Source organism: Suncus etruscus, chromosome 5 (genome assembly GCF_024139225.1).
Source record: "Suncus etruscus isolate mSunEtr1 chromosome 5, mSunEtr1.pri.cur, whole genome shotgun sequence".
Lineage (NCBI taxonomy): Eukaryota > Metazoa > Chordata > Mammalia > Eulipotyphla > Soricidae > Suncus > Suncus etruscus.
Window position 1 is genome coordinate 115,825,397 of NC_064852.1, and position 144,179 is coordinate 115,969,575.

General features: G+C 40.3%; 2 protein-coding genes, 1 non-coding gene and 1 pseudogene across 4 annotated transcripts in view; all 4 read right to left on the minus strand.

The window, feature by feature from the left end:
• Nucleotides 1–226: 226 nt before the first annotated feature.
• On the minus strand, nucleotides 227–80,248 carry LOC126008969 (cytochrome P450 20A1). Of its 2 annotated transcripts, XM_049773295.1 has the most exons (13): nucleotides 80,153–80,248; nucleotides 72,156–72,205; nucleotides 70,559–70,725; nucleotides 61,156–61,298; nucleotides 50,045–50,212; nucleotides 39,191–39,269; nucleotides 37,372–37,487; nucleotides 36,198–36,252; nucleotides 27,876–27,996; nucleotides 20,631–20,742; nucleotides 17,545–17,609; nucleotides 688–777; nucleotides 227–415 (listed from the first exon to the last, which is right to left on the minus strand). In XM_049773295.1, exons 1-13 carry the CDS (start codon nucleotides 80,222–80,224, stop codon nucleotides 265–267), a joined length of 1,389 nt encoding a protein of 462 aa, XP_049629252.1. In that variant the 5' UTR covers nucleotides 80,225–80,248; the 3' UTR covers nucleotides 227–264. The 2 variants fall into 2 exon arrangements, with proteins under 2 accessions (XP_049629252.1, XP_049629251.1); XM_049773294.1 differs by lacking the exons at nucleotides 37,372–37,487; nucleotides 39,191–39,269; nucleotides 70,559–70,725; nucleotides 72,156–72,205; nucleotides 80,153–80,248 and having other exon boundaries at nucleotides 61,156–61,281.
• Nucleotides 6,070–6,663, minus strand: LOC126008978 (high mobility group protein B3-like; annotated as a pseudogene).
• On the minus strand, nucleotides 46,539–46,641 carry LOC126009866 (U6 spliceosomal RNA). The gene has a single exon (XR_007496046.1). It is a non-coding gene; the product is annotated as a U6 spliceosomal RNA (small nuclear RNA).
• Nucleotides 80,249–101,455: 21,207 nt separating the features above from the next.
• NBEAL1 (neurobeachin like 1) overlaps nucleotides 101,456–144,179 on the minus strand; it is a 185,556-nt gene continuing 142,832 nt past the window's right edge. Inside the window, exons 42-55 of the mRNA XM_049773321.1 lie at nucleotides 141,008–141,138; nucleotides 137,135–137,244; nucleotides 134,558–134,675; nucleotides 133,252–133,349; nucleotides 130,999–131,115; nucleotides 129,830–129,919; nucleotides 125,503–125,612; nucleotides 123,022–123,194; nucleotides 120,637–120,731; nucleotides 114,858–114,974; nucleotides 113,110–113,271; nucleotides 111,838–111,986; nucleotides 108,153–108,288; nucleotides 101,456–102,000 (exon numbers count right to left, since the gene is read on the minus strand). Coding sequence (XP_049629278.1) covers nucleotides 101,899–102,000; nucleotides 108,153–108,288; nucleotides 111,838–111,986; nucleotides 113,110–113,271; nucleotides 114,858–114,974; nucleotides 120,637–120,731; nucleotides 123,022–123,194; nucleotides 125,503–125,612; nucleotides 129,830–129,919; nucleotides 130,999–131,115; nucleotides 133,252–133,349; nucleotides 134,558–134,675; nucleotides 137,135–137,244; nucleotides 141,008–141,138 — 1,708 coding nt within the window. The 3' untranslated portion in view covers nucleotides 101,456–101,898. The remainder of the gene's footprint in view (nucleotides 102,001–108,152; nucleotides 108,289–111,837; nucleotides 111,987–113,109; nucleotides 113,272–114,857; nucleotides 114,975–120,636; nucleotides 120,732–123,021; nucleotides 123,195–125,502; nucleotides 125,613–129,829; nucleotides 129,920–130,998; nucleotides 131,116–133,251; nucleotides 133,350–134,557; nucleotides 134,676–137,134; nucleotides 137,245–141,007; nucleotides 141,139–144,179) is intronic.

Genomic DNA, 144,179 nt, shown 5'->3' on the forward strand with positions numbered 1-144,179 from the left:
TTCCTGAGCACAGAGCCAGGAGTATCCCCTGAACATTGCTAAGTATGACCCCAAACAGAAAACAAAACAAAAGAAGTTTCCTTTATTTATACAGTAAGTATAAATCATACATAAAGAAAATATAACTGTAAAAATAGGAATTTACATAATGAAGTATTGTTTACAATTAGGTGTTTCTATTATACAATAAAATGTAGTTTATAAAGATTCCAATACAGATTTTTCTAATTAGTTTCTTCTCAACAAAGTTCAAGATATAAAAGTTTAATGTCTCTTTGAGACAGTGATCCAGGCTTCTTCCCTGGATGATGTTACCAGTTCGTACTTGGTTTCAATAACCTGTCCTTCCACTGAACATAGATGCAGTCTCCTCAGCAGGACACTCAGAAGTACTGTGGCTACCGTATATGCAAACCTAGGCAGAAAGAGAACTGGTTATTAAATATTAAGAATTTATATTATAGTGCTATAAATTGCTAAGTCTCAATAATGGTGATCATCAGAATTCCAAGTGGAGAGCTGGGAGGGGGATGGACAACGAGACACTGGTGGGATATGTGGTGCTAGAACACTGTATGCATGAAACTACCAATATTGTCAATCAAAGTTACTCAAATAAAGTTGTAACTTGTAAAATGAAGGTTAAGCACAAAGCCTGATATTACTCCTTTGCCTTTAGCATCTCACCTCAACTCTGGGCATTCACGGGTGCCAGAGAATCCAAGCAAGGAGAAAGTTTTCATCACCGATTCAGCATCAAATCGGTCTGGATCAAACCTAAAATGGAGATTTGGAGTTATAAAAATAGAGCCCCATTAGCATTTTACATATTTACACTGTAGAAAACAGGCATATAATTAAATTGCTGACCACATTTTTGGGCCATGCTCAGAAGTGCTCAAAGCTTAGCCCTGGCTCTATGCTCAGTTAACACTCCTGGTATTGTTCAGGGAACCATATGCAGTGCTAAGAATCGTACACAGGCCAGCTATTTTTAAGGCAAATGCTATATATCTAGCTACTGTAATAACAAAAGTTTTTGGTCACACCCAGCGGTGCTCAGGAGTTACTCCTGACTCTGTGCTCAGAAATCATTGCTGGCAGGCATGGGGAACCATATGGGATGCCAGGATTCGAACCACCATCCATCATGAATTAAATTGGCTGTGAGCAAGGCAAACACCCTACTGCTGTGCTACCTCTTCAGCCCTGTAATAACAATCTTTAAATAATAAGAAGAAAGAATCCACTATGATGTTTTTCATTGTCAGGGATCAAAACAAAGTCTCATGCAAAGCACTTTGCCACTGAATCACATCATTAGCACTCCACTGGAACATTTTAAGTTTTGCCTATTATGTTCAGAAATTAGAGAATATATAGCATCTTTCTACTAGCCTTCTAATTTCTTTGAGTATTACACCTGGGAATACTCAGGGCTTACTCCTAGCTCTGTTCAGGGGATCACTCCTGGCATACTTAAGGACCCAAGGGATTGAACTCAGGTTAGCATATGCAGACAAAGGCCCTACTCGCTGTACTATTTCTGTAGTTTCTTTCTTTCTTTTTTTATGCAATTACTTTATTTAAGCACTGTGATTAAAAAATTGTTCATGACTGTGTTTCAGTCATACAATGTACACTACCTTTCACCAGTGCACATTTCCTATCACCAGTGTCCTCAGTTTCTCTCCCCCCATTCCCCTCTCCCCCACATCTGCCTCTGGCGCAGGCAAGCTTTTTACTTCTCTCTCTCTCACTCATCACTCTCTCTCTCTCTCTCTCTCTCTCTCTCTCTCCCTTTCATCTTTTCTGCCACTGTGGTTTGCGTTCTCTGTAATTTTTTTTTTGGTTTTTGGGACGAACAGGGTTACTCCTAGCTCTGCACTCAGAAATCGCTCCTGGCAGGCTTGGGGGACCAAATGGGACTCCAGGGATCAAACCGAGGTCCGTCCTGGATCAGCCACATGCAAACACCCTACCGCTGCCCTATCACTCTGGCCCTGCTCTCTGTAATTTCTAAACAAGTAATACAAAAGAGCCGGAGAGATAGCACAGTGTTAGGGCACTTGCCTTGCAAGCAGCCAATACAGGACAGACGGTGGTTCAAATCCTGGCATCCCATATGGTCCACTGAACCTGCCAGGAGTGATTTTTTAGCGCAGAGCTAGGAGTAACCCCGTTCGCTGCTGGGTGTGACCCAAAAAACAAATAAAATATATATATATATATATATATTAGAATCAGTAAATGATAATCTGTTACATATGCTTAATTTATTAGATATAATAGTCAATATAAATCACAATGAATATTAAATATAAAAATAACTATTACATGAAATCATCTGAGCATTATGCAAGATATTTCACAATTATCTATTCAAAGAAATTATGAAATTTTAGGTGGGGCTAGGAATATAGCTCAAAGGCTAGAAAGTGTGCTTTGCACGTGGAAGCTCTGGATTTGATCCCTGGCACTACCTGGTCCCTAGAGCACAGTAAAAAGTAACACCTGAGTCTCACCAGATGTAATTCAAACAGGCATGCATACACCCACACACCCACACACACACCCCCCACACTTTCTACTAGCCTTATAATTTATAATGACTAATGGGAAGAAATGGTTTTGTTTGTTTTTATTATTGTAGGTGGGCAGATCATGACCTGTGTTCCCCTGGACAGTGCCAGGAGTGATTCCTGAGTACAGAGACAGGAGTATTGCCAGGTGTGGTCCAAAAACAAAACAAAACAGAAACAAACAAAAAACTGGACTGCTAAATAGAAGCTTCAACTAAGGATTTACTGTAGAGTCAACCTTCTTGTTGTTAAGTAAACACTGAAGGCATGAGAAGGATGCCTTCAAATTTTCTAGACTAAGATCACAATCAGAACTTAGATGTATGGTAATTTAGGTCTGTGTGAGGTATACAGAAAACATCTTTTCAATGAAGATTGAGAAATGGGTGTTTTTCTTCTGCTTCCTTTGCTTTGGGGCTTGCTAAGGATGTAGTCATGATCCTTTTAACTACCACAGAGTAGAGAACTTGAAGTGACAAGAGTCACCAACTATCCAAACAAAGTGATTTGAGTCCATCTCTTGGATGACTACCATATAAGTTGAACATATAGAAGAGTGTGGATGGAGACTTAGTTCGGTTTAAGAGTGGGAGGAAGGCAAAAACAGAGAGTGTTCCTGACTCTCCCAGGCTCAGTCTGATCACAGCCAACTCCTAGGAAGAAGGCAATTAGAAACCAGCTTTCCAGGAGCAGCTGCTCAAGTATGCAGGTGAGGGCTGGGCTCTGTAGCACAAATAGTAAAGCATATGTGTTGCATGTGGGAGCCCAAGGCTCAGTCCATGGCACTGCATAACCCATATGCACTACTGGTACTGCCCTTGTTGCTCTGCAAACCAACATCCATCTCTTTTGGAGGAGCACCAAAAGACAGCATTATTGCCTGTTCTCTCTGCCCTGAGCCCTGGGGAGTCTTCACTGAAAGTGCCTGTGTTCCAATTAAGAACTTTTCCTTATCTTAGTCCCTTGGGAATCATAAATGCAAGTCCTTAAAGCTTTCAGATCTTTTATACTGGGAGCCCAACTCCCCTGGGAGTGCTCAAGCAGGAGTACTGAAAGTGCACTCCAAATCCTTTCATCTCTGGGAGAAGCTGGGCGCTGATGGCTCCCTCCCATTGGGACTCTGCGCTTTGAGTGGAGTTGATATCCAAGAGTGCATTCCAGTACTGAGGATAGTCCAATGGGGACAGCACTTGCCATGCACCACTGGCCCAGGTTTAATCTCTGAAGCCAAGATGGGAACACAGTGCTACCAGGAATGATACCTGAGCATAGAGCAGTGAGTAATCAGAGAGCACATACAGGAATGGCCTAAAACAACAACAATAACAAAAAAAGGTGCATTTCAGCTTTTCTACCCACTTCACAATACTTGTATATTTTCTTTTAACTAATGTACAAGAATCACTAAAATATGAATTGACCTCACAAGAAATTATCTTGTTAACCACAAGATACCTTCAATATATCTATGGGAAAAGGAAAATTCATGAATCTTTAAGATCATACCGTTGATGTATTTAAGGGAATTAGTCAATATACCTTTAAGGGGTACCCCCTAATGGCAGTTGGAGTAGGACACAGCCTCCTAGACTGGGATAACCCCCCTATGACAACAGACCTAAGTATAAAAAGGAGAATCTGGCAATTATTGGAAGCACCCAGGAAAAGAGCAGAGCAGAGCAAGATTCATTCTCACTCACTCCCATCTTTTCCCCTTCTCCCTGCCTGTCTCCCTCCCTCTCTCTCCCCCACATAAGAAATGCAATGATGGTGCTTGGTCACTCTCTCTCCCAATGGTGCTTCGACTGCTACATTTGGAAGTTTTTAATACTGGTCTCATTTTCCTCATTTAGATTCTTATTTTAGTATTTTGACATTTATAAAATAGTTTTTGTATAAAATATACTCTTGATTTTCATCATTAAGATTATATTTAAACACAGAAGTTGACTCAAATTTCTCCTCTAAAATCTCAGTACAGTAGTAGTAATAATAATTATCTATTTTTAATTTTACTTTTATAAATCAATCATATCTATACATGTTCCTATATGGAAACTAAATAAACATAAGTAATTTCACTCAAAAAGAAAACTTACAACACACAATAAAATATCATCATATACTTATTTAAAAAAAACTAAATAAAAACAAGTGATAATAGTAAATGCTATTGATGTTGCCAAAACACCGAATCTCTCAAACACTGCTAGAAGAAATTTCTAAAAATATCTGCAATTTATTTAAAAAAAAAACAAACCAAAACTTAATACTGTTTATTTAACTTCAAAAACAAGTCCGTATTCTAAACATACACCAAAAAATAACAGAATGTTGTAAATTTTTTAGTACAGAAGGTCTGAACTCTCATTGGTGCAGCAGCTCTCAGCTGAGTTTCAAAGTTGGTCGTACAACAAAGTTGATAATTACCCCACAGAACAAAGAAAACTCCCAACACTTTTTATGCCAGCTGATCCCTCCTTTTTCCACAGCTAAGAATGTCAGCAGAATACTAGGTCACTATATACACAACCAAACAGCAGGTCCCTCCAAGGACACGCCCTCCAAGGTCCCAGGGTCCTGCCTGCCGCTTCAACCTAAGCTACCTCCCTGACAGGGAATCATCCCACTGCCCCCACTGTCACCACACTGTGAGCATCAAGTGTTTTTTTTTTTGCTATTTTTTTTTTTTTACAAACTATAATTAGGTACAGTTGAGAACTCAAATTTTTTTTTAGCCAAGAACCATACAGTTAACACCACTGTAATAAAGGAAAGAACCAGGCCCGGAGAGATAGCACAGCGGTGTTTGCCTTGCAAGCAGCCGATCCAGGACCAAAGGTGGTTGGTTTGAATCCTGGTGTCCCATGTGGTCCCCCGTGCCTGCCAGGAGCTATTTCTGAGCAGACAGCCAGGAGTAACCGCTGAGCAATGCTGGGGTGGCCCAAAAACCAAAAAAAAAAAAAAAAAAAAAAAAAAAAAACCAAAAACAAAAAAACAAAAAAATAAATAAATAAAGGAAAGAACCAAAGAACAGAGAATACCTTAAAATGCCTTGTTATGCCAACAGCAAAGTGCACAGTGAGAACACAAGCCTTTGTTTTGTTTTGTTTTGTTTTTGGGTCACACCCGGTGGTGCTCAGGGGTTACTCCTGGCTCTCTGCTCAGAAATCGCTCCTGGCAGGCTCGGGGGACCATATGGGACGCTGGGATTCGAACCAATGGTCTTCTGCATGAAAGGCAAATGCCTTACCCTCCATGCTATCTCTCCGGCCCAACAAGCCTTTTCTTTTGAAAAATGTTGGGAACTATGTACAGCTTTGATACAGTTTCGAGGTATTTTGGACACCCTTTGCCATGTCATGTAAACCACTGACAATTGCTAGAACACTTTTGAGACTATGATATGATCATGACTGAGTGTAATGGAATCTAATGAGGGCAACAGTTAGCGATGGTTAGAGCACTAAAGAGATGGGGATACAGTTTATTCATCTTCTTTCTCCTCCTCCTTCTTCACCGCCTCTTCCTCCTCCTCCTCCTCCTCCTCGTCTCCCTCTTCCACCTTTTCCTGGAACTTTTGCAGAGCCCTTGGCACATCAAACTTTCCTTTTGACTTATAGTTGGCGACAACCTTCTCATACTTCTTTAGTTTGGCTGCCCATGTTGTAGGGCTGCTTTTCACTGTTACTCAGGTTGTTCCATATCTCCCCCAGCTTTTTCGTCATCCCCGATGGAGATGCCAGGTTTCATGACTTTATCTTGGGGCCAAACTCAGAACAAAACAGGAAGAATCCAGACAGTGGTCTTTAGGGGCATTTTGTTCCTTCTTTTTCTTGCCACCCTTGGCTGGCCCATAATCTTTCATCTCGCGGTCATAGTGAACTTTGTTGGCCTTGGCCATCTCGTCAAACTTGGACTTCTCCTTCCCAGACATGGTCTTCTATTTCTCGGAGCACTTCTTGGAGAACTCAGCAAAATTGACAAAAACTTCAGGGTTTTTCTTCTTTCTCTGCAGGCCTGCACAAAGAAGGCATATGCAGGCATCTTCCCTTTGGCTTCTTTGGTCACCTTTAGCCATCCTGACTGTGCTGTTCGATTATCTGGGCAGCACAGGGCACAACATGCTGCTTTTTGCTCCCCAGCCTTGAGCTAGGTACCTCCATGAGAGCCACCTCAATTTCTCAATATATACATTTAGGGGACCAGAATGATAGCATATATATGCTTTGCATGCGGTATATGCTTTGCATGCGGCCAACCCAAGTTCAGTCCCTGGCATCCCAAATGGACCCCCAAGCACTGCCAAGAATAATCGTGAGCACAAAGCAGGAGTAATCCCTGAGCACTCTGTAATCACTGAGTCACCCCTCCCCCCAAATAAAACAAAAAAAAACATGTAACATGCAAGTCAGAGGTAGTTCCATTGATAGCGTGCTTGCCTTACACTTGGGTTCAATCCCTAACATTTGTGGATATAGTCCCTTGAAAACCACCAGGAGTGACCTCTGAGCACAGTGATCAGTAAGTCCTAAGCACCCATGGGCTGTGACTCAAAAAATATACATATGTGCACATATATCTAAGTACTAACCATATGACCTACTGATCATTCTTTGAAGTACTGTTTGAAAGAAACGAAATACTTCATTCACATAAAACCAGTACATGGATGGTCATATTGACAAAACATCTTGCTGTTCACACTAAAATTCTAGGAACAATCCAAAATTTTCTCAGTGGGTGAAAGGATGAACACACTTGATACATCCACACATTTGATTTTTACTCAGCAACAAGATATGGAGCAGCGTGTGTGTGTGTGTGTGTGTGTGTGTGTGTGTGTGTGTGTGTGTGTGTGTGTTGGAGGCACTGAGTCTAGGGAAAAAGTCAACCTCTTATCTTTGTGACAATTCCACTTAAACTAGCCTTCACTTCTCTCTTTACAGGGCCTAGCTTAGCTCTAAATACATCTTGCTAGTTTGAATGGTCCCCAAAATACTAACAAGAATCAAGCTCTGAATCTTCCACAGAGAATTGGTATGAAAAGACTTACCTTCAGAAAGCTTGTCTTGTACATTGTTCATCTGGATTTGACTGACCCCCAACAACCTATATGGTTCCCTTTATGAGCTCTGCTAAGAGTGATCCCTGATCTCAGAGCCAGGAATAAACTGAACACAGCGGGGTGTGGCTCAAAAGCAAAAACAATAATAATAAAGAACATATTTTTCCCACAATTTTAATTTCTACTCAAGATTCTCTGAGTGGTTTTTTTTTTGTTTGTTTTTTGTTTTTTTTTTTGTTTTTTTTTTTTTTTTGGTTTTTGGGCCACACCCGGCGGTGCTCAGGGGTTACTCCTGGCTGTCTGCTCAGAAATAGCTCCTGGCAGGCACTGGGGACCATATAGGACACCGGGATTCGAATCAACTACCTTTGGTCCTGGATCGGCTGCTTGCAAGGCAAACACCGCTGTGCTATCTCTCCGGGCCCTCTCTGAGTGTTTTGAGAATGAAAAATGTCACAATGTCTAGCAATATTCTAGTATTTCTCATATTATACTTAGTAGTTATAAAAAAAATTGGTACCTTTTTGTTGTATTAATTATAAAGTCCTAAAAGTGGAAGGCCTTTCTTAGCCCAGCCTGGCACCTGCAGCCCCTAAAGCCTGATGGGTCTGTAGGTATCAGGGTGATGACAAAGAAATGATCCACAGAAAGTCAGATGAAGTTTCAAGAGAAATCCAGCTCTAATCGACATGTACATATTCCTCACATAGTCTCTAAGCCAGGGGGTCTCAAACTCAATTTACCTGGGGGCCGCAGGAGGCAAAGTCAGGGTGATTCTTGAGTGCAAAGTCAGTAGTAAGCCTTGAACATTGGGGGGTGTGACCCAAACAACTAAAACAAAACAAAACAAAAAAAGATTCCTCTAGGACAGGGCCACAAAATGTTGTACGGAGGGGCCATCTGCGGTCTGCGGGCCGTGAGTTTGAGACCCTTGCTAAGATAATCATCCTCTCTCCACCCAACCTGTGTCTCTGATCTCCTTCATTCCTGCCTCTTTCTCTCATCCCTCCCCTTATGCCACTCTAAATTACCAACCAAAGAACCCTCCCAGCTGTGGGTGGGTCTCCCTTTCCAGGTGAGATAGGCAGGAAGTTGGGGGAGGGGTAACACCTTTTTACCTACATATAGGAAAATAAAAATGTATTAGTTAAAGGGAGCCTAAGATAGGGTAAGGGTGCAAGTGGCTGACCATGGTTCAATCCCCAACACCACATATGGGGCTCTGAACACTGCCAGGAGTGATCCTGTAGCACAGAGCCAGGAGTAGTCCTTCATAACTTACAGTTAGCCCAAAAAATGCAAAAAGAATTTTTAATTAGCAGTTTTAGTTTTCTATTATTCTACATTTATCCATTGGTATATATTAACCTTGCTCTAAAAGCTACTCAGATTATAAAATGTATTTAGTATATATAGTTACAGCAAATTTGGAAGAATTTATATCTATGTTCATAAATTTCCTTTACTCTGGTTATGAATGTTAAAAATAAAATGACAAAATAACTTGATATGCCCCATATTTGTACTCTAAAAGCAGGTTTCTTAGTACTTCAATCATGTCATCAACCCTATCCCACTTTCCTACATATACAATCTGTCTTACCTCCAACTAATTAACATAATATATCATTGTTTTCCAGGGCACTGATTCAAGGTAGATTTTACTAATTATTATGAGGTTAAAAATTGCTACTTTGGATTTACATGGATGGGGAAGGGGGCAGGCAGACCATCTCACAGAGAGGGTGAAGGGAAACACAACCCAGGCCCAGACCAGCACTCAACCATTACTGCAGCTGGGGAAGGTGGCGTGAAGGAGTGACCTACACCATCTGATAGGAGGAGAAGAAAAACCTTGCCATGGCTGGGCAAGGCTGTGGGGACCCACACCTTCTGGCTGGTAAAGTGAGGGAGAAGACTTGAGTGCAGAGCCAAACCTCAGCAACTGCAGACATCATACACGCTTAGGGCCACACTCCAGAGAAGGAGCCCAGCCCCATGCCACAGGTGACAAAGGAGGGCTGAGATCTGAAGGCAGAACACTACAAGCAAAACACCAAATGCAAAGAAATATGGGTAAACTAAGGAGACACTAGCAAATAGGATATAGGGAGTGATCCTAGCAAGTTTTCAAGCACACCAAAATATACAGGCCCAATAGATGAGGATCTAAAGGTAGCAATGAAAGCTATGGCAATAGAAATCAAGGAATCACTAGCCAGCAACTTCAAAAAATCCATAGATAAACAAATCAACCAACTCAAAGAAGAACTTTTACAGAAAATGAGAAACTCCATACAAACAATATTAAAGGAAATAAAAAAACGTTTTAGAAAGCCATAATAGCAGAATTACACAGTTGGAGAATCACATAGAAGAACTTGAAGAAAAACTACAAACCAAAAATGACAAAGAAGCCAATAAGAAAATAAGAGGTAAAGCATTGGAAGAAAATATTAGGTATTTAATGAACAAAGACCAAAGAAATAATCTACGGATTGTAGGAATACCAGAATAAGGAAAGGAGAAGAACAAGTGGTGAGGTAAATAATAGCAGAAAACTTTCACAGCCTCTGGGTGCAAATCCAAGAGGTGAAAAGAAATCAAAATAAAATAGACCCTAATTTAAAAGAGAGAGAGAGAGAGAGAGAGAGAGAGAGAGAGAGAGAGAGAGAGAGAGAGAGAGAGAGAAAACGAACTCCTTAAAGCAATAAGGGAGGAAAGAAACCTCAAGTACAAAGGAAGGAACATAAGATCAAACCAGATATCCCATTTGAAACAATCCACTCAATAAAAGAGTGGAATGACATATTTAAACAACTGAATGAAAGAAACTTCCAAGCTAGAGCCCACTACTTGGCAAAACTCTCCTTCATCTGGGAGGGAGGACTAAAAACATTCTTAGACAAAAAAGAACTCACATTATTTATGCAAACAAAACCGATTCTAAATGATCTATTACAAAATCCAAACACCCAATTGTAACAACAACCACCCTACACAATACAACTGCACAACAGTCCTCTTTGTCAATAATCTCCTTAAATGTCAATGGACTAAACTCTCCCATTAAATAACACATACTAGAGAGTTGGATCAGAAAACAAAACCCGAATTATTGCTGCCTGCAAGAAACACACCTAAAAGTACAGGATAGACATAGGCTTAGAATGAAAGGATGGAAATCAATATTCAAGCCAATGGAAAACAAAAAAAGGCGGAGATAACCATTCTTACATTATACCAAATTGCATTCAACCTCAAGACACTGATCAGAGACAAAGAGGGTCACTACTTACTGATCAGGTAACACTATACAAAGAAGTACTAACCCTGGAACCAAATGCAGAGCTAGCAAAATATAAAAGGCATTTGCTCACAAACCTGGAGAAACATATGGAAGGAAATATGATAGTAGTAGGAAATTTCAATACTCCACTATCACTACTGGATAGATCCACCAGGCAGAAAACTAGCAAATAATTAAGAGCCCAAAATGAGAAATTATAAGAACTAGGACTAATGAACTTATATAGGGCCCTCCAACCCCAGAAAGCAGAATACACATTCTTCTCAAGTGCACATGGAACCTTTTCCAGAATAGACCATGCCTTAGAATATAAATCTAACTTGCACAAAGTCACAAATATAAGGATTATTAGAAGCACCCCATTAGATCACTATGCAACAGAGATCAAGATTGAGTGTAAAAAGAAACTATGGGGAAAATTCAACACCTGGAGACTAAACAACATGCTGCTCAACAACAGCTGAATCAAAGAGGAACTCAAGAAGAAATAAAAAGATTCCTTGAAACAAACAATAATGAAGAGACAAATTTTCAAAAATCTGTGGGACACAGCAAAAGCAAGAAAGAGAAAAATGACAAAATCAACAGTTTAAAGAAACACTGTAAGGAGCTGGAAAAACAGCAGCAAAGGAACCCAAACACAACCAGAAGACAAGAAATAATAAAAACCAGAGCAGAAATAAACAACATACAAACTAAGAAAACAATATAAAAAAATCAATGAGACTAGGAGTTGGTTTTTCGAAAGAATAAACAAAATATACAAACCACTGGCGAGACTCACCAAAAAAAAAAAAAAAAAAAGCCCAAATAAATAGTATCACAAATAAAAGAACTACAAGAAATCCAACAAATCATGAGGACTTATTATGAACAACTATACTCAGTTAGGTTAGAGAACCCAGAAGAAACCGACAGATTTTTGGAAAAAAATATCATCTTCCAAGACTGAATAAGAAGGATGTAGAAAGCCTAAACAGGTCAATCACATTTGAGGAAATTGAATCAGTAATTAAGAAACTCCCCAAGAACAAAAGTCCAGGTCCAGATGGCTTTACAGGTAAATTCTATCAAACATTGTGAGAAAAATTACTACCACTGATCCACAGGCTCTTCCAAAACATTGAAAAGACAGGAATCCTTCCTAATTCCTTTTATAAGGCTAACATCACACTCATTCCCAAAGATGGCAAAGACACCGCCAAGAAAGAAAACTACAGACCAAACTCACTAATTAATATAGATGCAAAAATGCTCAACAAAATCTTAGCAAACTGTAACCCGACCCCTCATTATTCCTGTGTAACCTTACCTACAAGAAAGACCTCCCATTTCTGGGAGGGTCTTTGGTAGGTAACAAAAAGGTTTGACCTCAGGGGCAAAGGGGGATTTGCATTATAATGTCTTGATAAAACACTCCAATATAACCTTTTCCTTTGGTTTATGTCCTCTATTAGAACCTGAAGCATATGACCATTCAGAGCACTGAAACAATCCTCAAATTTATATTACAAACCTCAAATTTATATTACAGGACCTAATCATCAACATGTTTTGGCAAATTAACATTTCCCCCCCCCCCCCCTCTCTCTCTCTCTCTCTCTCTCTCTCTCTCTCTCTCTCTCTTCATCACTCCATTTTCCTTACTTCTTTCCTTTTCCACTTTCTTCTTCTCCCTGTTCTTCATCAACATCAATTCAATCTTTGTCAAATAAAACCCACACTGTTAGTTTCTCTTTAGGAAAGAAACTTTGATACATAAGATGCAGCGGACAATACCACATAGGGTAGCCACCTACATAGATAGACATCACTACCATATTGCTTGGTACTCAAGACGCAAAAACTTTGTGTATCCTAAAATGCTCCAGCCATTACCTAATCCTGAAACCTTCATTTAGAAAGGCCCACCCCCATCACTGATGAAATACCTAGAAACTAGGAAAGCCTCCCAACTTTGATGCACCGGCCCAATCTCTTTTATTTGACTTACTTTATTTTCTTTTTAATTTATTTTTACTATACTTAATTATTTTTTTCTTTTCTCCTCTCTCTTATCTTTTGTTCTCCCTTCCTCTCTTTCCTAAGCTATACCTAAGCTAATTATTTATCTTAATTCAACCAGTCCTTAAGAGCTCAGACCCATCTTATGGGGTCAGATCTTTAACAACCATTTAAGAATAGATCACTAATATAAGTCTTTATGTTGGCATGAGTACATAAACAGAAGACTCCCTCTGAGTGCAAAACGTAAATTTTAAACAATCCATGCCTATAGTGTATATAGCTCCTCTTATATACTATTCCTCACCCCCTTCAGAAATCCTAGTATCCCTTCACCCCCAATCCCAATCTGATATCCCTCCTTATTAATGTTCTTTACCCTCAGTTCTTAACTCATTAGGTACCAAGACCAACCTCCGGCCCCAATAGGCCATCACCCAGCTCCCAAGCAAAAGGACACCCTCTCAGCTCCACATCTCATCCCCCAGCAAGAAACTACAACCAACACTCCTGCTGACTCATGCTCTGTGGCCCTCCTTCTCACCGCTCTCTTATATGTGGACAATACATATTAATACCATATTCAACTCCTGAAGGACCCCCAGTGCAAGAACTCTACCCGAGCCCTTTCTGCTGCAAATCATTTCTCAAACTCAACTAGACCAGGGTGTGTGATGAAACTGTGCCCTGGATTCCACCACCCACAAGAATATCTCAAAAGACAATGGAGAAGCCTATATTTCCTTTGTATGTTTAATACCTTTATAATACTACTACTTCTTAACCTATTTATCCCCAAATGTAAGGTAGTTTCCTACATCACTTTTTTCCCTTAATTACTTTTATAAAATTCATTTTTATTTATTTCTTCCTTTATATATATATATTTTTGTATATATATTGTCTTGTTTTTGTTTCTTCTCTTCCTTAACTTCACATGTTTTGGTTCTGCTTGGTACAAAAACCTACAAGAAAAAGTCTTGCCTGGGATAGAAGCTCAGGTCAAAACCAGGGCACAGAGATGATGGAGCCTGACAATTTCATTCCAAATGCACAGCAATATAAATGGCACCATTTCTTTCTGCAAAGGCATACTAAATAAGGGGAAATTTTACGTATAGAAACAAGCTCTTATCTACTAGGGATAAGAACTTATACATTTTACAATACAAGGCACCTCCCACCTTGAACATATGTCACGTGGACCCAACTTAGACTCCATGTGATTAGACAGCGACCATCCAACCCCGGTCCCTAAATCTTAAACATAGAACTGACCGGCACAATTCTCCACAAAAGCTCCAGGAACCAAATTTCCTCTGGGACATTCTTAATATGGCTCTGACACCAACATGCTCCAGTTTTGATATGGCATCCTGACAATGAGGAAATGGCAACAACTTGATCTAAGAGCAGATTGTTTTATCTCATCACCTAATAATAAGATGAAATCAGAAGATATGTCATCCTTTGATCTGTGCAAAAACCAGGATCGCTAACTACAGAAGACTGACTGTGACAACCATGACTGGACGTCCAATAACTTATCCTGGGACCAATAAGAAAGACCCTAGCCTAGAGTTTGGCCTACGATCTGTACAACAACCAAGATCTCTAGTTCCAGAGGTCTGACTGAGACAACTGCAACTGAGCAGAACTTCATTAGCAGAACTAATGAATGACTCTATCCTAGGCTTCATCCTAGGATCAGTGCAAACACCAAGACCACCAAATTACAGAAGAATGATTAAAACAACAGAACTTCTAAAAACCATAAAGAAAGACTCTATCCTAGGTCTATCCTATGACCTGTGCAAATACCAAGATCTCTAGTTACAGAGGTCTGATTTTATCAACCACTACTGAGCAGGAAGTTTCCAGACACCACAAAAAGACCTAGGGGAAAGTAAAAGAGCATGAATGGAGCCTGTAGTTATTCCCATGACAGTATGCTTCAAGGACGGAGAAACCCTGTATCTCTTAGGCCAAGGGAATTCTCTTTCTAATTTCCCAATATTTATTGTGCTTATGCAAAAGAGGGGGGAAAAAAAGGAAGCACAGTATTTTGTTTTTTTTTTGTTTTTTTTTTTTTTTTTTTTGGTTTTTGGGCCACACCCGGTGACGCTCAGGGGTTACTCCTGGCTATGCGCTCAGAAGTCGCTCCTGGCTTGGGGGACCATATGGGACGCCGGGGGATCGAACCGCGGTCCGTCTCCTAGGCTAGCGCAGGTAAGGCAGGCACCTTACCTCGAGCGCCACCGCCCGGCCCCAGGAAGCACAGTATTTTATTTTTCTTTTTATTTCGAGCTTGTGATTATTGCTTGGTGTTGTCTGTATTGTGGTGGTGCTTTTCATTTTTTTTTTTTTGTCATTGTAGTTTTGGTTTTTTTTTGTTTTTTTTTTTGTTTGTTTGTTTTTGTTTTTGGGTCACACCTGGCAGCACTCAGGTTACTCCTGGCTCTAAGCTCAGAAATTGCTCCTGGCAGGCTCGAGGGACCATATGGGACACCGGAATTCGAACCACCATCCTTCTGCATGCAAGGCAAATGCCCTACCTCCATGCTATCTCTCCGGCCTAATTTTTTTTTGTCTTTTTTGCGATATTTTTCTTCCTTTTCCCCTTTCTTCTCTTAAATTGATATTTACAACTCTCTAGATGGACCCCTCCCAGATATTTTATTTTTGCTTTTTTTTTGGTTTTTATATGTTTGTTTTTTTCTTTGCCTTCAAACAGAACCACATAACTTGAATCATCCTGAGGGGGAAAAAATGGATGGTATAAGACCAAACAGTTGTATGAACAATGAGTAGGAAAAAAATAAAGGGCCGGGCGGTGGCGCTGGAGGTAAGGTGCCTGCCTTGCCTGCGCTAGCCTTGGATGGACCGCGGTTCGATCCCCCGGCGTCCCATATGGTCCCCCAAGAAGCCAGGAGCGACTTCTGAGTGCATAGCCAGGAGTAACCCCTGAGCGTCACCGGGTGTGGCCCAAAAACCAAAAAAAAAAAAAAAAAAAAAAAAAAAAAAAGGAAAAAAATAAAGATCAGACTTAAACACCAAATCCAAAGCCAATAACAACAGAATCAATACCTGTTCTACAACAAGCTAGACACAGAGGGGACCACTTATACTAGCAGCCTGGGGAGCAAAGGAGGGGAATATGGGATGCATGCTGGGAACAGGGTTGGAGGGAGGACAACACTGGTGGTGGGAATGCCCTGGGTTCAATGCCACTATGTACCTAAAATATTACTGTGAAAGATTTGTAATCCACTTGTTCACAATAAAAATAATTAATTAAAAAAATGCTACTTTGTTCTTCATGATTTTCCTTCTTTTTTTTTTTTTTTTTGCTTTTTGGGCCACACCCTGTGATGCTCAGGTGTTACTCCCTTGCTATGCGCTCAGACACTGCTCCTGGGTCAGGGGACCATATGGGATGCTGGGGGATCAAACCAAGGTCCATCCTGGATCGGCCGCACACAAGACAAATGCCTTACTGCTGTGCTGTGCTATCACTCTGGCCCATGATTTTCCTCTTTATCACTCAAAATAGAGACATTCAACATCTAGAGGTTTTCTGAATCTACCTAAAAGAGCTTAATAAGGGGCTGTGCTATCGCTCTGGCCTATGATTTTCCTCTTTATCATTCAAAATAGAGACATTCAACATCTAGAGGTTTTCTGAATCTACCTAAAAGAGTTTAATAAGGGGCTGGAGTGATAGCACAGTGGTAGGGCATTTGCCTTGCATGTGGCTAAACCAGAGGTACCTGGGTTTGATCCCAGCATTCCATATGTTCAAGCCAGGAGCGATTTCTGAGTACATAGCCAGGAGTAACCCCTGAGCGTCACTGGGTCTGGCCCAAAAAACAAACAAAACGAAAACAAAAACAATAAAAGCTAAATAAATGAAAAGGGGCCAGAGTGATATATAGCAGGTAGGGAACTTACCTTGCATGTGGCTGACCAGGCACGCCATATGATCCCTTAAGCCCCATCAGGAATGATCCCTGAGCACTGAGTACAGAACCAGGGGTCGACCCTGAGCACTTTCAGATGTGGCCCGATTTTTTTAATGGAAAAGCAAAATAAATTAAATATAAAGTTAAATAAGAGACCAAGAAAACAAACTAAATAATACTCACTATCAACAAAATAACCCTCAATTTCCACTGAAATTAAAAAATAGTTGTAGACATTAGGAAATTAAACACATCCTAAAGCCAGAGCAATAGAACAGTGGATGAGCTAAATCTGAATCTAGCTAGTGGGTTTTATCTTTAGCGTCCCATTTGGTAATCTGAGTACTGCCAGGAGTGATCCCTAACTACAGAGCCAGCCCTTGGCACAGCCATGTGTGGGCCCTTCCCCAACATCAGAGGATAGAAGCAGTAGTGAGAAATACAAATAGTTCAACCATGTAGGACATTGTTGTGAACAAAAAACAAAAAGGGAAGTTAGTGACTTTCTTTTGTTAGGTCACTATCAGAAATCGATTTTTTTCTCCTTGAAACTCAGAAATTAAAAAATATGCAAACATAAAAATCAGCAGTCACAAAGACAATGACAATATTACATACTTGTGTGGTGATGGCCAAGTACTGGGATCCTGAAGTACCACACCAAGGGCGTAAAGGACAAGAGTCTGTGGGAGATACAATTACCACAGTTAGATAAAGTCCAGAAGAGAAAAACCTAACTTTCTAGCAGGTAAGTCATCTTGTTCTTTTTTCTTTGGGGTGGGGGCACACATGACAGTGCTCAGGGATCACTCCTGGCTCTGTCCTCAAGAATTACTCCTGAAAGCTTGCCACAAAAAGTGGTAAGTGCAGTTAGGGAAATAATTACACTAACAACTAGCATGACAACATTAATGAGTGAGAGAAAAAGAATACCTGTTTTGAATACAAGCAGGGGTTGGGAAGGCAAGGGGCGATGGTGGTGGGAATGTTGCATTGGTGAGGGGGGAGTGTTCTGTTTATGACTAAAGCCCAAATACAATCAGATTGTAATCACGGTGCTTAAATAAAGATTTTATTAAAAGAATCACTCCTGGAAGTGCTCAGGAAACCATATAGGGTGCCAGGGACTGAACCTGGGTGTAAGGCAAGTGTCCTACTCATTATACCATGATTGTTCTGGCCCCAAGATAAGTCATTTTAAATGTTCTCAAATATAGAAAATGAATACTAAATATAAATTCTGAATACTAAATAACAGAAGAAATTATGATCTATTATGACTGTGATCTTATACAGAGAATATCTCCCTGGGCTATCACAAAATTTGGAATACCTAAAGAAATACCAGACTTAAGTATATGGTCATTTAAAATCTGCACATAGATCTGTGTATATGAAAATAAGTATATGGAAAGTAGCCTTTATGTATAAATTAGATTTTAAAATACATACAAATAATAATGATCAGATATAACAGTAATATGTATACATACAAAAATCTACAAAATAGATAAAATAAGTATTGATAGAGAAGGTATATGATTTGTACTTTAAAACAAAAAGGTCTAATTATGTTATTTAAGATGATTGTGTTAGGGGCCAGAGTGATAGCACAGTGGTAGGGCGTTTGACCTACATACGGCCAACCCAGTACAGACCTCAATTCAATCCCGGCATCCCATATGGTCCCCCAAACCAGGAGCGATTTCTGAGTGCATAGCCAGGAGTAATCCCTGAGCATCACTGGGTATGGCCCAAAAATCAAAACAAACAAACAAACAAAAAAGATGTGTTAGCAAGTAGAAGCAAAGATAAACAAGTGAAACTACATTAAATTAAGAGGCTTCTGTGCCTCAAAGGAAATGGTGACCAGAAAACAAAGGCTGCCCATAGATTGGGAGAAATTGTTTGGCCACCATCCATCTGATATGCAGTGATTATCAAAATGTTTGAGATATTAATACATTTCTTGTAAAAATTTACAAGAAAAACCCATCAAAAATGAGGAGAAGAGATGATCAGAAATATTCTCAAAGAATATTTGAGGGGGCTGAATTGATAGCAAAGTGGGTAGGCTTTTGCCTTGCATATGGCTGACTTGGATTCAAATCCCCAGCATCCCATATGGTCCCCTAAGCCTGCCAGGAGTAATTTCTGAGTGCAGAGCCAGGAGTGACTCCTGAACACCGCCAGGTGTGGCGCAAAAGGGAAAAAAAAGAATATTTGAAAAAAATGTTTTGCATCACTAATCCATCAGAGATATACAAATCAAAACAAGAAGATATCAGCTCACATCACAGAGACTGGCACACAAAATAAAGAACAAGAACAACCAGTGCTGGTGCAGATGTGAGGAGAAAGGGACTACTATTGGAAAGTGGCCCAGCCTTTATGGAAAAGAATAAGTACTTTCCTAAAAAAAATCTAGGAATTGAGCTTCCACATGACCCAGAAATTCCACTTCTTGAAATATACCCCAAGGGACCCAAAAACAATGGAGAAGAGACATTTACACTCCTGTATTTCTTGCAGCACTATTCACGATAGCCAAAATATGGAAACAATACAGTGTCCAAGAATAGATGAATAGGTAAAGAAACTGTGGTTCATATATACACAGTGGAATGTTGCTCAGCCATAAGAAAAGGTAAAGTTATTCAATTAGCAGCTACATGGAAAGTATTATGAATGAAATCAGAGGGAGAGAATCCAAACAGAATGATCTATCTCATGCGTGGGATTTAAAGAAACATGATGGTGGGATAACAACTATTGGGATATTTGGTATTCCAATGAAAACAAAGATCAAGAGAACTGATAGGAAACATGCCACTTGAGGGGGGGTTAGGGTACAAGACAGGGTTGGAGCAATGACTATGGTGGAGGGAAACATTCAAAGGCGAGGAGGTGGTGCTGAAAGGGGTAAAGTATTGTGCATGAAATTGCATGTCAGCAAAAGTACTGTAAGCCACAGTGCAAACACTAATATATATATTATATATATATTATATATTAAAAAAAGTGCCCCTCCTAGAGGCAGACTGTGGATGGGGAAATGGGGAGGGGGTGGAGGACAGTAAACACTATTAAGGGGAGGTGTTGAAACATTGTTGAAACATTCATAACACCTGTCATGAGTAATTTTGCAATTTTGAAGAAGGAGGGAGGAGGAAAGAGGGAAGAGGTAGAGGAATGAGAAGGGGAGGAAGAAGAGGAGGAGGATAAGAAGAGCAGGAGGGAAAAGAAGAAAAGGAGAAGGAAAAGAGTACGGAAGAAAAAGGGGTGGAGGAAGAGGAAAAAGAGTGCACCCCTATAAACATGGTATATATAGCCTTGAAGACCTACAACATTAATGCAAGTTCCAGTGCTCCACAGGGTTTGGTCTCTTGAAAAATGTGTAGAGGCTGGAGCAATAGCACAGCTGGTAGGGCATTTGCCTTGCACGCGGCTGATTCATGTTCGATCCCCAGCATCCCCTATGGTCCTCTGATCCTGCCAGGAGTAATTTCTGAGCACAAAACCAGGAGTAACCTCCGAGCATCGCTGGCTGTGGCCCAGAAATCCCCCCCCAAATGTAAATGAAACTGAAAAATAAATAAAATGACTGTCTTTGAAGCAATGTACTGAATTTTTTAAATAGTAAATCTTTAAAATATACACTAAAATGGAAAAATAACTGAATTACATTATCCAATGCTTCCTACCTCTTTAGGAACAATAAACGTGTCGATCTTTCCTTCATTCTCCTGAAGTCTGGCAGCAACAGGGGTCAGCTTGGCAGTCCGAACAGTTTCACAAAGCACTTGCCGACAATACCTGTTAAGAATAGATCTTGAAGAGCTCTGCTTTGAGAGAGGCAGTCTGAAGTACTGAAATATTACATGACAATTTTACAACCTTCCTCGTTTGAAACAATCACAACACTTAAATTTATTAACTTTGGGGGGCTGGAGAGATAGCATGGAGGTAAAGCGTTTGCCTTTCATGCAAGAGGTCATCGGTTCGAATCCCAGCGTCCCATATGGTCCCCTGTGCCTGCCAGGAGCAATTTCTGAGCATGGAGCCAGGAGTAACCCCTGAGCACTGCCGGGTGTGACCCAAAAACCACAAAAAAAAAAAAAAAAAAAATTTATTAACTTTGGTTTAGGGGCCACACCAGGCAATGCTGAGGCATTACTCCTGACTACACTCAGGGGTTCCTGCTGGCGGGCTCAGAGAACTATATAGGGTACCAGAGATTAAACCTGGGTTGGCCATATGCAAAGCAAACATCCGACCTATGGCCTACCTCTCTAGCCCACAATGTAATTTTGGGGGGAGAAAAGATAATATGGGGATCAAAACTTGGTCCTCATATGGACAAAGCGTGTGCTCTATCACTAAGCTACAACCCTTGATCCTATATCTTTTTTTTGGGTTTTTGGGTCACACCCGGCAGTGCTCAGGTGTTATTCCTGGCTCCGGGATTCGAACCGATGACCTCCTGCATGAAAGGCAAACGCCTTACCTCCATGCTATCTCTCCAGCCCCGATCCTATATCTTAATTCTTGTTTTGGAAGCGAGGGGCAAGGTGGGCTACACTCGAGGGTGCTCAGGGCTTACTTTTTGCTCAGGACTCATGCCAGCAGGGCTTGAAACCATATACCAGACATAGAATCCAGGTCAGTCATGTGCAAGATATGTGACCTACATCCTCTAGTATCTTTTTGAAACCTGTTTTAATTCTTATTTGTTTGAAGATATTACAGATATATACAAAGTAAATAAACATTTAAATAAATTTGTCTTTAAAAATTCCCCCCCAAATTCAAAATGTTATCTCATAATATTTTGAGTATAAAATTTCTATGTATTGGGGGGAGTGGATGGAACAATAATACAGAAAATATGGCACTTGTCTTGTGTTCAGCAGACTCAGCTCAATTCCAGTGTTCCATACGCTCCCCTGAGCCTGCCAAGAGTGATCCCTGAGTGCAGAGCCCAAAGCAATCCCTGAGCACCACTGGGTGTGGCCCAGAATCACACAAAAAATCCTCTATTTTTGATTAAATATGTAATAAGAATTTTAATAAACAGATGTTATATATATACCCCCAAATTATTAAATTATTAAAACGATTGGCATAGTGACAAATGTTAAATATTAAATAATCATGAAAAATGTAATCTCTTAAATTTTTTTAGCAAATTTATTATTTTGAGGGGTCACACCCAGTGTGTGTTCAGGGGTTACTCCTGGCTCTGCATTCAGAAATCTCTCCTGGCAGGCTCAGGGGATCTTATGGAATGCCAGGGATTGAACCCAGGTCTGTCCCTGGATGGCCATGTGCTAGGCAAATGCCCTACAGCTATGCTATCATTTCAGCTTCTAGCAAATGTATATCATTTCATTAATTAAAGAGAACTAAAAATTTTATAGTATCTCCATACTATAATAAATGTAAATAAGACTCTTTAAAAATCTATAAGCAAAATCAAATATTCCAATAGGAAAAAGAAAAATAATTTAAAAAACAATTCACAAAAATATATAAACAAATTAGAAACTCTGAAATGATACTCTAAGTCACTAATAATAGAGAGACTACCATCAAAACAAAACTTTTACTTGCCAGTTTAGCAAAGATGAAAAAGGACAATAGACAATATTAACAAAACACTCATAAACATGAATGAGGTAAACAAAATCTAAAAGTAGTTATAACTAGTTGGTAAAAGTATAAACCCAAACAGCCTTTCTGAAAGTAATCTGGCAGTATACTAAAAATATGAGGGACTGTGGGGCTGGAGCAGTGGCACAAGTGGTAGGGCGTTTGCCTTGCACACATTAATCTTGGACAGACTGGGGTTCAACCCCCCCCCCTGTCCCATATGGTCCCCCAAGCCAGGAGCAATTTCTGAGTGCATAGCCAGGAGAGCATCGCCAGGCGTGCCCCCCCCAAAAATGTGAGGGACCGAGAGATGGATCAGAAGGCTGGAGTGCATTTTGTGCATGCAAGAGGGAAAAGCGTATATAAACATGAGCCAGAGGGAAAAGCGTATATAAACATGAGCTGGAGAAATAGGGTCATATTTAAGGGCTTGCCCTGACTTTTGACCCAGGTTTGATCCCCAGCACTACACACATGGTTCCATGAGCATGGCCAAGAGGAATCTGAATACACAGCCACAAGTAAGCTCTCCGCACAGCTGGGTATGACCTAAAACCAAAAATAAACCAAAAACCATGTGTGTTGCACTGTATAGTTCTCCCAAGCACCACGGTGATCACTGAGCAGAGTCAGGAGTAGGCCTTGAGCATTGCTGGGTGTGACCCCCCCAAAAGTAAAAAGAATAAAAACTAAAATGTATTATTACTACTATTATTTTTGGATTTAAGGCCACATCCAGCGGGCTCAGGATTCCTCCTGGCTCTGCACTCAGGAATTACTGCTGGCATGCTCAGCGGACCATATGGGATGCGGGTCAGCAACATCCAGGGTCAGCAACATGCAAGGCAAACCCCCTACTCGCTGTGCTATCATTCTAGCCCCATAAAATATATTAAATTTTTGCCATAAACCAGCTCTGTTAAACACTTTATAAATAATATCTTTTAATTCATATTAGAACTTCATGGATGCTGATATTCTGATTTTACAGAATTAAAAGCAACAGTTCAAAAATCACATTGCAGGTAAATGACGTTAAGATGACTCAAACCCGGGGGCCGGGAAGGTGGCGCTAGAGGTAAGGTGTCTGCCTTACAAGCGCTAGCCTTGGACGGACCACGGTTCGATCCCCCGGTGTCCCATATGGTCTCCCCAAGCCAGGAGCGATTTCTGAGCTCATAGCCAGGAGTAACCCCTGAGCGTCAAACGGGTGTGGCCCAAAAACAAAAACAAAAACAAAAAAAAAAAAGATGACTCAAACCCAAGGACTGTTTTACTTAAAGCTCCTAATTTCCATCAGTCTTTACTGTACATATGCCTAAATAATATTCTATTTCTAGTTCTTATTAATAGAAAAGATTGGAAATATTGGCAAAAGTATAAATATAAAATGTTGATTATATATTAAACCTAAAAACAACAGAAAAAAAGGAGGAAATTTATTTCCTTTCCCTTTTGAAAAAATATTTATAGGTCACCTACTATATTAAAAGCACTGAAGCACTGCATATGATAATGAGTAACAAAAGTAAGACAGATCCTTAAAGGAATTGCAAGTTTTATTGACAGGGGAAGAGAGAAAGGAAAGGACATCAAGAGTAAACATCTAGGAACTGGAGAAAAATACAGCAGGGTTTTCTTTCAGGAGATGTGGCTGACCTAGGGTCAAGTCTGGCACCCCATATGATCCCCAACTCATGAGGCCCAAAACTAGAAAAATAAAAACAAACGAACATAAAAGAATAAACAAAACAAGTTCAAAAACTGCTGAGAGAGGAATTTCAGGGGCCAGAAGGCCAGAGATACAACTCAGCAGTGTGTGTGTGTGTGTGTGTGTGTGTGTGTGAGTGTGCGCTCGTGCGCGCGCACACACACACACACACACACACACATCTCCAAGAGATAAGAAACAATGCTGTACTTTTGAAGGGACAAAAGATTTTCAGTATCGCCAACTGCAAGGGTAGGAAGAGGCACACATAGTTAAGAGATACAGTGGGAAAGGAATGAAAGGCCAAGCAATTAGAATGCCTCTATAAATTCTGTTACTGAGTTTATATTTTATCTGAAAGGCTATCAGAAATTAAGGATTTTGAATTGGGATGTCACTTGGTCAAACGTGTCTCCCAGGATACAGAGATTACTGGCTCATTGATCTAAATTCTGGCTACACATCAGAATAATCTGAGAAGCTTTTGCAAGTTTCTGATGCCCAGAAAGTGTTTGGGATTGGTCCAAGGTATTCACATTTAAATCCCCGTAGTCAAAGCAGCACACAATCAGTCTTTAACCAGCAGCTCCAGCAGCAATTTGCTGAATAAACTGGTAGAGAATCAAAGCTATTGAAGTATTTCAGACAACTTGATACTGATCTCGTCACATGGAGATAATGAAGACAACTAAAATAGCTTATTTGAAACAAGACCTTGATCACTGGTTCCATGTGGTGGAGTTACTGCAGACAGAATTGTCCACAAAATATTTTGCAGAAAAAAATTTATTGGAGCTGAAGAGATAGTAGGATAGGCACGGTACCTGCCTTGTACATAGCCAATCCAGGTTCAATCCCTCGCACCCCACATGCCCCCCCCCCCCAGCACCACCACCAGGAGTGATTTCTAAGTACAGAGCCAGGAGTAAGCCCTGAGCACTTCTGGCTGTGGCCCTCAATCCCCCTCTCCCCCAATAAGTAACTTACAAAAGCAGTATTTTTTAACAGGGCAGGTGAGATATGAGGGAGGGCTGAGCAATACCTTCCTCAGCCTTACTCCTGTGTTTAGTGGTCATTCCTGGTAGTACTCAGAAATCGAAGCAGAAATGGCCACATGCAAGGCAATCACCTTAACTCCTGTATTATCTCTCCATTCCAATTTTTTTATGTTTTATTAGATACACATTCTAAAAGTTTGAAAAAAGCAGTCAACAGTTAATGAAGAATACCTAAGGGAATCTGACTCAAGGCCTCCATCATTCACTTCACACAATTCTATGTTTACAAACATTTCAAAATACAAATATATATTAGGCTTAAATTTTTATTTATTTATTTCCTGGTTTGGGCACCACACTCAAATATACTCAAAGTTAACTCCTGGCTCTGCACTCAAGGAACATCACTCTTGGTGCTTTGGGGACCCTATAGGGTGCTGGGGATTGAACCAGTGTTGGCCACATGCTATGTAAGTGAAAGTTCTATCTGGCCCAGACTTAAAATTGCTTAAACAGATAAACTCAAACTTTAGACATTATAAAAAGGTCAGTAGTCTGTCTCCCTGTGAAATATGGTAAAGGCTTATAATTCTTTTTTTTTTTTTTGGTTTTTGGGCCACACCCAGCAGTGCTCAGGGGTTACTCCTGGCTGTCTGCTCAGAAACAGCTCCTGGCTGGCAGGCACGGGGGACCATATGGGACACCGGGATTCGAACCAGGGATTCGAACCAACTACCTTTGGTCCGGGATCGGCTGCTTGCAAGGCAAACGCCGCTGTGCTATCTCTCCGGGCCCCAGGCTTATAATTCTTGCCAGTGACTATTTGCCAGCTTCAAAACTGTTCCCTAGCTGACATACACTCCAAATAGGGTGGCCCAATACTCAACTCAGATTTCCAGTCTATAAGTAACACAGGTGCTATTTTTGATCATTAAAAACTATTCTAATAGCCTTCTCTGTCTTGTACAGGGGCCCCTCCCAGCAGTGCTGGCCTAGTGGAACTCAGGCCCATGGCAATTACCTGAACCCTAACTTATAATGCTGGGGATGGGCATATAGTACTAAGGATTAAATTTGGGGGCTCACAGGTGCTCTACCTTGAGTCAACTCCCCAGCTCAAAGTCATCAATTTTATTTAATCTCTTAAGTAACAATGACATTTATATTTAAAGATGCATCCTTTTCTGTATAAATTTTAATAGTTATATAACCCTCTGCATGATAAAAGAACATTTCCTTCACCCTAAGAAGTTCCCTCAAGCTAGGCCAGAGAGATAGTTTGGGAGTATCCCAGGCACTTGCCTTACATGCAGCTGATGCGTGATAGATCCCCAGCATATAGTCTACTGAGAACCATCAGATAAGCCCTGATCTCATCTGAGTGTAGACTCCCAAAAAAACAGTTTCCTCAAATCCCGTTAATTGCCATCTTCCCTATTTCTGGCCACAAATAATTGCTGACTTCTTTCTATTACTTTTTTTCTTATCATTTTACCTGAAATGAGATATTGGAAACTACCTTAATGTTTGGCTTCTTTTATTTAGAACAGAAGTCTCAAACTCGCGGCCGCGGGCCGTTTGCGGACCTCCATACAACATTTTGTGGCCCGCGGCTGGCCTTCAAATATCGCAGTATTTGTGATTATTCGCTTATCGAATAATCGCAATAAAAATCGCATTAGTAAGAAAAAAATTGCATTAAACATTTGCATATCCCGAGCAGTTTCGTTCGGGGTATGCAAATGTTTAATGCAATTTTTTGCGATTTTTTTTCTTACTAATGCGATTTTTTATTGCGAATATTCGGTAAGCGAAATCCCTTATGCGGCCCTGCCTCACCCCAACTTTGCCTCCTGTGGCCCCAGGTAAATTGAGTTTGAGATCCCTGATTTAGCAGAATGAGATTAATCCATGCTATTTTGTATGTTGATGCTGTGTTCATTTTTATTACTTGGTATTGTTCATGGTCTGAATAAAATACTATTTGTTTACCTATACATCAGTTGACAAACACTGAACTACTTTCAACGTTTTGCTTTTACAAAAATAGTACTATAAGTATTTGCATATAGGTCTTGTGGGGGCATATGTTTTTATATCCCTTGATATATGTGTCTAGGAGAATTGCTGGATCACTTGGTGTGTGAATGCTTCACTTTGTAATAGTGCACTAAATAGTTTTTCAGCAGAATTGTATCAATCTGCACTCTCACCTACAAAATCTGAGTGTTCCTTACTTTCTATCACTGATCTGATATTTAAAAAAATAATATCTTTATTTAAGTACCATGATTACAAGCATGATTGTAGTTGGGTTTCAGTCATAAAAAGCGCACCCCCCTTCACCAGAACAATGCTCCCACCACAAATGCCGCCCATCTCCCTCCTCCCAGATCTGATTTTACATTGGCTAGTATAAAGATCTCCCAGAACTATCTAATGATCTGAGAAAACAAATTAAATATTTGTTAAATGTACATGTAACATTTTAAGTACTATAAACTATATAATTTCCTTAGATATTAAGATTTTAGTCATAGTAAGTGAGTACACTTACTTTTAGTGATTCCCCTCTTTTGTGGTCTTACCTGAGCTGCTCAAGTTTCTCTGGAGTAATAGGACCATTCCCAAAAACTTGATTTATCTCTTCTTGGAGTTTATTCTGAACTTCTTCAGAGGTGCTTAAAAACCAAATTGCCCAGGTGCACACTAAATAAAGATTTATAGAATGAGTAATTAGCTAATTCTTAATTTGGATGCAGAATAAGGAAAAATTTATTAAACTTTTTGGGGAAGATTATACTTTTCTTTTTATTTATGATATTATAGATAAATGTTACCCCCCCCCCAAACCCAGATTCTTCACAGAATTTGTACTTCATTGATTACTGGTTATAACACAAATATTTTCATTTTACTACCTAGAAGAAATAGTAAAGATTTTCCTATAAATCTATAGGAGTTGCCCCTGAAAAGTGGCAATTAGGGCTGGGAAACTAGATAAAAGACTGGAGTACATGCTTTGCATAAAAGAACTCTAGATTCACTGCATGCAACACCAAGAATAACCCCCTGAATATAGACCAGGAATAATTCCTGAGCATAATCCCATTTGTCAAAAAAAAAAAAGAAAGAAAGAAAACACACACACACACACACACACACACACACACACACGCAAAACCAAAACTGACAAGTAGTAGAAATCATTTTTTGCATTTTACCTTAGGTCAAGTAGCAATAATAAAATTCACTCTAAAGAAGTGTTAAATGCCAATAACTTTATAAATTTATTCTCTAAACTGTAAAATTAAAAGAAATGGATTTATTCATTTACTTAGGAGCTATTAAAATAATTTTTTTTTTTTTTTTGGTTTTTGGGCCACACCCGGCAGTGCTCAGGGGTTATTCCTGGCTGTCTGCTCAGAAATAGCTCCTGGCAGGCACGGGGGACCATATGGGACACCGGGATTCGAACCAACCACCTTTGGTCCTGGATTGGCTGCTTGCAAGGCAAACGCCGCCGCTGTGCTATCTCTCCGGGCCCTATTAAAATAATTTATATAAATTAAAAGTAGAATATGTTCTTTAAATCAGTTGGGGTTTGTTTTGTTTAGAGATCACATCCAAGCAGTGCTCAGGGGCTTATTCTGGCTCTTTAGGAGTGAGTCCTGCAGACGTAGATGAAACCCAGAGGATCATATATTGTACCAGGGATTAAACAGAGGTTGAATGGAGACATTCAACCCTAAATCTGTTTTTGTGTTGTTGTTTTTTCTCAGTGCTATAGATTATACCCAGGGCTTACACAGGTAAGACAAATGCCCTATTGCAAAACTGTATCCTCAGTCCTAAACCAGAAGTTTAAATTTGTATATATAATGATACTGGCTCAAGGATTAGGTCTGGCTGCAACTCAGGACAGTAGTTCTCAAATACCACCTGAGATCTGATTGATAGTAAAACCAACCTACACCACAAATTCTTATTCAGCATGTTTTTGGGTGGGGTTCAGTTATTTTGATGAAAGCAAAGATATTGGAAGCTCACTAGCTTATGTATTACTTTTACCTTAAAATGAGATATTGAAGTCTGGACCAATAGCACACGGTAGGGTGTTTGCCTTGCACATGGCTGACCCGTCCCAGGACAGATCTGAGTTCAATCCCCAAGCATCCAATATGGTCCCCTAAGCCTGCCAGGAGCGATTTCTGAGTGCAGAGTCAGGAGTAAATCCTGAGCACCACCGGGTGTGGTCTAAAAACCAAAACTAAGGGGCTGGAAAAGATAGCACAGCAGTAGGGCAGTTGCCTTGCATGCAGCAGATTCAGGACATATGGTCATTTGAATCCCGGCATCCCATATGATCTCCTGAGCCAGCAGCAATTTCTGAGTATAGAGCCAGGAGTAACCCCTGAGTGCTGCCAAGTGTGACCCAAAAGCAAAAAACAAAAAAAACCAAAAAAACCTTTTTATAAAATAATATATTTATTTAAGCACCATGATTGCAAACATGTTTGTAGTTGGGTTTCAGTCATAAAAAGAACACCCCCCTTCACCAGGGCAACATTCCCACCACCAATACCCCTATCCCTTCCTTCCCAACCCCTTTCCTGAATACCATACAGGTATTCTACTTCTCTCACTTATTAACATTCTCATGACAGTTGTTAGTGTAGTTATTTCTCTAACGTCACTCACCACTCTTTGTGGAGAGCTTCATATCGTGAGATGGTCCTTCCAGCCCTCGTCTCTATTGTCTCTGGGCATTATTACAATAATTTCTTTTATTTTTTTAAAACCATAAATGAGTGAGATTATTCTGTGTCTATCTCTCTCCTTCTGACTTATTTCACTCAACATAATAGATTCCATATCCATCCATGTATAGGAAAATATCATGACTTCATCTCTCGCTGCTTAATATTCCATTGTGTATATGTACCACAGTTTCTTTAGCCATTCATCTGTTGAAGGGCATCTTTGTTGTTTCCAGAGTCTGGCTATTGTAAATAGCTCAGCAATGAATATAGGCATATTTGTACTGTGTTTTTGTGTTCCTACAGAATATCCCTAGGAGTGGTATAGCTGATCCTAAACTGGATCAAAAGACTGATGCCAGGTTTTGAGGAATTTCCATATTGTTTTCCATAAATGCTGAACTAGACAGCATTCCCACCAGCAGTGAATGATAATTCCTTTCTCTCCTTACCCCCACAAAAATTTTAAGTATATAAAAATATCAATGAAAAATGAAAGGTATGAAAATGGTTAAGAGCATGCAACAAAAGAAATAGTGTAGCTACATTTCTTCTAGAAAGCCACGGCAAATTCAAGCATTCAACAAATGGAACCATACAGATGGACCCATGTATACATAAAAAATTCCTCTTTTCCTAGACTATGCTTAACACATTGATGCTGGCACATACCGTGAATGGCTTATATTTGAACATTCCTAAATGAACATAACTTGCAGACATGTGCTCCAACCCTGAGTCAGCTCCCTGCTCCCAGATAACAATCAAATTTTTTTTTTGTTTTTGGAGATGGGGACTGTGGAGGTCACATCTGGCAATGTTCAGGGGTTACTGTTTCCCAGCATGGTGCTCAGGGGTTACTACCAATTATGCCTGAGGGACCAAGCTATGCTAGAGCTGAAATGTGGAACTCTAACATAAAAATTACCAAAAAGTAATTATTTTGTTTGATTGGTTTTTTTGGTTTTTGGGTCACACTTGGTGGCACTCAGGATTCGAATCACAGTTCGAGCGCCAGATGTTGCATTAAATAATTAATGATGGTTGCTGGATAGAGGTGGATGGATGGAGGGATATTTCTCTGCCATCCCAGGCCAGATGGCTCCGCAATCCCCATTCAGTTGGCGGGTCCCAGGTTTAGGTGAACGTCGGAATTAGGCTCATCCAGAGACAGGCATCAGGAAGCATCAACTTTATTCATGCCCTATCCACCACATGTGTGGCCTATATCATAACCTTTTAAGCATTCAGCCATTCTTAGCTAGCCCTGCATCTTAACTCCTTTCAGCCATATTCCCTTTGACCTCCATGCTGGCAAAAGACCAAAAGAGACTAATCCCCTGGGTCAAAGGCCTTATATAACCTTCCAAGACACTCCCTGGAATGGGAGGGGTCTTGCAGGTAAGGTTACACGTAATATCCGGTTCCCAAGACCCCCTCCCAGAAATGGGCGGGTCTCAGGTAGACCTAAACTCCAGGATGGAGTTACAGTTTGATTGGTTTTTTGGTTTTTGGGTCACACTTGGTGGCGCTCAGGGGTTACTTCTGGCTCTGCACTCAGAAATTTCTCCTGGCAAGCTCGGGGGACCATATGGGATCCAGGGATCGAATCTGGATCCATCCCAGGTCAGCTATGTGCAAGACAAACACCCTATCACTATGCTATCACTTTGTCTCCCATAAATAATTATTTTGATAATTTATTTATAGGCATAGTTCCTAAAAGGCACACAAATAATTCCCTATTTTTAGCTTCCTCCATGTGTTCAATAGTTTTTGAAGAAACTCCAGAATTTCTATTTCATAAATGAGAAATTTGTATATTTTACAATATGTATGCATATGTATCAAATTAATAATCTACAGTAATTCACATATTAAAAAGCTTAGCAGAAGGACTGCTTATAGAAGGTACTCATATACTCTAAGAATCACTTAAAATTATTACCACTATGTATAAAAACATCTCAAACTTAAGTTCTTTTGTACAAATCATTAAAAAGTGGACTTTTTAATCACTGGAGACACGTTCAATATGTAATTTTAGGGACCAAGGAGATGGCTCCAAAGACTGAAGACCAGGTTTGCACTCAAGGGGCCCTGGATATAATCTCCAGCATCTCATGGTCCCCCCACACACTATCAGCAAAGAATTCTAAGCACCAAGTCAAGAGGTGACCTCTCTAGCTGCTAAGTATCACAGGCAGTATTTTAATTAAGGTTTCAAACTTATTGTTCATCTCAAGTAAAACAAGAGGTTCTTTAAAAAATGATCAACCCACATATAAAGAAAAGTCAGTATTTGAACATTCTTCCTGGGGCTAGAGTGATGGTACAGCAGGTATGGTGCTTTCCAGGCATGTAGCTGACCTGGTTCAATCCTCTCCACCCTGCAGAGCCAGTAGTAACCCCTAAACATCACTGACCATGGCCACACACACACACAAAAATCTTGCTTAAAATTGCAGCGAAGAATAAAATATCATATCATTACTGGAATGGTGACTTTTTGTGATATCTAGAACACAACTGATTCAGATTTTATGGAATCTATATAATGCAAATACACATACCAATATACACACATATGCATAATATGCATGTTAGGTTTGGGGTCACATCCAGTTGTGTTTAGGAACTACTCCCAGCACAACATTCAGGGATAATTCTCAACTCCCAGCAGTGCTAGGAAGACCAACCAGAGACAGGGATCAAGCCCAGAGTTTCTGCAGGCAAAGGATATTCTCTACCACTTTAAAATTATCTTCCTGGCCCACAAAGATCAATCTTAATATATATTTTTAAAATAAGCATCCATTAAAGGTTACATAGGGGTCACAAAGTAAGGCATTTGATTTGCATGCAGCCAACTCCTGTTTGATGCCTAGCACCACATATGGTCCCCTAAGCAGTGCCTGATCACAAAGCCAGAAGCCACTTAGCATCATCAGTTACAACTAAACATCCCTCAAGAAAAGGTTTGTGCATGCTGCACAAAGATCAAATCCAAATGGATTAAAGACTTTGATATCAAGGCTGAAACCATAAGGTATATAGAACAACATGTAGGTAAAACACTCTATGACATTGAGACTAAAGGCATCTTCAAGGAGGAAACAGCATTCTCCAAACAAGTGGAAGCAGAGATAAACAGATGGGACTATATTAAGCCGAGAAGCTTCTGCACCTCAAAGGAAATAATGTCTAGGATACAAAAGCCACCCACAGAATGGGAGAAACTATTCACCCAATACCCATCAAACAAGGGGTTAATATAGAAAATATACAATGTACTGACAGAACTTAAAAAGAAAATATATATATAGCCCCATCAAAAAATGGGGAGAAGAAAAAGACACTTCCTCAAAGAAGAAATACAAATGGCCAAAAGACACATGAAAAAATGCTCCACATCACTAATCATCAGGGAGATGCAAATCAAAACAACCTAGATACCCTTTAACAAATGAATGGCTAAAGAAACTGTGGTACATATTCACAATGGAATATTATGCAGTCATCAGGAGAGATGAAGTCATGAAATTTTCCTATACATGGATGTACATGGAATCTATTATGCTGAGTGAAATAAGTCAGAGGGAGAGAGATAGAGAATAGTCTCACTCATCTATGGGTTTTAAAAAAAATTAAACACATTTTTTTTTTTTTTTTGGTTTTTGGGTCATACCAGGCGTTACTCAGGGGTTACTCCTGGCTATCTGCTCAGAAATAGCTCCTGGCAGGCACAGGAGACCTTATGGGACACCGGGATTCAAACCAACCACCTTTGGTCCTGGATTGGCTGCTTGCAAGGCAAATGCAGCTGTGCTATCTCTCCGAGCCCTAAAGACATTATTTTAATAAGGCCCAGAGACAATAGAGTTAAGGGCTGAAAGGACTAGAAGGTCTAACTCAGAATTTGAAGCTCACAACAAAGAGTGGTGAATGCTGTTAAGGAAATAACTACACTAAAAACTAGCATGACAATGTTAAAGAATGAGAGAAGTAAAATGCCTGTCTCAAATACAGGCAGGGGTGGAGGAGGATGTGGTGGAAGAGGAGGTGGGGGTACTGGTGGTGGGAAAGTTGCACTGGTAAAGGGGGGTATTCTGTTTATGTCTGAAACCCAAGTACAATTTTGCTTGTTATCATGGTGTTTAAATAAAACAATTTTTAAAATTAAAAATTTATATATTTAAAAATGGTTTAAGAACATTATTTGTGGGGCCCGGAGAGATAGCCCAGCGGCATTTGCCTTGCAAGCAGCCAATCCAGGACCAAAGGTGGTTGGTTCGAATCCCAGTGTCCCATATGGTCCCCCTTGCCTGCCAGGAGCTATTTCTGAGCAGATAGCCAGAAGTAACCCCTGAGCACCGCCGGGTGTGGCCCAAAAACCAAAAAAAAAAAAAAAAAAAAAAAAGAATATTATTTTTGACATAATTACAAAATTTTAATCTAACAATCTTTTTTTTGTTGTTGTTTTTTTGTTTTTGTTTTTGGGCCACACCCGGTGATGCTCAGGGGTTACTCCTGGCTATGTGTTCAGGATTCACTCCTGGCTTGGAGGACCAAATGGGATGCTGGGGATTGAACCGAGGTCCGTCCTGGGTCAGTCGTGTGCAAGACAAATGCCCTACAGCTCTGGCCCCTCATCTAACAATCTTATCTGAATATCTCTCTTTTTTTTTTTTTTTTGGTTTTTGGGCCACACCTGGCGATGCTCAGTTACTCCTGGCTGTCTGCTCAGAAATAGCTCCTGGCAGGCACGGGGGACCATATGGGACACCGGGATTCGAACCAACCACCTTTGGTCTTGGATCGGCTGCTTGCAAGGCAAAAGCTGCTGTGCTATCTCTCTGGACCCTTATCTGAATATCTCATGGCAAAAACTGTACAAAGATAAAAAAATTTTAATAAAAGTTTACATTTGTACTCATTAATTTTTAGGAAAGTAAAAAAATTTTATGTTTGGGGGACCACCTCTGGCAGTGCTCAGGGATGACTCCTAGTTCTACACTCAGGGCTTATTCCTCGTGGGACTCAGTGAACTACTATGATGCAGGGGATGAAATCCAGGTTGGCCTCATGCAAGACCAGCTGCACTATCTTTTTGGCCCAAATTAAGTAATTTGATTTAGGAAACATGAGAGGAGGAAAAAAGAAAAGAACAAGTGTCCAATAAAGTAAAAGGAAAGAAACTCTAAACCCCACAAGCTTGCTCGTGGGTAACTCCAAAAGGCAGTCAATTATTTAAGAATTTTCCAAGGGGCCTTAACTTGAGGATGTCTGTTTAGAGATGGACATACTAATCCTTTTCAAGTAAAATCCCTTAGACAAAAAGGGTTGCATATGCTATACTTCAAATAAAGATAAATATTTTAGATTTGTTTTGGCTTTGGGGTCATACCTGGCAGTGCTCAGGGGTTAGTCCTGGCTCTGCATTCACGAATCACTCCCGATGGGCTTAGGGGACCATATGGGATGCCAGAGATTCAACTCAGTCGGTCACATGAAAAGCTCCATATCTGCTGTACTATCTTTCTGGCCTCCAAATGATTTAGATATTTTACTTAGATTTTAAACTGATACTTTGATATTTTACTTACTATTTTATGTTAACATATAACATATAAAATAAACATTGTATAACATAAATACTTTATGAATGAATGGTGCTCTATTAAACTAAAACCAGAAACAAAACTTAGAAACCTATCACATACTTTAGAATTTCAATTCTATCAAGAGTGGAGTTTTTTAAAATTGTAATTCCATGGCTTATATACTCACTGGTAGATGTAAATAATAGCAGACCAGATTGGAGTCCAGGTAAAAAGTGGTGGCAGGAAATTGAAAAGCTTGCTGTTCCACTTGGAAAGGTGTCAATAGCAGCTCATTTTAAAGGCACTAACTAGAATTCACGATTCAAAACTGTGTCAGAAATTTATGGAAACAACCAGAAGTGAGATAGAACACCCTAAGATAGGGCAAAAAAAGATATCTGTGTAATCAAATCGTTAAAGAAAGAATAAAAGGAAGGAGGAAAGAGAAATGATAAAGGTCTGGCAAATACTGTTTTCTTTATTTTAGAATAGTTTTACTGTTCCATATGTTATGATCGATCTCAGAAAGAAATAAATTTCTACTTACATTTTGCAGTTATTGTGCATCCAGCTAGGGAAAATATCATGCTATCTTCTAGAATCTAGGGACAAAACTGGAATTTAGAGAAGTATAAAATGTATGGTAGCTATATTATACCCTACTACAGTAAACCTTGAGATTAGATTCTTAAACTGTGACTTGTGACTTATTTAAGGATATAACTTTTAAATTTTTTAAAATAAATTTATTACTTAAATTCTAATTTTGTATATCTATCTATCTATCTATCTATATATATCAGAGAGTGTATAAAAATTTCTCAGGTGAAAATTGGGGTCCAAAGTATAAAGCCTAAGAAAATCTGACCTAGTGAAAGTATAAAATTAGTATCAAGGAAAGGAAAAATTATTTTACATCATAGATGTTTTTACTTTAAAGTCTGCATATTATTAACATAGATTCTACAATACAGTTTTGTTGCAATAAACATTTATCAATAGCATTATTAGCACATAATTTAAAAACATAAAATAAAGCAAAAACCCAGGTAAATCCTGTATTTCCTGTTTTGCCAGATTAAAAAAAAACAAAGCGGGGCCGGGCGGTGGCGCTGGAGATAAGGTGCCTGCCTTGCCTGCGCTAGCCTAGGACGGACTGCGGTTCGATCCCCCGGCGTCCCATATGGTCCCCCAAGAAGCCAGGAGCAACTTCTGAGCGCATAGCCAGGAGTAACCCCTGAGCCTCACAGGGTGTGGCCCAAAAACCAAAAAAAAAAACAAAGCCTCAGAAACAAGGAATAACCTATTTTTGATTCCTTTGTTTTGCTACCATACACCCAGAAAATCACTTCCATCATGTCTCTAATGGTATGATGTGCAGAGCAGAACAGAAGATCCCCTTGAAAGGAGGTGTGGCAATAAAGGGTCTACTCCTACTCGTGGTCTAACATGCCACATTATCTACAGGCACTTTTGCTGAGAAAGAACATTTTTCTTATGATTGGAAAATCTGGATTTGGTATGTGCTTATTCAAATAATAAATAATATATAACTATTTTAAAGACTTAAATAATAGAAAGTAAAAATCTTGTATTATATGACACTATACAATAAAAGGACATCACTGAATTTGAGAAGACATCTAAATTAAAGGAAATAAAAAATTCTATATATACATGTGATTATCTCCTATTTGATAAACATTTACACATTACATTACCTGTTGGTCACTAAAGTTCCCTTGTATTAAGGAGTCCATTAAAACATGTTGGCTGAAACTCTTTCCTTTTCGTTCCTTTATGATTTTCTTTAAAATAGATTCCAGTTGTATCAGGGCTTAAAGAAGAAGAAATACTTCAAAATATAACCATTTGTGGAGATTAAGCATATTTTAATTAATTAATTTTTGGTTTGGAGGCCATATCCAGTGATGTTCAGGGCTTACTCCTGGCTCTGCTCTCAGGAGCTATTCTAAGAGGATTTATCAGGGTTACTGGGGATGAAACTTGGGTCACTCTGTGCAATGCACGTGCCTTATCCACTATTTTTTCTCTAGCCCCAAAGATTAATCATCTTTTAATATTCCTAAACAATGGGCCCAGAGAGATAGCCCAGCGGCGTTTGCCTTGCAAGCAGCTGATCCAGGACCAAAGGTGGTTGGTTCGAATCCCGGTGTCCCATATGGTCCCCCATGCCTGCCAGGAGCTATTTCTGAGCAGACAGCCAGGAGTAACCCCTGAGCACCGCCGGGTGTGGCCAAAAAAAAAATTCCTAAACAATGTTATTAAATACAGAATAGAACTTTGAAGTATAAAAAAGGTAAAATCAGGGCCAGAGAGATAGCACAGCTGATCTAGGATGACAGTGGTTTGGATCCCAGCATCCCATATGGTCTCCTGTGCCTGCCAGGAGCGATTTCTAAGCGCAGAACCAGGAGTAATCCCTGAGCACCGCTGAGTGTGACCCCAAAACCAAAAACAAAACAAAAAAAAAGTCAAAATCAAATGAATACATTTTTTTTTGTTTTTGTTTTGGGGCCACACCTGGTGATGTTCAAGGGGTTACTCCTGGTTATGTGCTCAGAAATCACTTCTGGCCAGGCAGACACCTTACCCCTTGCGCCACCGCACAGACCCCAATGAACACAATTTTTGAAAAGACAAATTTAAACTCATCTTTTTACCTTTCAGTGTGGGGAGGTCTCCCCCCAAGGTCTCCTCTCCTCAAGGAGCCCAGAAGCATCTCCCAAAATAAGTGGTCAACAGAAATGGTGGTACTACTGAGGTGCAGAGGTGCTGGGTTCACCAGGGCCACATACCCTGCACTGCTGAGGGCTGAGCCTATGTGGTACAGGACCTATACTTGGAAGCCGGTGCAGGCCAGACATGTGCTCTGGTGAAGGGGGGTGTTCTGGTTATGACTGTAACCCAAATATGATCATGCTACTTAAATAAAAAATATATTTAATAAAAAAAAGAAAATGAAAAAATTTCTACATAGGAAAAATAGATAAAAACTAAAAGAGGGGGCCAGAGAGATAGCATGTATTTACCTGGCATGCAGAAGGACAGTGGTTCAAATCCTAGCATCCCATATGGTCCCCTGAGCCTGCCAGGAGTGATTTCTGATCATAGAGCCAGGAGTAACCCCTGAACGCTGCCGGGTGTGATCCAAAAACAAAACAAAACAAAACAAAAAAAAACAAACAAGCAAAAAAAAATAAAAGAGAAAATACATGACCTTTAATCTTATGACTCAAAGACAACCCTATCAGGGCTGGAACAATAGTGGTTTAGGTGTTTAACAATTGTTAAGGTAGTTGCCTTCCATACAGCCAACTCAGATTTGATCCTTATCATCCCATATGGTCTCCTGAATCCACCAGGAGTGACTACTGAGCACAGAGCTAAGAGTAAGTCCTAAGTACTGCTGACTGTGGCCCAAAAAACAAAAACAAACAAAAATTGCAAAGATAACTCAAATAAAAATTAGAGACATATCCCTTTGACCTACTAAAAATTAAGAGCCATGAAACTTACCATCTTCATATTGTTTTTTCCGAGCTGTACTTTTATCAAGTGATCCATCTAGGAAGCCTTTTCCAATCTCAGACCAAACCTTAAAATAGGACAATATCTTTCTGAATAATATCAAGAATCTGATAATGAAGGAATTCTTCAACAGATCTCATCATTGAGTTCTCTTTTAAGTGACTGCATACTCATTTACTCCAAGTCATTAAGGTGCATGCGTGTTGTAGATACATATTTTAATTTTTTGCTTTGAGACAATACCTGTCTCTCTAGCCCTGGGGTACATATACATATAATTTCTATGTACTTAAACATATATAATATATATAAATATGTTTTCAGACAAGGAACTTTCAAAATAACTATCATTGTACTTTACGGTCTAAAGTCCCTTTTCTATTTGGGGGGCGCAGGGTGGGAAGGTGCCTTAGATTGGCCCTAGGTGAACAGAACTGAAGCAGGGTCACTGCACAGGATTAAAAAAAAAAAAGATAGAACAGAATCAGAGCAAAAGCAGAGCAAGGAAGGTTTGCCTTGTATGAGGCTGATCCCGGTTCAATACCTGGCATCCTATATGGTTCCCCCAAGCCTGCCAGGAGTAATCCCTGAATGCTGCTGGGTGTTATCCAAACCAGCCCCCCTCCAAAAAATGAAAAAAAGACAGAAGAGAGAAAAGCATGTGGTAAGGGGGTTAATAGACTTGTTACTAAGAGCCCAAATTCCATCAACTGCAGTTATACTGCCTTAAATCAACAATCATTAGAAGAACAAAGGTGGCATTCTACAGATATTTGTCTAACTGCTGCTCACTAATCTAGTTAAGCTTTCATATATCAAAGGGTCTCTACTCTTACAGACCAAGGAGGCAAAATGTCTAAGGTGGGTCTATCTCAAGGATAAAGATCTCCATGTGTTCTTTCTATAACTGAAACCCAACTGCAAACATGTTTGTAATTATGGTGCTTAAATAAAGATATTACTAAAAAACCTCTCCATAAAAGAGCAGAGATGAAGCAGTCACAGGACCCCTACCAGCAGCTTTCTGCACTGCACTGGCTTTCTAGCTTGAAGGTCCCATAACCACCCAGAGTCGTATTCTGGCTTAAGCCTTTGTGTACAACAGGAAGGTTCTAAGATCAAAGTCAGAACTTCAGCCATCGGAGTTATGCTAGCACTAAGCCAGAACCCTGAGTCTAAAGTAACTTTCCTTTCTTTGGGGGTTTGGGGAGGCCCACATCCAGTGGTTCTCAGAGGACAGACCTCTTGGTTCAATCCCCTGTGCCCCAATATGGTCCCCCAAGCCAGAAGCGATTTCTGAGTGCATAGCTAGAAGTAACCCCTGAGCTGATGTCATTGGGTGTGGCAAAAAAAATAAAATAAAATAAACATCATGCTTTATAGTGTTACTCATAACAAGATTATTTCTGACATTCAATGCTCCAACAGTAATTCTACCACCAGTGTAATCCCTCCACCATTGTCCCTAGTTTCCAAACCTCGCCAAGCCTGCGCCTTGGCAGGTAATTTACTTAGTATTGTTTGTTATAACTAAATGGTAAAACTGGATGACTAGGGGCCAGGGTGGTTGGAAATTTGCCTTGTACACTGCTGACCTTGGTTTCTTCCTTCCTCCCTCCTTTCCTTTTTTCTTCTTCCCTTCCTTCCTCCCTTCCTTCTTCCTTTCTTCCTTCTTCCCTTCATTCCTTCCTTCTGTCCTTCCTTCTTTCTATCTCTTCTTCCTCCCTTTCTCCCTCACTTCCGTCCTTCCTTCTTTCCTTCATTCCCTCTTTCCAACTCCATCCCTTCTTGACTAACAGCATTGTTTTAATAGTTTATTGAATGTTCAGAATAAAATAATGAAAAAAAACAACTGGAGGGGAAAGACCTACACGAAAGGGGTCAAGGATGGGGATCCCTGGACTTGATTCCTAGGAAGGAAAATCGTAGGCTGAGCTAGGGAGAGGCAGGACTGGTCTGTTCAGGAAAAGGCGCGCTTTTCATCTGGGGACCCTCCTCTCCTCCATGATAAGCACTGGCATTTCAAACCTCCGTGCTGGGGAGAGCATGGTGGCTGGAGAGCATCTCTCGTGCCTGTCCTGGCCATGACACAGGCTCAGGTCAGTCCCAATTGTGCTGTCATCGTCCCACTGACAGGGTGTGGAAACGTCATTTGTTGTGGAGGATCCTGGTGAAGACCCACTATCAGATGAGATGGACCCCCAAGCCCCCTCCCAAACCCCATATCTGGATGAGCTCCTCGAATAGAAGAGGCAGATGCAATTGGCTAGAGCCAAAGAAATAGTAAGAAAACAAGTGCTGGGTGGGATACCTGGACAAGCCTAAGGTGCTTTCATGGTACCACGACATCAATGTGTATGGCAAGTGCCCCAAGGTTGAGCCCCCTGACAAACTAGGTTGGGGACCCCCAAGGATTTCCTCTACTGGACCTATAACCTCCTCCCTTCACCTAACCCAGACCTCTTGGGCTCAGGGCCTCAAAAACCTGGGTCATGTTCATAAAGTCTCCTCCTCCTCCCTCAGAGAGGGAGGAATCAAGACTAGACTAGAGCCTGTCCTCCGACCATTTTCCCACATCCACAAGGTCCTACCTAGAGTTTCATCTTTATCGCATATGTTACCATGTCCAGTGGAATGCTAGGGAAGTTGACTACCTTACATGTTGCGAAGGCCCATCTTTGGCCTTCATTGTGCCCAAAGCATTACCATTTCACCTGACAGTTATGTTTATTAGTACTTACACTGAATTGTGTTCACAGATCTCACTAGGTGAGACTTTGGCACAGTATGTTGTGCATAGGATTTGAGGCAGGTCCCTGCAACCTCCCTAACACTATCACTCCATCCACTGCCTAAAAATTTAGTTGAGTTTATTCCTGTCTTTTTTTCTCTTGAGGAATTTGGGCATTTTCTGCTCAATTTCTTGCCCTCACATTCTCATTGCATACTATCAGGTCGGCTCTCTAGAATGAATTTAGGACTGATCCCCTGAAGTGAACTCCAAGTAGGTTCTGTTTCCTAAACATGACCCTCACTAGTATTGAGAGTGCCACTGACTATGTTGGGCTTTTGATACACCCAGATTTTCTGGCTTCTAAAAAAAAAACATTTGATACCAACAAAACTTTGGGAAGTGAGGTTTAGTGGCCTGACTTGCCCTCTGCTTAGCTCAGGTTCCAGAGGTAAGATTCGGGGCCAACTACAGCAATGGCTCTAACCAAAATCTAAGCAAGATGTGACCTACCACCACCCCCATCCAAAGACTCACACACTCATTTCTCTCCTCCATAAACCATCGATTTGCCCCAGAGTTTTGGAGTTAGAAAAAGCAAGTTAAGGGGCCGAAGAGAATAGTACAGTAGTAGGGCATTTGCCTCACAAGCAGCCGACCCAGGACCAATGGTGGTTTGAATCCTGGCATCCCATATAGTCCCTCATGCCTGCCAGAAGCGATTTCTGAGCACAGAGCCAGGAGTAACACCTAAGCATTGCCAGATGTGGCCCAAAAACCAAAAAAAAAAAAAAAAAGAAAGAAAAAAAGAAAAAGAAAAAGTTAAATTACATAAATGCCTCCCTACTCCCCACCCAAGTTTGAACCCAATTTAGTTGAAAGTCATTGGGGATTCTAAGTCCTGTCATGTCATGTCCTTATCTAGGGACAATTAGTAAAGAACTTTGTCAATAGGCTGTAAAAAGGAGATGAGAATCATCATACTGCCTTGCTTTCCTGCAGCTGAGAAAGTATGAAAAAGAAAATAACTGCATCCTTGGCAAGAGGCATACTCAGAATAACATCAGAGGCAGTGGCCAGGAGGAGTGCCAGAAGCCCAAGGGAGTAAGTCCTTCCCTGTGTGGCTTTGCAGGAAGGGGGTAAGGAGTTGCACCCAGAGGAATCACTGGTTCCCCACATGCAAATGGTCTGCACAGTCTGACATGGGGGAAACTGCCTCAGTGTGTTTCCTGTTTCTCAGATGAATTTGGCCTTTGGCACTGAGTTAGGACCAGAGGGCAGGAGTGGCCCTTGGCCACCTTCTTGGTGGGCAACCTAAAGAAACCAGGCTCTTATATCTCTACTCATCTGTCATATGCCGTGTTGGATTATACTGTGTCCTGTCAGATGGACCATTCAGCAGTGGCACCTCTATTTAATCTTCAATGGAAAGCTGGTTCTGGTTCCCAAAATGGGAAAGTTTGGGGAGAATGGATGGAGCCCATCTGATTTCACCCCTCTTCCTGGGCCTGATGAGAGGACTCGAGGGCACAGTGAATGAACAGAAATGGTAAGAGAAAATAGTAAGAGAAATCTGGAGGCAAGGACACACATGGTGCTGCTGCTGGGTCTCTTCAGAATGTACTACGTGTTTCCTCCTTGCTCTCTGATGTAATGAAGGGCTCTGCCCTTTGTCATGATCTCGTAAGACCTGGTCTCTCACTGTCCTCATTCTCTGTTGTCCTTGTCTGTTCTGCCATTGTCATCTCCTTGATGCACCTGACCTGCTCTATTGGGCAGATTTCCCCCATTGTATTAGTGGCTAGGGAGGCAGTACAGCTCCCAGAGTCATCCTTCTGCAGCTCTAATGCCCTTCAGGTTGCATTTCCAATTTGGGGGGTGTGGCTCTTATTCCCCCTTGGCCTTTTTTGGCTGACTTCTGCGCTGCTTCCTTGAGTAAGAAATTTGGAGATGGTTTTTGGTTTTTTTATGTTCCTTTCTCTATTCCAAGAGGAAAGAGAGCAGAGAGCCCGATTTGCATGATAGAACGTGAGTCCACCAAAGAGGGTCTATTGAGGTACTGACTGGCTCACCTGTATCTTACAGTGTGAAGGGTAAGACCTATTGAGAGCCAAGTTGAACTGCTGCAAGAAGAAATTGTGGACCTAAAGAGAAAGGTAACTCCTGCTCCAGCATGGCGGGAGGAGGGAGGTACCACATTGGAAGCACATGTTCCTGGGGCCCAGAGCAAGAGAGAAGACTAAGGCAGTTTTTTATTGTTCTTTTTTTTTTTTGTTTTGTTTTTTTTGGGTTACACCCGGCAGTGCTCAGGGGTTGCTCCTGGCTCCAGGCTCAGAAATCACTCCTGGCAGGCTCGGGGGACCATATAGGATGCCAGGATTTGAACCAATGACCTTCTCTATCTCTCCGGCCCTGAACTAAGGCAGTTTTATCAGGAAATGGAGAGTGGGGAAGCCAGGGTCTCTAGGACATAAAGGCCTGGAGTAATGGTCAAGGATGAGGCAGCAGAAGATATTGGATGGTATCAGCCATGCACTAACATGCAATTTACCACACACAGCAGCTCTGAGACTCGGGACCCTTAAACCAGGGTGGAGGTTCCTAAGAGTGGGGGATGATGGATGGAGCCAGTGGCCTTGAGAGAGAGCATAGCCCAATATGTTAGGTTTTGAGAGAAATTTCATCAGGACTTGCACAGGGAACTAATAGATTGTCCCATATCCTGTCTGCCTTGAACTTGTGAGTGGCCTTGTATGTTTAAACTGAGGATCATGCTATCACTGCGGCCCAGCCTCACTTCTAGCACTCTGCCCACAGATACAAGAGCAGGACCAGCAGGCACTGACCCTGTGCTAGCAGCAATTAAAAAATGTCGACCACCTGCAGCAGTGCATGGCCCAATTTCAAGAGTACCTGGCCGGCTATAGGGAGCTGACAGCTCAGAATAAGGAACTGAAGCAAAAGGTGCTCCTGCAGAACCAACGTCTAGACCAATTGCAAAAACATAATGAAAAGGAAGAAGAAAAGAACCATCACCTGAAAAAACAGCTCAGCAAGACCCAAGTGAGAGAATGGCCTGGGCTGTTGGGCAGGAAGGCCAGGAGCTGGCTTCCTCCCTTGAGCCCCCATGACCTTCTACCCTCCCCTTCAGGATCTCCTCAAAACTACCCAGGAGCAAAACCAGGAGTCCCAGGCACAGTTCAATGAGATCAAGGGTGAGTGACAGGTTCCCAGGGAGTGTGAGGCCAACTTGAGAAGGGAGAAACTGAGACTATGCAGGGGGCCCCATTCTGCTCTGGCTCCTTGGTTTTCTGACACCCTGGTGCTCCTCCACAGGCAATGAGGTGGAAAACACCAACAAAGACCTTGGCACTGACTCCAAAAATGACATCATGGAATGCCACCCAGCTCAGCAAGAACCCACAGGCCAGGACTGGGGGTCTTATTTTTCTAATCTGCCATTTTTCAATAGATACAGAGGCAAATACAAATAAAAAATTTACTACCTATAATCACGAGCCTCTCCCTCCCACTGTCCTCTTTTCCATATTTTCCCATGACCCTCCTTCTTGTTTTGCTTTCTTTCTTGCCCTCATCCTCACTATCAGTCTCCTTCCCACCCTAATTATTCCCATTTTGTTAATAAACTTAAAGTAACAAAACTAAAGCTGATGTTATTTTTTAGCATCCTTTAAATCTTATAAGATGGTCTAGCTTATCAAGTTCCATTGCTTTCATTTTTTTTTTTTTTTTTGGTTTTTGGGTCTCACCCGGCAGTGCTCAGGGGTTACTCCTGGCTCCATGCTCAGAAGTCGCTCCTGGCAGGCTCGGGGGACCATATGGGACGCCGGGATTCGAACCGATGACCTTCTGCATGAGAGGCAAAATGCTATCTCTCCAGCCCCTGCTTTCATTTTTTTATGCTACATGACTGGAAGCATCTGATGCTATGTTTTGGCCAACATAGCTTCATTACACTACTCTCAGTTTTTAATGTACTTGGAATAGCTAATAATCAAACATGTCCAACAGTACCAACATATAAAAAGAAAACCCTCTGAAAAATAAAAATATCAAAACCTGCATGTTAACCTACAATGTCAAAGAATGAAGCACTTGAGATTTAGACAGGTGAAAGTTCTTGATATTTTAGGGGTGTATATAAATGATACTTATTATTGTTGGGGAAGAAAAGTTTATAACCTTAGTTTAATAAAAATACGATTTAGTATTTTAGGATTCACACAGATAGACTTGAGCTAGGAAAATAGCTCCAAAAAAGATGGAAGCAATACTTTATATTTAGGCCACAAAGTGAATCTCTTGTGTTCAGTGGCCATCCATGCACTGTCTTTAGAGGCCCCAGAAATAGGGTGCGTTCCACAACTGTTATTTATAATTCAAAATTTTTTTTTTTTTGGTTTTTGGGTCACACCCGGTGACGCTCAGGGGTTACTCCTGGCTATGTGCTCAGAAGTCGCTCCTGGCTTGGGGGACCATATGGGACGCCGGGGGATCGAACCGCGGTCCTTCCTTGGCTAGCGCTTGCAAGGCAGACACCTTACCTCCAGCACCACCTACCCGGCCCCATTTTATATAATTTTTTAAAATATGGAACACCACGAATTTGCATGTCATCTTGGGCAGGGGCCATGCTAACCTTCTTTGTATCATTCAATTTTAGTATATGTGCTGCCGAAGCGAGCCCATAAAGTACGTTGTTAGAGCCAAAGAGAGAGTAGTATTTAAAAATGAAAACCCAAAATCATCAGTAGTGTTTTTACCCACGAAGCTAAACAGTTAAATTTTTTTTTTTTTTTGGTTTTTGGGCCACACCCGCCAGTGCTCAGGGGTTACTCCTGGCTCTATGCTCAGAAATAGCTCCTGGCAGGCACGGGGGACCATATGGGACACCGGGATTCGAACCAACCACCTTTGGTCCTGGATCAGCTGCTTGCAAGGCAAACACCACTTGTGCTATTTCTCCGGGCCCTAAACAGTTAAATTTTTTTTTCTTTTTTCTTTTTTTTTTTTTTTTTTTGGTTTTTGGGCCACACCCGGTGATGCTCAGGAGTTACTCCTGGCTATGCGCTCAGAAGTTGCTCCTGGCTTGGGGGACCATATGGGACGCCGGGGGATCAAACCGTGGTCCATCCTAGGCTAGCACAGGCAAGGCAGGCACCTTACCTCTAGCGCCACCGCCCGGCCCCTAAACAGTTAATTTTTAAGAGTTCTCATTTCCCAAAGGTTGAGAAGATCTTTCAGAGAGTAGTAGGGATACTTCTTGTGTCTTGAGAGGGTTCACAGGCCCCAATAGGGACTGAGAAGTGTGCATGACCTTGCAGACAAGGTCATCATCACTCATCTTTGCCTCTGTGTCCATCCTCTCTTTTTCTGTTAACTGGACCTTTATGTTTAGAAGAATGTCAGGGAAAAAAGCCTGAGACCTGAGTCAAACCAAATACTGACCACATTCACTTAGCATGGACTCTACAGCTCTGCTGCCAGGGACCTGTGGCACTAAAATAGAGTATATGGGTTTTGGAACACTATAGTTCAGTGTGTCCAGGCACCACAAATGAAGAATCACCTGAGGTGAGCTATGAACAAGTACCACAATCAAAACAGCGTGACCCCTGGTGACACTACAGGCAAATATGAATTAAAGTCAAGTGTATGTGAAGCTAAATCCTCCTAACAGCAACAAAGGGAAGGAAAATAAATTTAAATATTAAAATAAAGACTTGAGTAAAGCTTGGATAACACCCAATGATGCTGATGCTCTTTTTTTTGGGGGGGGGGGTGGAGGCCATACCCGGTAATGCTCAGGGGTTACTCCTGGCTATGAGATCAGAAGTCGCTCCTGGCTTGGGGGACCATATGGGATGCCGGGGGATTGAACCGAGGTCCGTCCTAGGCTAGCGCTGGCAAGGCAGGCACCTTACCTCTACGCCACTGCGCCGGCCCCGATGCTGATGCTCTTGGCCTACTCATGGCTCTTCACTCAAGAACTACTCCAAGCAATGCTCAGAGAACTTATGAAATGCTGGGGATCAAGCCCTGGGTGGCTTCATGGACTGCAAACACCCTACCCATGAGACTATCACTATGGCCCCTAAAATCAAGATTCCTTTGTCACTACACAACCTTCACTTCTATAGAGCTCTTGTAACTATGAAGTCAGACCTTGTCTTTTTTGGTTTCTGACAACAGTGCTCAAACTCCTTCCTTACTTCCCCTCCCTTCTTCTCTCCCTCCTTCCCTTTATCCCTCCCTCCTTCCTCCCCTTTCTTCCTCTCTCCTTCCTTTTCTTCCTCCCTCTCTGCTTCCTTCCCTTCCTCCTTCTCCCACTCTCCCTTCCTCCCTCTCTCCCTCATTACCTTCCTCTCTCCCTTCCTCCCACCCTCCCTCTCTCCCTCCTTCCCTTCCTCCCTCCCTTCCTTTCTCCCTTCCTCTCTCTCCCTCCATCCCTTCCTTCCTCCCATTATCCATCCTTTCTCCTTTCCTCCCTCCTACCCTTCCTCCCTCCCTTCCTTTCTCCTTCCCTCCTTCCTTCCTCCCTCTCTCCTTCCTCCCTTCCCTTCCTCCCTCCCTCCCTCCCTCCCTCCCTCCCTCCCTTCCTTCCTTCCTTCCTTCCTTCCTTCCTTCCTTCCTTCCTTCCTTCCTTCCTTCCTTCCTTCCTTCCTTCCTTCCTTCCTTCTTTTGTTTATTTGGGGAACATACCCATCAATGCTCAGGGCATTGATAATTCAAGCAAGAATTACTATGTCAGACAGAGATCAGGGTTCTAGGGATCTATATAGAAAAAATTTTTTTTCTCACGAAACTTATACTTTATATTTTTAATTGGTTTTGGGGCCGCACAGGGTGATGCTCAGGAGTTACTCCCAGCTCTGTAGTCAGGAATTACTCCTGGAGATACTTGTGAGGGCCATAAGTTTCACACATAACACTTTCCCTGCCTTTAGCACCTCCTCCTCCCCCTCCCTGCTGTACACTTCCTCCAATACAGTCATTGCCCCTTCCCGGTTCTCTCCCCCAACCTCCTAGAGTGGCTTGTTTCCTACCAAACACCAGTTCTAATGTAATTTGTTTCCATTATCTTTGGGTATTTCTTGTTCCACCATTATATTTTTTTATATCTCATATGTTACCCCCATCCCCCATTCTTCCTTTGTAACCTTACCTGCTAGTAAGACCTGCCATTTCTGGGAGGGGTCTTTGGGAGATATCAGAAGATCACCTCAGGGGCAGGAAGAAGATTGATTGGGAGATTGGGAGAGATTCAGGAAGGAAGAAGTTGCAGGAGGAGAGATGGAGAGAGGAGCAAGGGAGAGCTGGTAGGATGGAGAGAGAAGAAACTTGTTAAGATGACAGGGCAGGGGCCAGAGTGATAGCATGGAGGTAAGGCGTTTGCCTTACATGCAGAAGGACGGTGGTTCGATTCCCGGTATCCCATATGGTCCACCGAGCCAGGAGTAACCCCCTGAGCGCTGCTGGGTATGACCCAAAAACAAAAAACAAAAAACGAAAAACAAAAAAAAAGAAGATGACAGGGCAGCAGGCTGTTTAAATGGTTACCTAGGTGGCTAAGGCCTTGAATAGAGCTGATGTCTCCTGAAACCTGACTGATGTGAGTCTTCCTCACTGCCACCCTGAACCCTCAGACCTGCCGACTGAAGAGTGTTGCAGACACGCGTGACACGTGGCATGGGCCAGCAGAGAAAGGCCCCTAGATCACCATCCATCACCATCCAGGGCTGTTATTCAAGTCCATATATGAAAGAGATGATCCTGCGTCGGTCTCTCTCCCTCTGATTAACACCACTCAGAATGATACTCTGCAAGCTACTATAAATTCTTAAACATTGAGAGAAAAGGTCTAATTTTATGAAATAACATTTTTTTTTTTGGTTTTTGGGTCACACCCAACAGCACTCAGGGGTTACTCCTGGCTCTATGCTCAGAAATCACTCCTGGCAGGCTCAGGGGACAATATGGGATGCTGGGATTCGAACCACTGACTTTCTGCATGCAAGGCAAACACTTTTACCTCCATGTTATCTCTCCGGCCCCTGAAATAACATTTTTTAATTTATCTTTTTACTTACTGTGCTGTGGTTCTTCTGGAAGCAGATGACTTCCTGATCATCTTCAAATGTACTACCCATTACCAACTGTGTGACAGATCTCATTGCAAAACCAAGTAAATGCTGGCAGAGGGGTATATGCTGGGACTCAGGGTAGGAGAGCCATTTATCTAATAATTCTTCGGAAAGCTGAAAGAGAACAGCATACCACGCTAATTTACAAGTTTCTTCTCAGAACATAGAAACTTCAGCAAACACATGGTTCCATTCTGTAAATGAAGAATGTATTCAGGTGCTTACTTGATCTGTCAGGCTGAACTAGCTTGACAGATAATATTACAGCTATTACAATATTACATATAATATATTACAATCAATGCCACAGGCTCAAATTCTGTCAAAAGTATAGATTATAAGATAAAACAGAACCACTACCAAATACACAAATATATATACACATATATACATACATATATAGTTCAAGGACTAGAAAAAATGTTAAATAGAAACTAAGAGGCTATAATCTTATCATCCAATTACAAATTGTGATGGTCGGGTTGGGGAGATAGTTCAAAGGGCTGAGCACTTACCTTACCCCAGCAGACCACTATCCAACCCCACCACCATATATGGCACCCAGAGCTCTATCAGAAGTGACCCCTGAGCTCAAAGTGTGGCTCAAAAAATTGAAATTTGAAATGTTAAAGTTGGGCCAGAGTAATAGTACAGCAGTAGCACATTTGCCTTGCACGAAGTCAACACAGGATGAACTTGTGTTCGAATCCCGGCATCTCATATGGTCCCCTGAGCCTGCCAAGAGTGATTTCTGAGTGCAGAGCCAGGAGTAACTCCAGAGCATGGCCAGGTGTGACACCCCCACCCCCCCAAAAAAAAAAACTAAAAAAAAAAATGAAATGTTAAAGCTATGGGCCAGGCTATGTTAAAGCTATGGCTCAGTGACAGAGCTCAGGCCATGCATATTCTGGGTCGAATCTCAGGCACTGGGGGAAAACAAAGGTTATATTCTACAGCTATCACTGGAGTCTGTAATCTTCATTACATTAATATGTCAAAAGTGATTCTGGAAACAAACCATTATCCAACGTTATCCCACCATATAGTGGTGGTGGTAGTGGTAGTTTGCAGACAAGGAGATTAAATCCAGGGTCTCATATATGTAAAGCATACACTCTAGCACTAAGTCATATTCTTTTTTTTTTTTTGGTTTTTGGGCCACACCCAGCGGTGCTCTGAGGTTACTCCTGGCTGTCTGCTCAGAAATAGCTCCTGGCAGGCACAGGGGACCATATGGGACACCAGGATTCGAACCAACCACCTTTGGTCCTGGATCGGCTGCTTGCAAGGCAAACGCCACTGTGCTATCTCTCCGGGCCCACTAAGTCATATTCTTAGCCCAACTTGTCACTTAGTAATTTTTAAGGTTATATTATATATATTATATAAAACTCCAAACTATCCTGCAAAAAACACCAATCTATACTCTTTTTTTTTTTTTTTTTTTTTTTTGGTTTTTGGTTTTTTGGGTCACACCCAGTGACGCTCAAGGGTTACTCCTGGCTATGCGCTCAGAAGTCGCTCCTGGCTTGGGGGACCATATGGGACGCCGGGGGATCGAACCGCGGTCCGTCCTACACTAGCGCAGGCAAGGCAGGCACCTTACCTCTAGTGCCACCGCCCGGCCCCACCAATCTATACTTTTTTTTTTTTTTTGGTTTTTGGGCCACACCCGGTAACGCTCAGGGGTTACTCCTGGCTATGTGCTCAGAAGTTGCACCTGGCTTGGGGGACCATATGGGACACCGGGGGATCGAACCGCGGTCTGTCCAAGGCATGCGCAGGCAAGGCAGGCACCTTACCTTTAGCGCCACCGCCCGGCCCCCCAATCTATACTCTTATCAGCAACATCAAACTGTCCGTTGTTGTCCATATCTCTGCCTGAACTAAGTGCTATCATTTAAAAAAAATCTCTTCTACCCAGGGTTCTGGGATGTAAATTACTAATGGACTGCTTCCCTACATGTGTGAGACTGTTTTCAATCCCTAGCACAGTAATAATAGTAATTATAACAATAATAAATTACATTAAAAACCTTTCAGTCAAACAGGTAAAAATATCTCAATATTAGGACTGGAGAAATAATAGAGTGGGTAGGGCTCTTTCATGCACATGGCCAAACCAGGTCTGATACCTGGCATCTGATACGAACACCTGAGCTATTCTAGGAGTGATTCTCTGAGCAGAGTCAGGAGTAATCCCTAAACACTGCCAGCTCTGCTCCCTCACAAAATAAACAAAATGTAAAAACAACTACAACTCAATATTGCTTTGACTTACAATTTATAATTTTTTTTTTTTTTGGTTTTTTGGGTCACACCGGCAGTGCTCAGGGGTTACTCCTGGCTGTCTGCTCAGAAATAGCTCCTGGCAGGCACAGGGGACCATATGGGACACTGGGATTCGAACCAACCACCTTTGGTCCTGGATTGGCTGCTTGCAAGGCAAACACCGCTGTGCTATCTCTCTCCGGGCCCTCAATTTATAATTTTTTATTGGTAGTTTTAGATAGATTTTATATATTTAATGACCATTTACAAATTTTCTCCAGGATACTGCAGTTTTCTGCTAAGCTATTTTTTTCTAAGCAATATATGAGTTTTCTTACTTTTTTTGTTTGTTTTTAGGCCACATCCTAAAAACTCAGGGGTTTTTCCTGGTCTGCACTCAGAAATCCCTTCTGGTAGGTTTGGGGACCATATGGGATGCCAGGGATCAAAGCTGGGTCCATCCTGTGCTGGGCGTGTGAAAGGCAAATGCCCAACCACTGTGGTATCACTCCAGCCCCTTCTTACTTTTTTTGTGGGAAGTGAAAAAAGTATTAGATGATTGCAGTGGAAGTACTCAGAGTCCATACCAGGTAGTGTAGAGAGACAGGGTCTCCCAATGCTCAAGAATCAAGGCCACATCTGATGGTGCCTGGAGACGACACGGTGTTAGACATCAACCCCAGCAAACATATTTTCTATCACTGGACTGTAGGTTCAGGCTTCCTAGGTAATTTTTCAGTGAAATCTACATTATATCTTTTCTCAATTCTGGAAGGCAGCTATGCTAACCACTATACCACCAACGCGCCGACTCTTTTCTCAATTCTGAATAACAATCAAGTAGTTCTCTACAGATTATTCCTATATGAGACATTACACATTAATAACTAAACCATAGGGGCAGAGAGATAGCACAGCAGTAGGGTGTATGCCTTGCATGCAGATGATTCATAGATGGTGGTTCAAATCCTGGCATCCTATATGGTCCTCCGTGCCTGCCAGAAGTGATTTCTTAGTACAGAGCCAAGAGTAATCCTGAGCGCCATTGGGTGTGACCCCAAAACCAAAAAATAAAATAAAAATAAAAACTAAACTATAGGCTGGCACCACCCAAGAGGTGGGAGCTTGATTGCCAGTGATCAACTAGCAAGCAGTGGGTGCTGCCCTGATTCTCAGCTGTCTGTTTTGAGACCAACCCCTCCCTAAAGCATCTGTGGAAGCTACATGACTAGAGAAAATATCACATGACAGATGTGACAAAGGGGAAATAGTGCGAGCCAATACCATGCATAGAGAGTGACGAAGGCAGCTCTGATGACCTGAAAAGTGCCAACCACCTATATAGCCTCTCAGATAAAGAATTTAGAAAAGAAATATGGGGGATGTTCAGAGAACTCAAAGAAAGCATATATAAAGCTGAATGGACCACAAATAAAAACCATGAGGATATGAAAATAGAAATCAGAAAACTCCAAATGAAATAACAGGACTGAAATATGTGATAGGCTAAATGAAAACCTCATTGGAAAGCTTCTCCAACAGAGTAACAGCAGCTTAGGACCAAATCAGTGAACTAGAAGATGAAAACAACTCCATACCAAAAAAAGAATGGAAAAGAGCCTTAAAACAAATGATCAGACAATGGAAAAAATCCTCAAAGAATGTGAACAGTTGAAAATTGAAGTCTTTGATAAACTCAAGAGAAAAAATGTAAGAATCACTGAAGTCCCAGACACTCAAAAAGAAAACTCCCAGAAAGAATCAAAAGTCAAGGAAATCCTTTCAGAGAAACTCTCAGAGTTAAAGAGTGGATACAATCAAATGCTGCATGCCAGAAGAGTACCAGCTAAAAGAGATTAAAAAAAAATAGCACTCCAAGATACATCCTAGTCACAATGATGAATCCCACAGATACGGATAGAATACTGAAAGCAGCAAGATCAAAAAGAGAAATTACATTCAAAGGAGCATCCTTAAGATTTACAGCAGACCTGTCACAAGGAAACCTCCAGGCCAGAAGGCAGTGGTGGGATATGGTGACAAAACTCAATGAAATGAATGCTTCACATAGAATACTACACCCAGCCAGACTCACTTTCAGGTTTGAAGAAAGTATATATAGCTTCACAGAAGCTCAGAAAGTTTACAGACTCAAAACCAGCCTTAAAAGTAAAATGGAAAGGTCTATTTTAATACAAGACAGACCAAAAGATGCTACAATCTCCTACACAAAGATGACACTAAATCCCATGACAATTATTTCTCTAAATATCAATGGACTTAATGCACCAATTGAGAGACACAGAGTGGCAAAATGGATCAAAAAGCTGAATCCAACATTCTGCCATTTATAATAAAAGTATCTGAATAGCTAGAACAAATTAGACTCAAGTAAAAGGTTGGAGGACAATCATCTAAGCAAACTCCCTTAAAAAAGCTGGAGTGGCCATATTAATATCAGATGACAAAAATGTTAGACTTAGAAAAGTTAATAAGGAACAGAGATGGATATTTTGTGTTTTTTTAAATATAAACTATTTATTTAAGCACCATGATTACAAACATGATTGTAGTTGGGTTTCAGCAATAAACAGAACACCCCCCTTCACCTGTGCAACATTCCCACCTTCAATGACTCACCTCCTTCTCATCCCCTGCCTGTTTTCGAGACAAGCATTTTACTATAGTTACTTTTTTTGGTAAAGTTTAGTAAGCTAAAGATGGACATTTTGTAATAATCAAGGAATATGTACAACAGAAAGAAATATCACTCCTAAACAAATACACATCATGAGGGACCAGCAAAATATTTAATACAATTGTTGACAAATATGAAAGAAGACATCAATAATAGTGGGAGACCACAACACTGCCTTGTCACCCCTTAAAGGGTCAACCAAGGCTGAAATACATTAAGAATTTACTATCTCTGAAAAGAGAAATGGAAGAAAGTGGACTAGTAGACATATATCTATATCTATATCTATATCTATATCTATATCTATATCTATATCTATATCTATATCTATATCTATAGCTATATCTATAGGGCACTCCATCCCTAGAAAAATGGATATACATTCTTCTCCAATGCACATGGGTCATTCTCCAGGATAAATTACATGCTGACCCATCCATAAAACATACCTCCATAAAATCCAGAGGAATGAAATTGTATAGACTACCTTCTCAGATCACATGGTACTGAAATTAGACGTGAACTACAAAGGGACACAGAAGAAAAACTTTAACACCTGGAAATTAAACAGCTCACTACTGAACAACCAGAGATGAAATCAAAGAGGAAATCAAAACATTCCTAGGAACAAATGCCAATGAAAACACAAATTATCAGAATTTGTGAGACACAGCAAAATTAGACTAAGAGGAAAAATTATAGCTTTGCAAGCACACATCAGGAAGAAGGGGCCTACATAAATAGTTTAATGACACAGCTTTTAAAATTATAAAATTATCAACAAAAGAAACCAAAAATAGATAGGCAGAAGGAAATAACAAAGCTTAGAACAGAAATCAATGAAGTGGAAATCCAAAGAACAATCTGAAAGATCAATGAAAGCAAAAGTTGGTTCTTTGAAAATATAAACAAGATTGATAAACCACTAGCAAAACTCACAAAGAAAGGGAGAGAGAGAAACTTAATAAGCCCGATTAGAAATAAAAAAGAGAGAGCATTACCAATAATACAAAGATTCAAAGGGTAATCAGAGACTACTTTGAGAAACTCTATGCCACAAGACATGAGAACTTGGACCAAATGGAAAAATTCTTGGACTCTTATTATCTTCCAGGGTTAAACCAAGATGATCTAGCATATCTAAAGAGACCCATCACTACTGAGGAATATAAAATGGTAATCCAAAGTCTTCCCAAAAGCAAAAGCCCAGGCCCAGATGAATTCACTAATGAATTCTTTCATGTGAAATCACCCCACGTGCTTTATTTCCAGCCCCAGGTGAATGAGTCTGAATCAGAGTTGCAGAAGAAATAATCCAGATCTTCTTGTCTAAGAATAATTATAATAATAAATAATTATAGAAAAGAAATGGACATTAAAAAACAATTCCGTTCACAGTAGTGCCACACGAACTCAAATTCCTTGGGATCAACTTAACTAACGTGGTAAAGGACCTCTACAAAGAAACAACAAAACACTGCTTCAAGTAATAAAAGAGGACACAAGAAAATAGAGACACATACCCTGTTCATGTATTGGGGGGATTAACAACATTAAAATGGCAATACTCTTCAAAGCTTTGTACAGATATAATGCAATTCCTCTAGGGATACCCATGACATTTCAAAGAAGTGGATCAAACACTCTTGAAATTCATTTGGAAAATTAAATACCTACGAATAGCTAAAGCAACCCTTAGGAAAAAGAAGATGGAAGGCATCACTTTCCCCAACTTTAAATTGTACTACAAAGCAGTAGTCATTAAAACAGCATGGTATGGACCCTCAGATCGTGGAATAGACTTGACTATTCAGAGAATGTTCTCCAGACATACAATTAATCTTTGATAAAGGGGCAAGAAACGCAAAATGGAGCAAGGAAAGCCTCTTCAACAAGTGGTGCTGGGACAACTGGTCAGCCACATGCAAAAAAAAAGTGAACTCAGACCTCCATTTAATACCATGCACAAAGGTCAAATCCAAATGGATAAAAGACCTTGATATCAGAAATGGAACAATAAGGTATATAGAAGAACACATAGGCAAAACACTCCACACCTTTGAGACTAAAGGCATCTTCAAGGATGAAACAGCACTGTCCAAACAAGCAGAGATAAACACAATAAACTATATTAAGCTGAGAAGCTTCTGCACCTCAAAGGAAATTGTGACAAGAATACAAAGGCCACTCATGGGCTGACGAAATAGCATGGAGGTAGGGCGTTTGACTTGCATGCAGAAGGACAGTGGTTTGAATCCCTGCATCCCATATGGTCCCTTGAGCCTGTCAGGAGCGATTTCTGAGCGTAGAGCCAGGAGTAACCCCTTAGCGCTGCTGGATGTGACCCAAAAAATAAAAAAAATAAAAAATAAAAATAAAAACAAAGGTCACTCACAAAATAGGAGAAACTATTCACCCAATACCCATCAAATAATACCCATTAGATATTTATATCTAAGATATACAAGGTACTAAAGAACTTAATAGAAAAAAATCTAACCCCTTTAAAAAGTGGGGAGAAGAAATGAACAGACACTTCCTCAAGGAAGAAATACAAATGACCAAAGGCACTTAAAAAAAATACTCCACATCACTAATCAGGGAGATGCAAATCAAAACAACAATGAGGTACCATCTTAAGCCATAGAGACTAGCACACATCACAAAGAACAAGAACAATCAATGCTGAAGGGGATGTGGGAAGAAAGGAACTCTCATTCACTGCTTATGGGAATGCTGCCTAGTCCAGCCTTTATGAAAAACAATATAAAGATTCCTCAAAAAAACTGGAAATTGATCTCACATATGATCCTGCTATGCCACTCCTAGGGATATACTCTAGGAACATAAAAACACAATATAAAAATGCCTTCTGGACACCTATATTCATTGCAATGCTATCCATAATAACCACAATCTGGAAATGACCCAGATACCAACAGAAGAGTGGCTAAAGAAACTGTGGTACATATACACAATGGAATACTATGCAGCCTTCAGGAAAAATAAAGTGATGAAATTTTCCTATACATGGAAGGACATGGAAACTCTTATGCTGAAATAAGTCAGAGAGAGCTAGAATCAGAATAGTCTCACTCATCTATGGATTTTAAGGAAAATAAAAGACATATTGTAATAATACTCAGAGACAATAGAGATGAGGGCTGGAAGGACCAGCCCACGATATGAAGCTCACCATAAAGAGTGGTGAATTCATGGGGCCAGCGAAGTGGTGCTACAGGTAAGGTGTCTGCCTTGCAAGCGCTAGCCAAGGAAAGGACCACGGTTCGATCCCTCGGTGTCCCATATGGTCCCCTCAAGCCAGGGGCAATTTCTGAGTGCGTAGCCAGGAGTAACCCCTGAGCATCTAACGAGTGTGGTCAAAAAAACCAAAAAAAAAAAAAAAAGAGTGGTGAATTCAGTTAGAGAAATGACTACTCTGACAGCTAGCATGACAATGGTAGTGACAGGCATTCTCTAATAGGCATTCATCCCTACAGGTATGAGTGGGGGAGGAGAGAGATGGGGGTATTGGTGGTGGGGATGTTGCACTGGTGAAAGGGGTGTTCTATTTTTTTTAATAACTGAAACCGAACTACAAATATGTTTGTAATCATAATGCTTAAATAAAAACATTAGAAACGAGGAGCCGGAGTGATAGTACAGTGGTAGGGTGTCTGCCTTGCACACAGCCAACCCAGGATGGATGGAGGTTCAAATCCCGGCATCCCATATGGTCCCCTGTTCCTGCCAGGAGTAGCCCCTGAGCGCTTTCAAGTGTGACCCAAAAACAAAAACAAAAGCAAAAAAAAAAAAAAGAAAGAAAAAAGAAATGAAACTATAAATGGCATTTCTATATAACAAATTTAAACCCAAATAATAAATTTAAAAACCAATGCTCTTATTAGAGATTTTAATTGTCACTTACTACAGTCCCAGGTCACTATTAATAAAGCACCTACTGGATTAAATACTTATTTCCTATGCTGACAAAAAACTTTTTTTGAAGTCATGGACATAAAAATGTTGCTGTCATTACTGTTACTTGTATCACATAACTGTATGTCAACTTTTATCGCTTAATCTAGTTTTGCGCAGCACTCTACTCAACAATACAAATAGCACAAATGATTCAATCTGGACTTTTCTCTAAGCACACTAGCATGTCTTCTAAATTATTATGTATAGATCTCATTGAGTTTGAATCATACATGTTGAGTAAGAATTCTAAGAATCTGTTGATGCTTCATTTAACTATTCAGTACTACTACTATTGTGGGGAGTACCCCAGCACGCTCAGCCTGCCACTGTAGGGATCTAAAGTTTGTGGCCCAAACTCAGTGATGTGTTGCTGTTTTCTCACCTTGGATTAATTCCCCACACTACCATGAGTGATCCCTACCACAGCTAGGTATAATCCTAAAGCCAAACACAAAATCAGAATTTAAACCAAAAATCAAAGAAAAATATGATTTAACACACGTAGAAGAAAGGTGGAGAGAGGGGCCAGAGAGATAGCATGGAGGTAAGGCGTTTGCCTTTCATGCAGAAGGTCATCGGTTCGAATCCCGGCATCCCATATGGTCCCCCGTGCCTGCCAGGAGCAATTTCTGAGCATGGAGCCAGGAGTAACCCCTGAGCGCTGCCGGGTGTGACCCAAAAAATCACCAAAAAAAAAAAAAAAAGAAAGAAAGATGGAGAGATAGTACAGGGATAGTAATGAACTTGCTTTGCATGTGAGCAATCCTGGTGTGAATTCCTGGCACTGATTATGGTCCCCAAGAATTACCTGGGGTCACTCCTACACAAAGAACCAAGAATAGCCCCTGAGCACCAGGGGTGCTGTGGTATGACTCCAAAACAAATAAACAAACAACAACAAAAATAAAGTGTAAAGAAATGTTAAAAACTTCAAGAATTTAAGTGGAGGCTTATACATAGGTGGGAGAAGACACAAGACTGTCAATGTAGGAGGAGTGAAAACTCACATGATGAAGGATGAGAAGATTAGGAGACAGTCAATACACAGAACTGAGGTCTGGGTAAAATAAAAAAAAAGACTAAAAAGTTACTCCATCAATAGGAAAGATCTTACTTTTTCATTAATATCTATAAAGAGTGCTATTCTCTAAACAATATATATTATCTGTGCATACCAGATATTTTATTATGGTTCTGGGGCACAGTCAGCATTGCTTACTTTCAATTCTGGGATCAGGAATCATTCTCTGCAGGGCTCAGAGTATGAAGTATGAAGGAATATATAAAAATGAATATATTTAATATTTATTTTGGGACACATTTGGAAGTGCTCATGATTACTCCTAGCCCTGCACTAGGAACCACTTCTGGCAGGCTTCGGGAGCATATAAAATGCCAGAGTTGACCACATGCAAGGCAAATGCCCTACCTGCTGTGCTATCACTCCAGCCTCTATAACTTATATTTTTACCCAAAGAACTTTTCACATTTTAGGAATTTGGCAGAGATTTCCAATCTTATTGTCCTATTGCCTGCATTATTTTCAGAGAAAAAAATGAGAAAAAATGAGAGGTTAAAGGACTGAAGAGATAGCATGGAAGTAGGGCATTTGCCATACATGCAGGACAGTGGTTCGAATCCTGGCATCCCATATGGTCCCCTGAGTCGCCAGGAGCAATTTCTGAGTTTAGTGCCAGAGGTAATTCCCTGAACTCTGCTGGGTGTGACCCAAAAAACAAAAAAAAAAGAAAGAAGAAAGAAAGAAAGAAAGAAAGAAAGAAAGAAAGAAAGAAAGAAAGAAAGAAAGAAAGAAAGAAAGAAAGAAAGAAAGAAAGAAAGAAAGAAAGAAAGAAAGAAAGAGAGAAAGAAAGAGAGAGAGAAAGAGAAAGAAAGAAAGAAAGAGAGAGAGAGAGAGAGAGAGAAAGAGAAAGAAAGAAAGAAAGAAAGAAAGAGAGAAAGAGAGAAAGAGAGAAAGGAAAGAAATGAAAATTAAATGAAAGGTTAAAAGAAAAGCAAATACAGATACACCAACAGTAATATATGTATGTATATATAAACATATTATTTGTTACAAAACTCTAGAACACACTGAGGCATATCATCTTACCTTTACCAGGAGAGAAAAATTACTCTGTAGAGAATTAGCCACGTCATTCTTATAGATGTTTTTCCTCATGTATTTTTCACTCACATTTTCATCACTAGACTGATACATTAATAATGACTTTAGCATAGTTTCAAAAGGATCCACTGTAACAAGACAAATTAAATATTTAAATATTTAAAATTAATGCTACAAAATCTCTAGCAAAAGAACAAAGAGATAGGAAATTAAGGGATTATAGCTAATTAAGCTTCTAATTTTATTTATTTACTTATTTTTGGTGGGAGAGAGAGGAGGCTACACCTGACAGTTCTCAGAGCTTACTCCTGGCTCTATACTCCAAGTAGTATATATACTCAATTGGTGCCAAGAATTGAACCCAGGACAGCTGATTCAAAGCAAGTGCCTTATCTGTTGTACTATCTCTCTGGTCCTGTTAAACATTTTAAGGACTGTTTTTCGATGTTCTTATTTTTTAGCAGATAGAAAAATTTGTCACAAGTCTTTCACTATGAAAGACTTACCTTCTTTCATATTACTTCTCTAGGTTCATGAACGTGAACACTTGAAAATTATTCACGTGCTTCATCCACTTCCCAACACCAGAAAAAACTATATGAGCAGAGACCAAATCTGCTTTTATTTATTATTTAAGTTCCTGACAGTGACATCTTTTCATGTCAAGGAAAGCTTAAAGATTGGGAGCACAAATTTAGGACACAGTGCACAGCTTTAAGTCCCAACTATCACTAATGAGTTGTGACCATACCATGGTCACACAACTAAATAAGGACTAAATTTTCCTGTGTTTTCCTTAGTTTTCTACTCTAAAATGTGGTTAATTCAAGATGGCTTGGGAGATGGTTTTGGAGTCAGGGCCTACACCTTTGCATGTACAAGTTCCTGAGTTTGAAGCTTGGTACTGAGAACCAACAGGCAGAACCCTAGAGGCAACAGAGAAATACTGAGGTGATCCTTATAAAGCAGGTATTGCTGGACTCAAACATAAACACATTCTCATGCCCAAGCACTGAGTACCGCTTGAGGGGCCCCCACACCCAAATTAAGAAAAATCATAGCTACTTATAAAAAATATAAAAATAAAAATAAATCATAGGTACTTCTAATGGCTATTCTGATAATTTGATGAATTCATATTTAAAAGTGGCTTCAAGTAATTTTAGCAGATAGTAATGACTATATAAGCAAAACTACGTATATTTGATATCAAATAACTCTAGATCATATTAAGATACTGTACATCTTTTACATATTTGATCACTGTTAAATACATTAAGCTTGCTTCAAATTATAAGTAATCTTGATACAATTCTTTCCTTGGGAAGGCCAGAGCGGTAGAGCGGTAGCACAAGCAGTAGGGCGTCTGCCTTGCACGTGCTAACCTAGGACAGACTGCGTTCCATCCCTCAGTGTCCCATATGGTGCCAAAAGCCAGAAGCAATTTCTGAGTGCATAGCCAGGAGTAACCCTTGAGCATTCACTGCGTGTGGCCCAAACACCAAAAAAAAAAAAAAAAAAAAGACTCTTTCCTTGGGCCAGGCAGATAGCTCAAAAGACCAAGCACACACGTTGAGAGCCAGAAGTCAAGATAGCACAGTGGTGTTTGCCTTGCAAGCAGCCGATCCAGGACCAAAGGTGGTTGGTTTGAATCCCGGTGTCCCATATGGTCCCCCATGCCTGCCAGGAGCTATTTCTGAGCAGACAGCCAGGAATAACCCCTGAGCACCGCTGGGTGTGGCCCAAAAACCAAAAACCAAACAAACAAACAAACAAACAAACAAAAACAATTCCTGCTATCCAGGGCTCCATGAGAACAGAGCCAAAAGCAGCCCAGGTGTGATGCAAAAAAAACATTTTTTCTCAGGGTGGGGAAGACCCCTCAAAGACTAGAAGATTGGAGAACATGCTTTGCAAGCAGGAGGCCTGTGTTTGATCCCTGCATTCCATATTCCTCTGAACACCTCATCACTGACCCCCGAGTAGCCCCTGATCATGTCAGCTTTGACCCCCAAACCAAAAAAATTACATCAATTTACTGGCACAAGCTCATTTATGTACTTATATCAACTTTGGATACATTCTTTAATATTCAATACAATCTTCTGTGCAGAACATCTGTAATACATTTACACTCCATATTTCTCCTTTCACTCATCAACATTAATTTTGCCAGTACTTCTCATTTCTTCCTGTCAGATAGGTTATTTTTATCTTCTATTCATTTTTATTTGCATTCAACTGACTATCAGTGAGGTTTAAATCTTTTTATTTTGTGGTGATTTGCATGACCCTTTTTTAAATTACTCTTACTCATTTCTTCAATTGAGATATTTTTATTAGTTTACATATAATACCTTTATAAACATTTATTTTACATGTACATTCATATATTTACATAAATAGAAGTTAAATTATTTCTGTATTTCTCTTTTAAACTTTTTCAGGTTAGTTTTTTATTCCCCTTGGAAGGGGAAGAGATCTTGCTAATATTTATCTGCGACAAGTAATCCACACAGACAGGAAGGTAAAAAGGCAAGAAGGTCAGATGCAGAATCCTTTGTCAGCCTACCCAGCAGCTCCAAAAACCCAGTAGCTTCCCCAAATGACTCTGAGCACCTCGCTGGAAAACTATTTATTAGGCTCTCAATAGCGGCCCCCGCCTGGAAGGTCATAGGTGGGACAACAGACAGAGAGAAGGATTTTATAGAGAAATAGAATAAAGGCTTCCATATATAACAATTCCCCCTTCTTTAGTAAAGCAACAATAAGAAGAAACAAAATTAAGTAACATTCCCTATAATTACAAAAGGGCAGCTGTGGGGCCGGGAAGGTGGTGCTAGAGGTAAGGTGTCTGCCTTGCAAGCGCTAGCGTAGGACGGACCTCGGTTCTATCCCCTGGTGTCCCATATGGTCCCCGCAAGCCAGGGGTGATTTCTGAGCGCATAGCCAGGAGTAACCCGTGAGCGTCAAACAGGTGTGGCCCAAAAAACAAAAACTGAAAAACAAAAAAACAAAACAAACAAACAAAAAAAAAAAGGGCGGCTGTTTCATAAGCGCATCACAGAGAAAAGTAAAGAAAAACTTTTAACCTAAACACAAGGTGTTCAAAATCAGAAACATGTGTCAAGGAATCAACTACAAGATCCAGAGATGATAGACCTACTACGTACAAGATGAAGAATTCAAAATAAAGTTCTTCTTTGGAAGATCAAGTGGAGTATCTGGAATTCAATAATCAAAGATCTAGTAGTCAATGGGGAGCTCCCATGGCAATCGAAAAGCCCAATTGTAATCAGGAGACAGAGAACCTTCGAAGAGATGCTAGAAAGGCTGTGTAGCATCTGTGTAGCTGACCAGAAAGCCCATTTTGGGGGGCACTGATTTGGGCCCCTACTTAGGAGGAGGCACACCCCAAGATCACTATGGGGAGAGCAACTGTAATGATGACCAATAGGTATCTAAACTTAATCCAAGTTCTTAGTCCATGCAGAAGTTCATGAAAGGTCCAAAATTGATGTACAAATTATGGCCTATTATTTATTGATGGGAGCTTAAGTCATAAACCAAAACAAAATGTTAAAGGCCGAGAACCTCCCTGCATAGATAAATAAGTTGAGGTTCCATCCAAAATGGATAGAACCTTCTTTTGAACCTACTATATTTTTCCTATGATGTGCCCAGCAAAAACCCTTGAGAACAGACAAAAATATCATTTAGGAAATTATCAACAGTACATCCAGCCCACTAGCCTAAAATTAAGAAAGCAAAAACCCTAAAGTAATACAACATCAATTCCTAAAAGTAAAAAATTAAAATAGGGAAGAGCATTAACAATAATCAAAGGAAGGCTAGTATCAAATATAAATTTAAAGAATTAAAGTCATAAGAAAAATACAAACACAAGCTGCTTTACCTAAGAAAATCTTAGATATAGTTAAGGATATTGCATTGTTCTCATGAGGGAAAATTAATATTAAGAGCACTGGTACAGGAACCTTTTTAAAAAGGTTCAAGGCTCCCTTGAACTGTATTTAGAGTTTGTGGGTAGGTTTAAAGATGTGCTGAAATTACAAGTCAAGGGGACCAGAGAGATAGCATGGGGGTAAGGCATTTGCCTTGCATGCAGAAGGCCGGTGGTTCAAATCCCGGCATCCCATATGGTCCCCCATGCCTGCCAGGAGCAATTTCTAAGCATAGAGCCAGGAGGAACCCCTGAGCGCTGCTGGGTGTGACCCAAAAAGCAAAAAAAAAAAAAAAAAAGAAAAAGAAAAAGAAATTACAAGTCAAAGATGAGATGAGAAAATTCCTTGAAAAATGTTTGGCTTAACCCTGCTTAAGAGGGAGGGTCTGGGTAGGGGGCTGGTGAACTTCTGGGCTTCATTAACGAACTCATTAAGGAACTCTTTCTTTCCTCTTCTGGGAGCCGGAAGCTTTTGCCAGCGTGGGAAATGGCAGGGCTTCACAAGGATGGTGAAAATAGGCCCACGTGAGATCTAATTATAGATCTGATTTTCTGGGCCATGAAACACCATAGTCTTTGTACTCAGCAAACAGGAACTTAAACCTCCCACTCCTTCCAGTGAGTAGGGTATTTCCTGGAGAGACCAATTTTCTACCCATTCTTCATCAGAGATTACAGTAACCTGCACTCCAAAATCCAGCATTCCTTCAAACATATGCCCTTCCAATTGAAGTTTTATCATTGGGTGTTCATCTCTTAATTTAGCAAACATAACCATAGCCACGAGTGGATGGATTGTGGACTGCAACCGGATTTGTGCTTTCAAAACCTCCGATTCTTTTCTTGAGTTCCCACATTTGACATGTTATTATCATGAGCTGGGCAATTGCTTCACCTTTCTCTCTTTTTTTTGTTTGAACATTTGCGTATTGATTTTTTGCCATCAATAATTCATATGAGAGAGTGACCCCTGCCACTCATTTTGTTGTTGTTGTTGTTGTTGTTCCATCCAGGCTTATAAAGTTTGGCTTTTATGCCTTCTGAATAAAACATTTCCCATTGAATTCGCTGATTAATCAGTAGGCATATGTTAGCAATTTTTTTTTTTTTTTGGTTTTTGGGCCACACCCTGTGACGCTCAGGGGTTACTCCTGGCTATGCGCTCAGAAGTTGCTCCTAGCTTCTTGGGGGACCATATGGGACTCCGGGGGATCGAACCGCGGTCCGTCCTAGGCTAGCGCAGGCAAGGCAGGCACCTTACCTCCAGCGCCACACTCCGGCCCAGCAATTTTTTTTTAATCATGCAAAGTCCAAGCTGATTTTTGACACCAAAATTTAGTAATTTCACACAGTATGGTGATGTTGGACTGTAATCTTTACATGATGTCTTCCATCTCAAGGGTTAATAGTTTGAAACATTTACTCCATGTAAACTCAAACTCAATTTACCTGGGGGCCACAGGAGGCAAAGTCGGGGTGATCCTTGAGTGCAAAGACAGTAGTAAGCCTTGAACATTGGGGGTGTGACCCAAACAACTAAGACAAAACAAAACAAAAAAAGGTTCCTCTAGGGCAGGGCCACAAGATGTTGTACGGAGGGCTGTTTGCGGCCCGCCGGCCACGAGTTTGAGACCCCTGATGTAAAGGGACTGAGGCCAGGTAAACAAAATTACTCTGAATAGGGCTCTGAGGCCTGGATTGTGGGGTAGGTGCATGGAGATGTGCGTTTGATTATTCATCTTCTGATTCAGCACTGTTACGTGATTCAATTATGTCAATAATTGGGTTTACCTGTGGACTTTGCACTGGAGATTGGACACTAGTGTTAAGAGTCGGATTGGGTTGTAAGTTTCTAAATTATTGTCTCGAGCCTTAGTTATTTGTTTTTTTGGATTTTTTTTTTTTTTTTTTTGGTTTTTGGGCCACACCTGGCAGTGCTCAGGGGTTACTCCTGGCTGTCTGCTCAGAAATAGCTCCTGGCAGGCACAAGGGACCATATCGGACACCGGGATTTGAACCAACCACCTTTGGTCCTGGATCGGCTGCTTGCAAGGCAAACGCCGCTGTGCTATCTCTCCGGGCCCTTGAGCCTTAGTTTTAGCAGGATAAATGCCTTTATTTTTTGTAGTGGGGCTGGATTTGCCAGCCTGCACCTTGGTCCAAATTTTTGTTGGATAAATTTTCTTATTGTCTGTACTGGTTTTAGCTTCACTATTTCTAATCTTTCTATCTCCTAAATACAAGCCAATCAATAAACTCACCATAACAATACTAGCCAAAATAGAAATTCCAAATACTATGAAGGATGGAGACAGTGCAGGAGAGGCAGTTATGTGATTATAAATTTTCATTTGAAATGCAGACTACAACCATCCTACAGCAAAAATTTTCCTTAACGCCAAGCCAATCTGTTTAAAACAAGGTGGTGTAATCCACTTGACTAATGCAGAATCAATCTGTTTGAAACACTGTGGCATAATCCACATGACTAACCACATAAGCCATCCAATGGTCGCCAGAGGAAATTTCCAATAAAGCATTTCACTTACAGTTACTGAGGGTCTAGGTTCAGTTTGTTCCGGTGCCATTTGCTGTGTAAGATTTACTCCTAGACTGGTTATCGATGGATCCTCAAAGAGCTCCCGGGATAAGAAATTGATTCCCATTCCCCTATCCTCATGGAAGGGGAAGAGATATTGCTAATATCCGCAGCAAATAATCCATACAGACAGGAGGGTAAAAAGGCAAGAAGGTCGGATGCAGAATCCTTTGTTAGCCTACCAGCAGCTCCAAAAATCCAGAGCTCACTAGTTAGCTGCCCCAAAAGATCCTATGCACTTCACTCGAAAACTATTAGGATCTCAATAGCACCCCCACCTGGAAGGCCATAGGTGGGACAACAGGAAGAGATAAGGATTTTATAGAGAAATAGTATAAAGGCTTCCATATATAACAGTTACATTTACCCAGTTTGTACTTGATGGCTCATTAAAGTCATGACAAAGCAAATAAAGTTTGTGAAACCTGAAGGAATACAGCAGGAGTTTAGAACTACCTGGCCATATCTGGTTATTATTTTTCTATTTGGTTTTCTGATTTTGGGGTGGTACTCTGGACTTATTCCTGGCCCTCTGCTCAAAGCTCAAATCCTGGTAGAGTTCATGGGACTATGTGGGGTCCAGGGTTGATTCCAAGCATCACCCAGGATCAACTCATGGGCATTGCTACTGTGGCCCTAAAAACAAAAACAAAACATGGGCTGGAGAGATAATATGGTAGAAATGCAATTACCTTGTATATTGACTATACAGTAAATAGTCAGAAGAGCAAGGCTCTAATGTCCCATATACAACTAATGAAATCCTCCAGCTCTGTCGCTCTGTCTTTTGTCTTCCATGGCACTACTTTCAGCACCCAGTTTTGGTCCAAATTGATCAGTTCCAACTGCATATTGGTCCTTTCTCTACCCTAACTACATATGCCACATTTTGTGGTAAGCCTCCAATATGGACTGGCCCTCCTGGCCCTCATCTCTATTATCTCTGGATATTATTACCATACTGTTTTTCATTTTTCTTATATCTCATAAATTAGTGAGATTATTCTATGTTTCTCCCTCGCCCTCTGATACATTTCACTCAGCATAATACTCTCCATCACAAATTACTCTTTTTATTTCATTTCTTTGTTTTTGGGTCACACTTGGCAGCATTCAGGGGTCACTCTTGGCTCTGTACTCAGAAATCGCCCCTGTGGGGCTGGAGCGGTGGCACAAGTGGTAGGGCATTTTCCTTGCTCGTGATGACCTAGGACAGACCAGGTTTGATCCCCCGGTGTCCCATATGGTCCCCCAAACCAGGAGTGATTTCTGAGTGATTTCTGAGCCAGGAGTAACCCCTGAGTGTCACCGGGTTTGGCCCCAAAACAAAACAAGACAAACAAACAAAATAACAACAGAAATCGCTCCTGGAAGGCATGGGGACCACATGGGATGTCAGGATCCGAACCACAGTCCGTCCTGGATCGGCTGCGTGCAAGGGAAATGTCCTACCACTATGCTATCTCTCTGGCCAAGGAATCACTCTTTTGTTTTTTTGTTTTGTTTTGGGGCCACACTCAATGATGCTCAAAGGTTACTCAAAGGCAAACACCCTACCACTGTGCCACCACTCTGGTCCCTAGGAATCACTCTTAATGGTACTATTACATTGGTACAATGTATTGGTACTATTACAATGGTACAAAGGGGATCATTATGGTGACAGAGAATAAACTTGGGTCAGCTGTGTGCAAGGCAAGCATCTTATTCACAATATTATACCTTAAACCCTGCATATATTTCATATTAAAGAAAAAAACCCTTTATAAATATTGTGTGTTAAATCTAGTAACAAGCATAAATATTTTCTTGTACTCAAGGATCACCCCGAGTTTGCCTCCTGTGGCCTGCAGGTAAATTGAGTTTGAGACACCTGGCTATAGAGCAATGTTATACTATATACTATATCTATTATTTAGCAATTAGAGCAGTGTTAGCTATAATGCATAGAATAATTTAAGAACAATGCATAGTTCTTCACTTACAGATAATTTTTCCCCAAAAGCAGGAGCAGCGAACTAGAAAGAAAATCAAACTTATGGGGCCAACCAGAGGCACAAGCAGTAAAGCATCTGCCTTGCCCACACCAACCTAGGATGGATTGCAGTTTGATCCCCAAGCATCCTATATGGTTCCCCAAGCCAGGAGAGATTTCTGAGCGCATAGCCAGAAGTAACTCCTGAGCATCAATAGGAAGAGTGGCCCAAAAACCAAAAAAAAAAAAAAAAAAAAAAAAAAGGAAAAGAAAAGAAAATTAAACTTATGGGGTTGGGTGTTTGCTTTACACATGGCTGACCTGGGTTTGAACCCCAGCATCCCATATGGTCCCTCATACCTGCCAGATGTGATTTCTTAGTGCAGAGTCAGAAAGTAACCCCTGAGAACCACCAGGTGTGGTCCCCTGTGAATAAATAAATAAATAAATAAATAAATAAAAAAGGGGCCGGTGAGATAGCCCAGTGGTAGGATGTTTGCCTTGCATGCAACCATACCAGGATGGACGGTAGTTCAAATCCCAGCATCCCATATGGTCCCCCAAGCCTGAGTGCAGAGCCAGAAAGTAACCCCTGAGAGCCACCAGGTGTGGGCCCCCCCAAAAAAAAAGGGGTCAGAGAGATAGCACAGCGGTAGGGTGTTTACTTGCACGTGACTTTTCTAGGACTATAGTAGTTCGAATCCAGGCATCTCATATAAACCTGCAAGCCTGCCAGGAGCGAGTCCTGAGCACAGAGCCAGGAGTAACCCCTGAGTGTCGCTGGGTGTGACCCAAAAACAAAGAACAAACAAACAAAAAAAATGGCGAACAAAAAGGAAATTAAACTTACATGTTTTATTAGGGTTGATATGCTGCTGTAGGACATCAATATTACCCAAACTAACCACCAGGCGCCTGCCGAACCAAAAAGAGACCACAGGTCCAAATCGCTCATGTAAGTTAACCAGGAATTCATGCAGACTTCCTCTGCTGATGATATCTGGAAGATTGCCATCTCTGGGAAAAGAGTAACATTTCACAAAAATAATCCGTTTCATCTCAAAGGGTAAGGAAAACAATTGTTTATTCTGAATTAACTGTGACAATAGATGAAAGCAAAGATACATGAAATTCAAATTTGAGTTACACTGAAAACCAAAAAAAAAAAAAGAATAAAGGGCCCGGAGAGATAGCACAGCGGCGTTTGCCTTGCAAGCAGCCGATCCAGGACCTAAGGTGGTTGGTTCGAATCCCGGTGTCCCATATGGTCCCCCGTGCCTGCCAGGAGCTATTTCTGAGCAGACAGCCAGGAGTAACCCCTAAGCACCGCCAGGTGTGGCCCAAAAGCCAAAAAAAAAAAAGAAAAGAAAGAATAAAAAGAAAATTTGTCTTACATGCTGGAAAGTTATCTATTTCTTTATTTGTTTGTTTGTTTGTTTGTTTTGGAGCCACTCAGGAGTTACTTCTGGCTCTGCATTCAGAAATAATTTTTCTTTTCTTTTCTTTTTTTTTCGTTTTTAGTTTTTGGGTCACACCCGGCAGGCAGTGTTCAGGGGTTACTCCTGGCTCTATGCTCAGAAATCGCTCCTGACAGGCTCAGGGGACTATATAAGATGCCGGAATTCAAACTACCATCCTGCTGCATGCAAGGTAAGCACCCTACCTCCATGCTATCTCTCCAACCCCAGAAATCATTTCTAGCAGGCTTGGGGAACATATGGGAAGGCATATGGGATAGAGCATATGGGATCTAACTGGGTAGGCCATGTACAAGGCAAATTTCCTCCCCACTGTGCTATTGCTCCAGCCCCAATCATTTAATTTTCAAAGGGCTCATTCTGAGACAAATGTACAGTAGTACAGTATGATAGGCCTTTGAAAATAATAAAATTACACTTAACAAAATGTTTCTTCTTTTCAACCCATTTTTACTACTTTAAAGTTGTTTAGGTTTTTTGTTTGTTTGTTTTGGGTCACACCCGGCAGTGCTCTGGGGTTACTCCTGGCCCTGCACTCAGAAATTACTCCTGGCAGGTTCAGGGGAGCATACAAAATGCTGGGATTCAAACCACCATCAGTCCTGGGTAAGCACAGAAAGCAAACACCCTACTACTGTGCTATCTCTCCAGCTCATACTTTAAAGTTTTTCTCTAGTGGACTTGAAAGCAATAAAAACTTTCGATTTATATAGTCATCCTTATGTTCTTAACTAACTTTGGGATATATGATAATGAATAAAATTAGAATAAATAATAAAAGAATTAATGGTTCAGAGAGCTAGTAGAGTTGGTAAGGTGCTTGTCTTGCATTAGGCCAACCTAAGTTCAATCCCCAGTCTCCCGACCCTGCCAGGTGCAGAGCCAGAATAAACAACAACAAAAAAAAGCATTAAGTAAATTGAATAATAAAAACATGATAGTTTTGATACCACAAATTAAATCACTCACTTTTCTTCTGTTGGAGCAATTCCTGGAATCCCAGAAGCTTGTCTGGAATCCTTAAGGAAAAATTAAAATACAATTTAGTATAGTATAATGATATACCATATTTTCCAGCGTATAATATGACTGGGCGTATAAGACGACCCCCTAATTTTGCAGTTAAAACATAGGTATAGGCCTATATTCACTGTATCAGACAGAACGTTCCTGTGCTGCAACTGTATGTACCACAGTGAGCCAATCCCAACAAGCAAAATTTCAAAGGTTATACTAGAATAGACTTCCTCTCTGACTCTGGCCAATCTGAACAGGCTTTTTACAGTGTAGATTCGGGTCCAGAACATTGTCTAATTTGCATGCATAAAATCCCCATGACATGGTTAAACATAAGCATTAAACTGAGGGACTCCACCGAATATTCCTTATTGAACAGCTCACAGAGAGAAGAAAAGACAAAAAGTGGGGAAAATCTTCACTGTATAAAGAGAATATTTATTAAGAGTTATAGCTGTGAAAGAAAATAGACATAAAATATTCAAAAGCCATACGTGTCCATTTTAAGTCTTTTTTTTTTTTTTTTTTTGGTATTTGGGCCACACCCAGTAACGCTCAGGGGTTACTCCTGTCTATGCGCTCAGAAATTGCTCCTGGCTTGGGGGACCATATGGGACACCGTGGGATCGAACCATGGTCCGTCCTAGGCTAGCGCAGGCAAGGCAGACACCTTACCTCTAGCGCCACCACGCCGGCCCCCATTTTAAGTCTTTTAAAAATAGTTGGGGGTTGTTAAATCCAGTGCACCACTTTGGTGTGTGATTAGGACAGTGCAATACTGAAGTTAAAAAGGATAAATGGGGTGTACTTATGGTTGGGGGTGATACAGTTAAGGAGTGAAAATGAGCTTTACAGGGGTGTACAAAAGGGCAGAATACCAGATGGACATTCTACATACACAAAACATAACTTAAGGATAGAATATATTATTAATATATACTGTACGTGTGGGGGCTTTTGCCCCTGTGCGGTTTTGAACATGTAGACTACTAAGAAATTGCCAGAGTCTGCCTTAGTAAAAATGAACAGCTCTAAGCACCCTCAATTTGGACCCACCTTGTCTAGCCACCTAGGCTGCCACCCCAGAAAGACCTGGAGGCCGGGGGGCAGGAGAGGGGACAGCTGGGGGCCTACCAAGGCTCCATGCCAGCTAGAGCCAGCCTCCAGATCAAGAAAGAATTTGGTAGAGAACGGGAAGCCAGGATCTACCCACCCTCCTCCCTGTGCCCTCCCCACCCTCTTCACTGGGGGATGGGCGGGGAAAGCTTGAGACCCCATCCAGGAGGGACCACCCGACACCCACCTTGTCTAGCCGCCTGGGCTGCCACCCCAGGAAGACCTGGAGGCCGGGGGGGCAGGAGAGGGGACAGCTGGGGCCTACCAAGGCTCCCAGCGTGCCCAAGCTAGGGAGAAAGCCTTCGACCTGGGGTCTCCCCAGACTCCATGCCGGCTAGAGCCAGCCTCCAGATCAAGAAAAGCTATTTTAATAAAAAATTTTAAGAGACGTAAGTAATTAGTGGAATAAAAACATCAAACACTGGAGAAAAATTTGGCTATGCTAAGTAGCCTCATTTTAATTTCAGAAACATTAAGTGTGCTGCCTAAAAATCAGACATTTTTTTAGTCCATCACTCCTAATCTTTTGGATGACTATTTTTCTTATCTGTTTTGTTTGTTTGTTTTTGGGGCCAGGGGTTACTTCTGGCTATGTGTTCAGAAATTACCCTTGGCTCAGGGGACCATATGGGATGCCAGGGATCGAAACCAGGTCAGTCCTGGGCCAGCCACATGCAAGGCAAACACCCTACCACTGTATTATCGCTCCAGCCCTTTGGATGACTATTTTGCTCTTTCTCTTCAAATCCTCTATAGTCACCAACAAATGGCAATCTACTTCAAAGAAAATATTTAAGAGTGATCCAAAGATAAATAATGTTTCACATCACAGTTACTGTCTACATTTGAGCCAATATAGTACACCTTGCACCCTATTGCTATGGATGAACAGTTAATATTACAAAATGCAACATACTTTCCATTCCTTCATACATGCACAAGATTTGATCCCCTCCCACTTACATAGGTAATTACCCTAGTAATCCTCTATTTTTACATCACTTTCCCCTCATGGCTTGATCATCCTCATTAGCGCACTACCATAACAATCTTTGTCACTATAGAAAATTTCTTTCACTTTTCTTCCCTCTTCAGTAATCAGTGTCTTTTTCAACAATACTCTAAAAAATAACTGTTTAGGGCAGGGGTCTCAAACTCAATTTACCTGGGGGCTGCAGGAGGCAAAGTTGGGGTGAAGCAGGGCTGCATAAAGGATTTTGCTTATCGAATATTCGCAATAAAAAATCGCATTAGTAAGAAAAAAATCACAAAAAATCGCATTAAACATTTGCATACCCCAAACGGAACTGCTCGGGGTATGCAAATGTTTAATGCGATTTTTTCCTTACTAATACGATTTTTATTGCGATTATTCAGTAAGTGAATAATCACGAATACTGCGGTATTTGAAGGCCGGCCACGGGCCACAAAATGTTGTACAGATGGCCCTCAGGCTGCGAGTTTGAGACCCCTCGTTTAGGGGCTGGAGAGATAGCACAGCAGCGTTTCCTTGCAAGCAGCCGAACCAGGACCTAAGGTGGTTGGTTCGAATCCCGGCGTCCCATATGGTCCCTGTGCTCGCCAGGAGCTATTTCTGAGCAGACAGCCAGGAGTAACCCATGAGCACTGCTGGGTGTGGCCCCCCCCAATAACTGTTTATATGTGGTCTATCTGAATATTCTGCTTAGACTTATTATTCTCATCATTACACTAAAACTCTTTATGTGCATGTATATGCCATGGATCAAATTCAAGGGCTCAAATATTCAAAGCATGTGCTCTGCTATTGAGCTACACACACACACACACACACACACACACACACACACGCGTGCATAGGATTGTGGGTGTAACTAAAAGTTTAGTCTTTTTCAGACTGCAGAGGCTACTGAAGCTTCCAGCTTTAGTTGACTCGACATAGCTGCAATGTTTTGGCATAGCTCATGACATTCTTCTGCTTAAAACACTTAGAATATTCATGCTTCTCTGCTCTGTCACCTCATTCTCTTTTGCAAGTGATCTTTACTCTTTTCCACTTTTAAATGTTGAAGGGCCCAGAGCGTGGTCCTTCCATTTCCTCCATCCTAGATAGTTGCCTAGTTTTAAAAAACATTTCTACTCTAACTGCTCCCAAATTTGCATCTCCAGGCTGGACTCTTTTCTTATATTTGACTTAAAATTTCAATTCAACACATTCACACGAATATATTTAACAAAAAAGTCTAAATCTAGCATAACCTAAAAACAAATTCCTTATCTCTATGAATCCCTACTATAGAAAAACCAAACGAAACCAAAGGAAAACAATACTCTGATATTTCCTAGAGTTAATCCATCCTTCCTTCTACTCAAGTTAAAAAAATCTGGCATCTTCTCTGATGTTTCTCTCTCATGTGCATGGGAAACTAGGGACAAAAATCATAACAGCTTTCTAACTACTCTACCACCTTCTGTCTTTGTCCTAAAAGCCTATTCCTAACATAGCATCCTTTTGAGGGTAGAAGACAGTCCAGGGCTTAAGGATTATGCCTTGCATTCATCTCATCAGGTACTAATCAACCCCCTCATGCCCACCCTCACCACATATGCCCACCTTCACTCCCCCAACTTCAAAATATAAAATGTAATTGCTTCCCATTTGAAATGTTATTATCCTATTAAAAAATTCCAGTGACACATTTCAGAGTAAAATTCATGGCTGTAACATGTCCAAGACTGACCTGACCCTAATCCCCATCATTCCGACTAGTGTCTTCCTGACTTGTTCATCCCAAACACTCCAGGCATGTTTTGACTATGATGTTCTGCATTGCTTTAGCTGGAATGCTTTCAGACACATGGATGTTTTGCTCCTAAATCTCCATGTTTCTGCTCAAGTGTCTATCTCCCAATCATCTGCTTAAAAATAACTATCAGAGGGGCCAGAGCGATAGCACAGAGGTAAGACGCTTACCTTGCACGTGGCCAATATAGGACAGACCTCGGTTTGAATCCTAGCATCCCATATGATTCCACCCTGAGTCTGCCAGGAGTGACTTCAAGCACAGAGCCAGGAGTAACCCCTGAGCACCACCAGGTGTGATCCAAAAACCAAAAAACAAACAAACTATCAGAGCATAAGTACAGTGTGTAGGGCACTTTCATTGCACATGGCCAATGGGTTCAATCCCTAGCATCCCAAATGGTCCACCTAGCCCTCCAAGAGTGATTCCTGAGCACAGAGCCAGGAATTATCCTTAAGTACTGCTAAGTGTGACACCACAAAAAAAAAAAAAAAAAAAAAAAAAAGAACAAGAGTGGGGGAAAAAAAAAACAATCCTAGGGTTGAAGTGATAGTACAGCAGGTAGGGTGCTTGACTTCCATGCAGTAAGTCCTATCCTTTGCATGTCGTATGGTTCCTTGAGCCCCCCAGTAGAGATCCCTGAATGTAAAGGCATGAGTAAATCCTGAGCATTGCCCAGTAAGCACCCCCCCCCCAAATAAAATAAAATAACAATCCTGGGCCAGAACAATATAGTATAGCAGGTAGGGTGCTTGCCTTGCATATTGCCAGCCCAAATTTCAACTTCAGGTTCAATTTCCTGTACCTCATATGGTACTCTGGTATAAGATGACACCCAGCTGTTTGGGTTTTTTTTGTTTTGTTTTGTTTTTATTTGTTTTTTGTTTTGTTTTTGAGTCACACCCAGCAGCGCTCAGGGGTTAATCCTGGCTCTATGCTCAGAAATTGACCCTGGCAGGCTTGGGGACCATATGGGATACTGGGATTTGAACCACCCTTGGTCCTAAATCAGCTGCTTGCCAAGGCAAAGGCCCTACTGCTGTACTATCTCTCTGGCCCCCTTCCCCTACCACGCCCCATTATGAACCCAAAAGAAAGGCATTCCCCCAACTTCCTCCTTCCTTTAAACCTATTCCTTTGATATGTAAAAGACCACCTAGATCTCACTCTACCCTTCCTCACTGGGTGAAATTGGTTCTAGTTTAATAAAGAGTTTGGTTTTGTGCTCTGAGAGACCACGAGGAAGAAGACACTGACTCCATGATTCTCTCCTGATTGGCTTGGTTTATTAATCCTTCGTGACTACCCTGCTTCTTCTTCAGATCTGTCTGCCTAGGATGGTAATTGCACTAGTGAGGATTTTACATCCTGGGACAGGGTACTTCCTTAGACAGGAGTAAACACTGAGTACAGCTGGGAGAAGCACCCCAAACAAACAAACAAAAAATCCAATTGTCAAATATTTTCCAGAAAACTTAATATTTACATATTATGTTCATTTAATAAGTTAATGACTACTTCCTCTCACTAGAATACAAAAATTACATACATCAATTATATGAATGTATTTACTGCTTCTGTTCCTAGCCAATAGAGTAGTGTCATGGCCTTCATCACTTTCCATTGTCTTCTTCCAATAGGCTCATCCCTAATGAAAGAACTAAGTGTTGTTCCTGTTAGCTAATGAAAGGGCATAATTTGAAGATGAGAAAAAACTCAAGGCTGGAAGTCACCAAAAAGAAAAAAAAAAGTTGATTCTCAGAAATGAAAATACACCGGACTCCAGTCTGTTGACAATATTCCTATTGGATAGTGCCAAGCCATGCCGAGCAAGTAGCTTCCTCAAAATTCAGAAATTCAGAGATGAATCCTGGGGGCCCAGACTAGACTCCCTGGCCAACTACCCAGTTCCCCTTTGCCCAGGCAGCACCAGGACACCTTCAGGGTTGTTGGTTTTCAGGCCTGAAAGAGTGAAGAAGGGCTGGCAGGGAAAGGCAGGCGGCCCAAGCACTGCTGGAAGCACTGCCTAGGCTTAACGTGAGCATAATTTTTCCTTTAAAAACTATATTTTGGGGAGCGATAGGACGGTGGTAGGGCATTTGCCTTGCACATGGCCCACGCGGGTTCGATCAACAACATCCTATCTGGTCTCCAGAGCTTGCCAGGAGTGATTTCTGAGCACAGAGCTAGGAGGAACTCCTGAGCGCTGCCGGGTGTGGCCCCAAACCAAAAAATTTTTTTTATTATTTTATATTATATAATAATATAAATATTATATTATATATCATAATTATATATAATTATAATACATCAAATATAATGTTAATAATTAATATTAATACAATGATGTTATTAATATATTAATAATATACTGTGATTATATATAATAATTACAAATCATTATATATCACATATGTTATTATATAATATATAATATAATTATACATTATTTATATTATATCATTATCTTATATATGATTATATTATATAATACACATAATATATAATATACTCATTATATTATTAATATTACATCATATCATGTCATAATTAATACAGAATATTAATATTAGAATATAATATAATAATATATTATAATCAATTATATAATCATACGGTTATTATATAATATTCCATATTATATTCTAGTATGTGATATTAACTATATTATATAATATACTATATATTACATATATAATATATAATATATTAATTCTATGATATTATGTTATATATGTGTGTTTGTTCCCCAAACCAAATATATATACTTTTATTTATTTACATATACCTTTTATATATTTACACACTTTTTGTTTTAACTTTTGCGGTGCGCAGTGGGGCTGGGGCTCGAACCTGAGAAGCGAGTCCCAAGCCTGGAATCTTGGCTTGGACGGCGCCTCTCGCCCGCCTCTCTCCGCCCTCAGCCGCTCAGAGCCTGCAGGCCCCGCCCTCAGCGCCCCGCGAGACACGCCTTTTTAGGCCCCGCCCCTACCCCTCCTCGCCCTCCAGCGCTCTCCGCTATTGGCCGAACGATGTGGAGGGGGCGAGAATCCTCGCTAGTCCGCGCCCCGCCTTCTCTCCAGAACCACCCCTGGCCCCGCCCTCCGCGGGCGGATGCGTGCCGAGCGACGTGGAGGCGGGCGGGCGGGCGGCGGGAATCTTCCTAGGCCCCGCCCCCTCACGCCCCTATTCTCCAGGATCCCGCTCCTGCCCTTCCTGGCCCCGCCCCGCGGCCCGCTGAGGTAACACACCCAAGGCCCCGCCCTCCTCTCCTCAGACCCCACCGCTGACCTCCCAGGCCCGCCCCATCCTCAGTGACCCCGCCGAGCTCTCCTCTCCACAGATCCCGGCCCTCCCTCCCTCGCGGCCCTCTGCAGGCCGGGTGGGGCACGTGAGAGCCCCAGCCCCGCCCTCCTTGGCCCCGCCCCCGGGAACTTTTCCCAGGCCCCGCCCCTGCTTTCCAAGCCCGCCCCGCTGCCCTCCTTGGCCCCGCCACACCCCAGAGGTTCCGCCCCCGGCTTCCAGGCCCCGCCCCCGAAGCTTCCTGCAGGCCGACCTACGAGGAGGCGGGAGGGAACGGCGCCTCCCAAAGTCCCGCCCCTGTCCTCCTAGGCCCCGCCCTCAAGGCCTGCTGCAGTCGCCGAACTACATGCAGGAGGGCGGGAACCGTCCAAAGACCCCGCCCTTTCTTTTCCTAATCCTGGCCCCTCCAAGAGGCTCCGCCTCTATTCCCAGACTCCGTCCCCGAGGCAGCGCCGCTGCAGGCCGTGCTACGTGGAGGCAGACGGGAACCCTCCCGAGGCCCCGCCCCTTTCCTTCTTGACCCCTCCCTCAACAACTCAGGCCCCGCCCCCGAGGCCCGCTGCAGGCGGCCGAGAATCCTCTCGAGCCACACCCCTTCCACAGGCCCCGCCCCTTTCCCGTTGACTCCTCCCCAATATCCCAGGCCCCGCCTCCGCGGCCCGCTGCTGACCGCGGGACCGGGAGATGAGCGCGGCAAGGCAGAGGCCGGGAGTGGCCGAGGCTCTCGGGGTCCCGGCCCGCAGTTACCGGGTAGAGGTAAAGCACCGCTCCCACCAGCGCCAGCAGAAAGGTGACGGCGAAGATCGCGAAGTCCAGCATGGCCCTTCTTCGAGCAGCCACGTCGCGAGCCCCCGGTTGGCGCAGCAGCGCTAGTTTAGCCCGGCCGGGAAGGAGCGCGTGGGCGGAGGCCCCGGCGGCCTCGGGAGCGAATGGGCCAGCGGGGCGTGGCCGGGCCGCCCGGAGGCGCGGGGAGCAGAGGGAGGGAGGGGCGGGGAGGAAAGGGGAGCAGAGGGCGTGCCCGAGGCCCCTGCAATCGGAGCCGCCCCCGAGCCGGGATGTGGACTTGGGAGAGACCGCGTGATCGTGTCGTGTCGTGGCAGGCCCGGACGGAGCCCCGGCTCAACACAGTCCAGCCTGGGCTGCCCGGAGCAGCCGCACCTCGGAGTGTGGCCGGGGACCAGCAGCAGCAGCAAACCAGCAAGCGCGTTTGAAGCCCAGGCCTGCGCCTCCGGAATCTCTTCTAGAACACGCTAGGGGCCCCGACTAAAACTAGTCTCCAGAGGGAGCTGGCTAAGGACCGGAGTCCTTACTCTGAGGTTCTTGCTTCCCTCAAGGATGTCTGAAACGCTAGGAACGGGGATTTGTTTCCAAGTATGAAGTAGGCATTGTTTCCGAGAATGAAGGCCACAAATTGCTCCGTGGTTGGTAGGATTTTCTAGTTCCACTACATTGTCAACAAATTGTTTTCTGAGCTAATCATTAGATCTAGATTATTCCTGGCATGGTTCCTGGCAAAAGTGGTTTTATCTACTTAGACATTTAGTCTAGTTGTTCAGGGCATAGAGTTTTTCTTAGTCTACACACCTCTCTATTTTATGACTCAAGTTTTTACATTTTAACTTCTCCCCCACTACCAGTTTTTGCTCTGATCCTAGGTAGGAGTGCGCCCAATTTGATGCATTTGAGTTGCACTCAGATGTTCAAACCGAATCTCCTGCGTGCAAAGCACGTGCATTAGTCTGGAGCTATTATGCCTGCCCACATGGGTAATAGTTACTAGCAATACTTACATGGATAACATTGGCTTATTTACTGGGGCTGCATTTAGTAAAAGATTTTCTAGGGGCCGGAGAGAGCATGAAGGTAGTGAGTTTGCCTTTCATGCAGGATGGTGGTTCGAATTTCGGCATCTGATATGGTGCCCCGAGCCTGCCAGGTGCGATTTCTGAGCATAGAGCCAGGACTAAATTCTGAGCGCTGCTGGGTGTGACCCAAAAACCAAAAAAAGATTTTCTTTTAAACCTGTTAGATTAGCTTTAATATGTTATGCATGTCAGTAGTGCTGGAGTTTGTACAGGGGTTAGGGCATTTGTCCTGAATGTAGCCTACCGTGTTTCAATTTTCAGCACCATGTTTTAACACCTCACCCCGTTCCCCAGAGTGACCCCAATCCCTGTGGTAGCTCAGCCTTCAAGCAGCAAGAAGGTTGGCGCCCAGCACTACTTTATTCTCCAGGTGTGACCATGCAGCAGTCCTGCTGAGGATTCCTGACACTAGAAAGAAGTGTGCAAGTGCTACAGCCAAGTGTGCCCCCCACCCCCAGGCAAGCACAATATGACTAAAGCCCCTGGGAAACTCCACAGTCAAGTGTAAGCAACCCCAAATCATTACAGCAAAACAGAGGGGAGGAGAATGTTCTACTTGATGGTTTTATTGCAGAATATGGCTAGTAAGGGACGAATTTTGGTTTTGTTCTGGGCCTTCACCCAGCAGTACTCAGGGCTCACTCCTGATGGTGGGACCTGGGGGATCAAACTTGAGTTCTACTGTTCTATTGCTTTGGCCCCAAATTTATGCGTACAGGCCTTATTCACTCAGATTTGGAATTTTAATGAGATAGGATCTGAACAATGCTTGTTTGTTTACCTGGTGTCAGCACAAGACAATTGTCATCTCTCGAGGCATTTCAGGACTCAGCAAACTAAATGCAGAATCTCCCTCCTCCCCCTCATCTGTTTTTTGCTACTGCTTTTTTTTTTTTTTTTTTTTTTTTGCTACTGCTTTTAAACTCCTTTCCCCCCTCTTCCCTTTGCTGTTGTTGATGTGATAACTGCACATGGCACAAAGGCCTGGCTCTGGTCCTCACTAGGGGTTGCCCATCAGATCAGGCCCTGCCCATACTCGGATTCTGTTCTCTCCTTTGATTGTGGTGCTTCAAGTGCTCACTGGGGCTCCTGCTCTTCACCTGAGGCTATCAGGTTATAGTTGTGTTGCTCAAAAGTATGTTTGCCAGAAGCCACACTTTCCCAGCCTGGCTCTTGTACTTTTCGGTTGTGGTGCTGAAGGGGATCATGTCTGTTTGTGGTATTTCTGTTCTTCTGGCTGTAACCCTGCTGGAAATCTGCTTGCAGTGCTGGGAATGGCAGATGGCATAAGATATTTAACCAGCGCTGTGGGACACCTGAGATTTGAACTTGTGAACATATGGTTGGTTGCAAGCCAAACTTTTATTGTTGTGTTCTCTCTCTCCCTCTCCTTTGCTCTCTCCTCTCTCTCTCCTCTCTTTCTCTCCTCTCTTTCTCCCCTCTCTCCTCTCTCTCTCTCTCTCTCTCTCTCTCTCTCTCTCTCTCTCTCTCTCTCTCGGTTTTGGGTCACAACGGCTGTTCTCAGGAGTTACTCCTGGCTCTGCACTCAAAAATCACTCCTGGCAGGCACGGGGGACCAAATGGGATGCTGGGATTCGAGCCACCATCAGTACTGGATCAGCTGATTGCAAGGCAAACGCCCTACCACTGTGTGCTCTCTACACCCCCCTGACCCTGGCCCCTTTGTACAAAATTTTAAAGCCTTCACATAGGACTTTGGCCAGTTGACCAACTCTCTGATGTTTGTTTGTTTGGGGGCCATACCTGACAAGTGCTCAGGGGTTACTCCTGGCTCTGTGCTCAGAAATCATTCCTGGCAGGCTCGGGGGACAATATGAAATGCAGGGGATCACATCCGGGTAAGCCTCATTCAAGGCAAATGCCCTATTCTTTGTGTTATAGCTTTGCCCCCCCCCCTTTTCCCTTTCAACACTGAGACCATTCCCTGGCCTCCTGAGAGAGTGGCAGTGGCATCCGAAGAGATGCTTACTAAGCTTTCACTCACCTCCCTCAAGGCCGCCTATAAGGAAAGCTTCCACTTAGCTGCTCCTTGCTTTTGGCTTTACTCACAATGCTGACTCATCCCATGCATAAATCAAGAGGAATTTTTTCTCTTCCACCCCTGATCACCTGAGAGCATCTATAAAACTAAACGTGTGGGGAGAGGAAGGCCTTGCACAGGTGCAGTCACAGAGGCTGCTGCGGGAATCCAGGGAATTTGCTCATCAGCTTGCTTCTGCCCTTTTATCATTCAGGCTCAGAATATGGGCAGTGCTGGAAAACAGCCTTTTGAGAATAAGGGATTTTGTTCTATTTTCTCAAGGATGTTTGCTGTACAAACATGCTTAGAAGACAGAGATATGCTATCATGGGACTAGAAGCATGTTTGTTTACTCATCCCTGTAGAGCTCCCTCCAGAGCAAAGGGCAGGTTGGTTTGGTTGCAGCCCATGGTAAGAAATTCAGTTTTTTGGGGCACAGCAGATAGGCTTTTCCCTTGCATGTGGCCAACCTGGATTCTATCCCCAGCATTCCATTTGGTCCCCTGAGCCAGCTAGGAGTAATTGCTGAGCACAGAGCCAGGAAGTAACTAACCCCTGAATGCCGACAGTGTGGCCCCAAAACCAAAGGGAAAAAAAAAGAAATTCAACTTTTCTTTTTTTTGGGGGGGGGCACACCTGGTGACGCTCAGGGGTTACTCCCTGCTAGGCGCTCAGAAATTGCTCCTGGCTTTGGGACACGGGGGGATGCTAGAGTATTGAACTGCAGTCCATAAATTCAACTTTTCTTAACTCAGATTCCTCATCTGTAAGATCATGAAAAGTAAGGGTTGATATTAGTACAGTGGGTAGAGCACTTGCCTTGCATGTGGCTGGTTATGGTTAAGCCCCAGAATCCCATGTGGTCCTCTGACCCACATCAGAAGTGGCTTCTGAGAGTAGAGCCAGGAATAAGCCCTGAACAAAGCTAGGTATGGCCTAAAAAAAAGAATAAAGCAAAAACGATTATGAAATTTATAATTTTATCTAGAAGTTTCTAGATTATATATTTAATTTTAGGATTCAGTTCAAGGTAAAGGTACATAATCACTTTATTCCATATGGATAACCAATTCAAGAACCATTTGTTGAAAAATTTTCTTTCATTAAAATGCATTATTTCCTCTTTGATTCTGGAGACCAGCTCTTGCCAGGTATAGGGTTTGGGGAGGCCCCATACCAGAGCCCTTCTCCCTGGCCTGGGGAGTGCTGGGAGGCTTGGCAGGCCCCCAGCCGTCCTTGTTTTTTTCCCCTGACTCCAGGCCTTCCCTGGGTGCCAGCTCAGATGGCCAGAAGTGGGTTCAGGTGGACTCTTAGTGGTCCTCAGGTTCCCCCCCCTCCCTACTCCAGGGGGAGGTGCATGGGGAGGAGGGCGGGCAGACATTTGGCCTCCGGTTTCTTCTTTGATTCTGGAGACCAGCTCTTGCCAGGTATGGGGTTTGGGGAGGCCCCATACCGGAGCCCTTCTCCCTGGCCTGAGGAGTGCTGGGACACTTGGCAGGCCCCCAGCCATCCTTGTCTTTTTCCCCTGACTCCAGGCCTTCCCTGGGTGCCAGCTCAGATGGCCAGAAGTGGGTTCAGGTGGACTCTTAGTGGTCCTCAGGCTTCCTCCCTACCTCTCCCTACACTAATGGAAATGCGCTTTGGGAGGAAGGCGGGCCGTTTTAGTAGTGGTTTATGTTGGGACAGTCACTGGAATTTTTTTCTCCTTGTTTTCCTATTGATTGTATTGTATGCATATATTTTATATATCCATAACATCCATCTTGTATTGTGACCTTGATACCGCCCTACAAATCTCATTTCTAATATTTTACTGCCTCAGTCCCAACCCTTATTTCCCCCCATCTTCCCATGTAGGTGCAGCTCATGACATGAAGCTCACAACATAGAGTGATAAGTGCAGTTAGAGAAATAACTACACTGAAAACTATCATAACAATGTGAATGAATGAGGGAAAAAGAAAGCCTGTCTCGAGTACAGGTGTGGGTGGGGTGGGGAGTAGATAGATCTGGGAAATTGGTGGTGGGAATCCTGCACTGGTGAAGGGGGGTGTTCTTTACATGACTGTAATCATACAACTACATTTATATTTGTAATCACGGTGTATAAATAAAGATAATTTATAAAAAATAAAATAAAATGCATTATTTCGGTATATTTGTGGGCAATAAAATCATATACATTTGGATATATTTTAAAGACTTCTTCCACAGATCTAAATGTCTATGCAATATATATATATGCAAATATTATGCTGTCAATATTGTGGTATTATAGTATTAAAAGAATATAAATCTTATAATTTTATTTTTTGCTATGCTAGTATATGTGTATATTTCCAATTTTTATCCAGTGAACACTCTCACTATTCTTCCCCTAAATCAGGGGTCTCAAACTTGCGGGCCACAAATGGCCCTCCATACAACATTTTGTGGCCCTGCCCTAGAGGAATCTTTTTTTGTTTTGTTTTGTTTTGTTTTGTTTGGGTCACATCCCCCAATGTTCAAGGCTTACTACTGACTTTGCACTCAAGGATCACCCCGACTTTGCCTCCTGCAGGAAAATTGAGTTTGAGACCCCTGCCCTAAATAGTGGTTTGAGACTCCTGCCCTAAATAGTGGTTTGTGGTTTTTTTTTTGTGGGTTTTTTGTTTGTTTGTTTGTTTTTGGAAGGGGCACACCCGGCAATGCTCAGGGTTTACTACTGGCTCTGCACTCAGAAATCACTCTGGGCAGGCTCAGGGGACCATATGGATCGAACCTGGGTCCATCCTGGGTTGGCTGTGTGCAAGGCAAATGCCCTACCACTGTGCTATCTCTCCAGCCTTTAAATAGTATTTTTATTGCACTAGTAAGGATCTCTAGAATAATCATGAAAATAGATATTTGTGCCCTTATGTAGAACTTACTCATTTTACAATTAAATGTTATATATATATGTATATATATATATACATATATATATATTACCTACAAGGGTTTTAAATAAATATTGCCATTAATAATAAAGTATTTTTTTAATTTGCTGACTTTTTAAATTTTCAAGTAGGCAACTTTGTCAATTGATTAACCAGTCAGTAGTCCTCAAACTACGGTCCACGGGCCACATATTGTTTATTTATTTATTTATTTATTTATTTATTTATTTATTTATTTATTTATTTTGTTTTTTGGGTCACACTCAGCAGCGCTCAGGGGTTACTCCTGGCCCTACGCTCAGAAGTTGCTCCAGGCAGGCTCGGGGGACCATATGGGACGTCGGGATTCGAACCACCGACCTTCTGCATGCAAAGCAAATGCCTTACCTCCATGTTGTCTCTCTGGTCCCTCACGGGTCACATATTGTATTTGTTCCCTTTTTGTTTCTTTGCTTCAAAATAAGATATATGCATTGTGCATAGGAATTTTTTCATAGTTTTTGTTTTTACTATAATCTGGCCCTCCAGCGATCTGAGGGACAGTGAACTGACACCCTGTTTAAAAAGTTTGAGGACCCCTGAACCTTCTTCTATTAAAACAACTATATGGTTATTTTTTCTGTTAATATGAATTGTATATACTGATTTCTAGGGGGTGGGAAGAATGAAAGTATCAGGAATCAAACCTAGGGCTTCATGTCTGAAAAACATGTACTTTACCACCAAATTACACCTCTGACCGTATACTGACCTTTTTTCAGTGGGACTTAGGGGCTACTCCTGGCTCAATGCTTAGGGGTTGCTTCTAAAAGTGCTACAGATCAAACCAGGGCCTCCTGTGTCCAAAGCACATGCTCCAACCCACTGAACTATCTCTGGTCCTCTGCACTTTAAAAAAAAAAATTAGAAAATTAGAATCAAGATAGTTTGTTGTTGTTGTTGTTGTTTGTTTGTTTTGTTTCTTGTTTTGGGGCCATACCTGGTGATGCTCAGAAACTACTCCTGGCTATGCGCTCAGAAATCGCTCCTGGCTTGGGGGACCATATGGGATGCCAGAGATTGAATCAAGGTCCATCCTGGGTCAGGCACGTGCAAGGCAAATGCCCTACTGCTGCTCTACCACTCCATCCCAGAATCAAGATAGTTTTCATTGAAACTTTGTAGAGACGTGAGGGAAGAAAATGAAGTGTGTGTTCAAGAGAACAGATAGCAAGAGGGAACACAGGCTTGAAGAGGGAGCCCTACACTGACTTTTTAAAAATGTTAATTCCCTGAGCAGAATTTTGTATGTTTAAAAATGAGGGTGGGAGAGACATCCTTTTTCCATGTCTGCTGTGTAAAAAATGTACGTATATAGGAAAACCTTTTGGAATTTTATTTCTTGTATATCACATACTGATAGACTAAAAAAATGTTGATCCAATTGTAAATTAATGGGAAACCACACTTCCATTTGTGTTTTAGGTGGTGGTGGTGAGGCCACACTCAGGTGTTCAAAGCTTCCTCCTGTCTTTGTGCTAAGGGATCACTCCTGGCAGGCTCAGAGGACCATATTGAGGGCTGGGGATTGAAACCACGTCTGCTGTGTGCAAGGCATATGTCCTACCAACTGTACGATCTCCCTGGCCCCAGCCTCCACCTATTTTTTAGAAGAAGTTCATATCACTAGAACAAATAATAGTAATTCGCAGTTCTTGGTTGCCTTTCCTTAACTGATCCTATCTCTACTAATTAGTTCATCTTTGATGAATACAACTTTACAAAAATAAAACAAACACTGTGAAGATAAAGAGCTTTTGAAGAATCAGTGAGAATCACTCTATGAAAGTTTAGTGATTGAAAAAAAAAAGGTAAAAAATTAGCAAACTTCTTGCATGACTTACAAATAAATGGAGAGAGCTCAAAGGGTTGAGTACATGCTTTACACGCAAGAGGCCAAGGGATCTTGCCCTGATACCAAGTAGTCCCCTAAGCATAGATCTGGAAGTAGCAACTGAACTGTGCAAGTTGTGGCTCAAACCTTCAGCCCCAAGTTTTAGAAATTACCCAATTTCAGATTCTCATCAAAGGAATAACAGAGGAAAATATGAGTTTCAGTATTATTATGTAAAACAACGCATCTGATGCTTAGTATGGGTTTGGGACTTAACTCACAGAAAGGAAGTTTCTTTTTTTGTGTGGGGAATGGAATTCCCAGAAACTCTAGTGGATCACTTATGGAGATATTCAACTGGTGGTGTGAACCTGCCAGGTTCAATGCTATGAAGAGGCGATACCTTTCTGGATGCTCAGTCTCGAGTGCTCAGTGCTGCTCAGAGTCTCTGATATAGAGACCCATCTTTTTTTTTTTTTTTTTTTTGGTTTTTGGGTCACACCTGGCAACACTCAGGGGTTACTCCTGGCTCTACACTCAGAAATCACTCCTGGCACGCTCGGGTTAGCTGTGTGCAAGGCAAGAACTTTAACCGTTGCTAGCTCTCAGCCCAAATAGTGCCCATTAAAAATGGTTGGATATGGGGCCTGTGAGATGGCGTTAGAGGTAAGGTGTCTGCCTTGCAAATGCTAGCCAAGGAAGGACCATATGGTTCCCCCAAGCCAGAGGCAATTTCTGAGCGCTTAGCCAGGAGTAACCCCTGAGCATCAAACGAGTGTGGCCCAAAAAAGCAAAAAAAAAAAAAAAACAAACAAAAAAAAAACCGCTGTATATGGGGGCCAGAGTGATAGCATAGCAGCAGGGCGTTTGCCTTGCACACAGCCAAGCCAGGACTGATAGTGGTTCAATTCCCGGCATTCCATATGGTCCCCAAGCCTGCCAGGAGCGATTTCTAAGCAGAGCCTAGAGTAACCCCTGAGCACCACCTGATGTGACCCAAACCCCCCCAAAAAGAAACTTCAATAAATTAGTCACAGATGATACTGGGTTAGGAAAACAAATGTTCATTTATGTTGTACAGTTAATTTGTATATACAGACTAACATACTAGCATGAACATAGAATCAAGCTTGTATTCTTTATCTTTTACTAGGGATAGGTTATATAAAATTTAACTTAAACCTGGAGGAAGAGGTCAAGTTTGATACTGAGAAAAGTTGAATAAATGCTTTAATTAGAAATAAAGAAAAAGAAATGAAGTAAAACAAATAAAAAACATATAGGGCCTAGAACATAGCTTAAATGATAGAACATGTGCATATCATGTGTGAAACTATTTCAGACTGCTTGGTCCAGACACTGAGGGAATTCTTGGGTGTGCATATGAATTAGGCAGAAATGAAATTAGGGATTCAGACACTCAGAAGTAAAATAACATCTTGCCTCTTTATTTTTGTCTTCCTTATTCTCTGGGCTAAAGCAAAACACTTATACAAAATTTCTTGACATAACCATTTAGTTCTCTCACTAGACTGAGATAAAATGCCCAGGACAAACTGCATGTTTTATCTTTACCAGGAAAAGGCATAACCCCCAGCCTCCAGGCTCTTCCAGCAAGGTCAGTTTTTCAAAGACTGTTTTCTTTTTAATTGTTTTGTTCTTATTCCAGTTCATGCATTCTGAACTGGGTCCTGAAATATTAACCCCTGATATGACTGCACTTAGGATAAAAGGTAAGCTAGGTTTGAGGGTGATTATTCTATAAAACTAAATAAAGAACACTTGAATCTACACAAATGTTCATAATAAGGTGTGTTTATATAAATCTGAGTAATCTTTGAGAGGCTCAAAGAATGTTAGATTGTTAGTTGAAGTTGTGTCGAGAATGATATTTATGCTACATCCCCCTTTTTCCTGAGTGCACCAGACAGGAGACTAAGGTCTTTCAACACCCTAATGCTCTCCTTTTTGGGGTTCAGACTGCTTTTCAAATGCCCTCCCTTGAAAAGGCCCTTTCTTAAAGGTACAGGCAGCAGGGCTTTTTCAAACCAGGTGTCCTCCTTAGTTCTCAGGGGTAGAGTTCACATGGGTCAATGTAGCATGAAACACTAAATTTCATCTTGAGTACAGACATACTCCCCTCTCCCGCCTTCAGGGATAATCTCTATAATAAAACACCTTTCATTTTTAGCATTTAGGGATCATTCCTGGCAGAGTTTAGAGGACAATAAAGGGTACCAGGATTGAACCTGGGTTGGCTATATGCAAGGCAAGTGTTTACCTGCTGTATTTTCTTTCTGACCTCTCATTGATTTTTTTTAAAGCTAGAAATTAAATGGATTCATTGACAAGAAATGAACTGATTTCAAACTTATGATTATTTCTATGAAAATGTTATATATTTGAAAAGGTTTTAAGAGGAAATGTTAAATGTCTGCTGATACTATACTAACATTTATCTTGTGCACATAGGACTTTAAAGGAATTGTTTGTATGAGAAAGAAATAAATCAATTTGATATAAACAAACAACTGTGTTCAGTTTCTTGCCTACTCATATAATCTAGGCAATATTAAGTTCTTCATTTTGGGTAGGATGGGGTCACACCCTGCTATGCTCAAGGCTTATTCCTAAATCCTTTGTTCAGGAGTGTGCCAGAGATCAAACTTGGGTCAGCTGTATACTAGACAAGCACCTTACCCACTGTACTGTCTCTTCAGAAAATTCTAATCACACTCTCTGAGAATTACAAATCAGAAGAAAGTGATCTTTTTTATTTTGGTTCAAAATCCATTCTCATGTACAAAGCTAATTTATTAGTAAAAAATAAATGTACATTCTTAAAAAGTATTAGAATACAAATTTTCAAAAGATGAAAAGTGCAAAATTTCCAATTAATTTAATCATGCTATACAAAAATACATCAAACATTAGCTCATATACACACTGAAGAAATTTAGATAGCACTCAATGCTACAAAACATATATTTAATTTCAAAAGGATGAGGATGAAAAGAATGTATTGCACCAAATTAACAATAACTTCATTATAATAAGATTACAAATCAAAATTATTTACACTTCTTTATTAAGTCTAAAATTTTCTGAACATAAAAACCTTGTTTGGCATACAAATATTCAGTGAAGTCCCAGTTTGCTGTCAATTAAATATAAATAAGGTTTAACATTCTTTTTTATCCATGGTCAATTCCAGTAGAATGAGAAAGACAGTTTTATATAACTATACAACTTTTGGAATTCCTTATTTAAGTAGCAGCACAATTTACAGTTATTTATAAGTCATTCTTAATTTTCAGCTACTCTGAATTGACTATTAAGATATATATGTAGATATATTTATATAGCTATATTCGCATTCTGTTGCTGTTACTCTCTGTTAATACCAAAAGGATCATTTTTTGTTTTTGTTTTTGTTTTTGGGCCACACACAGTGACACTAAGCGGTTAATCCTGGCTATGTGCTCAAAAATCAAAAATCGCTTTTGGCTTGGGGCACCATATGGGATGCCGGGGGATTGAATCGAGGTCAGCTGCATTCAAGGTAAACACCCTATCACTGTGCCACCGCTCCGGCCCCAAAATGATCCATTTTTAAAGTAGGTCCCAGAAGAATTGACAAGATGCAACATTTAATTTTGATATTTTTCTTTTTCTTTTTTTTTATTGTGGTCAAAGTGAATTACAATTCTTTCACAAAAATATTCGAGGCACATTTGACAATGAATGAGGGGCATTCCCACCACCAGTGTTGTCCTCCCTCCACCTTAATTTTGATATTTTTCTGTTGGGATGGATTTACTTCTATACCAATGCATCTAATAGGAAATATATATTTGGCTATATTTGATTGATTTTTGAGAAATTTTATATTCCAAAAATATATAAAAAGCAAATAGGGGAAAGATAATCATATCTTTTAGGTGTTTCTTCTTCTTTTTTTTTTTTTTTTTGGTTTTTGGGCCACACCCGGTAACGCTCAGGGGTTACTCCTGGCTATGTGCTCAGAAGTTATTCCTGGCTTGGGGGACCATATGGGACACCGGGGGATTGAACCGCGGTCCGTCCAAGGCTAGCACAGGCAAGGCAGGCACCTTACCTTTAGCGCCACCGCCCGGCCCCCCTTTTAGGTGTTTCTTAAGGAAAATGATCATCCACATAATTTTCTTTCTTTCTTTTTTTTTTGCTTTTTTTTTTTTTTTTTTTTGCTTTTTGGGCCACACCCAGTGATGCTCAGGGGTTACTCCTGGCTATGTGCTCAGAAATTGCTCCTGGCTTGGGGGACCAAATGGGATGCCAGGAGATTGAACCATGCATGGTCCATCCTAGGTTAGTGTGTGCAAGGCAAAGGCTCACCACTTATGCCACGACTCTGGCCCTGTCTACATAATTTTCTAGCAATTTTCCTTATGTTAAATAAACATAAATACTTATTTAAAATAAACAGTAGTCGGGGCCCGGAGAGATAGCACAGCGGCGTTTGCCTTGCAAACAGCCGATCCAGGACCAAAGGTGGTTGGTTCGAATCCCGGTGTCCCATATGGTCCCCCGTGCCTGCCAGGAGCTATTTCTGAGCAGACAGCCAGGAGTAACCCCAGAGCACTGCTGGGTGTGGCCCAAAAACCAAAAAAATAAAAAAAATAAATAAACAGTAGTCACAAAAATTTCGTGATGGTACTGTGATGATGAATCACAGAGAGCAATAAAAATGCAAAGTAAGAAGAAAAGTCTCAAATATTCATCTTCAATACAATATCTACTAGAATATATCTTAAGAAAAATAAAAGAACCATTAAAATTAAATAATTAGAAATCTATTCAAAAAATGTAATCACACCGCAAAGAAAAAATAGTTCTTTTCATCAAGCCCTCATAAAAGAAACTGAGTCTGAAATTTTTTAAGTCTAATAAATATCTTCCTACAATAACTGGTTTTCTTTTTAAGTTGTTTATTAATTTTAGAAAGCAAAACCATATATCTGACATAGATAAGTTTTACTTCTCTATAATGCAAAAAGGGCATTTGTTGAATTTGAATGAGTCCACAAAAATTTTAAAGTATACTGCTTCATAGTTTATAAACTTTTTATAAACTCTTACAAGTTTATATTTTTTTTTTTTTTTTTTTTTTTTTTTTTTTTTTTTTTTTGGTTTTTGGGCCACACCCGGTAACGCGCAGGGGTTACTCCTGGCTATGCGCTCAGAAGGCGCTCCTGGCTTGGGGGACCATATGGGACGCCGGGGGATCGAACCGCGGTCCGTCTCCTAGGCTAGCGCAGGTAAGGCAGGCACCTTACCTCCAGCGCCACCGCCCGGCCCCACAAGTTTATATTTTATAAACTAAAATCTAATAATTTTTCTTAATGTCATTGAAATTCTAATTTATCATTCTCTTCAAATTACAATGTCATATTGTAATGGTATTAGTAATAGTTTAGGCACTGGAGCAATAGGACAGCAGGTACAGCCTTTGCCTTGCTGCAGCCAACCCAGATTTGATCCCCAGAATCCCATAAGGTCCCCAGCCTGCGAGGCCTAATCGCTGAGTGCTGAGCCAGGAATAACTTCTGGTCACTGCTGGGTGTGGCCCCCAATTTTATTTTTTTTAAAGAAGCAGTTTATATTTGGTATAGTCAAGATAAAAATGAGATGGTAACAATATAAGTGAAATATAAGTGAAAAATGAGCGCAGCTACTTCCCTCCATTAACAGTCACTAGGAAAATGAGTGGCTAATCTTTCCATGACTGAACTGTTTCTGTTCTTGTCATTATTATGATGATCCTTTCTAAAAAAAGGTTCCAAGGAGACACATTAGAACTATACTATGGAAAACATTAAATGAGAGGTTTCATACTTATTCTTGTCTTCTAAAGGTTCCATTCATAAGTTTACAGTCATTAAAGCCCAAGTATCTAGGGTTGTACCTGTCTTATTTTGAGTAAAACATTTGTGTTTAAGAGCTACATCTACGGGGCCGGAGAGATAGCATGGAGGTAAGGCGTTTGCCTTTCATGCAGAAGGTCATCGGTTCAAATCCCGGCGTCCCATATGGTCCCCCGTGCCTGGCAGGAGCAATTTCTGAGCATGAAGCCAGGAGTAACTCCTGAGCACTGCCGGGTATGACCCAAAAACCACAAAAAAAAAAAAAAAAAAAAGAGCTACATCTACATGTTCTGAGAAATCACCTCCATTATAACAGATGTCAGTGAGATAACTTCTGTAGATGTATATTAGATTCCTACAAGGCAACTACAAAAGTACCCAACATAACACTCACACAAGAATTTTTATTATTATTATTATTATTATTATTATTATTATTATTATTATTATTTTTGGTTTTGGGACCACACTGGAATTACTTGAGTCACTCTGAGCTCAGAAATCACTCCTGGCAGGCTCTGGGGACCATATGGGATGCCGGATGCTGGGGATTGAAACCGGGTCCATCCTGGGTTGACAGCATGAAAGGCAAATGCCTACCGCTGTGCTATGACTCTGGCCCCCACACAAGAGTTTTATTCTAACCCCCCATAACTCTGTAAAGGCCTTATACATTTGATATATAAAAACATCTTAAAGAGTAATACTTTCTTTTCTGTTAAAAATTAAAAGATTAATTTCCTAGAAGTTATGCTTATAAAAGTTGACAAAAGTACTTAAGAAATTTATCTAATGCCATTTTTTTTGTTTTGTTTTTTGTTTTTGGGCCACACCCGGTGGTGCTGAGGGGTTACTCCTGGCTGTCTGCTCAGAAATAGCTCCTGGCAGGCACGGGGGACCATATGGGACACCGGGATTCGAACCAACCACCTTTGGTCCTGGATCGGCTGCTTGCAAGGCAAACGCCGCTGTGCTATCTCTCCGGGCCCCTAATGCCATTTTTTTAAAGCCACACTGGGTGATGGTGTTTACTCCTGGCTCTGCACTCAGGAATTACTCCTGGTGGGGACTGGGGTGGGGGGGTATCATATAGGATGAAAACCTGGATCAGATGTATGCAAGGCAAGCACCTTACCTGCTGTACCATTGCTCCAGCTCCTAGTCAGTAATTTTTTTAATATATATTTTATTTAAGTAACATGATCATATTTGGGTTACAGTCATAACCAGAACACCTCCCTTCACCAGTGCAATATTACCCCTCCCCCCTAGTCAGTGATTTTTAATTAGAAAAATTCAATTGATTAGGAGCTTCAAGGTTAAATATCTAATTCTATCTTTTAAATTTAGAATTTTACATACAACTTATTAATACTTTATAAATTGTGTGGTTACTTATAAATTAAAAATATTACTGAAAAAAATTTTTTGCTTTTTGGGCCACACCCAGTGACTGTGACGCTCAGGGGTTACTCCTGGCTATGTGCTCAGAAATTGCACCTGGCTCGGGGGACCATATGGGATGCCAGAGATCAAACCACAGTCTGTTCTAGATTAGCTGCGTGCAAGGCAAACACCCTACCGCTTGTGCCACCACTCAGGTCCCTGTGTTAGTTACAATTTTTAAATGTGGAAAATGTGAGTAAAAGAAACTGAAGCCAGAGAAATAATATAGTGAGTAAGGCACTTGTCTTGTACACAGTTGACCTGGGTTAGATCCCTGGTATCACATGGTCTCTTGAGCCTGCAAGGATGACCCCCCAAAGTCAGGTATAAGCCCCAAAATAAAAAATAATGCAACTTAAAGTTTGTTGTTCCATGGCATAAAAACAAGATCAAATAAATTTTAGACAAATGAATTTGATAGTAATTAAAACTATTTTTAAATAAGTATATGAATATTAGATTTAATTTATAATGATGAATGGATATAATTTCTTTAAAGAGTTTTGATTGGGGCAGGAGAGATAATACAGTGGGTAGGGTGCTTGCCTTGCATGAGGCTGACCTGGGTTCAATACCTGGCATTCCATATGGTCCTGAGCCCACTAAGAGTAATTCCTGAGTGCAGAGCCAGGAGTAACTCTTGAACATCACAAGGTGTGACCCCAAAACAAAGCAAACAAACGAAACCAAAGCCAAATAAACCCCAAATGTTCTAATATCAATCTTAAAATGTTTTGTACCAAGAATATCAAGTAGACTGAGCAAGTCCTAACTCTGTAATATTTACAAAACTTTAAAAACATATATATTCTGTAATATTCAGGGGTCAAGGAACACTTTGCAGAGCTTGAGCGCTCCTTCAGGTAGTTTCTGGGGGAATCATGTGATGGAAGGCTTAATCTAGTACCCCCACATGCAAAATTATCGCCCTGGCTCCTGCTCTGTAATCCTGATTAATAATCACTGGAATAAAAGTTACTAAATTTGAATGGAAGCAATCAACTTATGGGGCCAGAGAAGATAGCGCAACAGATGGGATCCTTATTTGCATACAGCCACCCTAGTTGGATCACTGGCCCTGCATAGTTCCCTGACCACCACCAGGCGTGGGTTGGCACCTACCATAAAGTTAAGGCTAACATTTTGATACTATTGAATGATGATTATTAGTTCAATAGTACTACATTGTTACCTAGTATCATAAGAAGCACCACCAAGGTTCAAGAAGATCAAGCAATAATGTTCTGGGGTTATGTTTTGGATGGGTCCTGGCTAAATTAAATCAAAGATGAAAATATATCATATATGAATTAAGCTAAAAGAAAATGAGGGACGTAGGTTAAAAAATACAGAGAATGGATAAATGCTGAGTTTGATTATAATATTTAAAATGGACAGAACAAGAAGTTTCAGTTGTTGAGAGAACCAATTATTAGGGCAGGCTACAAGTCTGACAGTAAAGAAAACAAAATAGATTAGAAAAGAGACTTGGGGCCGGGTGGTGGCGCTAGAGGTAAGGTGCCTGCCTTGCCTGCACTAGCCTTGGACGATCTGAGCGCATAGCCAGGAGTAACCCCTGAGCGTCACTGGGTGTGGCCCAAAAACAAACAAACAAACAAAAACAAAAACAAAAATAAAGACTTATTTCATTTCTTTGTTTTATTTTGTTTTGTTTTGGGGTGTTCAGAACTTACTCCTGGCTCTACTGTATCACTCCTGGAAGGCATGGGGAAACATATGGGATGCCAAAATAGAATCCAGGTCAGATGCGTGCAAGGAAGAGCCCTACCTGCTATACTCTGGCCCCATATTTCATTGCTTATATAAGTCAAAATATATATTCTAAAGACAGATATAAGAATTATCTGTAGATGACAAACTTGATGTATTTGAGGACATCACTCTTAATGTATTATTTATGTGGTATACTTAATATAGTTCATGGTTTTGTATTTCAATGAAATATTGACAGATGTTATTAATTTTATAAATATAATATACAAAAGGAACTAAAATTTTCATTAATAATATACTAAGTAACAATAATATTAAGTAAGTATAAAAATAAAGGGCACATTCTTCTAATTATTAAAAATCTATTACTCAAATAATTTTCTATATCTATTAAAGCAAAACATTAGATCTTAGGTTAAGATTGACTTTTTTTTTTTTTTGGTTTTTGGGCCACACCCGTTTGATGCTCAGGGGTTACTCCTGGCTATGTGCTCAGAAATCGCCCCTGGCTTGGGGGGACCATATGGGACGCCGGGGGAATCGAACCGCGGTCCGTTCCTTGGCTAGCGCTTGTAAGGCAGACACCTTACCTCTAGCGCCACCTTCCCGGCCCTAAGATTGACTTTTTAAACATAAATTTTAATTAATTTTAAGGGTACTTACTCCTCTTTAAAAGCAAATAATTAAATTTTGTTTTTTACTTTGGGGTAGCATCCAGTTGTGCTCAGAGCTTACTCCTGGGTCTATGTTTAGGGATTTCTCCTGGCACGCTTAGGGGACCACATCAAATACCAGGGACCTGATCTGGATTTGTTATGTGCAAGGCAAACACCCAATCCACTGTACTATCACTCCAACTCCCAAGAATGACTTCATATTCCTAATATAGAATAGAGTATGAAATAGCTCTGATACAACAGATGTTCCTTACTAATAAAAATAAAAAATGACACTCAGAGCAAGTGTGAAGTTCTGAATTTAACCAGTGGAGCCAAGGGTGTGCCAAGGTGATCCTGACTCTCCGGACTGTCAGATGTCAGAGTCCCCAGTGAGGGCTTTTTGGAGCAAGTGCAGGCATAAACCTTCCCCATCTTCCTCCTGAAAAACTGACAGTTGAGTACATGCCCCTAAAAGTTGTAATATCAATAATAGTGTTTTAAATTTCTGAGCAACTTCATTTGTTTGATGCTACATCCCTGTAGGAGCACTCCAATTTAACAAAATGGACACCTAACAACAAGAGCTTACTAAAATGTCTGTCACTGTATTGATGATTTCATTGGAGATACAATAACTTCCACAATATGCTTACTACTATACTTTTTCTTTCTTTTCATCTCTTCCATCTTATATTTTCTTTCTATTTTTTTCCAATAACTCTGCTTTCACTTATCTAGAAACAAATGTATTATGATCAACCATGTCACCTATGTAATGCAATTTCTTTAAATAAATAACTCTTAAAATATTTTTAAAGTAAAAAGTGAGGGCAAAATTAAAAACAAACAAAAAATCTCTAAGTAGGGGCCGGACAGATAGCATGGAGGTAGAGTGTTTGACTTGCATGCAGAAGGACGGTGGTTCGAATCCCAGCATCTCATATGGTCCCCCAAGCCAGCCAGGAGCGATTTCTGAGCTCATAGCTAGGAATAACTCCTGAGCGCTGCCGGGTGTGACCCTCCCCCCCACCAAATCTTTAAGTAATATAAAATCTCCAAAGTTCTGATAAACAGTTCTTTGAAAAGCCAACATATAAAATATAAAATTCAGTTGTGTTGTCCTGTGCATTTGAACCCTAAAAGCATAATTTCTAGTAACCTGTTTTGAGGCATTTTACCTTATTCCTAAAGTGCTCAAAAGAGGGAAATCTTCATATTTATTTATATATTTATACATATATGTTTAGATATAATATATAAATATGTAACACATTTTAGTGTTAACCTAAAGCATAATTGGCTAGTACATTAATACTGAGAATTTTAAATAACAGGAAGAAAACTCTTTGATAACTTTTTTTTTTTTTTCCCTGCAGCAGCACTCAGGAGTTATTGGCTCTGCGCTCAGAAATCTCTCCTTGCAGGCTCGGGGAACCTTATGAGATGCCGGGATTGAGCCTGGGTCTGTCCTGGGTTGGCCACAAGCAAGGCAAACGACCTGCTGCTGTGCTCTAATCCTCTTCATTAACTTTTATTTGGGGAGGAAAGTCTACCAAGTAGAGCTCAGAGCTTATTTGGCTCTGTGCTCAGGGAACACTTCTAGCAGGCTTGGGGACAATATGGGGTGCTGAGGATAGAACCCAGGTCAGCCATGTGTAAGTCAAGCACCTTCTACTATACTAACCCTCTGACTCTGTAACTTTTAATTAGTCTTAACACAAATAGTCCAAAGATTTTTAAAATATTGTTTTAGTTTTTGAGTCACATTGGGAATCACTTCTTGGGGGATCAGGGAATGATATTGGGGTGACAGGGATCAAGCCCAGGCTGCCTGCATGCAGGGTAAGCTTGTCAACTGTACTATCTCTTCAGCCCCTGGTCAAACCTTTTTAAAGCTTTCCAAAATGAAATCTCTTCCTTATAATTATTTTCACTTATTTACAGATTATAAAGAAAAGATGGGGTACAGGAAAAGAACTGCAGAGGTAATTTTTTTCACTTATTCAACTAAGAAGACACTGAATGTAAATAAATCTGTGACTGTGAAATTATTAGTATAAAATATCTTTTTCGAGCAGGAGTGATAGTATAACAGGTAAGGTCCTGCATGCAGCTGGCCTGGATTCGATCTCTGGCATCCCATATGGTTTCTCCAAGCATTGCCAGAAGTAATTACTGAGTACAGAGCCAGAAACAATGCCTGCATTGCCAATTATGGTCCCAAAACAAAAACAAACGAATAAAAATAACCGTTTTCCCGACATGCCATGTAACTAACTATTTTGTCCTGAAAAAAAAAATGCAGTTAACGTTTACAGAATTTCCACATAATTTCAGAGGGTTCATGAATTTTCCAAGTCTATACAATCTCAGATTAGGAACACATGAAATTATTTAAGTTTTTTTGACTAACTCATATGATAACCTTGTTAGGAAAAAAACACAGGGACCTGGAGCAGTGGCACAAATGGTAGGGCGTTTGCCTTGTACGCAATGACCTAGGACGGACCATGGTTTGATCTCCTGGTGTCCCATATGATCCCCCAAGCCAGGAGCGATTTCTGAGCCCATAGCCAGGAGTAACCTCTGAGCATCACCAGATGTGGTCCAAAAAACAAAAAACAAAAAACAAAAAAAAAGAAGAAGGATAAAAACCCACTTTGCTAACCATCTTTTTAAATTCTAAATAACTTTTTTCAGTGGCCAGGAATGTGGCTCAGCTGTAGAACTCTTGCCCTGCTTGTGTGAGGTCTGGGTTTGATTAGCAGTACTACCAGAGAAACAAACGAACAAAAAAGATCAGTATCTTTTCAATCTAACAATCTAGATTCCCAAAACAACTCTATCAGGCAATATATTCTTCAGTATCCTGAATAATTAAAAAGAACAAAACAATAAACTATACATTATACAGTCATGACCCTAACCTTTATATATATTACAAAAAATAAATACAGTTTTTTCCTAAAATTGGTACAACCAAGTGACTAGTTGCATGCTTTTTCAATTGCTTGATTCAAGAATATGAAAAAAATCTCAGGTAAAAATATAATATCTTTAGGTACCATTACTGATTCATCAAATTATTGGAGTAAACAGTAATTACTTAATATTTACTTAGTAAAACAAGCCAAGAAAATTTAAACTTTAAAAATACAAATTGTGCTGCAATACTAAAGGACCCAAAGTAGAAATCAACAATAAGAATATTTTGTTTATTATACTATTAACAAAATGCATCTGTATAGTTTTATCTTCAATTACTTATTCGTACTCAACCATTAAAAATAAATGTATTTCAGTAAATTATCATTAGTAATGTGCTAAATAGTAGCAGAACATTTTTGTACCAGCTTCCAATAGCCCTAACACAAAAATATATGCAACAAGTGCCTTTAAAATATTAGCTCCAATCAGGACTCTCATATAAATAAGTTAACACTTTAATATGGTGGCTGATAAAAAGCAAAACGATGAACTCAATTAGAAGCCCTGCCTCTTATCTTCTCTACTATTTGTACCCCTAGTAGAATTATCTTATGTTTTATTATGTAGAAAACAAAGCTAATTTAGTTAAATTTCTTGAGAAGTTTATTTTTAAAAATGGGTCTAAGCTTTGGTAATAGAAAACTAAATCAATCAATGTCTTTTCCCAAAACCATCTATTTTTACAGACCAAAAATAATATTAGATTCAAGAATGTGAAGCAGGTTTTTTTTTTTTTATTTTGGCTCCGAGCCCCAATCAGCAGCACTGAGGGCAGCTCCAGGCAGCAGCTGCAGAACCACATGTTGCCAAGATTAACCTCCACCTCCCTTTTACACAGCATATGTACAGCTCACTGCGTTATTAATTCAGCACTGACTATAATGTTGAAACAAATAGTAATATAAGCTAAGCATTCTATACAAACGAAACCAATAATTTCTACATTATTTTAGGGACTGAAAAGTCATGAAACACTTAAGAGACAGAGTTAAAGTGGCAAAATAATAAATTAAATGTCAGTTATTCAGAAACTTCTGTTTAGTTACTTGGAAGATGAACACAACGATCACTTAAACTCTTGAGTATTATATTCTGTCTCTCCAGCTGAAATCTGGCTGAGTCGTTTGCTAGAGCCCCACAATTTTCGAGAAAGCTGACCTGTTCGTACCTGTTTAAAGCAGTTCAGAGAAAAAAATTAGTTCTTATTAAGAAGGGAAAAATGAAATTGATGATAAATATGACACCAGGATTAGCTACCAGCTGGGTGTGGTAGCCCCAGGAACAAAGCCAACAAAAAAACCAAAAATCACATTTTGTACATTATTTTTTTTTTTTTTTTGTGGTTTTTGGGTCACACCCGGCAATGTTCAGGGGTTTTTCCTGGCTCCGTGCTCAGAAATTGCTCCTGGCATGCACGGGGGACCATATGGGACGCCGGGATTCGAACCGATGACCTTCTGCATGAAAGGTAAATGCCTTACCTCTATGCTATCTCTCCGGCCCCATTTTGTACATTATTAAACAGGTAACACTAGAACACTTTTCAGCCTATAAGAATAATTAATTCTAATTAATTGAATCAGTGAATAAATGACCCTTTAGAAATTTCCTGGTTAAGGGTTGAAGTTATAGCACCATGGCAGGGCAATTTGCCTTGCACATGGCCAACCTAGGATGGACCCCAGTTTAATTCCCAGCATTCCATATGGTCCCCCGAGCCTGCCAGGAGCGATTTCTGGTTTTTGGATCACACCCGGCGTTGCTCAGGGGTTACTCCTGGCTGTCTGCTCAGAAATAGCTCCTGGCAGGCAAGGGGGACCATATAGGACACCGGGATTCGAACCAACCACCTTTGGTCCTGGATTGGCTGCTTGAAAGGCAAACGCCGCTGTGCTATCTCTCTGGGCCCCAGGAGTGATTTCTGAACACAGAGTCAGGAGTAACTCCTGAGCATCACTGTGTACAACCCAAAAACAAAAACAAAAGTTTAAGGTAGCTGCCTTCCATGTGGCCAACCTAGATTTGATCCTTGTCATCCCATATGGGTCCCCTGAGTCCACCAGGAGTGGCAACTTCCTACCAATGACTGCTCCTTCTGACCCTCTTCTCTACTGTCTCTGGATACTATTGCCATATTATATATTTTTTCTTACATCTCACAAATGAGTGCAATCATTCTATGTCTATTCCTCTCCGCTGACTCATTTCACTCAGCGTAATACTCTCCATATCCATCTATATATAAGCAAATTTCATGACTTCATTTTTTTCTTAATAGCTGCACAGTATTCCACTGTGTAGATATAACACAGCTTCTTTATTCACTCATCTTTTCTTGGGCAATGGTTTTTTTTTTTTTTTTCAGATTTTGCTTACTGTAAATAGTGCGGCAATGAGTATAGAAATGCAGAGGGATTTTCTATATGGTATTTTTGCGTTTCTACAGTATGTCCCTAGGAGTAGATACCCCTTTTTGGGGAGCATGTGAGGGACCAACACCCAGCAGTGCTCAGAGGCTACTTACTCATTCAATGTCTGAGGTTACTCACTGTAATGCCTGGTATTTGGTGCTTAGGTAGCGGTCAAAACTTAGTCAAAATAGGGCCTGGAGAGATAGCACAGTGGCGTTTGCCTTGCAAGCAGCCAATCCAGGACCAAAGGTGGTTGGTTCGAATCCCGGTGTCCCATATGGTCCCCCGTGCCTACCAGGAGCTATTTCTGAGCAGACAGACAGGAGTAACCCCTGAGCAACGCTGGTGTGGCCCAAAAACTTAAAAAAAAAAAACAGTCAAAATAATTCAAAATCTATAGTGATGGTTCTTTGGGGTACATTTATTGGAGTAACAAAAGATAGCCTTATGCAGGGCTGGAGCAATAGCACAGAGTAGGGCGTTTGTCTTGCCAACCTGGGATGGACCTGGGTTCACTCCCCAGCATCCCATGTGGCCCCCCATGCAATGCTTTGTATATGGTGCTTAAGTAGTGATCAAAACTTATAGTCAAAATAATTAAAAATCTATAGAGATGGTTCTCTGGGGTACATTTACTGGAGTAACAAAAGATAACCTTATGCAGGGCTGGAGCATTAGCACAGCAGCAGCACATTTGCCTTGCATGCTGCCGACCCAGGACAGACACAGGTTTGATCCCCAGCATCCCATATGGTCCCCCATGCCTGGCAGAAGCAACTTCTGAGTGCAGAGCCAAGAGTAACCCCTGAGCACCACCAAATGACCCCAAAATCCAAACCTGCTCCCCACAAAACGAAAACAAAAAAATCAGATAAGCCTTATGCACTGACAATGTGGCAAACTTGTTTCACTTCCAGAAAGATCACTTCTATTAATCTGTACCACCTGAATTTATGATTTATAAATATAAATTTCATACTGATAATATAATATAGAAAACAAATAAAAATTTTAAACTACAGATTAGTCAAGATCTTGAAGTTGTAGGAGCCACAGAGCTAAAACAGCACTCCTTTTAGTACAGTGCTTGTCTTGAATACAGCTGACCTGGGTTCAATCCCCAGCAATCCTAAATGTAGAGCCAGGAGTAACCCTGAGGAATGCTGGATGTGGGCCCAAAACAAAACAAATGAACAAAAATTCTTAAACTTTTATTTTATTTTATTTTATTTTTGTTTTGGGGTCACATCTGGCAGTGCTCAGGGTTACTCCTGGCTCTATGCTCAGAAATTGCTCCTGGCAGGCTCGAGGGACCATAAGGGATGCTGGGATTCGAACCACAGTCCTTCTGCATGCAAGGCAAATGCCCTACCTCCATGCTATCTCTCCGGCTCCAAACTTTTAGATTAAAATAGCTCTAAAATAAGTGTTTTTATAACTAAATATGGAAATATTTAATTTCTACACAGAAATATTAATTTCTACACAACCATACCTGTTCTATATAAACATATATAACATAAAGTTCTATATATTTATTTAGACTGTACCACAGTAGACCTATAATTCAATTAAGTAATTAAAAAAAAAACCCACCTAGGGGCCAGCTAGGTGGCGCAAGAGATAAGGTGTCTGCCTTGCAAGCGCTAGCCAAGGAAGGACCACGGTTCGATTCCCCGGAGTCCCATACGGTCCCCCCAAGCCAGGGGCAATTTCTAAGCACTTAGCCAGGAGTAACCCCTCTGAGCATCAAATGGGTGTGGCCCGAAAAAACAAACAAACAAAAACAAAACTCACCTAAACATAAAAAACAAAGGACAATTTTTTTTTTTGTTTTGTTTCTAAGCCATACCTGGCAGTACTCAAGGGTTACTCTTAGCTCTGTGCTCAGAAATCACTCTACCCACTGTTCTATCACTCTGATACCAGAGGGCAAATATTAAAAATAGAATACAGAGAAAAGTTAAGGCATCTGCATTGAAGCCAGGATGGTGGGGTCAAACTGGGATCAGTCACATGACACCTGTACTATCTCTCCAGCCCATAAGAACAATTTTTAAAAGAAACCATTTAGGGGCTGGAGAGATAGCACAGTGGTAGGGTGTTTGACTTGCATGCAGAAGGACGGTGGTTCGAATCCCGGCATCCCAATGGTCCCCCAAGCCTGCCAGGAGCAATTCCTGAGCTCATAGCTAGGAGTAACCCCAAGCGCTGCTGGGTGTGACCCAAAAACCATAAACCAAAAAAAAAAAAACCAAAACATACACACTAAATTTTTTTATAAAAGTTCAGCAAAATCATAAAGGGGAAATAGTTCAAGAAACTGAAGTGCATGCTTTCATGTGGGAGCTGTGGGTCTGATTTCCAATACCTTCATGGTCTCCCAGAAGCACTAGGACAAACACCCAAGCATCAAAATAGGAACTGTCCAGAGTCACCATATGTGACCAAAGACAATTAAACAACAACCCCAGAAAGTTACAGATTATTTAAAGTGGGGGAAGGTAGGTTTACTAAGTAAACCACAGAAGCAGAATCAAATTTGGAATAAAGACAAAGCTTTTAAGTAATAACCACATTATTAGAGAATAGGAGTGCAACTTTATATTGGATATTTACTAATGATTGACCTCTAAAAATAGTAAAAATAAATTTGTATAAAATGGTTTTAAGTAGAGCAGAGTCACAGTATAGCAGATAGAACATTTGCCTTGCATGTGGCTAACCCAGGTTCAATTCCTAGAACTCCATACAATCCCCTGAGCCCTTCAGGAATAGTCCATGAGTGCAGAGCCAGAAGTAAGCCCAGGAAACTGCCTGGGGTGGCACAAAAGAGAAAAAAAATGGCTTTAAATACAGGCAAAACACTGAAATATAGACATTGACACTGAGGGACACATATGGAATAAAAGTTGCAATTATTTTAATAATAGTTTGTTAGAATAACATTCTAAAAAGGAGTACACAAACTAACAAGATATTAAAATAGTTAAAAGAGGGGGGTCGAAGCAGTAGCACAGCAATAGATACAGAGTTAGATTTTTTTGGTGTTTTGTTTTGGTTTTTTGCCACACCTGGCAGCACAAAGGTAAGCATTCAGACATTACTACTATGAGGCAAAGGGCACAATATAAGAATGCTGGGGATCAAACCCAGGTCAGCCACATATAAAACATATAAAACAAATGCCCATCACCCTAACATCATTGACAAGTAACTATAAAAAATTTGCAGAGAATGAGACCATTATATGGGGTATTTGCAATCACAAGTAAAAGCCTCTGTATGATGCTTTCAAAAAATGATAACTGTCAGACATATAGTCATATTGAGCACTTATTTAAAGTAAGAAGTTTTACTATGTATTGTGTGTGTGTATGTGTGTGTATATGTGTGTGTGTGTGTGTGTGTGTACACGCGCACTGGTCATGATCATTCGCACATGTGCTCTACCACTGAGCAACAACAACCTTTATTTTATTTTATTTTATTTTATTATTTTTTGGTTTTGGGTCACATCTGATAGTGTTCAGGGGTTACTCCTGGCTCTGCGCTAAGAAATCACTACTGGCCCGGGGAGATAGTACAGCGGCGTTTGCCTTGCAAGAAGCCAATCCAGGACCAAAGGTGGTTGGTTCAAATCCCGGTGTCCCATATGGTCCCCCGTGCCTGCCAGGAGCTATTTCTGAGCAGACAGCCAGGAGTAACCCCTGAGCATCGCCGGGTGTGGCCCAAAAACCGAAAAAAAAAAAAAATCACTACTGGCAGGCACAGGGGACCAATTGTGATTCCGGGATTCAAACCACCCATTTGTCCTGGATTGGCTGCATGCAAGGCAAATGCCCTACAGCTGTGCTATCTCTCCAGCTCTTTATTTTATTTATTTATTTATTTATTTATTTATTTATTTATTTATTTATTTTTATTTTTTTTGGTTTTTGGGACACACCCGGCAGCACTCAGGGCTACTCCTGGCTCTATGCTCAGAAATCGCCCTCGGCAGGCTTGGGGGACCATATGGGATGTCGGGATTTGAACCACTGTCCTTCTGCATGCAAGGCAAATGCCCTACAGCTGTGCTATCTCTCCAGCCCTTTATTTTATTTATTTATTTATTTATTGATTGATTGATTGATTGATTGATTGATTTTTGGGACACACCCAGCAGCACTCAGGGGCTACTCCTGGCTCTATGCTCAGAAATCGCCCTCGGCAGGCTTGGGGGACCATATGGGATGTCGGGATTTGAACCACTGTCCTTCTGCATGCAAGGCAAATGCCCTACCGCTGTGCTATCTCTCCATCCCCTATTTTATTTCTTAATATTGGCTTTTATGTACTAAAACTCCAAGTAGCCTTCTTGACTCTAGATTTGAAAATAAAACATAAGAACTGTCTTATTTGGGGCCGGAGAGATAGCATGGGGGTAAGGCTTTTTGCCTTTCATGCAGAAGGTCATCAGTTCGAATTCTGACATCCCATATGGTCCCCTGTGCCAGTCAGGAGCAATTTCTGAGCATGGAGCCAGAAGTATCCCCTGAGCCATGCCGGGTGTGACCCCCCCAAAAAACACACACACACACACACAAAAAAAGAACTGTCTTATTCATTTAGAGAAACAGAAACTATCAAATATATGCTTTCAGTTAATTATAATATAAACAAAATATGTACCATATTAATATAAACTATATATACAATAATATATACTAGATTATATATGTTAGATATGTTATTATATATAAGATGTTTTATAATATATACTCTAATAAAAGATCACTTGACTTCCTAATTGAAATTCTGTTGATTCTTTATACCTCTAAAACAATTGTTAAAATGCTTATACTTAATGAACTGAAATGAAATAAACCAATAGTATTCCCAAAAGTTCCTTCATGGTCGCATTTACCTCAGCTGGCTTGCCAACACCGACTACAATCAATTTGCCATCTTCTAATCCTACAAGAATATGGCTGCACTCTTTGGTTACACAAATACAGTGTATAGGCAATCGCATGAATAATGGGTTGATGCTGAGATTCAAGCTAGAAGAGAAAACACATGTAATTACACACATCACAACAGATTAATTGAATTTATAACAAGGATCATTTCTGAATGCTAATTTAACAATCATCTAGTTTGTCAGATGTAAGAACTGAAGATACAAAAACTTGGACTCACACAAGGGTCAGATTGTTGGCATTACTAAAATATTTCATAGATATATTCTTTCTTTACAACTTGTTATTCTTCTAACCATATAGATGAGAATGATTTTCACCTTATTGATTAATAAGTAGAACTAGATAAAAAAAAAAGGCAAAATTTAAGTGTGTGTTTCTGTAAAGATGAAGTCAATAAGACTGGTTTGTTTGCTTCCTTAAAGGTGCAATATTAAAAAATAATACAAAAACATTCAATAGTCTATTAAAATATGCAAAAATATTTAAGCACACTAACCTATTATGAAAAAGATGAATGGCTTACATTTATTTAGTTAGTTATTTGATTTTTGGGCCATACCCAGAGGTCCTCAGGGGTTACTCCTGGCCCTCCACTCAGGAATTATTCCTGGCAAGCTGGGGATAATATATGGGGTACCAGGGAGCAAAAACAGGTTGGCTCTGTGCAAGGCAAATGCCTTCCACACTGTACTATTTCTCAGGCCCTATTTATTTTTATAGAAGCCACGCCTAGAAGTTGGGAGGTCTGGGGCCACTCCTGGTTAGACTTTCCTAATTGTATGTATCTAATAGTTTGTGCTCTGGCCCCTTAGAACTCAGAAGCAACCAGGCCCATAAGTGGTGGTGTCTGACAATCATATAGTGCCAGCAATAAAACTTAGAGCCTTTTGCATGAGCATGTGCTCAATTACTTGAGCTATTCCACCTAGCGCTATGACTTTTCTGCTTAAAGAATAAAGAATCCTACTAAACATATATTACATTCTAGGTTAGTGTTTCCTTACGCAGAACATCATCTGTAGTAAGTGAAGAAAGTGGCTCTAACTCAACAAACACAGTTATCTAATCTCTTGAATAAGAAATTTACAGAGGAAATGTTAGAATGTTCGGTGAGCTCAAAGCAACAATGGTACAGACATCCAATAAAACAGAAGATTATATGAGAGCACAAATAAGAAAAATACAAGCAGAAATGACAGAACTAAAGAATTTGGTTGGTGAAGTGAAAATGCAAATAAAATAAAACTCAGTAGTAGCTGAGGACAAAATTAGTGAGCTACAAGATGAGACAAAAGAAGATGGGGGAAAAAAACCTCAAAATCAATAAACAGCAGATAAGATAACTTTCAGATGAATTCAAGAGAAAAAACATTAGAATAATCAGGGATTCTGATGATTCCTGAAGGGCCAGGAAGACAATCCCAATGAAGAAGCAATAGTCAAAAGCATCATTGCTGTGGCTGAAGCACAGCAGGTAGGGCATTTGCCTTGCAGCAGTCCACCTAGGTTCAATCCCAACATCCCATATTGTTCCCAAGCATGCCAAGAGTAATTTCTGTGCACAGAGCTAAGAGTAACCTGAGGAATCCAAAATAAAAACAAACAAACAAGGGCCGGAGAGATAGCATGGAGGTAAGGCGTTTGCCTTGCATACAGAAGGACAGTGGTTTGAATCCCGGCATCACATATGGTCCCCCAAGCCTGCCAAGAATGATTTCTGAGTGTAGAGCCAGGAGTAGCCTCTGAGCGCTGCTGGGTGTGACCCAAAAACCAAAACCAAACAAACAAATAAACATCATTGCTGAGCTGGTTCTAGAGCTGAAAAGCACATGCACTCACTCAGATCCAAGAGCCCTGAAGGTACTGCTAAAAGAAGTCCAAGTAAAATCCTCCAAGATACATCCTAATCAGAATGATAAAGCCAAAAAGAGAGAATACTGAAAGGGCCAAGGAAAGAAATTATAAAGTAGTAGGCATAAGATTTAAAGATTAATCAAGCAAGACCCTGTGAGCATAAAGTCAATAGTGTAAAATTAGTTTTCAAAAACTCAGTGAAAGGCGAGTGGGTGGGTAAAAAAACAAAACAAAACAAAACAAAACAAAAAAAAAAAACTCAGTGAAAGAAATACCTTACCAAATACACTTGACCCAGCCAGACTCTCATTCAGATTTGAAGGAACAGAACTTAAAAAAACAGAACTTCAGAATTAAAAGTTAATAAATTTCAGCTTTGAAAACAACTTTGAAATAAGTCCTAAAGGGTATTCTTGAAGACAAGATACAACTCACAAACACACAGAATTTTTACAGAAAAAAAGCACAAAACTCCATAATAACATCACTCAATACCAAAGACCTAAAAATGCAACAAGTAAAGGACGCAAAGACAGGATGGATTAGAAAAAGAGAATAACCAGAGGAAAAAAGAACCCTAATTCATTGCTGGTGGAAATGTTCACTGGTCCAACCTTTTTTGGGTATATAGACATTCCTTAAAAAAAACTAGGAATTGTTTTATATGACTCAGAAATTCCACTCCTTGTAATATACACCAAAGGCCCTAAAACACGAGATAGAAAAGCCCTCTGCACTCCTATATTTACTGCAGCACTATTCACAATAACCAAAATATAGAAACTACTCAGTGCCCAAGAACAGATAACTGGCTAAAGAGGCTAAACTACACACACACACAATGGAATACTACTCAGCAGTAAGAAAAGATGAAATCATACAATTTACTAATACTTGAATGGATCTGTAGAGTAGTAAGCTGAATGAATTTATTTAGAAGAAGAGGGACAGATTCAGAATGATCTCACTCATATAAAGGATATAAAGAAACATAGTATGCAAAAACGAAAGCCCAAAGACAATAGAAACAAAGAGCAGGAGAACTGATCCTTAGTAGGAAACTTTGCAGAGGTAGAAGAAGGGAAGAAGGTCAAGAAAGGAACCCAATGAGAGAGGGAAGTGGTTCTCTGGATGAAGACTGGGAGCTAAAAGGAAGTAAAGTGATATGCATGATACTCTAAGTCAGTAGTCGGCAACCTGCGGCTCGCGAGCCACATGTGGTTCTTTACACTTTTAATTTGGCTCTTCTGTGTGCCGGGCGGCTGCTCCAGGAGTCAGGACTCTGCTCCTAGCCTATGTCAGTGCGCGCCCTGTGTGGTTCTCAAAATAAATTTCAATTGTGGTTTTGGCGAGATTTGGCTCAGTTGAAAAAAAAAAAAAGGTTGCCAATCTCTGCTCTAAGTAACAGTATTGGGAACCACAGTGCCTAAAAGGGAAAAAAAAAAAAGTGTCTACCATAGAGGCAAGCCAAGGGGTAAGAGAGGAGAGAAACTGAGGACAATAGTAGAGGGAAATAAACACTAGTGTTGGAACATTGTATACCTGAAACTCAATCATGAATAAATTTGTAACTTTGTAGTTCGATAACTTTAAAGAGTATGCACGTATTTTTTTTTTATTAATTCAGGAATACTTACATTACTCAAGTTCTTTTATAGTTGCTAAAAAATGCTCACAGAATGATAAACCAAAAAGATTAGAAATGTTTTAGTTAACTTTTAGTCTTGAAGTGCTTCCCTTTTCTTAAGTATAACTTAAATAATTCTCTTTTACCTGTAGAGATCTCTTATAGATAGGAAGCCCTGTAAACTTCCCAGGACAATGTGTTCTCCAGTTATGCATATGTCTGATATTTGTTCTGTCAGGACTTGAGACCTGAGATATTTGCCATTGACAGAAAATAGATGCAATGCATTCTTATCCTGCAAAAGGTAAATGAAGAAATTTTAATGACCACAAGTACAAACTTCTTTATAACGTGAATTAAAACTATGAAGATATGGGGCTTAACATTTTGGAATAAGCACCAGATATATTCAAAGAGAAGATGTGCTGACACTATTAAGGATATTATTTTAAATCAGACTGGTAGGTAAATAAACACTAAGAATTTTCACACCTACAAAATAACTAAAACCTCATCCAGTCTCAAACAACTTCACATTCTTACAATCCATATATTTTTTTTAATTTTTAAAGAGATTACCATTGAAAGGAAAATAAACATGTAAAATGTTTAGCTATTTACTTATACCAGGCTTTGTACAAAATCATTTAAATTGATTATAATTCCACTTTAGTAAATAAAGCCACACACAAACAGAAATTTAAAACAGTGAATTATATAAGCAGATTAACAGAAATATCCTAAGACAAAATACTAAGACCAAATGGTGGCAGGGATCCATCTAATAGCTTGTTCCCCATATTTTATGAAGGAAGGGAGGGAAGCAGGGAGGAAGGAAGCAAGCGAGGGAGGAAGGAAGGGTGGGGAAATAAGGAAGGAGGGTGGGAAAAGAAAAAGGAAGGAGGATGTGAGGGAGGGAGTGAAGAAGCTACCCTTTGAAATATGTTTGGGGCTGAGGCAATAGCACAGAGGGTTGGATGTTTGCCTTGTACGCGGCTGATTCCAGTTTGATTCCCAGCATCCTATATGAGCCCCTGAGCCTGCTAGGAGTGATTTCTGAGTGCAGAGCTAGGAGTAACTCCATAGCGCTGTCAGGTATGGCCCACTCACTTCCCACCAAAATTAAAAAAAAAAAGAAAAGAAAAGAAAGAAATACGTTGTTTTTGGACTAGAGAACTAGTATTGTGTGGTACTTGCCATGCATGAAGCCAATGCTAGCTTGAGCACCTCTAAGAGCAACCCCCAAAAGAGTCAGGAGTAGCCTCTGAGCACAGCTGGTATGGAACAACCTCTGCCCGCCAAATAGATCAGTGAATAAATCCGGTATTTTTTTCTTCTTTAAAATGTCTCCTACAATGTGGGAAGGGAACAGGAAGTTTCTCATGTAGGTCTATTTCAGGAAAGTGACATATATATACCTTGAGCATATTCTTTTCCTCAATGCTGGAGTAGACGACAATGTGTCCTTCCCAGGATATAGCCAAGTTTGGAATGGTTAGGAGCAGAGAACTTTCACAAGGTGGCCGCAATGTCCTCATATACTGTCCTTTTTGAATGCTATGTATTATCACTGTGCCATCCTGGTGACAAAAATAGTTCAAAAGAAAATTAAAAAAAAATTAAAAAAGAAAATGAAGTGATCGAAATAAAGAAATGTGGGAAAGGAACTGAGCAAATGATCATTTTACGAAGGAAAAATAGTTTAGGAACTTATCTAACCTTGAATCCTCACCTAATATTTTATTCTGTAAAATAACGTCTTCCTGGGCCCAGAGAGATAGCACAGCGGTGTTTGCCTTGCAAGCAGCCGATCCAGGACCTAAGGTGGTTGGTTCGAATCCCGTTGTCCCATGTGGTCCCCCATGCCTGCCAGGAGCTATTTCTGAGCAGACAGCCAGGGGTAACCCCTGAGCACCGCCGGGTGTGGCCCAAAATCCAAATAAATAAATAAATAAATAAATAAAATAATGTCTTCCTGAGGCTGGAGTGCTTGCCTTGGACACAGCTGACCTGGGTTCAATCCCAAGACTCCTTATGGTCCCTCAGGCCCACTAGGAGTAACCTCTGAACATAGAGCCGGCAAGCTTAAGCACTGCTGAGTGTAGTCCCAAAGGAAAAACAAAAATCCCTTTTCTTTAAATAAAACCATAAAAAAAAAAAAAATCAGGTATAGGATACATTCTGGGAACATTGTTGGAGGGAAGTAGAGAATTGGTGGTGGGAATGGCCCTGATTCACTGTATATCTGAAATCCAACTATGTAGGACTTTGTAAATCACAATGGTTTCAATAAAATAAAATTAAAAAAATTTAAAATAAAAATAAATAAAAGGTTGAATTGACATCTATGCCCCAAGAATAAAATAAAATAAAAACATGAGGGGCCGGAGAGATAGCATGGAGGTAAGGCGTTTGCCTTTCATGCAGGATGTCATCGGTTCGAATCCTGGTGCTCCATATGGTCCCCTGTGCCTGCCAGGAGCAATTTCTGAGCCTGGAGCCAGGAATAACCCCTGAGCACTGCCGGGTGTGACCCCCCCAAAAAAAACCCCAAAAAATAAAAAAATAAAAACATGAGCTCTAAACTACAACCATAGAGCTTTGAAATGTTCCTGTCAAGGGTGGTGTGGGGACACGTGGAGGGAAGTTGACATAGGTATGGTGGGATTGGTGTCCAAATATAATATACCTAACACCCAACTATCAATAACTTTATAAATCATAGTTCTTTAAAGAAATGTTTTTGAAATAAAATATAAAAATAAAAGCATTAAAATAAACACAAAACAAACTCTATCCTAAAATTTTCCCTTCGTTTTTTTTGTCTGTCTACTTTTACAAATTTCTGCAGCACAGAATACAAAATTTTTTTTTTTTTTTGGTTTTTCGAACCACACCCATTTGATGCTCAGGGGTTACTCCTGGCTAAGCGCTCAGAAATTGCCCCTAGCATGGGGGGACCATATGGGACACCAGGGGATCGAACCGCGGTCCTTCCTTGGCTAGCGCTTGCAAGGCAGACACCTTACCTCTAGTGCCACCTCGCCCGCCCCAAGAATACAACATTTCTATACTTTTCCTAGTTCCGTTAGGAAAACAAAGTTACATATCAATGCTGCTTCTGAATATGTACCAAAAATTCGTATTTCCAAAGATGAAATCTTACCCTTGATCCCGACACTGCCATGTCCAGCTCAGTGCTGATGCCAACACTCAATACCTCATCGGTGTGTCCATAGAGAATCTGAATGGGTTTGGGTGCCAAGCCCAAAGTAACACCTCCCTGTCATCAAAACAGAAAAACAGAGATGTTTTCTGTAAGCTACGTTCTCATTAAAAAAAATTTGTTCTGCTTTTACATGGTCTAAGTACTAACATTACAACTAGTATAACGACTATAGTCTATTTCTCTCAGTGTATTCATAATAAATTTATTCTTCTTTTTCTCCTTAGATTCTTTATCTAAAAGTCAAAAAAAGTAATCTGGATAGTTTACCAGTTGCTCAGTTAAGGATTAACAGGTACACTATTTGTCCTTTTAGTCTACAGCTTTCTTCTTTCTTTATTCCAAAAATACTGTTTTAAGGGGGATGTAGGGAGGAAAATATCTGTATTGTCTCTCAAGAGTTTTGCTTTTCCAAAAAAAAAAAAAAAAAAAAAAAAAAAAAAAAAAAAAAAATGGGGCCGGAGAGATAGCATGGAGGTAAGGCGTTTGCCTTTCATGCAGAAGGTCATCGGTTCGAATCCCGGCGTCCCATATGGTCCCCCGTGCCTGCCAGGAGCAATTTCTGAGCATGGAGCCAGGAGTAACCCCTGAGCACTGCCGGGTGTGACCCAAAAACCACAAAAAAAAAAAAAAAAAAAAAAGAGTTTTGCTTTTCCATTTATTAGTCATAGAAAATTTATCTGTTCTGGCCCATTTTTTATTTATTTTTTAACAGTAAAAAAAAAAAAAGAGAAAGTACAGTTAGAATTAGGCAACTGTCCTCAGCTTAGACTCAGTGATGGCTAACCTTTTTGAGCCCGAGTGCCCAAACTGCCTCACGAAACCAAAGAATTTCCTCAAAACTGCCAGCACATCAATTAAACCTTAATAAAAAAAAATTCAGTATCTAAAAACTATGCGGCACGCGTCACATATCTTAATTGCAGACCTTCACACGTGCTACCACTGGCACGCGTGCCATAGGTTCACCATCATGGGTTTAGATGATCCCAATTTTGTTAGCTTCCTTCTTTTGCTTTCAGTGTCATCTTATGAAAAAGGTTTCTGATGTCTATAGTTTTACTATTTCATTCTTTTTAAATGGCTTTAATCCTTTTATTTTTGAATTAGCATTCATTTGATTATTATTATATTTAAATTTTGAAACTTTATTAACACCATGATTTACCAAGTTGTTCATAATACAGTTGTTTCAGATATTCAATATTCCAATGCCGATCCTATCACCAGGTGACTTTCCCTTCACCAATATCAGTTTCCCACTCATTCCGGAGGGCTGCCCCTGGTAGGCACAAAATCATTTACTTTATATGGCTTGTTATGCCATGTAACTCACAATGGTGAGTCCTTGTCTAAGGATCTGCTAAGTTGACAGGGGCTAGTTGAGCTGCCTGTGTTACTGCTTTCACTTATTGAGCTTAGTAGGCTTCTAAGCAACTTTCCCATCTGTTTTGCTCTTACTGGGCTATCAGTACTGGGTAAACTTGAGGTGCTGGTTATAGAACTGAAATGATTCCGAAGCTCTGTGTCTACCAAGATTAGCCATGGGGCTGAATCATTTATTTGCTTGAATAAGTTGGTCATGGGTGGGGCATTGAGCCTGCCCCTAACCTGAGAAGGCTCCAAAGATCTTAGCCCAAAGACCAGGCCTACCCAGGTCGCACAATGTGGTGTTTATACATATGCTGGAGGGAGGTCAGGTTCTCACACACTTCGTGTTGCAGTGCTTGTACTCATTATGTTGTGGCCTGCCAAAGATTTCAGATTTTGTCATCATGCTATTCCTTATTCCTTTGATGTTGCTTGGAAATCCAAATGATTCCACTGCTGGACCCCTCAGGACATCTAGCTGAAGTTACATCTTAAACATGCAGGTACCTCCATCAAGGAAAGTGCTTTGTCACTGAGCTACCACCAGCAATTTCACTTGTTTTTTTTTTTCACTTGTTTTTTTGTTTTTGTTTTTGGGCCACACCCGTTTGACGCTCAGGGGTTACTCCTGGCTATGCGCTCAGAAATCGCCCCTGGTTTGGGGGGACCATATGGGACGCCGGGGGATTGAACCTCAGTCAGTCTTACGCTAGCGCTTGCAAGGCAGACACCTTACCTCTAGCACCACCTTCCTGGCCCCTTGATTTGTTTTTTTTGTTTTTTTTTTTACATTTCTTTTTTTATTTTAATTATGACAACAAAGATGTAAAGAAGAGGACAGGGTAAAGTTACAGTGGAAACCCAATCACCCATAAACAGAATTCTCGGTAGTCCCATCGATGATATCCCAGCCTTGAACTTTCAGCCAAAGAGCATTAAGAAAAACAAAACTGAACCCATGTACAATACAATTTCTTGTCCCTCAAATCCCCAGTTGTAGTACATACTATTTCTTAGCAGCACACAATATAATCTAAAGACATTATACTTATGTAGCTCCTTAAACATTGAGGGCAAAGTACATTTCTCTAGTTCCATGTACATACTAACTAGTTTAAGTTAACCTCAAAAGTTTTAGTGGCTTGTTTTTCTTAAGAATTGGAGTCAAGGGAACATAGTAAAAAATGGTATTAAAGTGGCATTTGTTTGCATAGGCCCATCAAAACATAAGGGACATGGAAAGACAAATTATGGTCTAAATACAAGGAGACCTTAACCCTGAAGTTTCCTGGCACAGGACTGACTCTAGGCTCCAGGCAAATTAGTTTGTCCAATTCAAGTCATCGTCTGTAGTGGCAATACACCTCCATTCCTCACATAGTCTCTGTTGTTGGTATCATGCTTCTGTATTAAAGATCCTGGAGTCTGCATATCCCACATTGCAGTCAGGATGGTGCAGAGCATCCTCTCGTTTCACCTCACACTTAAGGGGCACTAGAGAGAACCATGTCCTGTAGAGCAGGTCATTGATGTTGTCAAGTCTTCTCAGTGTAAACGGAAGTCTCTTTTTAGGGGGTCGATGTCAGACCCTTGGTAGTGTCTTTCCTGGTAGAGGACTGCTTCCAGCTGTTGCTGTAAAAGACCTTGGATGTTTCGTAGATAGCTTGCCTGGTTCCGGCGTGAATGGAGGATGCCCATTCTTCTGAGGCCTGTGCCAGGTCATTATATCAACGTTCAGGGTGTAAGGTACATTGTACTGAGATTTATTAGATAAGAACTTATCTGTATGTATGGTGTTTTCCCATTTTAATGTGTCTATGCAAACAAGGATCAATGCCATGGGGCGTTATTGGTGCATCTGGAGGCAATAGGAACAAGACGTGCAATTTCCATGACATAGTTCAATCATAGGCATCAAACTGAGGGACAGTTCCACCAACAATCCTTACTGAACAGCTTACAAAGAATAGACAAGATGAAAGTGAATAGAAACATCATGGTAGAAGAATATATAGAGAGTTACATCAGTTAAAGAAAATACCCATAAAATATTCAAAAGATATATGTGTTCAATTTGTGTCCTTCTAAATAGTTCTGGGATTTGTTAGATATACTGTATGTCTTAGGTCAGAGTTAGATATACTGTATGTCTTAGGTCAGAGATTAGAACTATGTGTTACTGAAGTTAAGAAGGGTAAATCTGGGGTACTGATGGTTGGAAGGAGCAAATGTTTCCCCCGCGCAGTTTGCAAAATGTAGACTGGTATGAAATTACCAGTGACAGACTGAGTTATAGCTGAGCAGCTATCTGCCACCCACCAGATCAAACTCTACCCCCTAAGCCCAACCCTAGGTCAGTTTCCCGGCCCGGCCTGGGAGTGGGGAAAACCCAGGGTGCCCCGTCAGCTCCTCCCAGAAACCCACCTGGAGATCCAGAGGAATGGGGGAGAAGGGGGTCGGGTGACCCAGGTCCGGGCCCCCCTGACCCTAGGCCAGACCAAAAGGCCGCTGGCCCATGGGGGGCCTGCCAGCTGCCTGTCCGTGCCGGCTAAAAATCCTGCTCCGGGAAGGGAGAGAGACCCTCCCAAGCCTGAAGCTCAGGGACTGGAGCTCCACCCTAGGCCAGTGTCCCGGCCCGGCCTGGGAGTGGGGAAAACCCAGGGTGCCCCGTCAGCTCCTTCCAGAAACTCACCTGGAGATCCGGAGGAATGGGGGAGAGGGGGGTCGGGTGACCCAGGTCCGGGCCCCCCTGACCCTAGGCCAGACCAAAAGGCCGCTGGCCCATGGGGGGCCTGCCAGCTGCCCGTCCGTGCCGGCTAAAAAAAATCTGTTTTTTTTTTTTTAACTCTTTCTTCCACGCTACTAATTTTTGATGTTTTCTGTTTTGGACTTATTATGGTTTTTTGTTTGTTTGTTTGTTTTTTGTTTTTTGGGTCACACCTGGCAGCGCTCAGATGTTACACTCCTGGCTCTATGCTCAGAAATCATTCCTGGCAGGCTCGAGGGGGCCATATGGGATGCCGGGATTCAAACCACCATCCTTCTGCATGGAAGGCAAATGCCTTACCTCCATGCTATCTCTCCGGTCCCTGTATTATGGTTTTAACAATGCTGGTTTTAATCTCAGATTCCCTTGCAATCTACTTTTCAATTTTACTATGCTCTCAAAATTTTATCTTTGAAGCCCTATTTTATTAAAGATACTTATTATCTTCTTCAAGTAGCACAATTTTATTTTAGGGAATAGTTCTGTATTTTGTTTTCTCCCATAGGAAGAAAGTTTTTGGGTCAGGGACATAGCTATGTGGTAGAGCATTTGCCTTACATACATGAGGTCATGGGTTGATGTCTGGTATGCAAAAATATTAAAGACAAGAAAAAAAAATTCTTTGTATATGCTTTGTGTGTATATATATGTATGCATACATATGACTTTCTATGATATATAATGTTTAAATGGTTGTCCAGATATTTGTTTGATGAGTATCCTACAGATTATAGATTCTGGCCACATTTCCTAAATACCCTATATATGGGTTTGAATTACTTTGGACAATCCATTACTTGTGACACATTACACTTTCTCTAAGAATGACAGTCTGAGTTGCTTAGTTTCATTTTTTTAATCTAGATGTATATAACCATATATTTTAAATTCTAGACTCTTACAGAATATATTGTATGTTTTCTATATATTTTATTATATGTGATAAAATGTATACTGACATTATACATTCTATATTGTAAATTTTATAAAATTAATCACCAATGAATCAAGGATTGAATTGCAAAATAATAAATCTATAAAATAATTAGAAGAAACTTTCAAATAATATATAGATTTTATAAATAGAGCAGTGAAACATTTACTTTTATTGTTCACCTAGGTCTATAACAACAATACATATAAATAATTTCTAGTGTCAAATAATATTTATGAATTTGGAGTGGGAGATTACTTGTCAGGAAGTTAGGCAGAAAAATCAGAAGCATTAGGGAAAAAGAAGGTACTTTATTATGAAATTAAAGTAATGCTGTAAAAATACTATAAATGTACAATTTCTAGTAATCCATATGAAGAAAAAAGGAGTATTATAATAAAACAAGAAAAACAATTCATTATCCTAGGAGAGGTTCATAAAAACTATTCTGAAAAATATCAGTGTCATGAATCATATAATGAACCTAAGAAAAAATGAAAGAATAGAACAGAATAGATAAAATAATGTAAAACATAAATATGAATTATGTAATTATTCAATGTCAGAGGGAAAACTATTAGAATGTCCCAACAGTATTCCCAGGGTGAAGACATAATCTAAGCTAGCATATTTAAATATGTGATTACCTGTTGCATTATTTGCCATATCATACATGTAGTGTCTCTAGATCCAGATATCAAATGTAATCCACAGTAATCAATAGCTAAACAAGTCACAATGTCTGTAAGAAAAAGAAATTCAAATAAAAGTGTTTCATTTTACTGAAAAGGAACTATAAAGGCAATTCCAGTTTATGTTCAAAATAATGGCCCTAATGACATTTTATAAGCACTGGGAGAAGCAATGCAAAAAGACATGATTTTATTTATCACTGATGAGAACTTTTATGGACCACCCTCAAGGGAGAAGAGTAAAAAAGAGTGGGGACACCCAGGTAGTTTGAAAAGGATCCTGAGCTCATTTTGATATAATCCTTCACTTACTCTCTCAGCCCCATTCATTATTCTATTCCCATTGGACACTGCAATCCAATAAAATATGTGCCTATAATTAAAATAGTACATATCATGCTAAAAATTAACAAGATATATTTTTCTAAACGCTAAAAATCTGAGCTAATTGCATTTTATAAGTCATAGGATGACTTATAAATGATTAAGACTCATTTCTCCTTCCTAAAACAATAGGGAAAATATAAGGTCTTATATTATTTTTTGGTTTGGGGCCACACCTGGTAGTGTTCAGGAGTTATTCCTGCTGGCACTCAGGGGCTATCTCTGGTGGTTCTCACAAGACCATGCAGTACTAGACATTAAGTCTGGATGTACTGTAGGAAAAGCCTTTTTTTCTGTTTAGGGTGGGAGATGGTTTGGGTTTGGTTTGGGCTACATGTGGTGGTATTCAAAACGTACTCTTGGCCCTGTGCTCAGGGATCACTTCTGGGACTATAAGGGTAACTGGGAAATGAATTCGGGTCAGCTGCATGCAGGTACCTTCCCCACAGTATTACCTCTACAGCCCTACTAGACCTTTTACTTTTATATTGATCATCTCTCCAGCCCTTTTAAATGTTTCTATACTGATGACTGAGATACAAAGAACCAAGTATGACTCAATCTCAATAATTTGATCTAACTTGTTTTACAGAAGTTAAGAAATTTAGTTAAGAAATAGAATGATGCATTACTTAACTCAGACAAAGTAAAGAGTGATTACCATTTTGTCTTAAAATCCTTATTTCTATCAGGCAATGGGGATAATGTCCAGAGGGTCAAACCCAGCAGTGACCTAGAGCTACTCCTAGCTCTGGAATTAGGGGTTATGTCTGGTGGAGCAAGGTGCTGGGTATTAAACATGGGCCTCCTACATACAAAGCATGTGTACAGCACACGGACCTCCTTTTTCTCTAACACATTAATTAGAATAAAAGTCTTAGAGGGCCAGAGCCAAAGTAAAAATGATAGAAAATTTGAGTTGCATGCATCTGATCTAGGTTCAATGTCTGGCACCACATATGGTCCCAGAGTCCAGCCAGGAGCGAGTGATCTCTAAGTATAGAACCAAGAGTATAAGCCCTGAACATCACTGGTATGGCCCAAAATAAAAATAACTAGACAAACAGGAGCCAAAGTGATGGTGCAGTTGTAGAGTGTTTGTTTGCCTTGCAAGCAGCTGACCCAGGACGGACGGCAGTTTGATCCCTCGAAGTCCCATATGGTGCCCCAAGCCAGGAGTGATTTCTGAGTGCATAGCCAGGAGTAAACCCTGTGCGTCACCGGGTATGCCCCACCCCACAAAAAGTAACTAGACGGTCTATATATCTTTTGGATATTAAGCTATATTTCATTTATAATAATGTTTTAATATACCCAAAATATATTACATATTTACTTGTTTTTGGGCACCAGGAAGTGCACAGAGCTTACTTCTGGATCTATGCTCAGGGATCACTCCTGGTGGGACTCAAGGATTAAGTATCAAGGATTAAATCCAGGTTGGCCCTGTGCAAAGCAAATGACTTAACTAGTGTACTATCACTCAGACCTCATGCTAGATATTCTTTTTTTTTTTTTTGGTTTTTGGGTCACACCCGTCAGTGCTCAGGGGTTACTCCTGGCTCTACACTCAGAAATCGCTCCTGGCAGGCTCAGGGGACCATATGGGATGCCAGGATTCGAACCACTGACCTTCTGCATGTGAGGCAAACACCTTACCTCCATGCTATCTCTCTGGCCCCATGCTGGAAGGACCATGGTTTGATCCCCTGGATTCCCATATGGTCCTCCCAAGCCAGGGGCAATTTCTGAGCGCTTAGCCAGGAGTAACCCCTGAGCATCAAACAGGTGTGGCCCAAAAAAAAAAACAAAACAAAAAAAAAAGTACACAGAAATTCCTAAACTGCTCTATAAAAAATTTCAAACATAAAACTTAATATTTTTTATACAGAAACATTCTAAATATATAATTAGAAAATGAGAGTACTTGGCTCTTTTCAAAAGAGAAGTGCTTACCCATATGTCTGATATTGTATGAGATAGTTTTGCCTTTTGTAAGTGACATCACTTGAATGCTATTATCCCAGTGTCCAGCACTGAAAAGCAACTTTGCATCATGTGAGACTATAAATAGTTTAGACGTGATCTCCAGTCCTGGAGCAAAAGGATGATTCATACTACGCTGCGTTCTGTAAACACAATAAATTATTAGACATTTTCTTAAAAATATCACTTAAGCCAATAACTATATTTTCAATCTCTCTATAATAAGGTTAAAAGCTTTTAAAAAGTACATTCATGGGGTCAGAGAGATAGCACAGTGGTAGGACATTTGGCTTGCATGCAGAAGGACAGTGGTTCGAATTCCGGCATCCCATATGGTTCCCCGAGCCTGCCAGGAGCAATTTTGTTTTGTTTTGTTTTGTTTTTTGTTTTTGGGCCACACCCGGCAGTACTCAACGGTTACTCCTGGCTGTCTGTTCAGAAATAGCTCCTGGCAGGCACGGGGGACCATATGGGACACTGGGATTTGAACCAGCCACCTTTGGTCCTGGATTGGCTGCTTGCAAGGCAAATGCCCTGTTGTGCTATCTCTCCAGGCCCGCCAGGAGCAATTTCTGAGCGTAGAGCCAGGAGTAGTCCCTGAGCACTGCCGGGTGTGGCAAAAGAAGAAAGAAAAGAAAAGGAAAAAAGAAAAGAAAAAAAGAAAAGAAAAGAAAAGAAAAGAAAAGAAAAGAAAAGAAAAGGGAGGGGAGGGGAGAGGGGAGGGGAGGGGAGGGGAGGGGAGAGGAAGAAAGAAAGAAAGAAAGAAAGAAAGAAAGAAAGAACATTTATGTTTCATTATAAAGTTATTTTTTAATTAAATAAAACCAAGCACATCTAATAGTCTAAAGGATTATGAGTAACAAAATCAGTTTGGTAAAGATATGAAAATATTTAACCTAGCCTTTCTGAGCCAACTGTTAGGTGTCAACTGTGTAAATTGAAATTTCAAAGTATAAAAACAAGAAATGCCAAGGACAGAAAATCAGAAATAAACTGATATCAGGGATATACAGTATAGGTAACCATAGGTATATCTACTAATATGCATAAAGATCATTAATTATTTATTTATTTTTGGCCACACCCAGTAATGATCAAGGATTCAGGGCTTACTCCGGGCTCGGTGCTCAGGGGGTCTTCTGGAGTGCTGGTGATCAAACCTGAGTCAATTATGTGCAAGCCAAGCACCCTTCCCACTGTACTATATCTCCAGCCCCTCTCTTTTTTTTTAGAAGCAGACACGAGGGTAGGGTGCAAATGGGGCCAGTGATTGAACTCAAGACCTAAGACACACTAGAGCTCTGCTGCATAAGTTATATCCAAGAAAAAAAAAATTGGGGGGGGGAGTCACACCCGGCAGCGCTCAGGGGTTACTCCTGGCTCTATATGTTCAGAAATTGCTCCTGGCATTGGAACTACTGTCCTTCTGTGTCTAAGGCAAACACCTTACCGCTGTGCTATCTCTCCAGCCCCCCCCCAAGAAAAAATTTTTATATCAACTAGAGTAAGCATATTAGACTTATTTGCTTCCCATTGAAATACCTCTATTTAGCCAACAAAGATTTTGCAAAAATACAATAAAATAATTATAGTGTTTCTATGGAAAATAAGCAACACAATTTACTCTAGAACTTTATATAAATGTTATTTGATAATCATTTGTTGGAGGCATATTTTACTATCTCTCCAGTTCTAATACAACTGTCTTAGCACATAAAACATGACACGTTTCTTTTTTTTTTTTGGTTTTTGGATCACACCGGGTGGTGCTCAGGGGTTACTCTTGGCTCTGTGCTCAGAAATGGCTCCTGGCAGGCGTGGGGGACCATATGGGATACCGGCGATGGAACCCAGGTCGGTCCCAGGTCGGTCACGTGCAAGGCAAACGTTCTACTGCTGTGCTACCGCTCTGGCCCCGACACTTAAAAAATATTTTATGGGGCCGGAGTGGTGGTGCAAGGGGTAAGGCGCCTGCCTTGTCCGCACTAGCCTAGGACAGACCGTAGTTCGATCCCCTGGTGTCCCATATGGTCCCCCAAGCAAGGAGCGATTTGAGTGCATAGCCAGGAGTAACCCTGAGAATCACTGGGTGTGGCCCAAATACAAACAAAAATATTTCATTATGATCAGATGTGTTTATTCATGGTTCTGTGGTTAGAATCATTTCTGGTGAGGCTCGGGTGCCTTATGTAATACCAGATTGAACCGGGGTTAGTCACTTGCAAGAAAAGCTGCCCACCTACTGGACTATTGTTCCTGCCCAAACAGTTTTGTCTTTAAGCTAATAAATATTAAGTCAGGGTGTATTGAGAAAAGAAGAAAGGAAGGAGGGAAGAACTGTGTATCAACATTATTACTTTCAAAAGGAAAGCAATCAACGAATCTAGTTCTTCTTGGCTTTCAGGTGCCAACTTTAGCTGGTTGGCTTCACTTAAGTATTCATTTACTTACTTTGGATTTGTTACCGTTTGATCCTTCAAGAATGTAAAATAATTAGAAATGTTTCTGTCATAAGGCAGCCATCCATGGGTTCCAATAATGTAATTCATGTTTACTGTTACCTTAAATAATATATGAAGACAAAAAGTAAATAAAAAAAATTAGTACCCAGAACAACCAAATGCTTCCATGATGATCACTCCTTTAACATTGATCATTTAAGTGATCAATTAAGTGATCTCACTATAATGTAAAATTCTGTACTTAAAATATGAAATTCATTGACTGTGTATTAAAGAATTATAAGTTTAGAAACTTCCTTTATCTTACTGAAAAGTTGTCTAGTATATTTTTTCAAATTAAAATTATTTTCCTCGGGGCATGGATATGGTTCTGTGGTAGAGCTCCCGCCTTGCAAGTGTAGGTTTAAACCTGGGTACCACTCCCCCCCTCCTCCAACAAGACACTTTTGGTTTGTAAAGTGTCAGTAGTTCTTAGCATCTGTTTGCTGGCAGTTAGATGCAATTAATGCCAAGGTGTCATCCTTAAAAATGGCACATGTCATTCAGGGCATTAATCAGACCTAGAACTCAGCATGAACTGCAAAAGAGGGGATTCCTTCTTCTCCCTCTGGGTTACACCCAGAAGCTTCTTTGTGGTAAGCTTCATATCACAGGCTAGTCCTTGCCCTCATCTCTATTGTCTCTGTGTATTATTACAATAATGTCTTTTATTTTTCTCAAAATACATAGATGAGTAAAACTATTGTGTCCATTTCTCTCCCTCTTGACTTACTTCATTCAGCATAACAGTTTCCATGTTCATCTATATATAGAAAAATTTCATGACTTCATTTTATTTTCCGATGGCTGCATAGTATTTCATTGTGTAAATGTACCAGTTTCTTTAGCCACTCATCTATGTTGGACATCTGAGTTGTTTCCAGATTCTGGCTATTGTAAAAAGCACTATAATGAATATAGGTGTGCAGAGGCATTTTTGTGTTCCTAGGGTATATCCCTAAGAGTGGTATAGCTGATAATATGGGAGCTCAATTTCCAGTTTTTTGAGGAATCTTCATATTGTTTTCCATAAAGGCTGAACAAGACGGCATTCCCACCAGCAGTGAATGAGAGTTCCTTTCTCCCCACATCTCCGCCAGCATTAACTGTTTTTATTCTTTGTGATGTGTGCCAGTCTCTGTGGCTTGAGATAGTACCTCATTGTTGTTTTGATTTGCATCTCCCTCCTGATGATTAGTGATGAGCATTTTTCATGTGTCTTTGGTCATTTGTATTTCTTCTTTGAGGAAGTATCTGTTCATTTCTTCTCCCCATTTTTTGATGGGGTTAGATGATTTTTTTCTTGTAAAGTTCTGTTAGTTCCTTGTATATCTTAGATATTATCCCCTTATGTGATAGGTATTGGGTGAATAGTTTCCCCCTCCTGTGGTGGCCTTTGTATCCTCATCACTATTTCCTTTGAGGTGCAGAAGCTTCTTAGCTGTTTACCTCTGCTTCCACTTGTTTGGACAGTGCTGTTTCCTTCTTGAAGATGCCTTTGGTCTCAAAGTCATGGAGTGCTTTACCTATGTGTTCTTCTATATGGTTCTTCTTCTATATACCTTATGGTCCTATATACCTTATGGTTCCTTATGATTTCCTTATGATGTCAAGGTCTTTAATCCATTTGGATTTAATCTTTGTGCATGGAGTTAGATGGAGGTCAGAGATCACTTTTTTGCATGTGCCTGACCAGTTGTCCCAGTATCACTCGTTGAAGAGGCTTTCCTTGCTCCATCTCGCCTTTCTTGCCCCTTTATCAAAGATTAATTGGTTGTATGTCTGGAGAACACCCTTTGAATACTCAAGTCTATTCCACTGATCTGAGGGTCTATCTTTATTCCAATACCATGCTGTTTTAATGACTATTGATTTGGAGTACAATTTAAAGTTTGGGAAAGTGATGCCTCCCATCTTCTTTTTCCTAAGGGTTGCTTTAGCTATTTATGGATGTTTAATGTTCCAAAAAAATTTCAGGAGTGTTTGATCCACTTATTTAAAGAATGTAATGAGTATCCTTAGAGGAATTGCATTATATCTACAAAGTTTGTCGAGTATTGCCATTTTAATTATGTTAATCCTCCCAATCCAAGAATAGGGTATGTGTCTCCATTTCCTTCTATCCTCCTCTTTCATTTCTTGAAGCAGTGTTTTGTCATTTTCTTTGTATAGGTCCTTCACCTCTTTATTTAAATTGACTCCACAGATGAGTTTGTGTGGCACTAATGTGAATGAGATTGTTTTTATTTTAATGTCCATTTCTTCTGTATAATTATTTGCATATAAAAAGGCCATTGATTTTTACATGTTAATTTTATAGCCTGCCACTTTGCTATATGAATCTATTGTTCCTAGAAGCTTTTTGGTAGAGTCTTTAGGATTTTCTAAATATAGTCGTATGTCATCTGTAAACAGTGAGAGCTTGATTTCTTCCTTGCCTATATAGATTCCCTTGATATCTTTTTCTTGCCTAAGTGCTATGGCAAGTACTTCCAAGTACTATGTTGAATAGGAGTGGTGAGAGGGGGCAGCCTTATCTTGAGGGCACTCTTTTTCTTTTGGTAATTTCTTAGGATACATCTGGTTGTGCTCAAGGCTTATTCCTAGCTCTGTGCTTAGAGATCACTCCTGTCAGGGATTGGGGGACCATATAGGGATAGAATCTTGCTCAGCTACCTGTAAGGCAAATGCTTTCCCATTGACCTATTTATCTGGCTCCAGTTCCCATTTTAATGACTGCAAAAGTATTTTCTTTTCAAAATTAAATGTTTTTTCACTCTCTCTGATTATAAAAGTAACAGATTACTCTTTCTCATGGCCAAATTAACTTTAAAGATAAAAACCACAAGAATTTCACATTTAAAAAAACCCTATTATTATTTTGGTATTTTATTTCTAAATCTTTCTTTTTTCCCAAGTACATACACAACTCTGCATACTTAGAAAATTACATCTGGGCTGGAGCTATAGTACAGTGGGTAGGACGATTATCTTATACACTTCCTGGGTTTGATCTCCAGCATCCTGAGAGTCTCCCAAGCCTGCCAGGAGTGATTTCTGAGCAGAGAGCCATGAGTAAGCCCTGAACACTGCTGAGTGTGGCCCAGAAACAAAAAAGAAAAAAAATCTAGTTCTGGAATCTCCTAGTTCATTGTTCTTCTTAATTTCTAAAAAAGCCTAAGTGAATGAGAAGTAGAATAAGACAGATCTAGGTTTGGTCCCAGAGCCAGGATCCAGATCTTTTACTTTTTTAGCTCTGTGAACTTGAACAAATCACTCCCATACTTCCACTTCTTATTGGTAGAAGACCTATAAAAACAGTGCAGTGAGGTGATTATGTGACAGAACACATGTAAAGGACACACTGATGTGTCCTACTGATCTATCACAATCATTACAATCAGTTCAGTAGTATTTTTATTCTCATTATTATAGCTTTAAGGAAAGTTTTAAGGTGTTATATTCTAATTTTCTTCTTTTGTTTTTGGTTTGGGGCCACACAAAGTGATGTTCAGGCTTTGCTCTTAAAGACCATTCCATTCCTCGTGGTGCTTGGAAGATCATATGGGAAGCCGGGAATCAAACCCAGGTCAGTAATATGCTCTACCTGCTATACTATCTATTGCTTCAGTCCCCATATTCTAATTTTCTGTATAAAATGTTCATATATCTTCCCACATAAAATTTAAAATTATACTATCTACTTAAAAACTGTGCAAATAGAAAATATATTTTTATAGGGCCCGGAGAGATAGCACAGTGGCGATTGCCTTGCAAGCAGCCAATCCAAGAACAAAGGTGGTTGGCTTGAATCCCGGTGTCCCATATGGTCCCCTGTGCCTACCAGGAGCTATTTCTGAGCAGACAGCCAGGAGTAACCCCTGAGCATCGCCGGGTGTGGCCCAAAAACCAATATATATATATATAAAATATATAATATATAATATGTAATATAATATAATTGTATTAATTAATTCTATTCAAATTATTTTAATTTCATATATGGCTTTAAAAGTTATTTTTCTAGGGCTGGAGAGATAGCACAGCAGTAGGGCATTTGTCCTGCATGCGGCCAACCTGGGATAGACCCAGATTTGATCCCCAGCAACCCATGTGGCCCCCGAGTCTGCCAGGAGCAATTTCTGAGCGCAGAGTCAGGAGAAACCCCTGAGAGCCATCGCCGGGTATGGCCCAAACCTCCCCCAAATTATTTTTTCATTTGTGATAAATTATTATGATTATAGACCTGGACATATAGAAAAGCTATGTCAACTTACCAGCAATTCAGGACTGCCTTGAGACATGAATGAACGAGATTGATTTTTGGGGATAATAGCCTTTATTAGTGGAATACCATCACTAATTCCCTATAAAACAAAAGACAAGTTTAGTATCTAATTCTTCTATCTTTATTAGAAAAAATTTTAATTTAATTTTGTTTTTAAGTCATACCCAGAGATGCTCAGGACTTATTCCTGGGCTCTGTGCACAGGTATCACTCTTGGCAGGGGTTGGGGGACCATATGGGATATCAAAGTTAGAAGATAGGTGACTACCTGCAGGGCCAGAACCCTATCTATTGTACTACCATCAGCTCCAAAAATTCCGTTTTATAAACAAGGATGATTTAAACAAGAATGATCATACTAATTAATTTTAGGCACTATGATTTGCAATACTGTTTTAATGGAAGGGTTTTATCCATAAACCATCCAAGAATTACACCCTCTGCCAGAGTGTCTGCTTTCCTCCATCACTGTCCCAGGGTTCCCCCCCACCCACCCCCCGCCCCATCCTGGATTATTTCCCTAGCCTCCATCTCCCATACGGTAAGCTTCCTTCTGAAGGAGAGGATGTTTCTGTTACCTAATAGGAGTCATTTTGACAATGTAATGGTACTGAAACTTAGGGAGGTTTTGGGATATATACACATAAAGAGTTAAAATACTGTACTCCTCAAATTTCATTGTATTAAAAACTAATGATGTATGATTTGTAAGTCATTTTAAATATCTTTCTACATATCAACTGCTACATACCAAAACAAAAACCCACACTATTTTATTTATGTATTAATTTGGAGGAATCATACAAAGTATTGGGGATCAAACATAATCAGTCACATGCAAGACAAATGCCCTACCTGCTGTACTATTGATCTGGCCCATACACATGGAAAAAAAAACATTTCAAATCTAATTATTTCTTCTTCCTTGTCAAGAAATGTGAAGTACAAGATTATTGACTCAAGGAGCAAACAAAAATCTTCAGTAAGACTGTTTTAAAAATTTTAAATTGAAGCTGTACTATTATTTATTAATGTTAAATACTATTATAAATAAATTATAAATTCATCCTCATCTATGTAAGGAATACTGTGGGATATAAAATTCAAAGTGAAAACTTTTGATAGAGACAGTTACAATATTACCGAGTATGCGATTACCTCAATAAAAAATGACTTGAGTTCGAGGAGATGTTGAAATAAGTTTACAGTTGAAGTGTCTGTTTTGGTCTGCTTCTGCATTGCTTCCTCTGCTGATAACCTCTGAGGATGTGGTTCCTTCAAAATAATTTCAATAAAAATATTTACTAAACCTAAAATTTACTAAACCTTCTGACAATGACTTAATAACCTCATTGGCAATACAATAATTTTCACAAATTTTCTTATTACTGTACTTTTCCCCTTCTTTCTTCTTTTATTTTTTATTACTTATTTATTTATTATTCTTTTTTTTTATCTTAAAGAAGAAAAAATATTTCTTTTGCTTTTTGGGCCATACCTGGTGACACTCAGGGGTTACTCCTGGCTAATGCACTTAGAAATCTCTCCTGACTTGGGGGACCATATGAGACACTAGGGGATTGAACCATGATCAGTCCTAGGTTAGTGTGTGCAAGGCAAATGCCCTACTGCTTGCACCACCACTCCGGCCCCAAGAAAATTTCCTTCTTAAAATAATTTTGTTCTTATCTCAAATCAGATATATTATGATCACCTATGTGAGGTATGTGATATATGCTCTTTTAGTAAAGTAAATTTAAAAAAATTTAAAATCATGGGGCCAGAGAGATAGCATACAGTAGGGTGTTTGCCTTGCATGCCTTAGATGAACTTCAGTTTGAATCCCAGCATCTCATATGGTCTCCTGTGCTGCCAGGAGCAATTTCTTTCTTTTATTTTTGTTTGTTTGTTTGTTTTTGAGCCACACCTGGTGATGCTCAGTGGTTAGTCCTGGCTCCTGGCTCGGGGACCATATGGGACACTGGTAATCGAACCCAGATTCATCCTGCGTCATCCGCATGCAAGGCAAATGCCCTAGCATTGTGGGGCTCAGGCCCCACCAGGAGTAATTTCTGAGTACAGAGCTAGGAATAACCCCTAAGCACTGCCGGGTGTGACCCAAAAACCAAAATAAAAAAATTATAATCACATGAAGCATCTTTAAGGCATTCATTCCTTCATAAAATGTGGACTCAAGCTCTAAATGATCACGACTGTGCTAACCACTGTAAACCCAGCCATGGCTCACACTGTTCTCAGCACTTTCGCCTCATCATTGCTACAGAATTTCTAGAGTTCTCTAATAATACTTTCCCTTAATTCCATAAAAGTAATTAAATATACTTCTCATTATCTTTCAGCATATTTTTACATATTTTATATAGTACTTATTTCTATATTAGATTACAAAAAATTTGCATCTTAAAAGTCAGAATCAAACCATCATCGTTTTTCTTCTTTCAACACATAAAACTACATCTTAAATGTGATAGATGTCTAATAAATATCTGGCAAAACAGGTGAAATTTATAATATAGGTGAATCTTTAGTTCCTGAGTATTAAAATAGAAATAATGCCAAAATCCAGTTTATTTAAAAATACAGGTATTGTTGCATCTCTTTTCAAAAAAACTTAATTACTGTCTTAACTTGAATATCAAAAATATAGGACATTATCTCTTTAAAAGAAGAATATGATAAAGTTTAACATTCCAAAATACATATTACAAATGTAGAAAAGAACCTTCTCTGAGGGGTAATAATCTAATTTTAGATAAATTACAATTATATAATAAATAACATATCATCTAACAGTTTATCAATATTATGTTCTTAAGTATTCAGTGAGTTTTATATTTTATTTTAAATCAAAAGCTGATTTCTATGTTACTTTTAGTGATGATAAAAATGAATTAGCACTACTTTTCTTTGAAACCAAATAAAAGCCGGGGCTTTCGGTTCCTGGCCAATGCACATTTGGTTTGGGCCAGAGAGATAGCATAGCGGTAGGGCATTTGCCTTGCAGGCAGCCGATCCAGGAAGGATGGTGGTTCAAATCCCGGCATTCCATATGGTCCTATGCCTGCCAGGAGCGATTTCTGAGTGCAGAGCCAGGAGTAACCCCTGAGCACTGTTGGGTGTGGCCCAAAAACCAACCCGCCCGCAAAAAAAAAGCCAAGACAAAAATATTATTGATTTTACTCCAAAATTCAATGAAGGTCTGTAACGGAGGCATTATTGCTATCTAAAAATAGAATAATTGTACGAATTCACTTTTAAGTGAAAGCATCCGTTTTCTAAATTATAGATAATTCTGAATTAGGTATAAAATATTTAGTCCTGAGAAAACAAGTACTGCTATTCTCCAACACTTACGTTCTAGATTATATTATCAGTAACTTTCTAATTTACCTTTAACAGCTGACAAGGTGTTTGCCCAAAATTATTAATCATTCCTTCTAAGGCTTTTCTTTCTTTCTCATCAGTTAAGGCATCTAGATCCACAGCTCCTAAAACCAGTATAAGCAGTCAACTCACTATAGAGTAAAAACAAATCAGCAGGCCACACAACTGATTACTATATTAGAGACTTATGTTTTCAATAAAATATTCCATTCTTCTACTTATAAAAATATCATAGCTAATTTTTTTGAACCAAAAAAATTTGAACCTAAAATTTCAGGCTAGAGAGACAGCACAGAGGTGAAGGTACTTGCATTGCATTCTGTGCCTCATAAAATCCCCCTAACTACCCCAAGGAGTAGTCAATGAGCACAGATCTAGCAGCAAGCCCTGAACAACACCCAGAGTGCTCAAAACAAAGCAAAGCCAAACCAGTTAAATTTCAAACATTAAATATGTATAAAAATAAATTCTATCAACAACTTACAACCAAAATATTTAAATATTAAAAAAAACTTTGGCTGTCTACAAAAGTTTTTCTTGAAAAAAAATAATACTTAATTCACAACTGGCAAACTGAGACAAGTGCAATAATTAGCCAATTAAAAATAATGCTCTAAGTTAACACATATAACAAATGCTAGGAAAGGTTAGATGACTATACTGTTTCATTTAATATGAATTGTTATGATAATAATTCTAACTGGAAAAACTAGGTAAGTGTGACTGACACTTCTACTTTACTAAGCTTCATGCTATGCTACCCCTCTACAAAGCCATTATTTGAATGAATATAGCATGGTAAAACATGCATGTCTACTTACCAGAAGACATATGGGCTCTGCTCAATTTCATGTAACCTAACACTATCCCAATCTTTATAAATACTCAAAAAAGGACTACTTATTAGGACTTCCAAAACTTTTATAAAGGCCTGTTCAGATTTAATATTAGAATATCATTATTTAAAGACACAATTTGTAGTTCTAAGGGTCTTTTATTCATTTTTGGTGGGGAGTACCCATACTTGGTGGCACTCACGTTTTACCCCTGGCTTTGTGCTCTGAAATCACTGCAAGCAGACTCACGGGACTATACAGGAAACAGGAGATTGAAAGTGGGTTCTTGCCACATGCAAGACAAATGCACTACCCATCTTTCCAGCCCCAGTATTAATAATTTTTTAACCTCTTAAATAAAAAACATTGACTAAAATTCTTAAATATATTAATTCTATCCAAAATACTAAATATAAACACATGTTAAAATCATTTCTATCAATTTAATGTAAGAGAAAAAGCTTATAGGTTTATACCTTCATAGCTACAGTAATAGAAAACATTAAGTGCTTCTACTGCAGCTGGTCCTCTCTGTTTATAGCCAAAAATCAAATCTATCCATTCATGAAGATGTGCAGAAACATATTCAGATTCCTGAGGAAACAAATTAACATTTAATATAAAGTTATCATTCATCTGCAATATATGACCCATTAAGTAAAAGAAAATTAGGCATTTTCAAATACAAATATTATTTCAAAATTATGTTGGTCACTGATTTTGTATTAGTAATGTATGTTTTGTTTGCTTTTTATTAGTTTTTGGGTCACACTTGGCAATGCTCACGGGTTCTTTTGGTTCTTACTCAGGAATCAAACCCAGATTGACCTGTACAAGGCAAATACCATACTCACTGTACTGTCTCTCTGGCCCCAAACATATGTTGACTACATTCTCTCCAGAAAACTCCTACCAAAGGTACCTGAAAATTCTTTCTTCTAATTCTCAACACTGAGATGGAGTTTTGTTTTCCTGGCTCATGGTGCTATGACAATTCAAAGCCCGAAGCCTAAAGAAGGATTGGAAGCATGTTTAAACTCTTTGAGAACCCTGCAACTGCCACTCACAAAGTGTTGCTCCAGATCTGAAGACAGCTGCAAGTTCATGACTGGCATGCAGAGTTCTGGGTTCTAGCCCCTGTACCACATAGCTTCCCTACCACTGATGGCTTAGTCCTCTGGAATCATTTCACAAATGAAAGAACTTTTGGAGCCCAAGTGATAGTACAGTGGATAAGGAGCTTGCCTTTCATGTGGCCAAACCAGGTTCAATCCCTGGCATCTCATATGGTGTTCCTAGCCTACCAGGAGTGATCCCTGAGTGTAGAGGTAGGATTAACCCCTGAGTACCACTGAGTGTGGCCCCAGCAAAACAAAATGAAACAGAGAACTTCTGATTACCCAGCTATAGACTATCAATGGTCCTCAAACTACGACCCGCGGGCCACATATTGTATTTATTCCCATTTTGTTTCTTCAATTCTAAATAACATAAATGCAGTGTGCATAGAAATTTGTTCATAATTTTTGTTTTTACTATAATCTGGCCCTCCAACAGTCTGAAGGACAGTGAACTGGCCCCCTGTTTAAAAAGTTGGAGGACCCCTGAATGAAGAGGAGATATCCTGAGACTATGAAGACACTAGTCCAGTAGCCAATATTTCAATGCAGCCTTCAGATGACTTTTCCTAGTTGCTGTCTGACTGCAAGGAAACGAAAATCTCAAGCAAAACCAAAAGAACTCCCTGAGTGAGATCAGGCAATCCAAAACTGTGAGCGATAATAAACTGGCTGTTATTTTAAACCATGACATTTTAGGAATGGTCATATACAGCCACCGTAATGGAAACATAAACTTCTAACATCTTATAAACAAGAAGAATGTTTTCATCACATCCTGGACATCCACCTTATGTCATAAATGATACACAGGAAAAAGATAAGCACTTCCTGGATGACCAATAGACAACAGGTTCTCTTTAGAACTGCTATATTTTTTCAATCCCCCACTCCCAAGTGCACCACTAGATGCTTGGGATCATATTCAGAAGTTATGTGATAAGCTCTGGAAGGCAAGCATTGGGCTATTTAATCTAATTCTTTATTCATGCACAGGGATTTAGCTTAATAATATTTTATCCTGAATTTAGTAAAGATGAGAAATAATGAACAATAACACATTTTTCCCTGGCATTGGTATAATTAGTTTCAAAGACTGAGCCACTTCAGTTCAAAGAGAGAATTAATCAGGCAGACATAGGTGGTGCAACATCTGCAAGATTATACAATAGCAAAATTGACAAAACTTTCATTAGTAGTTCAATTTTAAACTGAAAATGAAGCTAAAAACAAGTAATATTTTTAAAGAAGCATTTATGACCTAGCTAATCAAAACTAACTGAAACAAAAACCTACTTTCCTCTTGTTAAACATTAAAAAAACCTGCTAAACACAAAATAACAGCTAGAAACGACTGAACAGTTTTACATACAACATGCAGATATCAGTTCTGAAAACTTTCTTGCAACATATGCATGGAAGTATACTATATTCTCATTGGAAGATTCATAACAAAAAAATTACTAACTAAAGAGGCTGAAGAGAGGTCACAGCAGGTAGGGAGCTTGCCTTGCTGACCCGGGTTTGATTCCCAGCATCCCATACTGTCCCCAAGCCTGCCAGGAGTGATTTCTGAGTGCTGAGTCAGGAGTAACCTCTGAGTGACACTGGATGTGGCCCAAAATCAAAAGAATTACTGATTAGGGCTAAACTAGCATACATAATTATAAATTAATGTAGAGATCTACTTTGTCTCCTAAAAATTTCAAAGATTTATCATATCCATTGGGGGGGGGTCATACCTGGTGATACTCAGGCTATGTTACTCCTCGCTATGCACTCAGAAATTGCTCCTGGTTTGGGGGACCATATGGGGCATCGGGGGAATTGAACCACAGTCTGTCCTAGGTCAGCCACGTGCAAGGCAAATGCCCTACCACTGCAGCACCACTCCAGCACCATCATATTCATTTATTAACTATAAACTAGTCTTACCAAAGCTTTTCTATGCTTGTAGATAAAATCTTCAGATGACTTGGCCCAGTTTGGGAGAACAACATCATTCACTGATTCTTTGGAAACTTGTAGACGACCCAAGTCAAATTCTAAAACACATAAAAGAGAAATGCAGCAACTCATTTTTGATTTGATCAATCAAGTAAAACAAATATGACATACTCCTTAGTAAGCTGAGGTTTTCATTTTTTTAATTAAGATTGAAAGACAAGGAATAAGTCCCCCCTCTTGATAAAATTATACAGAATAGAGCAGGGGTCTCAAACTTGCGGCCCGCGGGCCATTTGCGGCCCTCCATACAACATTTTGTGGCCCTGCCCTAGAGGAATCTTTTTTTGTTTTGTTTTGTTTTAGTTGTTTGGGTCACACACCCCCAAGGCTTACTACTGACTTTGCACTCAAGGTAAATTGAGGTGCAGAAGCTTCTCAGTTTAATGTATTTCCATCTGTTCCCATCTGCTTCCACTTGTTTGGAAAGTGCAGTTTCCTCCTTGAAGATGCCTTTAGTCTCAATGTCATGGAGTGTTTTACCTACGTGTTGTTCTATATACCTTATGGTATCAGGTCTGATATCAAGGTCTTTAATCCATTTGGATTTTACCTTTGTACATGATGTTAACTGGGGGTCTATGTTCGCTTTTTTACAAGTGGCTAACCAGTTCTGCCAGTACCACTTGTTGAAGAGGTTTTCCCTGCTCCACTTAGGATTTCTTGCTCCTTTGTCAAAAATTAGGTAATTGCATGTCTGGGGGACAATATCTGAGAACTCAAGCCTATTCCACTTATCTAAGGGTCTGTCTTTATTCCAAAACCATGCTGTTTTGATAACTATTGCTTTGTAGTACAGTTTAAAGTTGGGGAAAGTAATGCCTCCCATTTTCCTTTTCCCTAGGACTGCTTTAGCTATTCGAGGGTGTTTATTGTTCCAGATGAATTTCTTAAGTGTTTGATCCACTTCTTTAAAGAATGTCATGGGTATTTTTAAGGGGATCACATTAAATCTGTATAATGATTTGGGGAGTATTGCCATTTTAATGATGTTAATCCTGCCAATTCATGAGCAGGGTATGTGTTTCCATTTCCATGTGTCCTCTCTTATTTCTTGGAGCAGGGCTTTATAGTTTTCTTTGTATAGGTCCTTCACGTCTTTGGTCAAGTTGACTCCAAGATATTTGATTTTGTGTGGCACTATCGTGAATGGGATTGCCTTCTTGACTTCCTTCTCTTCCCTATCATTATTGGTATATAAAAAGGCCATTAATTTCTGTGTGTTAATTTTGTAGCCTGCCACCTTGCTATATGAGTCTATTGCTTCTAAAAGCTTTTTGGTAGAGTCTTTAGGGTTTTCTAAGTAGAGTATCATGTCATCTGCAAACAATGAGAGCTTGACTTCTTCCTTTCCTATCTGAATTCCCTTGATATCTTTTTCTTGCCTGATCGCTATAGCAAGAACTTCCAGTACTATCTTGAAGAGGAGCGGTGAGAGCGGACAGAATTTTTTGGAGATTCCTCCAAAATCTGAAAATTGAGCTCCCATTCGACCCAGCTATTTCACTCCTAGGGATATAACCTAAGAACACAATACAAAAACCCCTTTCTCACACCTATATTTATTGCAGCACTATTCACAATAGCCAGGCTCTGGAAACAACCAAGATGCCCTTCAACAGACGAATGGCAAAGAAACTATGGTACATAAACACAATGAAATATTATGCAGCCGTCAGGAGAGATGAAGTCATGAAATTTTCCTGTATATGGATGTACATGAAATCTATCATGCTGAGTGAAATAAGTCAGAGGGAGAGAGAGAGACGCAGAATAGTCTCACTCATCTATGGGTTTTAAGAAAGTAAAAGTCATTTTTGCAACAATCCTCAGAGACAATGAGAGGATGGCTGGAACTTCCAATTCACTTCATGAAGCTCACCACAGAGAGTGTTGTAGTTATATAAATAACTACACAGAGAACTACCATAATCATGTGAATGAATGAGGGAACTGGAAAGCCTGTCTAGAGTACAGGTGGAGGTGGGTTGGGATGGAGGGAGATTTGGGACATTGGTGGTGGGAATGTTGCACTGGTGAAGGGGGTGTTCTTTACATGACTGAAACCTAATCACAATCATACATGTAATCAAGATGTGTAAATAAAGAAAAAAAGTTTCTAATAAAAATAAACTATCAATAACTTTAATAAAAATTATTTTTTATTTTTAATAAAAATAAAGAGTACTTCTAATTCTGCATCTAAATTAATCTCTGAATCACTCCTATTTTTGATACTGGGTTTCAGGAGACTCCAGTCCAGTGGTTGAGCTCATTAAGAGTCTAAGATCAGGAGCCAGAGTGATAGCACAACGGGGAGAGCATTCACCTTGCATGGGCTGACGTTGGTTCGATCCCCGCATCCCATATGGTCATCTGAGCACTGCCAGGAGTATTCCTGAGTGCAGAGCCAAGAGTAACCCCTGAGCACTACCAAGTGTGGCCCAAAAACAAAACAAAACAAAAAAAGAGCTAAGATCAGGCTCAGTCAACAGACTGACCTGATTTTCTGCAAGTGTCTAAATCTTAAGTTTGGATCTGAGAATCAGGTGTCCTTCCTCCAATAGCCTCCAGGAGTATATAATTAAGGGCAGAAAGTCCTACATGTTCTCTCCCTAGCATGATGAATAAATAATCCCACTGAGCAAATAACAGAAAAAGAATTAACATTACATACTGGAGGAAAAAGAAATTGTAATAGCTCTTTGACATTAGACTTTCCTGAAAGGATATGAGTAAACAATAATCTTGTCAAATTCCATTTTGTGCTTAAAAATAAATCTAAAACAGGATCATAAAAAATTACTTGAGTATTTTTAAATACTACATATAAATCCATGATGTACCACTTTTAAAAGACTTTTCAGGGCTGGAGCGATAGCACAGTTGTAAGGCCTTGTATGCAACCAACACAGGATGGACCCTGGTTCAAATCCCGGCATCCCCTATGGTCCCCCAAGCCTGCCAGGAGCGACTTACAGAGTGCAGAGTCAGGAGTAACCCCTAAGCACTGCCGGGTGTGATCAAAACTCTCCCCCCACCAAATACCCAAAATCAACAACAACAACAAAAAACCCAGACTTTTCAATACTGTGATCATATATACCATGTCATAATTTCCAACTTGTTTCTATTATGCAATAATTCAGGAGTCACCAAACTTCTAGAGTACAAGAATAAGTATTTGACTTTGTGAGTCCCGGGGTCAAATCTGACATTTTATTGGAAAAGCAGCCATAGTGTAACAGTGTGTGTACATAAATGTATGTGTACATGTGTGGCCAGCTATGTTTCAAAAAATCTTTATGAATATCAATTTACCCACCAATTTGAGATCTGTGGTTTGCTGACCACTGGTCTAAACTCCCATTGTATGTAACTCAAACACTATTACCATAACTGGCTATCACTAAAATAGAATATGCCTATTTCTTCTTCTTTAGTAAGCCCACTATTCTAATAAATTGTCTTATCAATTAAAATTTCACTCATTTATCTTAGTTCACTACTTCAGTAGCAATTAAACTAACAAAATAATTGACAACCAGGATGAACACTACATAATCTACAGAACATTACAAGACGTCTTTTAGGTTCTCCCACTAAGATTCTCGAGTTTGACTTTGTTTTGTTTTGTTTTGTTTTGATGTTTGAGCTACCCCCAGAAGAATGAGCATGAGTCACTCCTGAAGGTAGGTATTCAGGGATCCAAAACCAGTACTGGGGCTTGAGCCCAGACTCCTGATGCTAAGCATGCACTCTACTCAGTGAACTAAGTCTAATTTTCAATCCTTGATTTCTTACGATTTTGATTTTCCAGAAACTCTGGGAAATAGAAGAATTCAGGAATCAGTTCCTTTACATCATAGGTATTGTCCAGGAGAGCCTGCCAAGTAGCAGGGATGGAATGGAACTGCCGATCTGCAGAGTCAAACCTGTTTGTAGAGATTGAGAGGACAGTAAGTATGGACTGAGAGCAGCAATAGGTATGGATTAAGACCCTTAAGATTCCCTTCTGATTTCTAGATGGCCAAGACTTCCCTTCACATACTCAAAACATCTAACAGCACATGTGGTCTGGGTGGCAGAGAGCTAGTACAGGGATGGATTAAGATGTTTGCCTTGTCTGGAGAGATAGCACAGCGGCATTTGCCTTGCAAGCAGCCGATCCAGGACCAAAGGTGGTTGATTCGAATCCCGATGTCCCATATGGTCCCCGTGCCTGCCAGGAGCTATTTCTGAGCAGACAGCCAGGAGTAACCCCTGAGCACTGCCGGGTGTGGCCAAAAAACCAAAAAAAAAAAAAAAAAAAAAAGATGTTTGCCTTGCATGTGCCTCACTCTGGTCCAATCCTTAACATCACATGGTCCTCAGAGTATCATCCAGGAGCAACCCAGAGCATAGAACAAGGAGTAGCCCCAGAGAACTGCCAGGTGTGGCCCCTAAATTAAAAATAAATGATACATATTTAAACCTAAAAACACAAATTTTCCCTGCTCATGATAAACTATCTTTTATATTTTGTTATCATGAACTAAATTTTATAATTTCAACTTTTGGATTTGGGGGTGACACACAGTGGTGCTTGGGTAAACATATGATGCCAAAGACTGAACTTGGACCTCTCATAGGCAAAACGTGTTCTTGCCCTTGGAGCAATCTCTCTGGCCCCAAACATTTGTTATTTTTCCTCTTTCTTTTCATCAAATCTACCCCACTCATGGAAACTGTTAATTTAGTTTCTATTCCTATGATATGGCATACTTTCAGCATTTCATATAAATCATATAATACATGAACCAATGTGTCTAGTTTACTTCATTTTGCTCAATATTAAAGAGTTAACCTGTCATACGATCAGCATGTCATTCCTTTTATTTCCACATGGCCAAATAATGCTTCACTCTAAAGATAAACTATGGTGAGGAAAGTTCAGTTCATCCATTGTAAAAGTGAACTTCATTCGTTTATTTATCAGTTGATGGATGTAGGGTTGTTTCCTTTTGGGGGCTATTATAAATAAAGCTGTTAAGTTTAATTGTATACAAAATTTTTGTTACTTTGTTATTTTGCTTACAGGGTTAGGGATCAAACCCAGGGTCTCATTCATGCAAACCCAAAACTCGATAGTTAAATCTTTTGTCTCTACTTATGAGTTTTTGGATTGTGCAATTCATCTCTGAGTAGTTCCTTTAGATTTGACTTAGTTAGCACAAATAGCGTGAGTTCTTTTTTGTCTGAGAATGTTTTTAGTCCTCCCTCCCATATGAATGAGAGTTTTGCCAGGTGGTAGAGTCTAGGATGGAAGTTTCTTTCATTTAGTAGTTTAAGTATGTCATTCCACTGTCTTCTTGCTTGAATTTTTTCAAATGAAAGATCTAGTTTGATTCTTATGTTCCTTCCTTTGTCTTGAGGGTTTTTTCTCCCTTACTGCTTTAAGGAATTCATCTTTCTCCTTGATTTTTTGCCATTTGGATTACTATATGTCTTGGTGTTGGTTTATTAGGGTCTATTTTATTAAGGTCTCTTTTTGCCTCGTGGATTTATCCTCTTTCCAGAGGATGGTAAAGTTTTCTGCTATTATTTCTCTCACCACTTGGTTCTTCCCCTTTCCCTATCTCTTCTACTGATGAGTTTCTGGATGAATATTTTTTTCTCAATTTTCATGGGTTGAAGTGCCAGGACATATGATAATTCTATTTTTAATTCTTTGAAGAACTGCCAGAGTACTTCCCACCAAAGTTACACTATTTTATAATTCTAGCAGTAGCACAGAAAAATTCCAACCATCTGACCTATTTATTAATTATAAAGACTTTTTTGTTTTGTTTTGTTTTGTTTTAGGTCACACCCGGCAGCGCTCAGGGGTTACTCCTGGCTTAGGCTCATAAATGGCCCCTGGCAGGCACAGGGGACCATATGGGATGCCAGGATTTGAACCACTGTCCTTCTGCATGAAAGGCAAACATCTTACCTCCATGCTATCTCTCCGGCCCAATTATAAATACTCTTGTTTGTTTGTTTTGTTTTGGGGCCACACTTGGCTCGGTGCTCAGAGCTTACTTCTGGCTCTATGTTCAGAGATCACTCCTAGCAGGGCTCAGGGAACAGTATTGGGTTTTGGGGATCAAATTTTGGTTAGCTAGGTTAACTACATGCAACCTATCTACTGCTATACTATCTCTCCAGCCCTATTGTTGTTGTTCTTTTTATTATATTATTCTTGTAGGTCTGGAAAGGTATCTCAATTTGCTTCTAATCTAAATTTTCCAAGTGACTAATATCTAGTCACCTAATTTTTATAGTATCTTTTCATATATTTAATGAACATGTCTATTTTGTAAAAATATCAATTCAAATCTGTTCATTTTGGGGGAATTTGTCTTTTTATTGTTGAGTAGCAAGGATTCTTTATATATTCTATATAAAGTCTTTATCAGAGGAAGAATTTGAAAGGTATTTTATCCCATTGCACAGATTATATTTTTATTTTCTTGATGGTGTCCTCTGAAACACAATCTATTTTTGAAGCTTTGTAAAAAATGTATTGTAAGTCATTAAAAGCTAAAAGATGCAGTTATTCTTTACTGAGTGCACAATCAATGCTACCATGGGGATATGCAGTGATTTTTGAGACCATGATCTCTTTTTTTAAACCGAACAATATTGTACGAGAGGCAAAAAATGAGGGACCCAGGCTAATTTAGAAACAGAAAAAGTATGTGGAAAAACAGAGAATAGGCAATGTTTACATAGCTCTTGCAATCAAGAAAGACAAAAAGAGGTGATAGTAAAGAATAAGACACTGGGCAGTGTAACATCTGCAGCAGTTTTCCTGAAATGTTACCTTTGATTTTCTAAATAGCACTTTGATTAAACTCAGATCTCCCAGACATGCCAATGATTATGTCAGTTTAAAAATAAAACTAAATCTAAAACTGGTAGGTGTGGCATTATACCCTCAATGCATAAATAT

What these genes read in the sequence shown, in the direction of transcription:
- LOC126008969 (XM_049773295.1), bottom strand. Translation starts at nt 80,224, where the DNA reads ATGCTGGACTTCGCGATCTTCGCCGTCACCTTTCTGCTGGCGCTGGTG. An exon ending in TATCAACCCTAATAAAACAT is followed by an intron (nt 61,299 to 70,558) that starts GTAAGTTTAATT and finishes GTCTTGTTACAG; the next exon opens with TGGATCCTTTTGAAACTATG. An exon ending in GAGAAACTTGAGCAGCTCAG is followed by an intron (nt 20,743 to 27,875) that starts GTAAGACCACAA and finishes TATTCTTAACAG; the next exon opens with GTATTGTCGGCAAGTGCTTT.